This window comes from Coregonus lavaretus, assembly GCF_964263955.1.
Source record: "Coregonus lavaretus genome assembly, chromosome: 13".
Lineage (NCBI taxonomy): Eukaryota > Metazoa > Chordata > Actinopteri > Salmoniformes > Salmonidae > Coregonus > Coregonus lavaretus.
Window position 1 is genome coordinate 46,763,780 of NC_140000.1, and position 144,179 is coordinate 46,907,958.

At 42.3% G+C, this 144,179-nt stretch overlaps 2 protein-coding genes across 3 annotated transcripts; both read left to right on the forward strand.

Annotated features, from left to right (window-relative positions):
• Nucleotides 1–2,190: 2,190 nt before the first annotated feature.
• On the forward strand, nucleotides 2,191–24,447 carry LOC311139781 (putative ferric-chelate reductase 1; the record flags this gene model as incomplete). Its single annotated transcript, XM_084174729.1, has 15 exons — nucleotides 2,191–2,383; nucleotides 2,587–2,720; nucleotides 15,992–16,089; nucleotides 16,274–16,412; nucleotides 17,571–17,765; nucleotides 18,066–18,167; nucleotides 18,387–18,531; nucleotides 19,157–19,264; nucleotides 19,417–19,532; nucleotides 21,477–21,563; nucleotides 21,723–21,814; nucleotides 21,935–21,993; nucleotides 22,145–22,282; nucleotides 22,567–22,592; nucleotides 22,711–24,447. 15 exons carry the CDS (start codon nucleotides 2,191–2,193, stop codon nucleotides 22,798–22,800), a joined length of 1,722 nt encoding a protein of 573 aa, XP_084030855.1. The 3' UTR covers nucleotides 22,801–24,447.
• A 19,437-nt stretch (nucleotides 24,448–43,884) lies between these two features.
• On the forward strand, nucleotides 43,885–113,714 carry LOC311140719 (PRKC apoptosis WT1 regulator protein-like). Of its 2 annotated transcripts, none has more exons than XM_084175903.1 (7): nucleotides 43,885–44,008; nucleotides 44,335–45,059; nucleotides 87,920–88,048; nucleotides 99,589–99,623; nucleotides 103,082–103,202; nucleotides 104,834–104,938; nucleotides 110,097–113,714. In XM_084175903.1, the coding sequence occupies exons 2-7, from the start codon at nucleotides 44,499–44,501 to the stop codon at nucleotides 110,181–110,183; spliced, it is 1,038 nt and encodes a 345-aa protein (XP_084032029.1). In that variant the 5' UTR covers nucleotides 43,885–44,008; nucleotides 44,335–44,498; the 3' UTR covers nucleotides 110,184–113,714. The 2 variants fall into 2 exon arrangements, with proteins under 2 accessions (XP_084032029.1, XP_084032030.1); XM_084175904.1 differs by having other exon boundaries at nucleotides 43,887–44,008; nucleotides 103,085–103,202.
• The last annotated feature ends 30,465 nt before the right edge of the window (nucleotides 113,715–144,179 follow it).

Below are 144,179 nucleotides of genomic sequence, written 5' to 3' on the forward strand. Positions count from 1 at the left end.
ATCACTATGAGCGTGCCACCCTTCTTCAGGTCATGGATGAAGCATGCAATGACATCAATCCAGACCTATGTCAGACTTGAAGGTTTTTTCCCAGGTGTATGAACAAAGAGGACATTTACTGTGATGTCGATGAGAACCTATAGCCAAATGCTCAAGACAGGCTTGATGCAAACTAGTGCCTGCTAAACGTTATGTTTCATTCAATTCCTTTTCTTCGTTTGATTACAGTTGTCAGTTTAGAATTTTGTAATACGAGTTTAGAAAATTCACCACATACTTGTGAAAATAGCACCAAAGGGAATGAAAAAAACTTTTATCCGGAAGGAACATTGGTAGGGTATTGTGGGAAGCAACCATAGAGATGTATAGAGCCCCACAGTGGAGGTGTCCTAATACCCATAAAACCTAGCGGTCAAACAGGGAATATTGATAAAAGTCACCTTGTCCAAGAGAGATTTACACGGTTATCAAAATGTCACGCCAGGGTAAACCTATATGAAACACAGCCCTTAAATATTTTTTTTCTAAAATCCCCTATGGGACAAATGAATGGTGGAAAAACGATTGGAACCTTTTTCCTGTTTGATTTCTAGGTTTTATGGGTATTATGACTCATACTGTGATACTCTATAGAGGCCTCTAGTGCCCAAAAGCCAGTTTTAGCATGGGGCAGCACCATTGAGGACTTTCACCATTTTAAAAGTAGTCAACTGGGTAGACTTCCTATGGCAGGGATCATCAAATAGATTCAGCCACGGGACTTTCTTGAGCGGATCGTCGGAGGGCGGGAACATAATTACAAATAATTTGTAGATGGCAAATTGACCGCAAGAAGCCCAATCTGAAATCATGTTTGACTAAAACATAATCATTTCAAATCTTGTTTACATTTGTATATGATCACGTCTTTCTATTATGCGTGGGAATAGGCCTACTTTGGAACTAATTTCATAAATTAAAATCACTTGGAGATGATTTCCTGGTGTTTTTACAGTCTTTTATGTCCAACAATGACAATTCCCAAAAATATAACTTGGGGGGCTGCCAGTTGGGGAACCCTGTCCTATGGGTTAACGAAGGATCACATCATTCCATCCAGGTCATCAGAAGGGATCAACCAATGAATTATACTTGTGAACAAACATTCCATAACTGCAGATTGCAGTAAAACATAAACCTTGGCTTTATACCTGTTCAAACAACACACTCCAGGTGGCAGTATGCACCCTTTTAGTTTGTTTAAATTTTTAAATTTTTAGTCATTTAGCAGACGCTCTTATCCAGAGCGACTTACAGTTAGTGAATACATATTTTTTTATACTGGCCTCCCGTGGGAATCAAACCCACAACCCTGGCGTTGCAAACGCCATGCTCTATCAACTGAGCTACATCCCTGCCGGCCATTCCCTCCCCTACCCTGGACGACGCTGGGCCAATTGTGCGCCGCCCATGAGTCTCCCGGTCGCGGCCGGCTGCGACAGAGCCTGGAGTTTACCAACTCATTGAAGCAGTAGAAGAAGAAAATGGACTACTTCGAAATGGAAGTGGCCTCTGGCTCTGCTCATGCGCTCACAGATGCCATAATAGGACATATACAATATCTATACATCTCTATGGAAGCAACCTGTCATACCCTGCATTCATAACCCAGTGGGAAGGTGGTATTTACCACATAGGACTCGGAAAAATCCACTTGAACGCCCCTCAACTGGTAATTACTAGAGGGAAACTCGTCCATCATCCCTGAGCTCCGACTTCTACTACATGCTGACCTCTGATGTCAAGGAAATGACCTCGATATCAGCATTTTCGGCAGTTAAACGCAACAACAAAACATTATTTCTAAAAAGCAATCTATTAATATTGTTTTGGAACACTATAATTTGTTTACAAGCATGATAGTTTATGGTTGACTGAGCTTATTGGCCAACTTGGCCATTAGCCAATCAGCATTTTATCAAGGAGTGAACGCATCCAACTAGTTACGATGTCACAACAGGTCATTTCCACCATCCCACTTGGTTATGAACGCAGCATAACCTGTCGAGACTAGTCTACTCTCCACCCACAAGGCACTTCAATATAAATTACACCCTTCATCCAAACTCCACAGTTTGCCGGCATAGGTAGGTTATGGTCTCCAGCAGTAGGCTATTCTTAATTACTTTTCGTTTTAATAATTTAATCTAAATGGATAGATACATATTTATCATCATGTTATTGGCGTGTGTTCTGCGGGTCGTGCGGTGCTACAGCTCCGGAAAGGTGACTGGGGCGTGTGACAATATGACACCGCAACACAAACCAGGCGCGGAGCAAAGCACCGCTCCATTCAGAGTCACCACTGACCGTATCAGCTTCAAGGAGGGCGATGAAATCATAGGTGAGACGTCATGTAGTTTTCTCTATTACTGCAGGGTTCATGCAGAGATATTAAACACTCACCACTAGGACTATAGGTTTTATTAATCCATCTATGGTTTGGCTGTTATGGGTAGATATCTCTGAAAAGTAGATATGGAATGAATAACGGTCTCCAATTTCTATGGTGATGTTTAAATCAACTAAACACAGTGTTGTTTACAGTCAGGCTCCTGGCAAATTCCACTTCATTCATGGGGTTTATGTTACAAGCCAGAGCGGTTGGAGGAAGCAGTCCTCTGGGATCCTTCACTGTAACAAGTGGAGACGCCCAGCTACTCACCTGCAACGGACTACCTGTGAGTCTATTCCCATAGAGACTGTATAATTCCATTTAATTCTGTTTATTCCAACCTATCTATTACCACCTGATATATAGCCTGCCTTTCTGTTATGTAATGAGAGCTACAGTATTATATATAACCAGGGGTGCAACTTTGGTTTTAGAAGTGTGGTGGGTGGGGGGGGGGCATAACCTTTTTTGTTATTTATTTGTATTTTTATCGCTTCGGATAAACACTCCAAACATCCTACATGACTGCTCGGAGGTGTCTGCATGGTCCTAAAGCACACAGTTGCCCTGTTTTGTATCACATTACAATGATCAAACTGGGGGAGGGGGACAAAAATGCAATTTCAGAAAGTGGGGGGGACATGTCCTTTAAAAGGTTCACAGATAATCATATCATTAATTATCATAAATGTACATTTGCAATCAGCTTCTCAAAGATCAACACACAAATTACTATATCACTTTTACATAACACCACTACTCAAAGGGTGTGTTCCAAAACGTGACTTCACATGCACACACAATTTGGGACAGGCACTGCAAGCCATCCCGATTGCCGTAGTTCGGCCAAAAATGGTGAATAAATGAGGATAGTTCACTCAAGACGTTTACCATTGTAAAAAATATTTGATGTTCCTGTCTGTGTAAGTGGGCGTTCCCTCTCTCCCGTAAGCATGCTATCCTATGAGAGCTCAGGGTTCCTCCATAATATCTCATGCTCATATAAGAGAGGGAACAGTTGGCTCTAGTCTACTTATTGACCAGAAAAAAAATAGCCAGTGAGATGTCTTGCTCTGGGGCACCCCCTTCGTAGGGCTGGGGCAATAAAGCACATGAAATAGAATGTTTCAAGCCACATTTGAAACCACCTTCGTAGGTCAGATACAAATCTGATTCCTGGCCATGCGACTTGTATCTGAATGGTCAAATCTGATTTATTTGCCCTCAAGACTTATTTGGCATATGTTGTTGCTTGCTAGCTGCTCTGTTGACAGCTTGACAAGAAAGTGGTAGCTAACTAGCTTGTTAATTGTTTACAAACAAATTAGGGAATGTGCTAGAAAGCTAAACAGCTACCTGGCTAGCTAGTTGACTGCTGTGGCTAGCCAAAAAATACTTGCTTTGAAAGTTGGATTATTTTATCCTTTGAGGCTTTAAAAGTGTTCTTACACTATGATTTTGTACATTCAAAGCAACTGGGAAATGCCCATTGCAGTCATTGTCACCTTAGCTTGCTACATAACTTCTGAGTGACGAGCAACACCAACAATCATCCTACACCACTGCGCACACACCCGTCGTTACTATGACAACTAGCATAGCCATGCCAGCAAATGACTGCTGTCTGAATACACACAATCTGATTTGGTCACTTTTAACTTGCTGTTTGAACAGTCAGTATTCCAAAACGGATAAACACATTTTTTTTTTTAAGATTTGAGCATTAAGGCCTGCAGTGTGAACAAGGCTTTAGTAGGCCAGAGTGGCCCTGCCCCAATCATAAAAAATTAGGGAGTGGGATGTCTCGCTTTTTCTACCATCTCTGGTTCGGATCCCTTTCCTAGCATACCTGGAAACTACAGAGAACAGAGAAAAAACTGAAACAACAGACAGATTGCTCATCCAAAACATAGATAAGTACAATAAATGGCACTCGAACGAAACCTGAACACTTGTCTGAGCATTATTTAAAACATACAAACAGTGACTGAATGGAGGGTAAGAATAATGTGTGAAATGTATGAACTGAGATCGCTAGGTTAACTTGTGTGTCGACCCACATTGCTGCTAATGTAGCTGAAAACGGAGCAGGGAGGGGGAGATTAGTTTGTGTGTGTGGGGCCGTTTCTAGCATTTTGCAGGCAAAACATTTTAGTGGCCCCCCAGCAAACCGGGAACATTCCCAGAACCTTAGCTAAGATTCCCATTAAGTTCTAATTGTATCTAACATTAGGATGATAACATTCCAAAAACAGTCAAATAATGTTTTTAATAACAAAATATTTTTTTCTTCTTCAGATTAAATAAATAAAAAATATCCTTGGAATGTTCTAACGTTCATTAAAATGTTGTGCACAACATCTCTAACAATCACCACAGAACATTTCCCAAACCTTCTTATTAGGTTTCCAGTTAATGTAATAACACAATGTACCAGTAATATTTTTAGAACATACTGCCGCAACAAAAACTTTATGGGAACGTTCAAGCTTATGTTGATGGAGGTGTAATTAAAAACACCCATAACAACAAGCAGATAATTATTCCCACAATGCTCTCATAAAGTTATAGTGTGAGATTATGACATGGTGGTTCTAATAACGTTCCCTGAACATACTTCAGCAAATAAATGTTGGAGCAATAAAGTTGTTCTAAAAAAAAAAAAATACATTCCTGGAATATTCAGTTAATGTTGATGGAAATATTACAACTAACACCTATAACAACAAACAAGAAACACCATGTCATTGTACAGTGGGGGAAAAAAGTATTTAGTCAGCCACCAATTATGCAAGTTCTCCCACTTAAAAAGATGAGAGAGGCCTGTAATTTTCATCATAGGTACACGTCAACTATGACAGACAAAATGAGGGGAAAAAAATCCAGAAAATCACATTGTAGGATTTTTTATGAATTTATTTGCAAATTATGGTGGAAAATAAATATTTGGTCAATAACAAAAGTTTCTCAATACTTTGTTATATACCCTTTGTTGGCAATGACACAGGTCAAACGTTTTCTGTAAGTCTTCACAAGGTTTTCACAGACTGTTGCTGGTATTTTGGCCCATTCCTCCATGCAGATCTCCTCTAGAGCAGTGATGTTTTGGGGCTGTCGCTGGGCAAGACAGACTTTCAACTCCCTCCAAAGATTTTCTATGGGGCTGAGATCTGGAGACTGGCTAGGCCACTCCAGGACCTTGAAATGCTTCTTATGAAGCCACTCCTTCGTTGCCCGGGATTTTTTTTCTCAGTTTGTCTGTCATAGTTGACGTGTACCTATGATGAAAATTACAGGCCTCTCTCATCTTTTTAAGTGGGAGAACTTGCACAATTGGTGGCTGACTAAATACTTTTTTCCCCCACTGTAAACATCTTGATTCTATGTTTAGTGGAGATCTTCTGTGTATAAAGTTATGAGGAAGGGCAGAAAAGCACCTAACGATGCATTTAGTTGTTCAACTAGTGGTCTGATGCAGTCAGTAAATAAAGAGCGTTTTCAAGTGCAACTTTAGTAACTAGGGTTTTGGGAAAAAGCTTGAAGATTTAACTTTGCTCCTACGAAGGTTCTAACGACGAACTTAGCCTTAAGAAGCTTTTGGGAAACCAGGGCCCGGGATAGTCAACCTGGCTCAGGGGTAGATGTAACACAGTAAATGTAAATCCGGGACACTCCAATTAGTATGATATGTTACGTTTCGTATGGTATGTATTAATTGGTGGATGTTCATCGCCATTTCGTAAATGTTACGAATTGCAATTTGTACAATATGCTACAAATTTGCAAAACGTATGATATGTTACTAATTCCAATTTGTTGTTACTAATGTTAGCAAGGTGGCTAACGCTAATGTTAGCTAGGCTAGGGGTAAGAGGTTAGGGTTAAGGTTAGGGGAAGGGTTAGCTAGGAGAAGGGTTAGCATGCTAAGTAGTTGCAAAGTAGCTAACTAGTAGTAAGCGTTGCAAAGTTGCTAATTAGCTAAAATGCTAAAGTTGTCCGTGATGAGATTAGAATATGCAACTTTTGGGTTGCTAGACGTTCATTAAGAATGGTATCAAGAAAATACTGTAACTTGAAAAGAATACACAGCTCTGGAAAAAATTAAGAGACCACTGCACATTTTTCTTAAATCAGCATCTCTACATGTATGACAGCCATTCCATTCCAGTGTCTGTTGAATTCCAACATAGGATGGATTTTTTTTTTCATCAATTGGCTGTCATAGTTGACGTGTACCTATGATGAAAATGACATGCCTCTCTCATCTTTTTAAGTGGGAGAACTTGCACAATTGGTAAATGACTAAATACTTTTTTCCCCCACTGTATTTAGATTAAAAGTTGGGTAGACAAAATATTAAATTCCCTTATGTTGATGACCTTTTGCAAATCCAATCAGTTTCTACGTTGATTCAACTTCATCACATAGAATTGTTTTGTTTTAATGACGTGGAAACAAGATTGATGCAAGCAGTTATAACCCAGTGGGAACTTTGCAGTATATAAAGAAGATTGGTAGAGTAAGAAATAATAGAGGATACTTATTTTTATAGATTTAGTTATCCTCTCTTTTGCAAAGACAAAGACCAAAACCTGGAAGCCAGAGTAAAGGTATAAACATATTTATATTTGTGTTAGTCCCATCCCAGTGGTGCAGTGCCTTAATTCCAGGGATAACACTCCAAAGCTCCCAGGTTCAATCTCCATTTGTGACTATCAACAAAATACGGTAAAACTATGTTTGTACAATAAATGTCAAATAAATTGTGATTCCAAACAATTGCCATGTGTGTTTCTACATGAATTGCTGTACAACTAACTTCCTCAACAGTAAGATAACACTAAAACATGAAAGAAACCTCCATGGACTGTTCAAAACTGAATTTTATAGTACTGGGAACATAGGAATTAACATTCAAATTAAAGTTATGGGAAAGCTATGTTACTTTAAAAGTTTATTATCTTGCATAACCAGTTTTGCCAGAGAGGTCTTCTTTGTCTACCCCCATTCAGCATCGTTCACACCAGCCCCACACATCTCTTTAAGGATTCACATCTGGACACATGTCTGTCTATGGCCTTGTGCTAAACCGAGTGATAGTGAAAATGGTGAACGTAGTAGCCTACAATAAGGAATAACTCCAGGTAAAAATACACTTTATCTAGACCTTGGCCTATAGCCTAACCTGACTTTGGTGCATGTCATGTTGGTCTTCACATTATTGTCTCTGGTAAACACGCACTATATCAAACCAAATCAAATCAGATAACGTTTATTTGTCACATGCACAGGATACAGCACGTGTAAACACTACAGTAAAACGCTTACTTTCAGCTACTTGCAACCTCTTCCTTAACAGTGCAGTATCAATATAAAAAATTGAAGTGTCAATATAAAAGTAAATATTAAAAAATAAAAATAAGTGTCAATGCCAGTAGAGAAAGAACACAACAATGTACAGTTGAAGCCGGAAGTTTACATACACTTAGGTTGGAGTCATTAAAACTTGTTTTTCAACCTACTTTGTGCATGACAAAAGTGATTTTTCCAACATTTGTTTACAGACAGATTATTTCACTTATAATTCACTGTATCACAATTCCAGTGGGTCAGAAGTTTACATACACTAAGTTGACTGTGCCTCTAAACAGCTTGGAGAATTCCAGAAAATGATGTCATGGCTTTAGAAGCTTCTCATAGGCTAATTGACATAATTTGTGTCAATTGGAGGTGTACCTGTGGATGTATTTCAAGGCCGACCTTCAAACTCAGTGCCTCTTTGCTTGACATCATGGGAAAATCAAAAAGAAATCAGCAAAGACCTCAGAAAAAAATTGTAGACCTCCACAAGTCTGGTTCATCCTTGGGAGCAATTTCCAAACGTCTGAAGGTACCACGTTCATCTGTATAAACAATAGTACGCAAGTATAAACACCATGGGACCACGCAGCTGTCATACCGCTCAGGAAGGAGTTGCGTTCTGTCTCCTAGAGATGAATGTACTTTGGTGCGAAAAGTGCAAATCAATCCCAGAACAACAGCAAAGGACCTTGTGAAGATGCTGGAGGAAACAGGTACAAAAGTATCTATATCCACAGTAAAACGAGTCCTATATCGACATAACCTGAAAGGCCGCTCAGCAAGGAAGAAGCCACTGCTCCAAAACCACCATAAAAAAGCCAGACTATGGTTTGCAACTGCACATGGGGACAAAGGTCATACTTTTTGGAGAAATGTCCTCTGGTCTGATGAAACAAAAATAGAACTGTTTGGCCATAATGACCATCATTATGTTTGGAGTTAAAAGGGGGACGCTTGCAAGCCGAAGAACACCATTCGGTGGCAGCATCATGCTGTGGGGGTGCTTTGCTGCAGGAGGGACTGGTGCACTTCACAAAATAGATGGCATCATGAGGAAGGAAAATTATGTGGATATATTGAAGCAACATCTCAAGACATCAGTCAGGAAGTTAAAGCTTGGTCGCAAATGGGTCTTCCAAATGGACAATGACCCCAAGCATACTTCCAAAGTTGTGGCAAAATGGCTTAAGGACAACAAAGTCAAGATATTGGAGTGGCCATCACAAAGCCCTGACCTCAATCCTATACAAAGTTTGTGGGTAGAACTGAAAAAGCGTGTGCGAGCAAGGAGGCCTACAATCCTGACTCAGTTACACCAGCTCTGTCAGGAGGAATGGGCCAAAATTCACCCAACTTATTGTGGGATGGTTGTGGAAGGCTACCTGAAACGTTTGACTCAAGTTAAACAATTTAAAGGCAATGCTACCAAATACTAATTGAGTGTATGTAAACTTCTGACCCACTGGGAATGTGATGAAAGAATAAAAGCTGAAATAAATATCTCTACTATTATTCTGACATTTCACATTCTTAAAATAAAGTGGTGATCCTAACTGACCTAAGACAGGGAATTTTTACTAGGATTAAATGTCAGGAATTGTGAAAAACTGAGTTTAAATATATTTGGCTATGGTGTATGTAAACTTCCGACTTCAACTGTACATGTACTGATATAATGATGGCAGTGATACTGGTGATAGATGAGGTAGTTAAATGCATACAATCAGGGATAAAGTGGCTGAGCAGCAGGATATATTTATCTATGGTAGGGTTGTGTGTGTGTTAGGAGAGCCTCAATTATTATTATTATTATTATTATTATTATTATTATTATTATTATAGGAGAGCGAGTCATGTGAGTGTGCATAATCAGTGCAGATCAGTGTTAATTTCGTCAACAAAAATAGTGATTAAAATATTCGTCAAACACTTATTTTTCAGTGGCAATTGACCAGACTATATCTGACTAAATATACCCAGAAAAAAATAAAAATAAACAAAAATTATTTTTCATTTCAGTTGACTAAAACGAGACTAAACAAAATTATCTCTGACTAAAATCTGACTACTAAATGGACTGAATGAGAGTTTTTGGAGAGATTGAGAGCTTTTCAGTGAAAAACACAATTAATATTAGCAGCACAGATGTGCAGCGCAGTTCTATTCAGCAGTGGGAAGGATACAGCACACACAGCCTACATCAGCTGGTGAGCTGCGGGGGAGCAAGCTATGCAGACAGGCTCTGCTCCGGCTCTACCTCAGATTATACACATTGCGCAGAAGACTTTAATGGCTATGATAGGAGAACTGAGGATCGATCAACAACATTGTAGTTAATCCACAATACTAATATAATTGACAGAGTGAAAAGACGGAAGCATGTACAGAATAACAAATATTCCGAAACATGCATCCTGTTTGCAACAAGGCACTAAAGTAATACTGCAAAAAAATGTGGCAAAGCAATTCACTTTTTGTCCTGAATTCAAATTTGGGGCAAATACAGCACATTACTGAGTACCACGCTCCATATTTTCAAGCATAGTGGTGGCTGCATCATGTTATGGGTATTCTTGTAATCGTTAAGGACTGGGGAGTTTTTCACGATAAAAATTAATGTAATGGAGCTAAGCACAGGCAAAATCCTAGAGGAAAACCTGGTTCAGTCTGATTTCCATCAGACACTGGGAGATGAATTCACCTTTCAGCAGGACAATAACCTAAAACAAAAGGCCAAATCTACAGTTGCTTACAAAAAGACAGTGAATGTTCCGAAGTGGTCGAGTTACAGTTTTGACTTAAATCTGCTTGGAAAATCTATGGCAAGACCTGAAAATGGCTGTCTAGCAATGATCAACAACCCATTTGACAAAGCTTGAAGAATTTTGAAAATAATAATGGGCAAATGTTGCACAATCCAGGTGTGGAAAGCTCTTAGAGACTTAACCAGAAAGACTCACAGCTGTAATCGCTGCTAAAGGTGATTCGAACGTATTGACTCAGGGGGTTTAATACTTATCTAATCAAGATATATTAGTGTTTTATTTTTCTAGAATCTTTTACAAGTGTTAGACTTTTTCTTCCACTTTGACATTACAGAGTATTTTGTGTAGATCATTGACAAAAAATTATAATTAAATCAATTTTAATCCCACTTTGTAACACAACAAAATGTGGAAAAAGTCAAGGGGTGTGAATACTTTCTGAAGGCACTGTATAGCCTAAGGTTTGTATCACAACTAAAGTTGCATAATTAACTTGAAATCAAGCATATAGGAGAACCTCTTTCAAATGATCACTTTGTTAACATAGAATAGCCGCATGTGCACACTCCCTCAGAAATCGTTTGGGAAAAATATCCTTTATATTTATTCAGCTATGTTCAATTGTATTCTTCTTACTATAAAATAATTTAAAATAATACCACAGAAATTATTAAATTAACTAGTGTAGCCCACAGCCATATGACATTGCCAGATCATGGCTTAACATAAGGACGACTCAGAATATGCAATTTGGTTCTTCTGAAATAGACTACATTTTCTTCATATCATAATGTTGCTTTAGACCTGCCAAAAATAAATCATGTATTTATTGTGATTGTGTAGGCTATATTAAATAGATTTTTTTGACTTTTTAAAATGTAGATTTTCCAAAGGTCCTCATCAGAGACTGGGAACTACCAGTGTCAAGCATTCCAGTGAGACTTTGAACATTCACTTTCACAAGTAGCAAGACTGATTCTCCACCACTCTGCCTATCCTGAACACCACCTCCCTCTCTGGGCACATAACAGTAACCTGAGAGCTTGGACTTATGTAGTGGACATATTGAAGCTTTGTGCCCTTGCTGCTGACAATAAAAACAGGTCCCTCCCATCTGAATGAACTGCACGATCCCTTACCTCCCTCCTCCCAGACACAAACCCCCCAGAGTTACCTCCACCATCTTTGGTGTTCCTGGTGTCCCTTGTGTCTCTGAAGCTTCTTGGAGTGGATGCTGCAGGTCGTGGTGGGCCCCCTTTTTGTATGTTGAGGTACTGCAGTGCCAGCTTGTACGATGGCATCTTCGGCTCCTTCCTCAGGAATGCTGGAGGGTTGACGTTGGTGCTGCTGGACTGGTCTCCTGGTGCTGGGGTTGAGGTTAGCATCATCGCTGCTTGAAAACCCTGCTGTGGTGTTGTAGTCCCTGCTGCGTCGTCCCTCAGTCGACTTGGTGTTGACAGACCCATTCTTGGGCTCTGGCTGGCAAGCTCAGCTTGGGATAGGTGAGGGCTGTGAGGATAGATTGTCATAGACCCCGGAACTCCTGCTTGAGGTCTTCGTCCCTCCACTCAAGGCTACCATGGTTGGATGTGGTTCTGGGCCCTCCACCAGTTCTCCAGCCACTCCTTCAGTCGGCTGCTCACGCGGACCTTCTCTGGTTGTATCTGATGATTCCATCGGCAGTTCACGCAGGTCTGAAATCCTTTAAGTTACCCAACTTTTTGCGGCGCCGGTAGGTTCTGTCGCTTGTATTTTCCATCTGTTCACACATTTCATGTGATGCACAATATGTAAACAATAGCCGAATGTAACCGAATGTAGTCGACCGAGGGAACGTTTCCTCGCAATCAGCTGGAAGTTCGGCTCGGCCATATTGTGCAAGTGTATGTTGCGTGTGAATTGCATCAGTATTGAAAATAAAAACTGTAAATAAAAACGAAATACAGACCAGCATACTGAAGGTCGGGTTGATAACACTACTCTGTGGATATTTGATATCACATTCCTACCTGCGAAAGGACCAACCACTCGTACAACCGGTAAAGTATCCTTTTATTCACCATTCTGGTTGGTAGAGGTCTTGAGAGGAAACTTTCCTGATCCAAACGCTAATTTCGGCCCGAAGTAGAATTCCATGCAATTCAATGTTGTGCATTTAGCCTGAAGACCCATCTGCCCAGGAGACAGCAACTTACCAAGTTCAGGGCCAGCTCTGTCATGACCTCTTGGTCAGCCAGTCCAAGCGGATCTTTAGGTTCAGGATGAAAACAAACCAGCAGCCTCACGGCTTGCTAGCTGGGACACTGACTGATGATCACCCTAATTGGCAGCACTTGATGTGCTTATCAACCAGGCTCAGCATCTGGACAAGGTTGCTGCTGCCCCCTAGAGGAATGGAGTGTGGAAGTGTAACCTGGATAGTGTATTTGTCCTATGGCCTTTCATCAATTAGATTTGCTCACTTCCTGCGTCCACTCTACTATGTCCTCTCTCCTCCTTTTGAAAAAGTTCCAAGTTAATTGAGGAGAGTCGGCGAGGAGAGTGAACGTGGATGGAAATGCGCTTGCTTGAAATGAGACGGTCCTTCTTCGCCAAAAGGAGGCTATTGAGGAGGGGAGGACCGTCTTCTGTTTGCCTACTAATGAATTGACACACTCCTTGACCACTTATCGGATTCCAGGTCACAGAGGAGAGAGGACCGAGGACGGACTTTTGTCCAAACGAGAAAACCCCTGTCCTAACACGAACCTTCCCCCCATATCATAACAGGTGGGACTTTCTATGCGTAAAGGAAGAATCACATAATTCCATCCAGGTCATCAGGAGGGATCAGCCAATTACTTATAATCGTGAGCAAATATTCTATAACTGCTGGTGGCAGTAAATCACAAACCATGGCTTTATACCTGTTCAAACAACACACTCCAGGTGGCAGTATGCACCCTTTTAGTTTGTTTACCAACTCATAGAAGTAGTAGAAGAAAATGGACTACTTCAAAATGGACAAAGCCATCGATCATGAGAGACTATTAATTCCTAGCGCATTTGAAGCCAAGGAAGTCGGTTGAGATGGTGTCTCGTGGGAGATTTATGTAGACACAACATGCGCAGTTGGAGCTACTCCAGGAAGTGACATTACCGGGGTCGGCCTTGAACTTCGTGGCTTCAATGAGAGGGGACAGTCATTCTCCCCTATCGTGTGCTCACAGACGCCATAACGGGACAGATACAACGTTGCGATCTTTATACAACTCTATGGTTCATATACATATACACTACCAGTCAAAGTTTGGACACACCTACTCATTCAAGGGATTTTCTTTATCTTTATTTGAAATAACACATATGGATTCATGTAGTAACCAAAAAAGTGTTTAACAAATCAAAATGTATTTTATATTTGAGATTCTTCAAATAGCCACCCTTTGCCTTGATGACAGCTTTGCACACTCTTGGCATTCTCTCAACCAGCTTCATGAGGTAGTCACCTGGAATGCATTTCAATTAACAGGTGTGCCTTGTTAAAAGTTAATTTGTGGAATTTCTTTCCTTAATGCGTTTCAGCCAATCAGTTGTGTTGTGATAAGGTAGGGTTGGTATACAGAAGATAGCCCTATTTGGTAAAATACCAAGTCCATATTATGGCAAGAACAGTTCAAATAAGCAAAGAGAAATGAAAGTCAATCATTACTTTAAGACATGAAGGTCAGTCAATACGGAACATTTCAAGAACTTTAAAAGTTTCTTCAAGTGCAGTCGTAAAAACCAGGTAAATCTCAGAAACCTGGTTGTAGCAGGGACCTTAAGGGTTCCCCTATTTCCTGAGGCAAGGAAAACAACAAAACTCTAAAGAATTCCAGTAGGCCTAGCCTAAAACTGATCTTTATGGATCATCCCCATCGTTTAACTTAGACGGACAATTTATGGCATGTATGGCAGCCAGGCAAGTTGAGCCTGCTCTATGGTTGCCCCTTGGAAAGTGAGAGAGCTCTCTGCTTTCTTTGTAGACGTCTTTTGAGATATTGATATTAATATTATTTTATGTTGAATAAATTAATGTGCATTTTTGTATTTCAGAATCTTGACATACTCCATATTTTAAAGAACACTATAAGGAGTATAATGACACATTGTCTGTATCATGTATGGTTCACGGATCATGGGGTCTTACAGGAGGCATGTATACAGTGCATTCGGAAAGTATTCAGACCCCTTGGCATTTTCCACATTTTCTTACATTACAGCCTTATTCTACAATGAATGAAATAGTTTTTTTCCCTCCTCAATCTAAACACAATACCCCATAATGATGAAGCAAAAACTGGTTTTTAGAGATGTTTGCAAATGTATATAAAAAATAAAATAATAATAATAATAATACTGCCACCGTAGGGAATGTGACAGGTTTCCTCCAGACTTGAAATTTGGCATTCAGCCCAAATAGTTCAATCTTGGTTTCATCAGACCAGAGAATCTTGTTTCTCATGGTCTGAGAGTCCTTTAGGTGCCTTTTGGTGAACTCCAAGCGGGCTGTCATGTGCCTTTTACTGAGGAGTGGCTTCATTCAGGCCACTCTACCATAAAGGCCTGATTGGTGGAGTGCTGCAGAGATGGTTGTCCTTCTGGAAGGTTCTCCCATCTCTACAGAAGAGCTCTGTCAGACTGACCATCGGGTTCTTGGTCACCTCCTTGACCAAGGCCCTTCTCTCCCGATTGCTCAGTTTGGCCAGGCGGCCAGCTCTAGGAAGAGTCTTGGTGGTTCCAAACTTCTTCCATTTAAGAATGATGGAGGCCACTGTGTTCTTGGGGACCTTCAATGATGCAGAAATGTTTTCGTACCCTTCCCCAGATCTGTGCCTCAACACAATCCTGTCTCTGAGCTCTACGGACAATTATTTCGACCTCATTGCTTGGTTTTTGCTCTGACATGCACTGTCAACGTTATATAGACAGGTGTGTGCCTTTCCAAATAATGTCCAATCAATTGAATTTACCACAGGTGGACTCCAATCAGGTTGTAGAAACATCTCAAGCATGATCAATAGAAACAGTTTCGAGTCTCATAGCAAAAGTTCTGAATAGTTATGTAAATAAGGTATTTTCTATTTTCGCTTTGTCATTATGGGGTATTGTGTGTAGATTGATGAGGAAAACATTTAATTTAATCAATTTTAGAATAAGGTTATAACGTAACAAAATGTGGAAAAAGTCAAGGGGTCTGAATACTTTCCTAATGCACTGATGGTCTAAAAAGGGCCTAAAATGGCCCATTCATCATGATGGCCCCCCCTCCCAATGACGTTTCTATGTGAGAATTGCCAGAACACTTTAAAAAAACCAAAATATTTCTGGGCCTTCCTGGTGTTGAATCATCCTGTTGCATCTGAATATAACTAAATCTTCATGGATCCTTTTTTTTTCATTTTCTCAGAATTCTGCAGTTTCTCACACATCAGGTTCATCTAAATCCTCCATCCAGGCAATATGGAGGGCCCCCACATCAGGCAACCTCGGCTCCATACAATTCAGGTGATTCACCCATCCAGGATCTCTTAGCTCCTGAACCAGTATGTTCACTTCTTATAACCTAGGGCCCGGTTTCCTGTACACAGATTAAGCCTAGTTCTTGACTAAAATACACTTTCAATGGAAAATCCATCCCTTAATGTTATTACGTTGTTTTAGTATTTGTTCTGCCATGCCATTTTTACAGTGCATCCTTTGTAAAAGATTACTCCACCTTCTGGGTTGGAGTAAGAAGTTCTCCAGTTACATACATCACTGCTGTATCCCCAGCTAACAGCACATCCACACCCATCACCTCTACCACCTCCTTCGCCTTATCCTCAAAAGTGAGTATGATTACATGCACACAATAATACGATTATTGTGAATATTCAGATTAATATAATAGTTTGATTAAAACATTTGTATGCTTTGCAAGAAGAATATATTCCCTAATAATTCTGTTTCCATGGAGACGAAATCAGGCTACTGTTGGGACTTTGATAAATGCAGAAAATTGCCAATCAAAATAAACGTTGTACCACAGAGACCATGTTATTTTGGGGAAGCCTATTTGATTCTCAGTTCTGACATTTTTAACTCACTTCACTCGTGCAAAAGAGGGAGGCTTGCACTGCTGGTTTTAGCACATGCGCAGATTAAATTTACACTCTTAGAAAAGAAGGTGCTATCTAGAACCTAAAAGGGTTATTCGGCTATCCCCATAGGCGAACCCTTTGAAGAACCCCTTTTGGTTCCAGGTAGAACTATTTTGGTTCCAGGTAGAACTCTTTCCACAGAGGGTTCTACATAGAACCCCAAATAGTTCTACCTGGAACTAAAAAGTGTTCTACCTGGAACCTAAAAGGGGACAGCCGCAGAACCCTTTTGGAACTCTTTTTTCTAAGAGTGTACATGTCCTAATAATTGGAAAGATTTCTCAGAAAACAAGGTATTTTAATCGGCGTATGCTTACTTAGATTATGAATTTACACCGATTTAAGATAAGCAGAGTAAGGTGTTTACATGACTAATGCCATTCTCGGCCTACTGCCATAATCAGTTTAATATCGAATTATTAGTCTCCATGTAAACGTACTCAGTATTTCCAATGAAATCCTTAGTACTTATGGTAATAGATAATACTACAAATATGTTTTATTTAAAACATCAACTTGTCTTAACGATGTCAAATAGGGGGTACTTATATTTGTCCTGTTTCATTGCATGTAGAAGTGGGTAACCTGTACAAGTGTGACGGCGACCCTGGAGCAATTAGGGTTAAGTGCCTTGCTCAAAGATTTTTCACCTTGTCGGGTCGGGGATTCGAACTAGCAACTTTTCGGTTACTGGCCCAATGCTCTAACCGCTAGTCTACCTGCCGTTCAATCTCTGACAATATTGTCATATTACATTTTCAATCAAACAATGACATTTATTTTTACACACTATTACATCAGTTGTCCCAAAGTGCTTTACAGTAACATTGAATATGTTTGTAATAGTTGTCCAACTCCAGCGCTGGATGTGGCAGCAGTAAGGTCTGTTTTATCCAACCTCTGAACTGTGACCCTGGGGTCAGCCCAGACTGTTACTTCCTGTCTGCTATGACCTCTCCCGGTGATACAGCCGTCCAGTTGGAGATGACCGGCCCTTCAGATGGCTACATCGCCATCGGCTTCTCAGATGACCAGAGGATGGTAATGCGGCCTTCAACCTTTTCAGAAGTAGTGCATAAACATCCTAATATTGAATATACTTATTCAAATTTCGAGGCACTCGTCCAGATACTTTCACTTCAATGAAAACGGTGAACAAGTTTATTTTTTAAACGATGAAGAAGGATTGTATGAGGGCAGGTGGAAGGCAGTAAGGAGCATTCAACAGTGTGCTATTTTTCTTTTGTAACTTTTAGTTTTTTGTACCCTGCACCTGCAAGTAGCCTGTGGCAGGGTTGATTGTGTTCCTCTCATAATCTGTTTTCCTCTGCTTCACATAAGGGAAATGATGACATCTATATTTGTGGACGGGACAGTGGCGGGCTCATCCAATTGCAACACGCCTTTTCAACAGGAAGGAATATACCGGATATACTTCCTCTGGTACTTGCTTGCTATTATGAAATATGAATGACGTGTTTTCAGGTTTGGGGTCAATCCCAATCCCAATAAAAAGCAAAGAGGATGATAGCAATTGGAATTAGGACCGGAATTACAGTTTACGTTCTGATTTGAAATGGAATGTACCCCCAACCCTGATGCTATAATGAATCACAAAACAATTGGTAATGACACAAATGTCTCTTGTTTGTCCTTTTCTAGGGAAATGTTTCTGATGTTAAATCCTCAGTGAATAATAATATCATTAGCTGTTCCTTCACGACTATGAACCCCATCTCAACTCAACGATCTGTAGAGTCCAGTTCCCTCTACTATCTCATGATCGTTCACGGGCCCACCAGTAATGGTACAGTATGAGCCAAATGCTTACAGTATAGTAGCACCAGTAATGATACAGAGGAAGTGGTTGTATCCGTCTGTCATTTTATTTACATAGTGCTATGACATCTGAGATCAGTTCTACCCTTTAGATAATAATGAGTGACATTACATGGACATGGAAGAAGGGATCTTAAATCAGCACTCCTACTCTGAGATATTGTATGAATACGGGCCCTGTTATCTAATAAGAATGATAAACTGGGTGGTTCGAGCCCTGAATGCTGATTGGCTGACAGATGTGGTATATCAGACCTTATACCATGGGTATGACAAAACATTTATTTCTACTGCTCTAATCACGTTGTTAACCAGTTTATAATAGCATTAAGGCACCTCGGAGGTTTGTGGTATATGGCCAATATACCACGGCTAAGGGCTGTATCCAGGCACTCCGCGTTCCGTCGTGCTAAGAACAGCCCTTTGTGGTATATTGGCCATATACCACACCCCCTCGTGCCTTATTGCTTAATTATAATATTTTGGGCCTAGTACCAATGAAGAAAGCAGTCTGCTTCAGTCTAGCAGTCATATGTTTCATAATATTATTCAATTGGTTTTATTCTATTTCCCTCTTCGGTTGACTTTGACAGGGATAATCGGGTTTCATACTGGCACCTTCATCAGTGACACTAAAGTGGATATTTCAAGTCCTCAAGTTGCTACAAGTGAAAATGAGCCACCCATTATTAAAGCACATGGTAAGGTTGCCGTTTCCCTAGTCAGAGGTTTGCATGCATAACCTCAAACATATTGTTATACGGTAATACACTGATTCTAACTATGTACAAGCTTATTGATTTTTTAAATTGATTTTGGATTATTGATGATTTATTATCCTGTTGTGCTTCAGGTTCCTTGATGTTGATAGCGTGGATGACCACAGGTAGTTTGGGAATGATCATAGCCAGGTATATGAAAGGTGTGGCCAAGGGGAAACATCATTTTGGGAAAGATGTTTGGTTTCTGGTGAGTTTCTATAATACTGTCCCTAATGTGTTAGTGTAACAAAGTTAGATTTTACCGTAAACCTCCCTCCCCAGCTTGAAATGTCTTCACTGCTATCGAATTGGTGCCTTTTCTACATATAGAGTGACTGGGAGAAAGTGTCAAGCAGGCGGTCACTTGTGTTTGCGAGGAGCTATACTGTTAAGCAAGCAGACTGACGTCCGTCACGTTTTATTAGTCGTATATACACCATCCAACAAAATGTTTACTTGCAGGTTCCTTCTCGACAATGGAACAACAATAAGAAAACTTTAAAGATACAGTTGAAGTCGGAAGTTTACATACACTAAGGTTGGAGTCATTAAAACTCGTTTTTCAACCACTCCACAAATTTCTTGTTAACAAACTATCGTTTTGGCAAGTCGGTTAGGGCATCTGCATTGTGCTTGACACAAGTAATTTTTCCAACAATTGTTAACAGACAGATTATTTCACTTAGAATTCACTGTATCACAATTCCAGTGGGTCAGAAGTTTACATGCACTAAGTTGACTGTGCCTTTAAACAGCTTGGAAAATTCCAGAAAATGATGTCATGGCTTTAGAAGCTTCTGATAGGCTAATTGACATCATTTGAGTCAATTGGAGGTGTACCTGTGGATGTATTTCAAGGCCGACCTTCAAACTCAGTGCCTCTTTGCTTGACATCATGTGAAAATCAAAAGAAATCAGCAAGACCAAAAGTCTGGTTCATCCTTGGGAGCAATTTTCGAACAACTGAAGGTACCACGTTCATCTGTACAAACAATGGTAGGCAATTATAAACACCATGGGACCACACAGCCGTCATACCGCTCAGGAAGGAGACGTGTTCTGTCTCCTAGAGATGAACGTACTTTGGTGCAAATCAATCCCAGAACAACAGCAAAGGACCTTGTGAAGATGCTAGAGGAAACAGGTACGAATGTATCTATATCCACAGTAAAACAAGTCCTATATCGACATAAGGAAGAAGCCACTGCTCCAAAACCACCATAAAAAAAGCCAGACTATGGTTTGCCATTGCACATGGGGACAAAGATCATACTTTTTGGAGAAATGTCCTCTGGTCTGATGAAACAAAAATAGAACTGTTTGGCCATAATGACCATCATTATGTTTGGAGGAAAAAGGGGGTTGCTTGCAAGCCGAAGAACACCATCCCAACCGTGAAGCATGGGGGTGGCAGCATCATGCTATGGGGGTGCTTTGCTGCAGGAGGGTCTGGTGCACTTCACAAAATAGATGGCATCATGATATACTCAAGCAACATCTCAAGACATCAGTCAGGAAGTTAAAGCTTGGTCACAAATGGGTCTTCCAAATGGACTATTACCCCAAGCATACTTCCAAAGTTGTGGCAAAATGGCTGAAGGACAACAAAGTCAAGGTAATGGAGTTGCCATTAACTGACCTCAATCCTATAGAATATTTGTGGGCAGAACTGGGCAGGCCTACAAACCTGACTAAGTTACACCAGCTCTGTCAGGAGGAATGGGCCAAAATTCACCCAACTTATTGTGGAAGGCTACCCGAAACATTTGACCCAAGTTAAACAATTTAAAGGCAATGCTACCAAATACTAATTGAGTGTATGAAAACGTCTGACCCACTGGGAATGTGATGAAAGAAATAAAAGCTGAAAGAAATAATTCTCTCCACTATTATTCTGACATTTCACATTCTTAAAATAAAGTGGTGATCCTAACTGACCTAAGACAGGGGATATTTACTAGGATTAAATGTCAGGAATTGTGAAAAACTCAGTTTAAATGTATTTGGCTAAGGTGTATGTAAACTTCCGACTTCAACTGTAAGAATAGGAACATAAACATTAGCACGTCTAGATGACTTTATGAGGTGGAATGTTCTTAGTACTAAACAATAATGCCACATAATCTGTACGCTTGGCTTGTATGTTTCTCAGGCACACGTGTCTCTTATGACACTCACTGTTGCTGCCACCATCATTGCCTTCATTTTGGCCTTCTCAGAAGTTGGAGGCTGGAGTGGGGTATGTATCATGAACCTTTACTGATTGTTATTTAAAACAAACAAACCTATCTGACAAATGCTGTGCCGTCTACAGTTTTATAAAACCTACTCTATTATGGAAGGCTCAGATAATTGAAACAGTTACGAGATACAGTTTATGAGCCCAATGTGTTTATAGGGCGCCCATCCTGTGTTGGGCTGCATCGTTATGATCCTGGCCTTCTTCCAGCCAATCGCTGCCATGTTTCGATGTGGACCTCAACATCACTGGTAAGGGATCCAGAATCATACCTACTGTATGTGAGTTTGCTCATGTGTATGTAAATCCAAAAGTGGCTTGTTTTCTCAAGAAGTTAATGTATTATTTTTGTGTTATTGTTTTTTTCATAGGCGATTCCTCTTCAATTGGTCGCATGCTTTGAATGCAGTGGCAATAAAAGGTTTAGCTGGTAAGGAACTGTGATCATGACATATGACATTGTTTTTGTTGGATTTTATTAGCATAGTACAAAGTACCGTATCTTCTCAGCCAATATCTGTCAAACGTGTTTGTTGTTGCTCTACGACCATGTTAGTGATTGTGTTGACATTTTCTTCCAGTGGCAGCCATATTCACTGGGCTGTCGTATTTTAACACCTCTGGGGATAGTTGGCTTCTGAAGGTGATGGGAGGGTTTGTTGGATGGGAGGCAATGCTGTACATCCTGCTAGAAGTCCACATGCGATGGAAGCGCAATGGTGAGATCAAATACATAATGATATCGATCTTCATTTTGTTAAATTCAGGTTGATGATATATAAGCCCCTATAACATTGAATAACCTCTTATTGTGGATCTGTTAAGGAAATATTTATCTGCCATGTATAACTTTTGTCGGCCTCTTGGCATACGTCAAAAGCTCTGACGCAGGACAAGAGGCCGACACGTAAGCTTGAATAAACAAAGTGATACAAGCAAGAAAAGTGTGCAGGTTTATATTTTCTTTGAAAATACTTCAAAATAACTTTGGTTGTTCTTCTAGATCAAGCAGAGAGTGCTTCTGAATCAGTAAGTTTAACCCCACACATTTAAATGTACTTATTGTATCAGTGAATTAGTAAGTGGCTCATTCTTAACAGCTATTTTGTCTGACACGGCTGTACTTGACTTTTCATTTCTCCCCCAGACAAGAATGGAGTTGTTACTGCTGGTCTTGTTTTTCCTTGGAAATATATCCTTTTTGGTGGCACTACTTGTTGGAATAGGCTCGTCATGAAGATCTGCTGAGCAATGGACTGAGATCTGAATGTTGATACAGTATATCTATAATATAGCTCACTGTATGGTAGATTTTAAATCGTTTTATATATATATTTTTGTCAAATGTTTTAAAGTACCTGTCCATTGATTGAGGATCGAATGCAATCAGCTCATCAACTTATACAGTATCCCTCTATATAACTATGACAGACTTTCCATGAGGACGGGGATATTGGACATTTAACCAGGGTTTATTGACTGACAGTACTTTCTTAACAAAAAGTAAGGAATTCTTAACAGACTTCTTCTTGCACAATACAGGTTCAGTAAATCCACTTATCGTACGGGATGCCTTTTAATGTAACTTTAGAGGCCATTGAATTCATTTTTCATCCCCAAACCGGTATCGGACAACAGAGAAAAGACTTACAACAGAAATAAGAAATCTAACATTACACATCAATGGTGTTGATAAATGTTCTACAGAAGCACTGAATAATCTAGACACAAAAACAAAAGGAGTTTGAGGAACTTATTCAGGAAAGACCCGGTTTCATAATAATGCTTTAAAACCCAGAGCAAATTCAATATAGAAACCCAACCAAAAAGAACCAACAGAAAATAGTTACAAATGATGGAGAAATCCTTATCTCACCAAAGGAGATTTTGAATGAGGAAGTTCCTCCAACCTCACTTGACGATGAGTTTTGTGATATCCTTCTCCCAAAAAATAATGTTAAACTATCTGCGACACAAAAATATACTGTGAAGGCCTAATTACACAGGACGAACTGTGGTTGGCAATTGATTCCTTTCAGATGGGGAAAAACCCTGGCCTCGATGGCATTCCAATAGAGATAAACTACTGAAAGATCTGTCATGTTTTAATTACTCTGATATAAATGGCAAACTATCGAACAAACAAAAAGAGGGATTGATCTTGTAGTGTATTGAGATTATCATGGTGTTAAATGTTTTTTTAAGTGGAACTGAAAGAATGTTGATTTTAGTATCAAGAGGGAATGTTTTAGTGTAACGCCACATACAACAGACAGGAAGTGTGTTGTAGACAGGGGAGACTGGTGATTGGCCAGAAGAGGGAGCATCTTTTTGCATTGTTTATAAATAGGGGCTAGACTACAGAAAGGGCAGAGCAGCCATTCTGAGGCGTCGCTCTCCGGGTGTCATGTCACCTGTCACTTATGCTGAAGTTTGTGATCTGAATAAACTTATGATCAAGGATTCAGTATGAGCGGACTCCTTTGTTTATCAGCAATAATTGCCACCATTCACTCGATACGACAATCTCTCTCCTACTGAAGCAGGAGCCAGGGGGGCAGCACAAAGACCCAGTCTCTTAAAAAGATTGGAGGCTCCCCACCCTTCAAAAATATTAGCAAAATGTATAGAATTGAAATGGTTTTGCTGGTACATGAAGAGTCAACAACATTAGTTGGGTATGAGCAAACAGAATATGAGCTTTTAAAAATTAGATTTAATTTTAATTGAACAGTTATTTTAAAGAATTTTGCCAAAAATATACCTCTTATTTGGCAAAGTTGTGTTTTTATACTCTGTCACACCATTATAATTATATTACATGACATTTACATCATGTTAATAGTGGAACTGATTTATAATAAAATGATTGCTCAAAATGTGTACAGAATTGTAGAAATTATGCATTTCTTATTTACATTGATATTATAATCATACAAGTATATTGGCACCCTTGCACTTTTCTTAAGTAATTCTCTATTTCTTTTCAAATAAGTTGAAATAAAAATACAGTACAAGTCAAAAGTTTGGACACACCAACTCATTCAAGGGTTTTTCTTTATTTGTACTATTTTCTACATTGTAGAATAATAGTGAAGACATCAAAACTATAAAATAACACTCATGTAGTAACCAAAAAAGTGTTAAACAAATCAAAGTATATTTTAGATTTGAGATTCTTCAAAGTAGCCACCCTTTGCCTTGATGACAGCTTTGCACACTCTTGGCATCCCCCTTTCCCTTTCCTCTATAATCTGTGGCATGCTCATGAGAGAGAGGGACCAGAAGAAAGTGAGATGTCTCCTTTCTTTACCAGGGGGCCAGGCATCCGATCTAGCGGCACACTTTCCACTGGACCAGAGGGCACTTTCGGTATTGCAGTTCAACTGAAGTACGGCCCAGAAAGACAATTCCCTTAGACAACCCCATAGAAGTCAACATTTTTAGGACACTTTAGTCATCACCTTTGCGCACAAAACATCCATTGAATTATTCAAATAATTGTCGCTGAGGCCGATTCCCCCCCACCCCCCCATCGCTCACAGCCAAAGATATTACCATTTTATATTCATCCAATGTCTGTCATGTTTTTGGATAACGTGATGACATCGTCACTGCATGCTAGTGCGCAGGTGTAGTAATCCCAGTAAAAACGGCTCTAGAAAGATGGCAAGCCCCATGAAAACGGCGTATGCGAACGTGAGTAGATTACGTTGAAAACAACGGGCGTCCATCTTGGATGCTGTCTCTATGTCATGTTCTCTACCGTCTCTGGGGCACCACCTCCGCCGGCGGGGGAAATAAGTAGACCAGAACGCCACGATCTGAAAAGAATAGGATGTGGTATGGGTAATTTTCCAGTACGTATATTATGAAATGTTGAGATGGAATAACAGAACAATTATGGGCTTTAACCACACCTTTTTGTATAGGAGAAGGGCAAAACAGAATAAGCATGATTGACACTTTGTAATCCAGATGCATGCCTGAATGACTATCAACACACTCTGTAATGTTATCTTTAAGAATGTACTCATATTATTTTTTTAGGAAACTGTTAGTATCACGCCACCAATAAAATTGTGTCAAGAGTCAAAGGGGAGGGGAAACCCCGCCTAGAGAGAAACAACTTAGGTTTGGAAACAATAGTGGTGTAATACTGTACGTCGCTCTGGATAAGAGCGTCTGCTAAATTATGTAAATGTAAAAATGGTGTGAAACTAAAAGAAGTTAGTCATTTACATAAAGAGGAGTGACTATGTATGTTGTGTAAGAATGGAACTGCATAAAAGGAGGACCCCGAGTCAGGATGGGCAGTTGCTCCATGGACCAGCTCGGCTTGTTACTTTGTAATAAAGTCTATTCTGAATTCACAAGCTCCGGTGTCTGAGAGATAGCTTTGAAAAGTATTTCCACGACAGTGGGATGTTTCGCTTTCTCTACCATCTCTGGCACAGAAGAGGGATAGAGAGCAGTTGCTTAGGTACTGTATCTCTACCCGACAGACAATAACAACAACTATCAGTATAATTGATTGATAGTTGTTATTCAGCAGTCTTAAAAGTATGCCTGATCTAGTTTGAAGAACTACTGAAATACTGATTTGACTTGTCTCATGATTATACTGTACGTTTCATGTATTGGGCCTAATTACTCTATTTAAACTGAGCTTGAGTGTTTCATTTTCTTCTGTTTGTTTATTTTTTTCTTAATTTTTTTCTTTATTGTAATTGTTATTTTATATTTTTATTGTCTCTTAATGTGGAAGAAAACTGACGTTCCAATAAAAACACTGTTACAAAATTAGGCTGGTGGCGTCCCCTGGGGGATGCAGTGTGTTATGGCTGCTTTCAGAAAGTAAGTCATTGGCCATACCTACCCTCTACAATTATGATATCGACAAACATAGAGGGCTATGTTAGCCATGTTAGTGTCTCTGTCAAAACTACTACCTGTATTTTGTTTATAACAAACAAGAGTGTACATGTTTTAAGAAATGACAACGTCTACTCATTCCTATTCATGTGTACCAAGTAAAAATTCAAGTTCAAGTTTATTTTCACTCATATAGAATGGAAACACCCAGCTCAGCCGGGGAGAGCCCAACATCCATGCTCCTCTAGGCCTACAGCCACCATCACCTCAGGTCAGTTTGTTTCAACTGCAATAATAAGGATGTGATATAGACCCATGTCAACCATGGATTAGTTTCTCCTGGTCCATAGATGATTTGCAGGTTAGTGTTTTTGTCGTGAATCTTGTTCTGGAGGCAGCTCTGCAGAGTGGTCACTAGCTAGCACAGCCACAAAATCATAACATCTGATTTTAACCCTAACCTTAACCACACTGCTAACCCTAATGGCTAACCTTAAATGAAGACCAAAAAGGTTTTCATCAATTTTTTCAATATAGCCAATTTTGACTTTGCAACTGGCCTATCTAAAGGGAAATTGCTCAGTTCTGCCTCCTGGACAAGACCCATGACAATAAATGTCAACCTACTTCAGGGTGAGGAACCATCTAACATCAAGTTAACTAGGCTGGTGGCGCCCTCAGGGGGATGCAGTGTGTTATGGCCACTTGCAGAAAGCAAGTCATTGGTTATACTTACCCCTCTACAATTCTGATATCTATGAACATAGAGGGCTATGGGTGGTCTGGTTGACACAATTGAATGTTGAAATGTTACAGTAACATCTGTGTTTTTATGTATGCCATCATGTGGTTAATTGTATAGTTGATGAGTATGAAAAATGTATGCACTCACTAACTGTACGTCTGCTAAATGACTAAAATGTAAATGTAATGGGAACTGGGGCGAGTGAGACATGGGCCATGCTTTGTGCTCATATGCATGGTATGGTATAGAGGCCACTGCAACTCATACCATGCTAGACTACGGACTCTATGGAATCTACAGTTGTGTAAAGTACTTAAGTAAAAATACTTTAAAGTACTACTAAAGTAGTTTTTTTGGGTATCTGTACATTACTATTTATATTTTTGACAACTTTTACTTTTACTTCACTACATTCCTAAAGAAAATGATGTACTTTTTACTCCAATACATTTCCCTAATACCCAAATGTACTCGTTATATTTTGAATGCTTAGCAGGACAGGAAAATGGTCCAATTCACACACTTATCAAGAGAACATCCTGGTCATCCCTACTAACTCTGATCTGGCAGACTCACTAAACACACATGATTCATTTGTAAATTATGTCTGAGTGTTGGAGTGTGCTCCTGGCTATCTGTAAATAAATAAAAAAACAAGAATGGTGCCTTCTGGTATGCCTAATATAAGAAATGTGAAATTATTTTTACTTTTACTTTAAATACTTAAGTATATTTAAAACCAAATACTTTTAGACTTTTACTCAAGTAGTATTTTACTTGGTGACATTCACTTTTACTTGAGTCATTTTCTATTAAGGTATCTTTACTTTTACTCAAGTATGACAATTGGGTACTTTTTCCACCTCTGGGAATCTCCCATCAAATGTGACCCCGCATATTGTTTTTAACATTCTTGTCAGTTCTTCCTCTTTTTCTCTCCTTCTCTATCCCAAATCAGAGTTTCTCTGTCACGTGCTACAGCACAGGATACAGTTAATGTAAACAGTATAGCAAAATGGTTGCTTGCTTGCAAGCTCTTCCTCAACAATGCAGTAATACTAAGTCATATAAAATAGATATACACTACAAGGTCAATATCAGTGCCAATGTCAGGGATACTGGTGACATTTGTGTAATCAGGGTTAAAGTGTCCCAGTGATCAGATGGGAAACAGAGGAGCTTACATCCACCTTAGAGGATCAGACCTCAAGCCAGAGTTTCACCAGTTCAATGCTGTGGTCAGTACATATCTCTAATAAAACCTCAGATGGAGTTGCTTATTAATAAAGAGTATTCATCATTTACATTGATAATAAAAAAAATTCAATTTTAGTTCTCCCAATAACTGCTCTTGGCAGAGAGAATGCCCTGCTCCAATGGTGCTCTTCAAATAACCAACTCCAAGCTTAGATAATGCTTTGGGGATAGTCATCATGCAAAATACTTGTATTTTTCCATTTTCTTTTTGCACAAGCATAATGATAGTGGGACGAGCCTGGTTTGTGTCTGGTGTCGATATGGACATTCCTCCATAGCTCCCTCAAACACGTCTTCTTCAGGACCTTGAGCAAAGCTAATGGGACAAATATCAGTTGGGACAGCTTCCCAGGTTTAGAAAAGGACCAGATATAATTATAGAAACAAATTGAATTAGTGTAGTCTATTCATGACTTTCCCAGCATCCCAAAGGGAGATGGGACAATGGTACTGTAGACCAGAAATTGTCATAATGTCATATATGCTTGTATTACAGAGCAGGTGTTTGAGAAACATAGTCAGACACTGTGTATGTGGACTTCTTATTAGTATCCGATGATGTCATTATGATCAAACCAAAACATCTAGAGGACGGTTGTGGTGGCTTCTGTGTGTTTAATGACACACACACACACACAGTGGGGCTGGATTCGCTCTTCTCACTGAAAAGGATGAATGTGTTCTGTTCTGCCTGATCTCCATTGTGAACCTGTGGACCAGACAGAAACCATTTAGATAACAGCCTATCTGTTTTCCTGAGATTTCAGTTGGTAAATATAATTAATCATAAACATTTCATCTTAGAGGCAGACTTAATCTGTTGTATTTGATAGGGTCGAATTTTTCCTCACTGAGGCTCAAAGAAAATCACTGGGGGCTTAGCCCCAAAAGCAGCTCATGATTGGCAGCGAGGCCTGAATCTTTTATTCCTGACAACTGTTCTGCCATAAGATTATGTGCTTTTCTGGGTTCGAAATCATCCAGAGAGGGGAATTAGATCTCCACAGCAGCTCCTGTCATACACTGCCTTCTGATCCCTTCACTTCCGCTCCCTCCTCATTTTTTCCACTGCTGTCTATTCATCTCCCTTTCCTCTGGTCCTGCACTTTGCTGAAGCTGCAGTGTGGTGTGAGCTAACCAACAGAGGCAGAGCAGAGCAGCTGATGAGCACAAAGCTCTCTGCCGCCCCTATCAGACACGCTGGGTGAACAAAGCCCCTCTGCTCCACAGACAGACAATGGTACAATAGCTGACTGGGCTGTTACAACATGTGCCATACTCCCATTATGGAAGCCCAGATCTGGTAGATTGGACTATTCAAACGGGTTGGATGAATGATTAACGAAAACGCTGTGTTAATTGGATCAATTAGAAGAACATTGTGCTTTGGAAGTGTTCAAATTGCATGTGTGCCTGTCTGTCTCTGTGTCCGCTGTCATTCCCCACATACAGTACAGTAGGGCGGTTGGGGACGGGGTTACATAACATTGGGAGTTGCCATTCCCACCCTCATACTCTCTGATATGTTTATGACAAACAGGGAGTAATAAACATATCCTTACTGCAGCAGATAAACCACACATTATTCAGACACTCAGGGTATAGGAGTGGATTAGACCAAAGCAAGTTCAGACAAGACAACACCACTTTTATGCAGCTAACCATATGAACCTATTCTAGTCCTGTTTATACCTGGTTCTAACATGCAGCCTTTGTCCTGATCTTGTCCACATTCTGATTGTGGCCACATTTTTAGTGTAGATGACTAAAATACGCATTGTGATCAGATCTTATGTGTAAACAGATGAAATCAGGGAAAGCTCAGGAGGACGAAGGATACATGCTAACGGCAGACATAAACAGGGCTATTGATTCATGCACACTGCCTACGATGGTATGATACATCTACTGATGCAACATCTGTAGCTGACATCCTATTGGGGCGGCAGGTAGCTTAGTGGTTAGGAGCGTTGTGCCAGTAACTGAAAGGTCGCTGGTTTTAATCCCCGAGCCGACTAGGTGAAAAATCTGTCTGTGCCCTTGAGCAAGGCACTTAACCCTAATTGCTCCTGTAAGTCGCTCTGGATAAGAGTGTCTGCTAAATGACTAAAATGTCAATGTAAACCACAGTAGAAGCCAATCAGCAGAGGGATGTGCTGACTCAGTGGTACAGAACATGGAACAGGTTGGCTAACTGTCCCACTTAGTCACCCACCACATCACACTCACCAGATGGCATCCCGCAGATGGCATGGGCAGCCGTTGGAGAGCACAGGCGGGGTAACGAACATGCACATACTGGACAGAGAGAGAGACCCATGGATGCATGGAGCCAGAGTCCACATCACCAGAGGAGTACAGGCAGGGGTCAAACCCTAAACCTGACTGGGGCCTTTGGTACAGTAGAGAATTATCTGGTTCTGATGTGGCTAGTTGACTTCTTTACATGTAATTTGGGGTGGTCCTTCTCTCTCTCTCTCTCTCTCCCCCTTCCCTCCCTCCCTCCCTCTGTGTGTGAGGAAGAGTGTCACCCAGGGCTCTGTTGTCCGTCTCTGCCTCACTTCCTTCCTGCCTCTGGCCAAGCTTCTTCCAGAGGGCCAGTCAGCCATGCTGTACATTCCACTGAGAGGCCTAGGCCTGCTCTTCTGGTATGTCAAACACACTCACAAGACTTGTAAGGCATATGGTGCAGTCTGTGTTGTGAGTCTGATTGCCCAGTCACTTACAGAAAGGAGATGATGACTCAGACTTAGACCATAATATTAAGCATTATGACCTGAAATGGGTAAATAAGGGAGTGCCGTTTGATGAGTGTCCCTTCGGAATGTGAAGGTTTTCATAGAGTTAGTACAATATACACAGAGTTTACAAAACATTAAGAACACCTTCCTAATACTGAGTTGCACAACCCAATAAGGGATCATAGCTTTCACCTGGTTAGTCTATGTCATGGAAATAACAGGTGTTCTTAATGTTTTGTCCGCTCAATGTAAGTTTATATCCACAAAAAGCTCCAGTTGAAACTGAATAAAGGGAGATGTTAGATTAATTTGGATTTTAAGAATAATGACTAAAGGATTTCACCCCAAATACAGTATAAATGTTAGAATGATCATGTGGTGTCAACCCACTAACAGAGGGGGCGGTACTAAACATTCAAGGGGGAAGGCGGAAACTGTTTAGAAAAGTCACCTAAAGGTGGGAGGAGTCAAGTCCAGGAGGAATAAAATCGTATGTTTGTGTCTTTGGCGCCAGAGCTCTCCATGAATAAACATACAAAAAATCCTTCTTCGTGGTTATGGACCTTGAATCATTGATGATTAAAACCAGAGCCTTACAACCTCTGGTAATGATTCAAGCTTAGGTTGAATTAGAGATAGAAATTCACATGACAGATTGGTCCTTTGAGCGGGAGCTTAATACATCTTTATCGTTCTAAGGACACCGAAACCCGTGCACGGGCGGGTGATAGCATCCGTGAAAGAGTCCTGGCCTTCGACGTTAAGGTTATAAACAGGCCGGTGATTACTCTTTATGAACGATAAAGACGTTAACGAGTTTGAAAAAGCATTTAAATCCAAACTGCAAGGAAAAGGTCAGTAATTTTATTCATGGATGTTGGTGAAATGATTTGAACTTGTATAAGAATAGGAATTCTTGTAAAGGGCAGACAGGTTACCAAAATCTCAAAGGAGGTAATAATTATTACGACTGGGGAGGGTCCGAAAATGACCCTAAGTAAATAGCTATTACAAAAATAAACTAGTCCGAAATGACATGGAGTGAATTGCAATCACAAATGTAAACTAGTTAATATTGTCATTGTACGAATTGCAGTGTAACAGTATAAACAGGGAGATAATTATCATCGTGTGAGATAGATGAGTCGGGAGTAGCGTATACGACTGGGGATTTGCTAGAACTTTGCAAATAAGTTTAGCAAATGATTGTATAAGGTCGTATATGTGTGAGACTTAATCCATCGGGAGACGTGATAATTATTTCAAGGAAGGAGCAAAAAATAAGTCGCGTGAGAAAAAATGGTTATCTAACTCTTTTCATGAAACCGGAGTTTTAAATAAAAGCTCTGGGTTAGGGGTTAAATAATTTTAAATGGTTAATTACAAAAGCAGATCATACATTGGCTCAAGAGACGAGGGGGCATCGAATATCTCGTGGACTGGGAGGGATATGGACCTGAGGAACGGTCCTGGGTCCCTGCTAAGGACATACTGGATCCCGCTCTCAAGGCCACTTTCCACGCTGAACACCCAGATCATCCAGGACCCCGACCCAGAGGAAGACCACCCGGTAGAGGTAGAAGGCCGTCAGGAGCCGGCCCTGGGGAGGGGGATACTGTAAGGGATCGGGGTTTGGCTGGGTCTAGACAGAGTCTGACACTTCCCCGATCTACAGAGAGGGGGAGTCATCAGACTCGATCTGTTTCACCTGAGTTCTGAGCACACCTGTCAGTAATTAGTGTAGGATATAAGGTGTGCTCAGAAGTTCAGTCGGTGCGAGGTATTGTTCCTTTGTGACTTGCTAAGCGTTTTGTTCAGAGAGAGAGAGAGAGAGAGAGAGAGAGAGAGAGAGAGAGAGAGAGAGAGAGAGAGAGAGAGAGAGAGAGAGAGAGAGAGAGAGAGAGAGAGAGAGAGAGAGAGAGAGAGAGAGAGAGAGAGAGAGAGAGAGAGAGAGAGAGAGAGAGAGAGAGAGAGAGAGAGAGAGAGAGAGAGAGAGAGAGAGAGAGAGAGAGAGAGAGAGAGAGAGAGAGAGAGAGAGAGAGAGAGAGAGAGAGAGAGAGAGAGAGAGAGAGAGTTTGTTTTTGATTACCAGTGTACCAGACCTGTGCTTCGTTGTTTGACTCCCCGTATTGCTTAATCCTCTGCTTGTCTATCCCAGTGATTTCCGTACTCTGAACCTGTGCCCGTGCCCTCGACTACGACTACGCCCGCGCCCTTGGTACCTCTGCCTGTCTCTGCCTTGCCCGGTTTTGACCACAGCTCGCCAGACCACGATTTAGCTATTCCCTTGTCTGTACTCTAATAAAGCATCGCAATTCTGCGATTGGATCTTACCACTCTGTCCGAGTATTCATTACACCTAGAATAATAATTCTGGGAATTATTACTAAAGGGGGGATTTTTATTTTTCCACCATGGGAAATAAAACTTCTAAAGAGATCGAAGAAATATGTTTTATGGATCCATTTGGGAGAAGAGGTATGAATTTATTGGGCATCTCGAAGTAAAAAAGTTAGTAGGCAGATGCATATAAAATGAATTTGAAAAAACTGCGAAAGGAGGGGCTAGAGACAGCAAGTGTTTTTTTAAGCGCGAAAGTGCTTTAACGGTAACAAAGGAATATTTAACCATCGTGACTGCAGCGGTAAAGAAAAGTAATAGGACAGTCAATTTTTTGGTTCAACGGGTAAAATGTTTGAAAAAATGATTGGTGTCAATTAAGAATTGGCTAAAAACACCACAAAGCGATTATTTGAGAGGTACCTATGAAATTCTAACGATGCATATGTATGAATTTTCGCACTCAAACGTAGACGTACGTCATGAGTGAGAAAGTAGAGAATATTTGCATTTTTGGTCAATAGAGGGTTGCATTGAACTATTATGTTGTGTTGGGCATTTGAATGGCATAAGGTGAAATATGTGTGTATGAGGGAATTCAACGGCGGGTATGAATGATAACCGGATACTACTTAGTATTTGGTTGGTTAAATGCTGAATAAAAGATTTGAGGCGTGGTTATGGGGTAACTAGGAAGACGCACTTATTCAATAGGGAATGGGTGGAGAGAGAGAGAGAGTTTTTACGTGTATTAAAAGTTGCATAAGATAGCTTTAGTAGTATTCTAGATAGGTCTATGAAAATATGTTACAAGTACGAATGGCATTATTTCCTAAGAAGGTAGATTGTAGGGAAGTTTCCCGTGCCTCCCCCATAATGTAGGAAGGAGCAGGGGAGGGGGAGGAGGTGAGACAGTACATAGTTCAAATGGTAGGAATGTCATTAAGTGTATGCTGATCAACGATATCAAGCATTTGTTTTATTGATTGGGGCCGAATCAGAGAGAACTGTTAAAGAGATTGAATAGCGAACTGAAATGGGTTAGCGGGAAAATACAAATAGTTGGAAGATTTTAAAACGATAATTTATTTTCGTTACAGGGAAGCAAGTGGCATTGGCTGTTGTGCTGGGGGAATAGTGCCAGCCTGTGGTGGGTTCTGGATTTGTTATAAATAACTTTATATTTTAAACTAAAGTGATGGAATAGACTACAATTATAACATCAGAAAAAGGACACAATATAATTCGTAATAGTTATTATAATTATTATTGATAGTTATTGCAGTTATTAGCTCCTGAGTGGCGCAGTGGTCTAAGGCACTGCATCGCAGTGCTAACTGTGCCACTAGAGATCCTGGTTCGAATCCAGGCTCTGTCGCAGCCGGCCGCGACCGGGAGACTCATGGGCGGCGCACAATTGGCCCAGCGTCGTCCAGGGTAGGGGGGGAAATGGCCGGCAGGGATGTAGCTTAGTTGATAGAGCATGGTGTTTGCAACGCCAGGGTTGTGGGTTCGATTCCCATGGGGGGGGGGCCAGTAAAAAAATAAAAAAGTATGTATTCACTAACTGTAGGTCGCTCTGGATAGGAGCGTCTGCTGGGTGACTAGAATGTAAATGTATTATCATTGATTCAGTAATAGTAGACAGGATAGAGTAAGAAAAATAACATACAGGAGCTGAGTATTTAATGGCCACTAGGGGAAATAGCTGGTAGAGGTAGAACTCCAGAATAGAAGGGGAGAGAGATTTTCTTAGGGGGTGGATCAAATAATTGATAATGGATCATTTGAAATGAGATCACATGTAGCAGATTTAGAGTAATCAATTAAATAATCATTGTATACTCGAGGAATTTTGAGGGATTTTATGGATTAGTTATAAGGAATTAGATTGATACAAACATTATTCATGGGTTAGGACTGGGGATATCTGTATCATGTTTTGTGTGTACTACCATCTTTAGATTACGGATGGTAATTGAAGGTTAACAAAATGTATAACCAGGAGAAAGAGATTAGCTTATCTCATTGGAATATTGCTCAGGGCAAGGGGGAGCAGTAGTGAAGTTAGGCAGTATTTAGGTCATAAGAGGGAGCTACCAAATTAAGTTGAGCCTAACTATCTTTGATTGTTATTTTTCAATTGGGTTTTTCAAATTTAAAAAAACACCCAGCATGATGTTTATAAAGGGTTGTTATGTTGAATTTAGGGGATTTTCAACAGTTCATAGGTGGTGTTTACTATGCTGTAGGATGGAACGGTTTGTTGGGGGATATTTGAACCTAAATTAATGGAATAAGCTGAAGTAATCAGAGGAATGTACAATCTAAGGCGAGACAACTATTGCCTAGATCATTGATTTAGCAATAGGATCAGGTAGATAAGGACTAGAGAAAAATTTTTTTTTAGATGAAGAATGATGAGCTTTTTGCTAAGGATAGACTGCTGTAAAGCTTGGGTACTCCATTATGTACTGCATACGGGTAAATTAAGTGATCTTATCTATGGGAAGGCAATGGCAGCCCATGATAAAATCATTTGGAACTCTGAGGAGGAAGAACAGTTTATGTTGTTGCTCTCTTCCCAAACAGCCTTAGCTTTTCATACATATATCAGGGATGTTACCCAAATGGTAGAGAGTAAAGAGGGATATGACATTGGTCGTGATTTAAAGATGATGTTTTTTTTTTTTGGTGGGCTATTAGAGATAACTGGGTTAATCACGAACATAGAGGTTTTTATTCTTTGTTGCTATGCAGAACACTTAGGTGACCTAAATATGGACTTGTCATGTCCAACAATCAGTCTTCAGGTCAAGCCCGGGAGAGCCGGGGTAGAACAGAGGTTGAACTAAACATAAGTGTTTTTACAAGATAAGAGATTGTTTGATTGGATTACTAATTGATTCTGAACTGAATGAAAGTCGAATTTAGCCGCCATAAAGACAAAGGAAGTGGGAGGAGCAATAAAGAAGCAAAAGACAATCTCAAAAATGAAAGGCATGGCAATTGGTTGATAAATTACCTAAGGGAATGTTTAGGAAGGTGGGAAAAATTGACACATAAGCAGAACTATGTGTCAAGAGGGGGAAAGAGGCTAATTTTAGGATTAAATAATATACGAAGGAGAGGACAAAATACTTTTTTTATTTTTTTAAACATTTTTTTAGATACAGTCTAAAAAGAGAATGCAGTCAGAAATTGTTACATTAATCTGAACATGTGTGAAGATAGTTTATTAACCACACCCGTATGTCAGAGGTTTTGTGCCCCACAGGTAAACTAAAGGAGAAGGTGACCCACTATCTAACCAGGTGACTGGTGAGCATCCAGTCACTAGAAGGAAAACTGGAAGCAGGCCTGTTGGGAAGGGCCCTATCAGGTTATGTTGGTCACCGCCTTGGCCATTAGAATAGCAGAGAGAGGAACCTGGGTCCATGTTACCCACTGCAAGAAGGTAAGACCACATACAAGCACCACTTAGCACACGCAGAGTTGAAGAGCAGAACTGCGCCACAGGGTCCGGGGGTTACCTCTGTCAACGAAGATCTCCTACCCAGACCTATCATCACTGTAGTGTGTTCCTAGGGTGTGAGTATGGGGTGGTACCGAGCAGAAGGACTCAAGACAGGAGAGGGTTGGCGGTTTTTGGGAATATGGGTGACCCTGAGCTGCATCATAGTCTCGACAATAGTCATGGTATGTCAAGATCCACCACCACCTCGCACCAATTACGCTATGGCCTTACCATTATTAAGAAATAAAAGGGAAGCGACCCGACATACTGACCGTCAAGGGCGAGTGATCTACAAAATAGGGGTCAGAGAAGGGTGGGGAGTAAGATTCAAAATTAGGATCAGGGATCTTATCAGGGCAGATAAGCAAGCAACGTGGGATTATAAAATCCCATTGTATTTATGTTCAGCTCCCTCGGCGGATTGTTCCTGGGCTCAGGTATTTAGACATACTGGGGGACGGAGATATGAGACGGGGGGGGGCTGGAGGATGGAGGATAAGAAGGTATAACGACATCCCCACAGAGATGGTAGTAACGATAGTAAAGGTCACTAAAGAGGACATGAAAAGAACTTACTGGGCTTGCGCGGACAAATACGGACGGGATACTTGTCTAAGATTACATTTGATGGAGTCAAAAGATATGGAAAGCACAGGTACTGTCATTAATCCACTAACAGCAATAGACCGAGTAAATCAGTCAAGGGATGACGGAGTCAATTCGACTAACCCGTCCACTATGAAAGATTTTCTCCTCCAAGAATGGAACAATGGGGAAGTGGAGGGGGTCCCTGATGAGAATCTCTGGTTAAAGTGGATGAAATACACCGCTAGGGCCTTGGGGGAGACCAATTGTTATGCATGCTCCATTGGGTGACCGACAATGTTGACCGCCCCAATGTTTCCCTGTGTATTAGACCTGGGGTCCAATCAAAAAGAGCCAAATTGCACAGGAATAGGGCTGGCAAAATTGACATACTGGGCCAGCCCACCTAGATTCACTTTAACTCCTGGCGAATACCCGTGTTACATACATAGAAATGGCACCCGTAACTTGGGTGATTTTGATGGCTGTAAGGAGATAATTAATGTGACTGATTTAGATAAGGAAGGGGGGGGGGGGAAATTAGGAGCCTAACCATCCCTCTGACTGATGTGTGGTGGGCATGCACTAACAAAGGGAGCATTCGGCAGACATTACCAGAAGGATGGGTGGGTACTTGTGCACCAGTATTGTTGGTCCAACCTGTAAGAATTGGTCATCAAAGACCAGTGACAGGAAGAATAATTAGGAGAAAAAGAAATATAAGTCAGGAAGGAAATAGCCCAATTTGGATAGATGGTATAGGCATCCCCAGAGGTGTTCCAGACGAATACAAAGCTATGAATCAAACATGGGAGAGTTTTACTACAACATTTTTCTGGTGGGTGACAATAAACAAAAATATGGATTGGATAAATTATATCTATTACAACCAACAACGATTTATTGACCAGACTAGAGATGCAGTAAAGGGGATCTCTGAGCGATTATCCGCCATCCCGCTCATAACTTAGTAGAGGTTGGTTCTATATCAGGCAGAAAGGGCCGGTGTCTATAGAAAGATAAGCCATTGTTGCACATTTATCCCTAACAACACCACACTGGATGGGACAGTCACCAGAGCTCTTACAGAATTAACTGCACTAAGTGAAGGATGAACTGAACTCAGAAGTTAGTACATTGTGGATAGGGTGGTTTGATGAAATATTTGGTAAATGGAAAACCCTAGCAGCCACCATCTTAGGAGCGATCAGTGTTTGTATGGGTATTCTTGTATTATGTGGTTGTTGTCTTGTTCCCTGTGTCCGAGGATTGGTGAGTCAGGCGTTGGTGAAATGCAGTAGCTAAACAATGATGAGAGATGGACTGACTCCGGACTCTGACCAGGGGAATGTGAAAAACGATCCTCCAGGCTTGGTGGATGACGAGGATTTGGACCCTGAAAGACCGCAATTGGATGAAATGTTTATTAGTTCTGATGTGATCTCTGATATTAATCATGCTTGTAAAATACATGTATCCTGAATGTGGGAATATTTAGTCAAAGGGGTGGATTGTTAGATTAATTTGGATTTTAAGAATAATGACTAAAGGATTTCACCCCAAATACAGTATAAATGTTAGAATTATCATGTGGTGTCAACCCACTAACAGAGGGGGCGGTACTAAACATTCAAGGGGGAAGGCGGGAACTGTTTAAGAAAGCCACCTAAAGGTGGGAGGAGCATAGTGTCAAGTCCAGGAGGTATAAAATCGTATGTTTGTGTCTTTGGCGCCAGAGCTCTCCATGAATAAACATACAAAAAATCCTTCTTCGTGGTTATGGACCTTGAATCATTGATGATTAAAACCAGAGCCTTACAACCTCTGGTAATGATTCAAGCTTAGGTTGAATTAGAGATAGAAATTCGCATGACAGGAGATCATTTTCATTTTATACGCCACCTCATGGCTTTTAACTTAATACATAACTGTGGGATGGATAAAAAACAGTGAACCAAAAACGGTGGATATTATGTTATGGTTTCAGATTAAATTTGGGTTACTGGCTATGAAGATTTTACTGTTTGGCTGCTCTCTGTATTTTTCTACAACTCCACTGCAAATGTGCAGTCTGGGCTATGTGTAACATGGAGGAAAAAGTTATCTTGGCATTCATTGAAAATGCCAGACTGCTTTTACAGAAGGTCTTGATCCCCCCAGAGATAAGACTTAACACTGTGAGACATTCAGAAAGGGAGTTCACGCACTTATCTCCCCCAGTGGAAATGCATTGTGGGATTTAGTTGAAAGAGGAGCACAGTTTGTGTCGACATGGAGCGAGCCGCTGTGAGCGACAACCACTGCCCCCTCGTATTTCAGGTTCTCGAAAAGCAGACAGAAAAATGCTAAATATGCAGCAGTGTGACCTCAACCCTTAGATCAGCCACTATTTTTAGACGAAGGCGTCTAACTCCTTTCACCTAGGTACTTTTCTCCTTCATCGCCAATAAATAATGTCGGCACATGTACAATACTGCCCAATATATATAGTTTACTTGTACAAACAGTAGATTATTATATAGAGTATTTATAGGGTAGTTCAAATTGCTAATGGAGGACCTCATTGTTGAGGAATGTGTTTTGCTTCTTAAATTGCTTTTAGTATTGTATGTTCTTATTACGTTGTATGTTTGAATGTTGCACATTTTATCAATTGTGTTCATGCATGGCTCCCTTGGAAAAGAGACATTGGTCTCAATGGGACTCCCTGCTAAAGGTGAAATAAAATGATAAAATAGAGATGTTCAGAAAGGGACTTCACACACTTATCTCCCAAAGTGGAAATGCATTATTGGAATGCTAAGTGGGATTTAGTGGATCACAGATTGTCAAATGGTCAGAAAAAATCTCCTGTCCTCTGACTGTGTGCCATGTCTTTATTGAACACTTATCTGGACATTGACAATGTTGCCTAAATACCAGTGCAATCTTGGGAAACAGGTTATAGCTTCCTGCATATCTACCCTCAGCACACTCCTTCAGCAGTAACCAACCCAGCACAGCTAAGCTATGGAGCCGTTATCACGGCATGAAATTAGGTTTCAAACAGCAAGAGCCTATACGTTTAAATCACAGGGCGGAGAGGGAGTGAGATACTCGTGCTTGTCTGGGGCGAGTAGCGATGGAGTAATGGGCCCTCAAAGGGAGGAGAGAGCTGCACAGAGAAGTGGAATGGTAATCAACACAGACTGAATAGCTAGGAATGTCAACCAGAGTTATTGCGCTGGAGCTCTGCATCCATCGCTACACCGCAACAGATGCAGCAGTATATTTCCTTAAATAGGGATCATTAAACATAAGGACCGAATAACATGTAAATAACTCCAGGGGATATGGCAGCTTCCAAAGCATGTTGCAAGAGAGCTGGAAATAAGCACCCACTGTATTCACATAATTACAGCCTGTTATTATGTGAATACAGTGGGTTCTTAGGTTCTGTTTGGTATGATTGGAACCTCCCGAGTGGCACAGTGGTCTAAGGCACTGCATCACAGTGCTAGCTGTGCCACTAGAGATCCTGGTTCGAATCCAGGCTCTGTTGTAGCTGGCCGTGACCAGGAGCACAAGTCGTCCAGGGTAAGGGAGGGAATGGCCAGCAGAGATGTAGCTCAGTTGGTAGAGCATGGTGTTTGCAATGCCAGGGTTGTGGGTTCGATTCCCACGGGGGGCCAGTATGAAAAATTATGTATGCACTCACTAACTGTAAGTCGCTCTGGATAAGAGTGTCTGCTAAATGACAAAAATATATATACAGTATATATATCTCAAACAGAACCTAATAAACCCGAAGAGAACCTACACTTTAATCACCCAATGCATTCACATAATTAATCAGGGGTGGTGTGAATAGTGAAGATACTACTGGCTGTTCAGCCAAGGTCACTGTCTTGTTTGAACCCAGCTAGGATATCTCTGAGTGAGTCTTCTCCCATTCATCCATATGGCTGTATTACCATCACTGTGAATCAGCCTGGCACCCTCACTCATCCTGTGTCCTTTTGGGTTATTTTCAACCAACTCTTATGGGAAGTGTGGAAACAACTATGCACTTACATCATGACCCTCACACATAGCCACATAGTACAGTGTTGGTGTTAGTAGTGGGTTGGTATGCCTGTTTTGTTATTGAGAGATGAATAATGTTCACCTCTGAAGAGCTCTGGGGCTGAGTGACTCATCCGACGCCTTAGGGAGGTTTTCTGTGGGATCTGCGTGCAAGCATCAACAACAAACTGTCCATAGCAGAGGAGGCTGGTGGGAGGAGCTACAGTGAGGGAAAAAAGCATTTGATCCCCTGCTGATTTTGTATGTTTGCCCACTGACAAAGAAATGATCAGTCTATAATTTTAATGGTAGGTTTATTTGAACAGTGAGAGACAGAATAACAACAAAAAAATCCAGAAAAACGCATGTCAAAAATGTTATAAATTCATTTGCATTTTAATGAGGGAAATAAGTATTTGACCCCCTCTCAATCAGAAAGATTTCTGGCTCCCAGGTGTCTTTTATACAGTTAACGAGCTGTTAAAGGGAGTGCTCCTAATCTCAGTTTGTTACCTGTATAAAAGACACCTGTCCACAGAAGCAATCAATCAATCAGATTCCAAACTCTCCACCATGGCCAAGACCAAAGAGCTCTCCAAGGATGTCAGGGACAAGATTGTAGACCTACACAAGGCTGGAATGGGCTATAAGACCATTGCCAAGCAGCTTGGTGAGAAGGTGACAACTGTTGGGGCGATTATTCGCAAATGGAAGAAACACAAAATAACTGTCAATCTCCCTCGGCCTGGGGCTCCATGCAAGACCTCACCTCGTGGAGTTGCAATGATCATGAGAACGGTGAGGAATCATCCCAAAACTACACGGGAGGATATTGTTAATGATCTCAAGGCATCTGGGACCATAGTCACCAAGAAAACAATTGGTAACACACTATGCCGTGAATGACTGAATTCCTGCAGCGCCTGCAAGGTCCCCCTGCTCAAGAAAGCACATATACAGGGCCGTCTGAAGTTTGCCAATGAACATCTGAATGATTCAGAGGAGAACTGGGTGAAAATGTTGTGGTCAGATGAGACCAAAATGGAGCTCTTTGGCATCAACTCAACTTGCTGTGTTTGGAGGAGGAGGAATGCTGCCGATGATCCCAAGAACACCATCCCCACCATCAAACATGGAGGTGGAAACATTATGCTTTGGGGGTGTTTTTCTGCTAAGGGGACAGGACAACTTCACCGCATCAAAGGGACGATGGACGGGCCATGTACTGTCAAATCTTGGGTGAGAACCTCCTTCCCCCAGCCAGGGCATTGACAATGGGTCATGGATGGGTATTCCAGCATGACAATGACCCAAAACACATGGCCAAGGCAACAAAGGAGTGGCTCAAGAAGAAGCACATTAAGGTCCTGGAGTGGCCTAGCCAGTCTCCAGACCTTAATCCCATAGAAAATCTGTGGAGGGAGCTGAAGGTTCGAGTTGCCAAACGTCAGCCTTGAAACCTTAATGACTATGAGAAGATCTGCAAAGAGGAGTGGAACAAAATCCCTCCTGAGATGTGTGCAAACCTGGTGGCCAACTACAAGAAACATCTGACCTCTGTGATTGCCAACAAGGGTTTTGCCACCAAGTACTAAATCATGTTTTGCAGAGGGGTCAAATACTTATTTCCCTCATTAAAATGCAAATAAATGTATAACATTTTTGACATGCATTTTTCTTGACTTTTTTGTTGTTATTCTGTCTATCACTGTTCAAATAAACCTACCATTAAAATTATAGACTGATCATGCCTTTGTCAGCGGGCAAATGTACAAAATCAGCAGGGGATCAAATACTTTTTTCCCTCACTGTATAGGAGGAGGGGCTTGTTGTAATGGCTGGAATGGAATAAATTGAAAGGTATCAAACATATGGAAACCCTACCTCTTTAAGGAATACCTGGAATAGTATAAAGTAATCCTTCAACCCCCCCCCCCCCCCCCCCCCCCCCCCATATAAAATAAAAATAAAAGTGGTTGTCCTACTGGCTATCATAAGTTGAATACACCAATTTGTAAGTCGCTCTGGATAAGAGCCTCTGCTAAATGATGTAAATGTAATGTAAATGTTCCATAATTCCATTACAGCCATTACAGTGAGCCCCGTCCGGTGTTTAGACACTGCAAGTACAACGCAAACATTTAAAATAATACAATAGGCTACATCCGTTTAATTTCGTATGTATTCGTGAGTCTTCGTATGGGTTCGGAGCCATTAGAGGGGGCTGAGTCCGAGCCGCACTGTTCCCTTGGTTGCGTGTGACTAATCGAGTTTGCCAGTGAAGTAGGCTACATCCCACGGAATGTTCACCTGAGAGAGCGAAAGCACTGCAAAATTACAGGTGAGTCTTATTAGAAACGCATGTCACTGTTACAATAGTTCACTAAGTGATTCATGTTACTTCCAATAAGTTACTTTGTCATATTTTGGGGGAGAAAAGACAACTTCTAAGAATGATCGACTTGTGACCATCTAGCACCAACTTTGCAATGAGTTATATATATAGTTCAAGCCCTGTTTGTTTATGGGTAGGCTAGTTTGTAAAAACAACTGTTGATACACGTCCAATGTGATAAACTTTACACACGGATAGTAATTTCGAAATGAGGTCGTTTCATTGAATTTTGGACCAAATTTACACTAACTGTGATTCTCCATTACCTGTAGACCGAGTCGTTTTGAGAAATGTGGTGCCATTAGAAGCGAAGGACGATTGCACCGTAACCTGATTAAAAACGGAAATTACAAATTCCCTGCTGAAGGAGCGTAGTTTACAAACTTAGAAAAGCCACTGGTGAAAAACCCACACATACAAAACGAAAAAAAGGAACATGGCAACGGGTGGATTTAAACCAAATGCTCAGACAGACTTTCTGGAGGAATGGAAGGCTAAACGGGAGAAAATGAGGGCAAAAATGCTCGGGGACATCGCTGCGGCCACCGGCGCGGGCACTGGTAGTATTGCCCCTGCCACTGCGTCCCTGGGGAGCCACAGCAACAAAAGTGAGATGCGCAATGCCACCTCGAGCACCGAACTTAACAACAACGGCAACCCGGACCGCGGGACATCATACCCTATGGCTCGCTCATCATCCTCCTCAGCCTTGAAGAGACCTGACGATGACCCACACCCGACACCAGCCGTCAGAGGAGCAGATACACCGGGGAGTAACCTGAAGAAGACACCGCAACCGGTGCCCTGCACCCCACAAGAGTCCAGCCCCACTGCATGCAATGACCATGGCAGTGACAAGGAGAGCCCCTCACCCAGTAAAGGCAAAGAGAAGAAGAACAGTGGTCCAAGCGCCAGGAAGGGGAAAGGACAGATAGAGAAGAGAAAGCTCAGGGAGAAGCGCAGATCAACAGGTGTTGTCAGCATGCCATCCACCGAGGTGAGTCCAACCTCTCTGGAACTTTCATTTGTTTACACATCATCGCCTAGTTATTAAGCATGACTCATGGTGTTGGATGAGACTGTTTAATCTCTACTGGCAACCTGTAGGCCTATGCCCCCCCAAAAGTTATGAAACCACTGGGGAAAAGACAGCTTAAAAGATGGACCTATCTGTCCCTTAGGTTGTGTCATTATCATTATGAAAACAAACATTTTATCTACCATATGGGTTGGATATTTGTGGCAAAATAAGAAGTCATCAAAACATTAATTATTCTGACCTTCAAAACGCCCACATAAACATGTCTGTTCCAGTCGAGTGTTTATGAAGACCTTCTGTCTGGCACAGACATGAAAACAGTCTCCATGAGTGCTGAAAATGTGCGGAGAGAGCAGTATCATTGTTATTGCACTTAAATCATGTCACAGCCTGGCCGGGTTTCAGATTAAAGCGGGGACGCTGATGAAAGCATGACAACCACCAGTCCGCCACTCAATAATATGTCTGACCTGTTATTCTAAGAACTTCCACCATCAGGGAAATGATATGTATACAGTGCCTTCAGAAAGTATTCTCACCCCTTGACTTTTTCCACATTTTGTTGTGTTACAGCCTGAATTTAAAATTGATTAAATTGAGATTTTGTGTCACTGGCCTACACACAATACCCCATAATGTCAAAGTGGAATTATGTTTTTAGAAATGTTTATAAATTAATTAAAAATGAAAAGCTGAAATGTCTTGAGTCAACAAGTATTCAACCCCTTTGTTATGGCAAGCCTAAATAAGGCAAAAAATGTGCTTAACACATTAAGTTGCATGGACTCACTCTGTGTGCAATAATAGTGGTTAGCATTTTGAATGACTACCTCATCTCTGTACCCCACACATACAATTATTTGTAAGGTCTCTCAGTTGAGCAGTCAATTTCAAACACCGATTCAACCACGAAGACCAGGGAGGTTTTCCAATGCCTCGCAAAGAAGGGCACTTATTAGTAGATGGGTCAAAATAAAAAAGCAGACATTGAATATCCTTTTGAGCATGGTGAAGTTATTAATTCGAGTTTGGGTAGTGTATCAATACACCCAGTCACTACAAATATACAGGTGTCTTTCTTAACTCAGTTGCCGGAGAGGAAGGTAAGAACTCTGGGATTTCACCATGAGGCCAATGTTGACTTTAAAACAGTTAGAGTTTAATGGCTGTGATAGGAGAAAACTGAGGATGGATCAAACAAAGTTGTAGTTACTCCACAATACTAACCTAAATGACAGAGTGAAAAGAAGGAAGCCTGTACAGAATACAAATATGACAAAACATGCATCCTTTTTGCAATAAGGCACTGAAGTTAAATTGCAAAAAAATGTACTTTCATTCCTGAATACAAAGCATTATGTTTGGGCCAAATCCAACTCAACATATCACTGAGTACCACTCTTCATATTTTCAAGCATGGTGGTGGCTGCGTCATGTTATGGGTATGCTTGTCATCGGCAAGGACTCCAGAGGTTTATAGGATAAAAAGAAACGGAATAGAGCTAAGCACAGGCAAAATCCTAGAGGAAAACCTGGTTCTGTCTGCTTTCCGACAGACACTAGGAGACAAATGCACCTTTCAGCAGGACAATAACCTAAAACACAAGGCCAAATATACACTGGAGTTGCTTACCAAGATGACATTGAACGTTCCTGAGTGACCTAGTTACAGTTTTGACTATAAATCAGCTTGAAAATCTATAGCGAGACTTGAAAATGGCTGTCTAGCAATGATCAACAACCAACTTGACAGAGCTTGAAGAATTTAAAAAAATTATAATGTGCAAATATTGTACTATCCAGGTGTGCAAAGCTCTTAGAGACTTACCCGGAAAGACTCACAGCTGTAATTGATGGCAAAGGTGATTCTAACTTGTTGATTCAGGGGTGTGAATACTTATGTAAATGAGATATTTCTGTATTTCATTGTCAATAAATTAGCAAACATTTAAAACAAGTTTTAATTTGTCATTATCAGTTATTGTGTGTGGATGGGTGAGAATTTTTTTGATTTAATCCGTTTTGAATTCAGGCTATAACACAACAATGTGGAATAGGTCAAGGGGTCTGAATACTTTCTGAAGGCACTGTATAATGGGCATGTTTTCTGACTTTGACACTGGCTCAGTGCCTTGAAGCCACGGAGTGTAGTCTACATATTAGGGGCCTGGCTTTTCTGACAGCTTCCCAGAACCCAGAGCCAGAGCATGCTGCCCTCTGTGGAGTTTCACCTCAAATCAAATAAATCAAATGTATTGGTCACATACACATGGTTAGCAGATGTTATTGCGAGTGTAGCGAAATGCTGTAGCGAAATGCTTGTGCTTCTATTTCCGACAGTGCAGCAACATCTAGCAAGTAATATCTAACAGTTCCACTACAAAAACCTAATACACACAAATCTAAGTAAAGGATTGGAATAATCAGTGGCATAGGCTAAGATGCAATAGATAGTATAGAATACAGTTTATACATATGAGACGGGTAATGCAAGATATGTAAACATTATTAAAGTGACTAGTGTTCCATTTATTAAAGTGGCCAGTGATTTTCAAGTCTGTATGTAGGCAGCAGCCTCTCTGTACTAGTGATGGCTGTTTTAACAGTCTGATGGCCTTGAGATAGAAGCTGTTTTTCAGTGTGGTCCTCTGTAGCTCAGCTGGTAGAGCACGGCGCTTGTAACGCCAAGGTAGTGGGTTCGATCCCCGGGACCACCCATACACAAAAATGTATGCACGCATGACTGTAAGTCGCTTTGGATAAAAGCGTCTGCTAAATGGCATATTATTATTATTATTATAGTCTCTCGGTCCCAGCTTTGATGCACCTGTACTGACCTCGCCTTCTGGATGATAGCGGGGTGAACAGGCAGTGGCTCGGGTGGTAGTTGTCCTTGATTATCTTTTTGGCCTTCCTGTGACATCGGGTGCTGTAGGTGTCCTGGAGGGCAGGTAGTTTGCCCCCGGTGATGCGTTGTGCAGACCACACTACCCTCTGGAGAGCCCTGCGGTTGTGGGCGGTGCAGGTGCTGTACCAGGCAGTGATACAGCCCAACAGGATGCTCTCAATTGTGCATCTGTAAAAGTTTGTGAGGGTTTTAGGTGACTGGCCAAATTTCTTCAGCCTCCTGAGGTTGAAGAGACGCTGTTGCGCCTTCTTCACCACACTGTCTGTGTGGGTGGACCATTTCAGTTTGTCAGTGATATGTACGCAGAGGAACTTTCCACCTTCTCCACTGCTGTCCCGTCGATGTGGATAGGGAGGTTGACCAGTGTCTTAGTTGGCTGGTGACAGCCTGTTATTAGGTGGTCGGCGGTGCCAGTCAAGGAGTTTGAGAAGCTGGTCAGAAGCCAAGCCGTAATGCTAGGTTTCAACCCCACAGATCATGCCAAACTATGTGTGATCATACCCCATGCAACAATATTGTCTGTGTTAATTGCATTGCATCTTTCCCATGGTAAATCTAAACCCTGACACCGCGATCACTGTATGATTTGGACCCTCTTCACACAAGGCCCCTTGTGTTATACATTTTGTTGAATAGGTACGCTGGGGCATAATCAGCCTGCTTGTTCTGTGGGGCGCAATAGCTGTTGAGGGGGTTTCAGAGCAATAGGGAACCCAATGGCACCATTCTCCCTATGTTGGGCTGATAATGGCTTCACGGTTAACCGAAGCAAACACTGTGGCTCTGCTGTGGAGTGTCAATCAGGACCACCTCCTGCATTCCAGGAAGGTGTCTCATTTCAGCCTCCCTGTCCGTCTCACCCTCTTTGATGGAGAATGGTATGTGTCTACTGGCTGTTGGAGACCTCTGACCCGCTTAACAAATGCTTACTGAACAACGGAATACTGCTTAAGTGATGTGTGTGTGAAGATAACCCTGTCTGAGTGTGTCTTGGGCGAGGTGAGTACTATCTCGCTCTCTCTCCTTTTCTCTCTCTTTAGGATGTTTGTGTTGTGTCAGTGGTCCGTTTCCTGTTGGCCTCACCGTGGCATAGGCCTAATTTATGAGCCTCATTGTTTGGGGCCGTCCATGTTTTATGACCAGCAGTGTGTTATAAGGCTCTGCTTGGAGACTGAGTTGCTTTCACTCGGGAGCGTGAACTTTGTTTCATGTGGTGGACTGGATCTCTCTGATAAAGGCTGCTGCTGCTGTTGTGTCTGGAACACCCAGAGCCATTCGTCAGTAGCAACAGTGAACAGATTGTACGATAGGGCAGGCTACACATTGGTGCCAATTAGCACAGGGCAATTCCATGGTAACGGAAAACGCTGAGACTCACATTTTTCACTTTAAAATGTATACCAAACAAAAACCATTGATTTTCAAAGTTTAACACACCATACAACTCTATGCACAAGGACTACTTTGAACAATTTCCACAGAAAATTTAGCAAAAACACATTTACAGGAAGAACTGTGCAGATACAAAGTTTGGTAACAGAATAAAACTGAGGGAGATTTTACCGTAATTCTGTTAATAAACATTGCATCTGCACAGTGTTTCCAGTAAATGTTTATTTATTTATTTTCGGTGTAAATTGTTCGAAGTAGTCATTGTGCATAGAGTTGTATGGTTTGTTAAACTTTGAAATCAATGGTTTTTGCTTGGCATACATTTTAAAGTGAGTCTCAGCGTAATTCTGTTATCGTGGAATTGCCCCACACTGGTGATAGGTAGCTTAGCGATTTAAGAGCGCTGGTCCAGTAACCGAAAAGTCACTGGTTCAAATCCCAGAGCCGACTAGGTAAAAGAAAAACTGTAATTGGGCCCTTGAACAAGGCCCTCAACCCTAATTCTGCTAAATGACTGACTAAAATGTCAAATGTAAAAATGATAGGGCCACAGGGTATAGCCGAGGGGATTTCTCAGAGCTTCTTCCTGGTTGCTGTTGAATCACTTTTGTGTAGTGGGCTAAGAGGAGTGTGTGTGTTACCTGTACATGTTCATGCTGATATCTTTCACTCCACGGACAAAGCAATGTGATTATAACATTTATTTTCCTATGAGAAACTGCATCAACAAAGTGCTAATAAAGGGAAGGCCCATTGTTTGACAGTTGGCTTTGCCTCAAAATGTTTATGGCCCATTGGTAGATAATGCCAGGGCTCCAGCCTGATTGGTAGGCCTATCATGAACATTTTGAGCTCAAATGCCAACTGCAACAGTTTTGTTTTGTGAGGCTACCACAAGGTAGCACAGTTTGTACCCACAGATTCTAAAGATCCATCTGATCATATCTAGCTCTGGATATATGCACAACAGGGTCTCTCCAGGTGAGTGAGTTGAGTTTTATCTGAAAATGGAATTCAATTACACCATCTAAACATCCGTAAACCTTCTTGAGTGAAATACTGTCGTGTTGAAACCCAGGTTTTCTTTACCATCACTTGATATTGTTGTGAAGCAGCAAATCTGAGTATATGGGACGTGCTGAGACAGAGTTTTGCCATATAGCTACATTAACTCCCCCTTGGCCTGTACTGAAGCCCTGGGGAATGTAACGTTTGATATAGATGTGGTAAAGTGGCCTAGCTCATATTTCTATCACCCCTCTTGCTTTCAAAACAATACCTGGTCAAGCCAGTCTGACTCTCACAACCAGAAGCTGTGGCATTGTGGGATTGCACACACCTCACGGTACAACGCCTCTCCACCATGTGACCTACTTGTTGTGTGTATGTACTGACACGTATGTGTAACTGATAGATGCGCACACACACAATCCATGTTGTTTTTAAATGTATGTAAATTGTAAAGTATTTTGTCTGTAATATCTTTTTACATTATGTGTCAGACCCCAGTAAGACTAGCTGTCGGTGTTGGCGTCGGCTAATGGGGATCCTAATAAATCAAATCACACATCCTAGCGCGGGAGGCCTGTCGTGCTGCTACACTCTCTGCCTGTCCTCTGGGAGTTGTAAATGTTTTTGCTCCACTACTTCTGGACCTTATGCTGGGGCTGTGGTACTTTCTGTCATTCATCTGTGTTCTGGTTCCACCTCTGAATATACCTCTCTTCCTGCTGTTGTGCGATCATACATGATTCTGTTCTAAAGGCCTCCCACAGACTGTTTTCATTCTCTCCTTCTAATTGGCATGAAAGCAATGGCCAGGGAAAGTTTTGAGCATCAGTGTAATAGGGTGTTATTCAATTGTAAGGTAATTAGGTAAACCATAGGATGCTCGAAGAGGTACTCTTTAAAAAAATGTAAAGCTTTCTATACATCTGTTTGAAAGGAATGTAAGAATTAAAGCGCTATTGGGTGGAGCCTGTTTTACTCGCTCCTAAAACCTTTCCCAAACAAGGTCACATCATCACTGGAAATACCATAGGGATTGGATCATGGACTTGGGTAAGCAAGGAATTATTTGGGTAGGGTTTTGGGTTGTTGGTGGAACAAAAGGAATTTGTGAAGTTATGTTAAACTCTCTAATCCAAAGAGCGTTTTTTTAATACCCAGGCTCTTTTGCCAGTTATTTGAGTTTACAAGAACATTTGACAGGTTGACTAATTAGCAGGAGTTGTAGATTGTTTACGAGGAAATGTTCGCCTGGTTCCATGACATGGTTACCAGGTAGGCCCCTAATACAGATGGCACCCGACGGTCTCTCAGCACCTCATAAAACACCCCACTCCCCCTAATGGGCTGTGGCACAGGGTTTTGTGCATGTTTTCGGAACGTTGCGTAAACGACAGCTCTCATTAATGCGCCCTCTGACTAGGTGAGGCCCAGTGAATAGCCAGCCGTTCATTACCCTGTCAGGGGGAATCATATCACTTAATCAGACCAAGGGAATGTGATAGGTAAACTGGAGCCTTCACTATGAGAATACAGTAGTTCTTGCTGCTCCTCCAATGGCTCTCTGACTGACCTGGCCCCTGCTTACTCCACACATCCTCTTGGCTTGTCACAGGTTAATGAGCTCACTTTCTGGCAAGGAATCCAGTTTTAACAACACATGATCACAGGAGTATGTATACATTTCAGCAGGCCTGACAAGAAAGTAGCCTGCCTAATTTGGAGTCATGTTCCAAATGTGTAGGTTTGTAGAGTGTTCTGTTCTAACCCTGGCCATAGATTTCTCTACTGTAATTGGGTCAGTGCTCTTTAGTTATGGGGTTATTTAGGAGCTCCACGTGGTAGATTATTATTTGGCAAGAAAGAATGCTCCCCTGCGCTGCCTCTCTCAGAGAATGCAAACCTGATTGCCCAGGGGCAATGGGCATTGGTGTCTGGAGCACGTGTCTGGTGAATGAGTAAGAACTCGCCCCCTCCCTTGAGTACAACAGAACCACACAGTCATGGTCCCAATGGACAGTAGTACGCCGGACCCTATAAATCTACCTTTTACAGAGACGCCTGTTTGCACATTCTGTTTGCGTGAGAAATGACACGCTCCTCTGTCACTGCTTGGATGACGCAGTCGCTGTCTGAGTGGCCAATCATTAACTCACAATCAAAACCAGGAAGTGCAGCGAGATATGGGAGACTTGTTTGTTACTTAATATGGTGTTGTTGAGGTTAATGTCCTACTGTGTTGTGAAATGTGACTATGAATGATTGATCAACTGTTCTAAGAGTAAATCCTACCGTGACTGATCTTCCCTCTTGGTGTGTTGTTGACTCATACTTTAAACTATTTGTTGGACACAAACAATTTGGTACTAATTCCCCACGAGGCACTTCATGATTTACCGTAAGACCTAGAGTAAAATGCCTATGTTTTGGAATTGTGTCACGGAACATGGAACCTTTCTCCTTTGAACTAAATGGGGATTTAGTCTCCCCTCATTGAGGTTAACGCATTCATAATCCAGTACCAGATATGCAGACAGTGAGTTCCTTTTCATCTGTCTTACCTTTAGGCTTAATTTGTCCTTTTTCCATATCTTTTCCTGCCAATACCAGCCATCACGCTAACAGTATTAACACGAACTTTAGCATGTTATTGTAACTGAAATGTCCTGCCCTTGATATATCTACTAATAGTTTATGGTTTCACACGGATGCATGGGATAGTGGTTTTCATGCCTCCCCTTTGGAAACTGCCACTTATCCCCCACTGTGTTCTTGTGGAAGCTTGGGCTGCCACATTCAGCTGCTGCATGCAGAGAGCTCATAGAGAGATTCAGTGGATTGGGGTTTGTCTGCTGATCAGCTTGCTGATCTACAGTAGCTGTGGTGTGTGTGTGTGTGTTCCTGCATAAATGTAACTTGTTTGTTGGACATTCCTGTGTGCTTGGCAGCAGTGGGGGATTTGTGAGTCAGCTGTAATCAGGCCACTGCATGATTAGACATTCAGGAGAACTGTCTGTTTGGATTCATTACAGTAGAATAGAATAGTATGCAGCTTTCTTTCTTTCTCTCTCTCTCTAAGCACGGAAATAGTTGTTTTGGGGTGTTTTTCTTGGTAAAACCTTTCACTTCATTTTTACGGATGAGCTCTTATATATGCTATGTTATTGGCTCTAAAATAGAGTTGCAGAATGTTATTTTGGTACTGCACACACAACTAGAGATCCAGCACCACAACAGGCCAATGGGGTTCTCTCTCCTCCCATTATGTCACCATGGTTCCCTGTCAGACTTTGTCCCCCAGATAAACGTCAGCAGAAGTAGGTCACAGTATCAGACACAGCTGCATAACAATCGAGCTAACCAAGGTGATGAATAATAAACATACAAATCATACGTCATAAAAGTCTTTGCTCTTTTCATTCTGCTTCAGCGTGTGGATAAGGGGGAGAGAGAGTCTTCTGGGTGTCATAGCAACAGTTAGCTGAGTGTAGGACTACGGTTGGTGATCTACAGGTGGAGGCTGTCAGGAGTGTTTGGCATTCGACTGTGTGCTGCTGGGAGGACGGGGTGGGCTTAAGCCTAGCTCTCTGTCTTTAAAAACACATACATGCATACCTGAGGAGACTTAAGTTGATTTGTTGGGAGCCGGAGAAATGGGAGGAATTTCATAATGCTTTGAAGAAATTGAATATTCTGACTTGACGTGTATGTTTGCGTGGCTCATCTTTTTTGATTCATGGAAATTACAGCCAGGCAGGCTCACATCAAAAGAGAAACCAAATGGAAAAGTGGTTCAGGAAAACAGCTTGAGAATGTAGCCGATAAACACTCTAAATCGAATTAAAATGTGGGTTCAAAGTGCCTGTGGATATAAAGCCTTGATCTTTAAGTTGTTGAACCAAACAAAGACGAAGGAATGTGCTTTAGAGGATAAAAGTAACTACATGCCATCCTACCCCTGGCTTTAAAGCTGGAACCTCAGTCTGTGTGTTTGTGTGTCAGTGTGTATGTCCTTCCCCTACTGATCCTGTTGTGGGTAGACGGAGGGCCCACTTACTTAAACACAGCTATGTGATGCGTTACTGGCACGCACCCCACAATGTCCACAACAGACCAGCGATTGGCTGCAACTGGCAGCATACCTACCTTCCGCCCATCCCATGTGACCCACGTATGTGTTCACAGGTGGCCGAGATAGGCTTTCAACCAACACCCCAACCTCTCACATCTTTCCCCGCTTCCAGCAGGCCTCTGGGGGCACTGGGATGCTGTCCAAATCCCAGTTGTTTTTATCTTTGTGCTGGAAGCTGGAAGCCCCAAAGAGTCTGTTGTGTGAATCATGCCAGCCATGTGCTAGGGACCGGAGGAAGGCTTGGTTTCCTCCCTGAGGCTGCTAGGAGGCACGAGGCACACAAGGCCCAAAGACAACAGAGACACGGAGCAGATCACCCGGATTAGTAGTCGGTCCACTTGCTCCTGGCCTGGCCCGCTTACACCCCTCAGTGCTTACATCCCTCATTGCTTACACCCCTCAGTGCCATCCCGTCTTAGAGAACGTTCTGTAACGCCCATGGCGGCGATTGACCCAGCCAAAGGTTCCATTCTTCTGCTATCAGAAGAGATTGCTTTGTATTGTACCCAGTGGCCGTAGGTGACAGGTTGGCATGAAAAGTAAACACGGTGCTCTAGAATCACATGGGCAGATACATCAACAAACCCTGTGTCAGTGTCCCCAACCCGGAGCTGAGGAATCTTGACAATGTGGACACGCCCTGTCAATGGGCACACTTTCCTCATCACACGTTCAATCAAAACAGAGCATCCACATAGCTACAGTATCTAGGGTCCTTCTGTTTCCTCAAGGCTGGTTTATTACACCACATTGCATGTGTCTTGGCATTTTACAAGCGAGTCAAGTGCATGGGAGGTGAGCCTCCATATATCACTGATAATCATAGCCATTATGAAGAGTGTTGGCATGTATGGGATCTTTCCTCGACGTGAAAGCTCAGCGAAAAGCCGTTGTCCAAGACCACAGTGACCTGCCCACCATCGCTGTTCAAACTAAATAGAGTAGCACTTCTTTGGCCTCTTCAAACGTATTTGAAATGTATTTTCACAATAGGGGATTTCCATCAAATGACCCATGAGCTCCAACATGTTAAGTTCCTAGTAGCATATCAAATTGGGTGCCAAATGAAAGCGGTCTATATTTTGGGGAAATGAAGGCACAGATCATTTTTTAAAACCATTTTCCATCTTAGAAATGAGGCATAAGTAAAGGCTTTGATTTCTGAATAACAGATGGAAAAGGGCTCTTAGAAACCAGAAAAAGACTTAAAAGGTATCAGAAATACATAAAAAAAACAATAATGTTGACGTAAAAGACCCCTGCCAAATAATATCAACACTTTTTTATATTGAGTTTTGGAGAAATTGTTAACCTTCTGTAAATGTAAGAAATATTACCTTGTAATTCCATTACCAAAAACCCAGGTATCTTTAAGATATTTTCTAATTTCTCTCCCTCATGACAAAGGGAGGATAATGAAAGTTCACAGAAGTAACAAGTAATGGTAGACCTACCAATTAGTTAGTGATTTAACTTTTAAACATTTTGTTTTCATTATTAAGTGATTAAAACGTGCAATTCCATTAGCAAATTGGTAATGCTAATGAGCGAAAGCGAACATAAACAAATTGCAAAGACGGGCAAATCCAGCTCATAAAGTTATACAAGCATAGCTAGTAGCTACCGAATGTCATTTTCGGTGAGTGTGGACATTTACAAGCGAACGTGAACGAGAGAAATTGAGCAAATGAACAACGTTGTGTTGCTTGTTTTTCTAAAGGAAGAGCAGCATGTGTACACGGAGCAGAGGGGAGAAGAACGGAGCAGAGAAAAAAAAACCTAGTAGGAAGGGAAAAAATAACTCATCCAGAGCTCTTTGACTTCTGGCAGAAAGCCATTCTAAGATATCAGATGGCAAATATTTTGTAGTGAATTGCATACAAGTGTAACTTCATCACCTCATGTGCACTGCACAACAGCGATGTGTCGATAGACCACTGCGCCACTCGGGAGTTACCTAAGGTACTGCATCGCAGTGCTAGCTATGCCACTAGAGATCGGGAGACCCATGGGGGCGGCGCACAATTGGCCTAGCGTCGTCCAGGCTAAGGCAGGGAATGGCCGGCAGGGATGTAGCTCAGTTGGTAGAGCATGGCGTTTGCAACGCCAGGGTTGTGGGTTCGATTCCTACGGGGGGCCAGTATAAAAAATAAAAATAATAATGTATGCACTCACTTAACTGTAAGTCGCTCTGGATAAGAGCGTCTGCTAAATGACAAAAAAAAAAGAAGCTATTTACAAACAAACACGTGACTGGCTCAACTGTTCTGGGGAACTACGGTAAGCTTCATAATGTAAAATAATGTGATGGGTGAAATGAAGAACGCAATCTGCTTTATCTCCTAACGTATTGCGGTTGACTGCAAGTATTAACTTAAACAGTAGCTACAAATATTCAAATTGATTGAAAAACATCAAATAAATAGTATTGACAGTATAGAAAAACCATCCCGTGGCTTTTTCCAAATACCCCGGTATACGGTATACCACTCAAGTCTAGTACAGATCAGGGACCCATTATGTAATTCCTTTACCGGGTGTAAATCTACTTCACTTACTGTAGTTCAATAACCAAAATATTTTTCCCAAAACTCAAGGTGCCATGTTGCTGTTGTTTCTGCAGACATCTTTGAATCTTAATTCAAAGCAGAAATGTAAGAGGTTTTGGAAAACGTGTTTGCATAAAAACCTGAGGGAGATTTTACCCTAATTCCATTACAAAAATTTGCATCTGCACAGTTCTTCCACTAAATGTGTTTTTGTACAATTTTCAGTGGAAATTGTTAAAAGTAGCCCTTGTGCATAGTTTTATGGTTTGTTAAACTTTGAAATTAATGGTTTCTGGCATACATTTTTAAGTAAAAAAACTGAGTCAAAGCGTATTTCCGATATTGTGCAATTGCCCAGTAGCAAGCAATTCCACGGTGACAAAGGGTTATATTAAACAGCGACACTCAGAACGGCAATGTCATTCCAAACAGACAGAGCATATCAATGTCATTCCAAACAGACAGAGCATATCAATGTAATATCCTCCCTGTTTGTCTCTAGGAGTCTGTTCACACCTCCAATGTGGATCATCTACTCGCTTACATTGTAAAACTGTCCAGTGGTCAGATCAGTGCAATTAAATATGTCTGTTACTGCTCTATCCCCAGCGGCACTTATCTCTTGTTAGACGTTCTCCTTCTGGATACTGATAAGTATCAGTTTGGAACAGTTTTTTACCTCCTCTCTTTTAAAAGTACACTGTTGCATAATTAATGCAGGCTTAATTGGTTTTGCCAGTTTCCATCACCCCCTCATCACCTCTTATCTAAAACCCTGCACAAAAGTTTAAGTTGAAGAGCAAGAGTCTCTGAGAGATGGAGAATGCCTCTCTTTAATCTCCTGGGTGATGACTGCATTTTCAGAGAGAAGAAACCAAATGGTAATTTCCAGCAGGCTTGTTGCCTCCGCTCCTCTGTGGGTATGAACCTTTTGTCTGTGGAGCCCAGAGGCCTCTTAAAAGATGCACGGCCAATGAAACGCTCCACTCTGGTGTGACCGATGGGATTCTCATCCCCAAGACGCCCTCATTGATTTTGGACGCCTCGTCCGGGATTCCACCCGTCCCCTTTTCTACTCCCTTTTTCCATTTCTTATTCTTCCTCTCTTACGCTCGGCTTGCTGCCTTGATTTGATCCCTCGCATGGTATTTAGCCTGTGGATACACATGATTTATTTATGTTAGGCTGGTTCCACATTTTTGCATTCTTTCCTTTCTGGGGACTGGAGAGGATTGGAGAGGATTCTCCTCTCTGGCTTGTTTTGTGAAACTGCTCATTTGCATGGCAGTCCTCAAGTCTAGTCTGCCCAGACCGTGTTTGTTTGTGTCCAGTGTCCAGAGAGTCGGAGATGCACTGCTCCTCCTTTTGTGTGGCCCGGGCTCATGAGTAAACATGAGGTTTGGTTCTCTCTCTCTCTCTCTCTCTCTCTTTCTTTCTCTTTCTCTCTCTCTTGCTCTGTCACACTCCCCCCTCTTTCCTTTTCCCATGTGGGCCAGAGGTGAAAGCTAGATAACTGGATCCTTCCCCAGCAGGATGACGGGGCTGGTGTCGGCTGCTCCGTCTGTTCACAGCACTGGATTTATCTTCCTCAGCCTCAAAGGTCACACAATCAAGTGCAAATAGTCCACGGACCAGCATTAACTAGAGAGGGACAGGGAAATGAAATAAGAGGGAGAGAGAAAAAGGGAGAGGCGATAGAGAGGATGGTGTGCCTCCAGTCAACTCTCCTTTGACGTGAATGATACAAATTCAAACAGCATGCTTCTGGGTATATGGAATTTCACTTTCAAAGGAATGCACAGGAAGAAAGTCACCCAAATTCATACAGTGCAATGCTCTAAGGCATTAGCCACTTTTAATGGTTTAATATCAGACAGATGTTTCATGACAACCCCCCCCCGTTGATATTTATATTGATTACTTGTGAGTCTTTAGTCATTTATCGACCTAACTTAGTTATATGCTTGTCGTTTAATGTAACGACAGGGAATTGTGTCAAAGCAGTATAACATAGAAGTGAATCATGGCTTCCTGTTTCTGATTCTCTTAAAATGTGTTAAGAACTTGACATAGGGTTATAGTGGCCCGGAGGATATTCTCTCACAGAATAACTCACTTAGCCTTCATTCTGTGAACGTTCTCCCAGTTTTCTGTTTTGCACAATCTAACCAGTATTCCTAGTGAGTATAATTCAGATACCACCAGGAGAACTATGATCTTCACAAGGGGAGCTTCCGAAAGCGCTGATCCCAACATTTTACGGGGACATTTCCAGCAATTGAGTTTGACTGCAGCAGCAGCTTTTTGATGTGGTTAGCACTACACGTGAAATTGAATTTCCTGTTTCCTGAGCTTTGCCGTTAGCCCCCCACGCTAACACAGCAGCCTTGGGAGGAAAAGCTATTTGCTCTGTGAACAACAGTCGTTTAAAATCACTCTCCATACAGTTCAGCTCTTGTACTGATGCCGTGTCTCGTGTTCTGTGTCATGTCTGCACATCTATAGTTCTCAGGTGAAAAGGGGAATAAGGAAATGCTGTTTTTGCCTGACTCAAACATGGACTTAACCTTTCCCACAATTCCCAGTGATCCCATTGGCTGCTGCTTGGACCCCAGACAGTGCTCTCTATGACTCATGGTCTACTCTAGTCTGCCAATGCCCTAACACAATGGCCACTGTACACAAAGCCCCCTTTCTCAGAGGAATGCAAAACATGCCTTAACCGTTTCCGATACAGAATATTAGGAGATTGTGTTACTCGTTAGGAATGCCATGCAAGGTGCGCTTTATTTTCCCTGAATGTTACTTCCTAAACCACATATTGTCCCGAGCACAATGGTAAAACCACAGTAGGAGTGGTTTCTTATCAGTAAAACATATGGACGTTGAGGTGTCTTCTATCAGAGTGACTTTGCACTTTTCTCCAAATCCTCAAAATGAGGTTGTCACCACCATCAATCCACAGTAGGTGTTCTCTAACATAAAACCTAATTATTAGTATTATCGTTGGGCAAGTTTTAGTTTCCTGGAACCGGCAGTGTTGACAGAAGGTGAGTGATGGTTTCTGATGTTTCTCTTCACTGCTGAAGGTCAGGGGAAGGAATGTAAAGTATATGTCACATTAGACACTTTAGACAGATTGTGGTGGACATAGCAGCCCCAAAGCCCTGCAGCAGTCACATGCAGACTCAGGTTTTTCCTCATGTTTTAATCCCCACAGTCCCTCGCTCTCCTTTCTTCTTTGCTTCTCTCTCTCTCTCTCAACTTTTCCCGTTGCCTCTCTCTCTTTCTCTCTCTCTCGCTCTCAGATTCTCTCTCAACTTTTTTCTTTGTCCCTCTCTCTCTCTCTCTCGCTCTCTTTCTCTCTCGCTCTTGCTCTTAGATTCTCTCTCAACTTTTTCCTTTGCCTCTCTCTCGTTCTTGCTCTGATTCTCACTCTTTTCTTTCTCTCCCACTTGCTGTCTCTTTATCTACTCTAGAGAAGTTGAGACAGTAGTTTTGCTGCAGATGAATAACTGTTGAGTAATATATTTACATTTTAGTCATTTAGCAGACGCTCTTATCCAGAGCGACTTACAGGAGCAATTAGGGTTAAGTGCCTTGCTCAAGGGCACATCGACAGATTTTTCACCTAGTCGGCTCAGGGATTAGAACCAGAGACCTTTCGGTTACTGGCACAACGCTCTTGAGTAATAAGGAGCACTTTTAAAATGCCTGGAGGTAATGATGCTTCTTTGTTGTCACATGCCTGTAGTGTGGAGGCAGTTGGTTTCCCGTCACTCCCTCTTCTCTCTCTTTCTCTTTCTCCCTTTCTCTTTCTCCCACTCCCTTTCTCCCTCGTCATCTTCCTCTCTGAGGAGGGTTAACATCTCTCAGATAATTACTGAGAAAGTAGAGACCTCAGTGTTCTGAACCTTTATCTCTCACTTTGCTTCCTCTCTCCTTTTGAAGAATTATTGGAGTGAGATCCACTATGCTGTCACATGCAGAGAGAGGCAGATGGAGGGAGTGGTTCTGCTGCCAGCCTACTGAAACAAAAGCTGAGAAAGTTCCAGTAAAACATCAGTGCTTAAGGTTAAAATTATTAATGGTAGTGGATCAATTGGTCATGGAGGGTTGTTATGTAATGATATGTATTATATAACCCTATCAAAGTGTAGATATCAGATATGGGATAGCCAGTACAATAATATAACTATAGGGAGGCCAGTTAGATCAATCATCCAAATACGTTGCGCTATTACGCCGATCATTAACATCAGGGTGAATTCACACCGTCATCATCATCGGTGTAGATATAAAAGGATAAGATGGTAGCCTAAATCGGTGCACCATCATCACTAACACAACAGCACCCGCTTTAAACCTGTTGGGTTCTACTGTCCTTATCGGGTAATTAAATCTCTATTGTGGAGACACACAGTCGCCAGAGCCAGTTGGCTTCCCTGATATAATGTGAAACATTGCCTCCTCTCTCTCTCCAGTCGTTTTCCCTCCCGCTCACCCCCGAGTGGCGCTTTGAAGCAAGCAGACGGATCGCTTTGGTTCTAAAATATTCAAGGAACTGCTATCAGCTACCTGTGATAAATGATGTGGTGCCGTAACTTGATATCTCCCCATAATCTCGCTCTGAAGGAGTCCCCTTTCGTGTTTTGCCTATTTTTAGATGTAGTCAAAATCGTGCATGCCTTAGATGTATGCCTCCAAGTGGTGTTTGCGATTTAGCTCAACTTTAGATTTTTCCTCATTGTCCTGTTTATGCAGGCATGCATACACTTTCTGCCTTATGATTGTTTTGTCAACTCCTCATTGGTTGAACTTGGCTGCTTGCACGTCTGCAAGGCACTGAAATCCTCACTATCCCTTTCACTCTCTTTCTCTCGCTCACGCTATCTCACTTCCCCTGCCTCTCTCCTTCTCCACACATTTCCCCTGATGAATTCTTGGAGACTGTTACCCAATGCATGCTTAACCTGTTGGTCTACTTCCAGGGAAATCCATCATCTGCACCCTGAACACTTTCTTTCGCTCTCTCTCTCCACCCCTCCTCCCCCCTCACATGCTGAACTCCTCTGCTGCTCCTCCCTCTGTGCCAGATAAGAAGTGATGGGGTGCGAGGTCATAGACATGGTAATTGCGGTGGCTATCTTGGTCTGGCTTCAGATCCAGAGAGCAAGGGAGAGAAGAGGTTAATTTGTCCAGACAGTAACATTCCCAGAGCCTCGTGGGGGTAGCAGGAGGCCATTTTTTCTCATGAATAGCAAACATAATAATATAATAATAATATGCCATTTAGCAGACGCTTTTATCCAAAGCGACTTACAGTCATGTGTGCATACATTTTTACGTATGGGTGGTCCCGGGGATCGAACCCACTACCCTGGCGTTACAAGCGCCATGCTCTACCAATTGAGCTACAGAGGACCACTAACATCATGCTGGGCTGCACTCTGGGACGTTTACACTGACTGTTTGTCTCTGTCTTTCCACGTTGGACCCTCCGGCTCCCTTGAAAGCCACACCAGGTCTATTGCACATTTCTGGGGTGATCCTCTCTGCAGGCGAGACTTAAGCAAAGGGAGGAGATGTATACTATGAATGCTATGGTAGAGAGACTAATACCCAACACAACAGAGATGGTGCTTTACCCTCTGGGTGTTGTTTAGATAAAAGAGATCAGGCTTCTTCTCTCACAGGGAGGAAGTTGCCATGCAGCAGTCCTGTGCTGATGGGAACCAATGGAATGTGAAACCTTTAGATGCCTCCTATCACGCAGCCTCCTGTCCCGGAACCATGTCCTCATCACACACCTGGTGTGTCAACTGTCAACCACCCACACGGCCCACTAATTATGGAAACTGTTTGTGTGTGTGTGTGTGTGTTCCTGGCATGATGTGATGCCTCTCGTCACTATCTCTGGGGCGACCTCGATCTTTGTCATTTGTACTCTCTTTGTGTTCCCTCATCCTGCGCCTCCAGGTTAAGGGGAGCGATAGGAAGATTTCAGTAATGGTTCTCAGGTAACACAGTGGCCATTTTTTAATCTACTGTCTCATGTCTGGGAGTGAGGGAAGGGCCCGGTGGGTTTATGAGCAAATTACCAGCAGTGATCCACTCTAACAGAGAGTGTGTCAGGCCTGTGATTGTTTCTCTAATCCCGCCCGCTGTCTCTGTCTGTGCTGACTGTTTTGCCAGTGGAGTGGAGCGGCAGTGCAGGAATGCACTAATCACGCAATTCTGATGCCCTGCCTAGCCCTGCCCTGCCTTGCCCAGTCTGCCAGACTCTGCTTTCCTTTGTCTGCACTTCAAAACAAAAGTCCCCAGACCAGACCTGGGCCATTTGGCTACATTTGCCCCCTCTGGCCCAAACAATGCTGATGCAGAGGAAGTTTCACTGTTTTAGGGAAATTGCGTTGGGGTTTTTGTGTGTCTTGTTCTGCCAAGAAGAGCACCCCTTCCCCCTCCCCTTTTCTTGTTTTGCTAAGAGGGGAATGTTGTGACATAGTCATTAATCCAGGCTGAATCAGTGGTTTCTCTGGAAAATGTGGGGGGAAATGTTCACAGGGTGGGGGTGTTAATATAGGGTAAATGCAGACAGGCAACCCCGTTGTTTTGGGGGTCCAGCGTCCCACCGGATAATTTTTATATAGAAGGACTGAGAATCTCAGTTCTAGTGACTTTTTAAGAGGACATTCTATTCCAAAATGACTGAAAATTAAAATTATGCTGACACCATCTCAAATATATTTTCCACCTCCAGAAATAAGCCCAATAACATATTGGTAAAATTATTGCATGGTCCATATTATCAGGTATGCTATTAGCAATAAGCATTATCACCTGTAGCCCAACTGATGCAGCATACTGGCTATAAATAAATAGACTGAAGAATGGGGTTGCCTATCTGCATTCACCCTATTGATCTTTTAAAAAGTTAGTATCATGTTGATGAATTTAATGTTCCCAAAAAACGTGCATAAACACAGTGAATATAATGTAGGCTAACCTGTTCGGGTAACTTGGGGGTAAAACGCCATCCTGGGGTAATATTCCTGTACCTCTCATAGAAACCACTTCATGTCATGTCACCCCCCCCCCCCTTCGACACTTTCCCTGGTTGCAACTACTCTTGCTTAACAAAAAATGTATTGTCTCATAATTTAAGTCACTTAAAAAAAAGATTTTGAGGTAGGGTGGCGTTTTACCCCAATTTACCCTACAATTGACCTGTTTTCCATTCATCCCCACTCTCCCCTATGTACTCATGGTGGATTGCAGAGTTGTAAGGTGCTTAACCATGCCGCTACTAAAAACTCTGGGTTTTAAATGGTGCCATTTGCTAAATATTTAGGAGTTGAGAAATAAATAAAGTATGAATGGAAAGCTGGGATCCCCCTCTTTTTAACAAAGGCTATTAAAACTGCTGTTTTCCCCGTGATTGCATTATGAATTGTTGTGCATTGACACTGCTTGTCAGAATGCATGTTTCCCTCCCTATACATGGCACTCGCAACTTGAATGGGCCTTGAGAGGAATTTCTCTCGCGTAGAACACACAACAACAAGCTGACTAGGTAAATAGATAAACTATTATACCTTAGGGTTGTCCGATTTTTCTATTCATTACTCATTTTGTTTGCAGAGGAAAAGTAAATGTGGTCTGTTCTAGCATCTTCAAAGTGCGCCTCGGCAGAACTTTTTTTTCATGTCCCATATTTTGTTGCCGTGAAATAACTGCCGCAGAAATACTGGACTGAATGGTATCCCCCCGCTCTGTACCACAGCGAACAATGGGCCTCATTCACAATGAATGGTGTCTCATCAGGATGGGTGTTTCTCTCCACTTTTTACAGCAGCCATGGCAGCACCACACCTGTCTTGTGGTGTTTGACCATCATTTACAGGCTTGTCTTTCAAATGCACACAGACAAAGGAAGGAACACCAACTTCGTGGCATTTTGGCATTCTCTCTTGATATGGCAATGGAGTAGCTTGAAGCTGGCTTATTTGTGCCAAAGTGAAAGTTCAGCTTTCAAAGGGCCTCAAATAAACAACTGTTTCACTCATGAAGCTTCACTTAAACTGTTTTATGTGACCGTAAACTAAGTTATGCTCCCCAATAATATTTCATTCAAGGGAGCCCCATATTCCATATAGTAGTGGGTTGTTTTCAGCCTCAGATGTAGCACTGTTTACATTTTTACATTTTAGTCATTTAGCAGACGCTCTTATCCAGATCGACTTACAGTAGTGAGTGGATACATTTTCATACTTTTTCATACTGGTCACCCGTGGGAATTGAATCCACAACCCTGGCGTTGCAAGCGCCATGCTCTACCAACTGAGCCACACTTGCATCAGAACTCTCTTTTATACCAGACAAGACATGCCCAACAACATCCTCATTTCAGTGCCTAAGAGGTGTTTTACTGCATCTTTAGGCCAAGCATATTTCAAGCTGATAGTTTAAATGTTTAACATTTTCTCCCCATCTACTCTTGAGCAAAACAACTGTTTTGATGTTTTTGCCTCAGAATTCAGGCATTTTCGTTTGAATACCAAGTTTCTTGTGTTTTCTCTACTCTCCCTTGGAATATTGTGATTGTGTTAGAAATGTTTTCTATTTCAGAATCAATGATAATCAAGATGGCGCCGATAGACATGGCCGCCCTGTTTCTGGCTCCTAAGCAACTTTGCACAAGCAATTCGCTACACCCGCAATCACATCTGCTAAATATGTGTATTCGACCAATAAAATTGGATTTGACATTCAGAATTCCACGAACATAACTTGGTTCAGAACCCAGTCTTTGTGCCTGCCTCACTGGTGATTAACTCTTCCTCCAAAGTCCTTAAGACCCTTGGATTCATATTTGCTCCTCATGCAAATAGATTTAACAGAAATGTTATACGTGTCGACTTACAGGCTTTATGCAAATACACCTCATTCATTCACTTCCTCCTTTGTTATTGAAGCCAGGTAAGTCAGTCAGTCCAAATAAAATAAGTAGCATTACTCATGCATGGCATCATTGTCATGTTTGACAGGAAACTGTGATGCTCAGTGTATTTTTTAAGATGGCAAGTTTTCAAACTATTCAGTTACTGTGTGTGAGAGTATGTGTTTACTATTTTAGAGTGTTTCATGATAAGACTGGTCCAGACTCCACACAATATTCTCTATATGGTCTTGCAGGGGTTTGATTACCGTCCCCAGCACAGTTTAAATCATAAAGAGAAATGTCCCCTGGTGTTCTTCTTATTGTTTTACATGACAGAATGAGAATCTGATAAACACTTGCTGAAAACCAGCCTGTGTTTTGTTTTCTACACTGTCTGTCTGGTTGTTAGTTTACTTTGGGAAGAAAACAAACCAAGTCTTTCGACAAGTATTTCCGGTTTATGGAGTTAGTTGCTTTACTCCATTTTAGAACATTTTCGGTAGAGGCTAAATATGGCTAAGTTAGATCTATGTTGATGTTCTGTGTCTTCCATCGAAGCTGACTAACACAGGCACATCTCTGAAACCGATGAAAAGGAGTCTGGAGACAACGGGGCCTGCAGAATTACATTGGGGAAAATAATGGGCTTAAAAATGTACATTCAAACTAATGCACTACATTCTCCTTGAAGCCCTGGAGAAATATGAGGGAGGTTGTGTTTTCTCCTTTTCAAATAACATTTCTGTGTATCTGTAAAATTTGCTTAATGAAAAATACTCCTCATCTCTTCCCGACCTGTAGTGGGTATTTGACCAAATCAGCAATGTTAACACAATCATTGAAAGTATTTTACCTTACACTGAAGAAACCTTTGTTTACCACCTTTCATTTATTGCAATGTGTTAGTAATGAACAGATTTTATGGATCTTCAATGGAGTCATAAACTCAGGAACTCTGCAACAACAGGTGCAGTTCACATGAGCTGGCAATTTCTACTGCCTTGGCATGACACCCTCTCACTTCATCAGAAATCCAGATATCTCTGAAGGGTCTCCAGAAGAACAATGCCCTGGAAGCCATCAACCCATCCTGGATAAGAATCTTGCCAAACTTTAAATAGTCTTACGTAACACTGTTGTAAAAATCAGCCGTTGTTCTAGTTTCTCCCCACATTCTCTCTCCCACTCAGTCTCTGTCTCTCTCCCGCTCTCTTTCTCAAACTCCCCCCCTCTCTCTTTCTCGCTCGCTCTCTTTCCCTCTCTCTCTCCATCATCGTCTCCTCAGTTCTCTCTCTCTCCCCCTCTCTCTCTCTCTCGGTCTTCATCGCCTCAGTTAACCCTCTCATTATGTTTCTAAAGCCCTCTTCTCCCCCCTCTAGGCATTGAAACATTGTCAGTGTGTTCTGTCTGTATGATAAGTAGATGTCACAAGTGGGGGTATGCCAGTCAAAACAGGGTGTCTAGGGATTTCCCAGATGTCAAAGCACCTTGACTTGCTCTGAGCCACTCACACACTGATCAAAGCACAATGTGTCAAACATTGTGCCCAGTCACCCTCCTGGGCTCCTTCCACCTGACTCCTCCTCAGGTACTTTACATTGCTATGTAGTATCATAGTCCCTCCATGTTGCGCTTATGTACGTTAGCTAATGCTAATTCACTAATCTCCTTTGTGTTGAGTAGTTTAGTGCATTGCCTTCGGAAGCTGCAGGTGTGAAGGATCCTATTCTCAGCTCTGTGTGAGCAGTGGAGAGGGCGTTGGCTTAACATGTTCTGACTTGGTTGTGTATTGGAAGGGTAGGACTGGGAGAGACTGTTCTGGGGGACATGAGAGAGAGAGGGAGGACGATTGTAGTGTGTGGAAGATAAGTGTTATTGAAGCCATGTGCTGTTAACCTGGTGCTTATGGGAATCTTCTACAAAGGGCAAATACAGTGGGGGAAAAAAGTATTTAGTCAAATCAAATCAAATCAAATTTTATTGGTCACATGCGCCGAATACAACAGGTGCAGACATTACAGTGAACTTGCACCAATTGTGCAAGTTCTCCCACTTAAAAAGATGAGAGAGGCCTGTAATTTTCATCATAGGTACACGTCAACTATGACAGACAAAATGAGAAAAAAAATTCAGAAAATCACATTGTAGGATTTTTAATGAATTTATTTGCAAATTATGGTGGAAAATAAATATTTGGTCAATAACAAAAGTTTCTCAATACTTTGTTATATACCCTTTGTTGGCAATGACACAGGTTAAACGTTTTCTGTAAGTCTTCACAAGGTTTTCACACACTGTTGCTGGTATTTTGGCCCATTCCTCCATGCAGATCTCCTCTAGAGCAGTGAAGTTTTGGGGCTGTCGCTGGGCAACACAGACTTTCAACTCCCTCCAAAGATTTTCTATGGGGTTGAGATCTGGAGACTGGCTAGGCCACTCCAGGACCTTGAAATGCTTCTTACGAAGCCACTCCTTCGTTGCCCGGGCGGTGTGTTTGGGATCATTGTCATGCTGAAAGACCCAGCCACGTTTCATCTTCAATGCCCTTGCTGATGGAAGGAGGTTTTCACTCAAAATCTCACGATACATGGCCCCATTCATTATTTCCTTTACACGGATCAGTCGTCCTGGTCCCTTTGCAGAAAAACAGCCCCAAAGCATGATGTTTCCACCCCCATGCTTCACAGTAGGTATGGTGTTCTTTGGATGCAACTCAGCATTCTTTGTCCTCCAAACACGACGAGTTGAGTTTTTACCAAAAAGTTCTATTTTGGTTTCATCTGACCATATGACATTCTCCCAATCCTCTTCTGGATCATCCAAATGCACTCTAGCAAACTTCCGACGGGCCTGGACATGTACTGGCTTAAGCAGGGGGACAGGTCTGGCACTGCAGGATTTGAGTCCCTGGCGGCGTAGTGTGTTACTGATGGTAGGCTTTGTTACTTTGGTCCCAGCTCTCTGCAGGTCATTCACTAGGTCCCCCCGTGTGGTTCTGGGATTTTTGCTCACCGTTCTTGTGATCATTTTGACCCCACGGGGTGAGATCTTGCGTGGAGCCCCAGATCGAGGGAGATTATCAGTGGTCTTGTATGTCTTCCATTTCCTAATAATTGCTCCCACAGTTGATTTCTTCAAACCAAGCTGCTTACCTATTGCAGATTCAGTCTTCCCAGCCTGGTGCAGGTCAACAATTTTGTTTCTGGTGTCCTTTAACAGCTCTTTGGTCTTGGCCATAGTGGAGTTTGGAGTGTGACTGTTTGAGGTTGTGGACAGGTGTCTTTTATACTGATAACAAGTTCAAACAGGTGCCATTAATACAGGTAACAAGTGGAGGACAGAGGAGCCTCTTAAAGAAGCAGTTACAGGTCTGTGAGAGCCAGAAATCTTGCTTGTTTGTAGGTGACCAAATACTTATTTTCCACCATAATTTGCAAATAAATTCATAAAAAATCCTACAATGTGATTTTCTGGATTTTTTTTTCTCAATTTGTCTGTCATAGTTGACGTGTACCTAATGATGAAAATTACAGGCCTCTCTCATCTTTTTAAGGGGGAGAACTTGCACAATTGGTGGCTGACTAAATACTTTTTTCCCCCCACTGTAGTTTAAATGGATCAAATAACTTCTGATATCAGAGAGGTGATGGAATTTAATTATGCTCTCTCTTCTACGCTTCACAGAGGATTTGAGGTTCTTAGACTTCGGTTTCAATTTCAAATTGCTTATCGGCCCTGAACCAACAGCCACATTTCTAGCTCAACATCAAAGCACACATTTTAATTCCAGGTTAATTTAAGCTAAGCAGTGGCGGTCGAAGTGCTAGATGATAAAATAGCCTTTCTTTGATATTGTGATTATCAGCTGATGACTAAAACAAGTTGATTTTAACCTGTAGTCTGTAATTCACGCTGATGATTCTCACTCTCATTACATCACACAGTGTGGCCACGGCTTCGTTCTCACTCAAAGCCTTAGAGGTGGCAGTGCGTCCCTCAGCCAGACTTGGTTTAACACGGTGGGTTGCCAGAGCTGCTTTGGTAGCGGGGGTGGTGGTGGTAGGCCAGCCAGCTCGTCCCGGAAAAGAGGGTAAACTGGCATTAGAGCGCTGGTTCATACTTTATAGCTCGGGAGTGCTGTGAAGTGCTTTATCAGCCTCTGGCATTGATTGGGGATTTGGGGATTTGGCACGGCGGCCATGTTTTTTTAATGTCCAGTGTAGCAAATCCCCCTGTCTGTCTCCCTGTGCAGTGGACGTCATCGTGTCCTTGAACAGATGCCAATGAATCTCTACCCTGTTGCGTGACTCTCCTCTCTTCCCATAGTGCTTGTGGGTTTGCTGTGCATGTTGGGACATGTGCTAAGCTTCATTGGACAACTGGGGTATTTCAGTATTATTTCAATCAAAATGTACCTATGGTCTGTGGATTCTATTTAACCACTGTTTTTATGGGCTGAACTGAAGATGAGGTAGCTCTAGAGAGGCACAGTAGGACTGAGGAAAGTAGATGGCTGTTTATATCTCCCCAGTGAACTATACCCTTTAGGGGTCTGGCAGGAATGGTCTGGATAGTCGCCCTCCAGGGAAAATAGTTCCTCTATGAAAGATAAGGACCATTAGACACAATAATGCGGAGGATAATCCAAATTTAATCAGTATGGAGCACAAACTGGTATGGAAGACTGTGTTAAACCTACTGCTAGATAGCCTACACGCTGTGATTATTACAGCATTCTGTTATCCCCAATTGAGGTTATGTAAGAGAATCACACAGCCAAACCACAGGCAGAGGCTTCTCCCTCCAGCTGCCATCCACCTACATGTGATTCCACCCGCAGTAGGCTACGTGGAAGAGAGAGCCTCTAGTGTTGCTATAGCACATTGTTCAGTCCAAAGTACCCAACCTAGCAACAAATAGTGTGTTGACTATAGAAAGAGTTCACAGACAGAAGCCTCATCGGCTGTGATCAAGCCTCAGGAGAATGACATTACCCCAGCTTGTCCTGATTCAGGGAGCATGAAATACTCAGAGAGAGGGCAATATAAATAAATAAATAAAAATAGTTTTTCCTTCATATCTGAAGTTCTTGTGCTTGAATGTCACTCTTGGCAAAAAAAGACAGTGAATGTTTGTCCACGGCCTAGAGGCGCAGACTGAGTGAGAGAAGAGGAAGTCCAGAATGCCTCAGAAAGCTCACTCACACTCTTATTTTCTTTCTTTTACCTTTGCAACACGAGGATAAGAATAAACCTGGCCCTGAAATAAGTGGGATGTCTGTGGGTGTTTTGTGTGGGGTCTATCTCTCTCATAGCACTCTGGGCAATTTCCTTGCTTATAGAACACTGTTCTGTTCAGGTCAGGTTTTGGCTGTCATTCTCATCAATCCCATACTTCATAGTCCTCCAAAATGAGAAGTCAACACCATTTTATTACATGGTTGGTTTGGATCTCCTGTCTTGTGGTTCTAACCAATAACAGGCCTAGAACACCAATACGTCTTCAGCTCCTGTCACCCAGTTGTCACTACAGCGTCAACAATAGCCCAGCGTTCTCGCACGGCGGTCGACGCCGACGATATTTGTTCGCTTTGGCCGGCGGCCCCACAAATGAAATCACTCAACCAGACTATTTTCATGTTTGGCAGCTGTTAGAAATCTGGTTTATTTGCTTAAGAGCTACTCATCCCTCCCTATGGCTGGGAGTGCAGAGAGCTCAAAGCAAAACCCTTGGAAACCTGATGAGCTTCCCACTGGCCGCCACTGCTCCGAGGATCCGCACTCAGTTCACTTACATTCCTCTGATATTGGAACTCGCTGTGGGGACTCACTTCAGAGAGTCATTACATTTTCCCCAGAACACAAGTCATCTACAGACACACACAGACTGGGCCCCAGTTTGGGATTCATTAAAGTCCAGATTTTATCTTCTGTGTGTTATACAATGGGCTTGCAAAGTTAACGCCGTTATTACACTATATAAGTCACAAAGGAGTCTTTGTTATATGAGATTAAGCATTATACATCTCTGATATACCCCAAAGCCATACTACTTTATGATCATCCCATTAACAACTGTTATACCTTAGTTTTAATGCAGAGAGAGTATTTTAGCCTTGTACATTGGCCCTGAGAGACTAGGCTCTGGGCCTTCCGCCCTCATTGGTTCAGGCTGGGGTTGGTCCAATCAGAATGGGAATGTGGTGGCTGTCCTCAGCACTTGTCCACACGTCACTGTTCAACCACTGCGCTGCCTAGTGACCATGGTGCTTGCCTACGGAGCTGTGAGGGGAACGGCACCTCCTTACCTTCAGGCTCTGATCAGACCCTACACCCAAACGAGGGCACTACGTTCGTCCACCTCTGGCCTGCTAGCTCCCCTACCTCTACGAAAGCACAGTTCCCGCTCAGCCCAGTCAAAGCTATTTGCTGCTCTGGCACCCCAATGGTGGAACAAGCTCTCCCACGACGCCAGGACCACCTTCCGGAGACACTTGAACCCCCCCCCCCCCCCCCCCCCCCATAAAAATAAAAACAAAAGGTGGTTGTTCCACTGGCTGTCATAAGTTGAATGCACCAATTTGTAAGTCGCTCTGGATAAGAGCGTCTGCTAAATGATGTAAATGTAGTGATTATGACCTGGCTTGGACACTGTGATTCTTGGACTTTGAGATATGTGTGGGTTATTTGATCCACAAGAAACATATGTACAAGTGTACACAGTGCATGCTCTCGGTTTTGCATTGTTAAATGGTACCAAATTGGTGCGGAATGTGTTGACGTTGTTAGGTTGTGCTGCCGCAAGGCCTGTGAGGATTCCAGGAGCCTGTGTTGCTGCGTTACACTGTGTGATTTCTCCAGCCTTTTAATGGGAGCTCCGCTCAGCTTGTTAGTTCCTCATGAATTAATGCCCAGGAATTCAGGGAGCTTCTCTGTCTTGCTGAATAATAAACTCTTCAGCTGAGCTCTCTTTTTGTAGTAAATGTCTGGGTTTTTTTTTAGCGTCCTATTCACAGTTTCCATTTCATTCCCTCCAAGGGTTCTTGAGAAGGGGACCGAAAGGAGGAAAGAGGTTTGGGCTTCGAAGGGACTTGGCTGGTGGAATAAGAGGTGTGAGGGAAGTCTTCAGTGTTCTCCTGTTTTTATTTTTCTTCCAGAGGGCTGTCAATCATAGATACAATAGTCCCCTGGAGTTCCCACAGCCGTGCGGTAGGTAGTTAGGTTAACATAGGTGTTCAGTCAGCTCTATGTGTGTGTTTTGGAGGGGCTGTTCTTATGAGCTTAATGCTGGGCTTAACCTCAATTGGGAATTCTTCATGTGGGGCTACCCATGCAGGGACCAGTGTCATGATATGTTTTTATTTGGGCCATTGGGCTTTTATGCACATTCCTTTTCAAATGCTTTACTTGGGAGAAGTGTATTAACATACAGTGAGGGGAAAAAAGTATTTGATCCCCTGCTGATTTTGTACGTTTGCCCACTGACAAAGACATAAATAGGTTTATTTGAACAGTGAGAGACAGAATAACAACAAAAAAATCCAAAAAAAACGCATGTCAAAAATGTTATAAATTGATTTGCATTTTAATGAGGGAAATAAGTATTTGACCCCTCTGCAAAACATGACTTAGTACTTGGTGGCAAAACCCTTGTTGGCAATCAGAGGTCAGATGTTTCTTGTAGTTGGCCACCAGGTTTGCACACATCTCAGGAGGGATTTTGTTCCACTCCTCTTTGCAGATCTTCTCCAAGTCATTAAGGTTTCGAGGCTGACGTTTGGCAACTCGAACCTTCAGCTCCCTCCACAGATTTTGTATGGGATTAAGGTCTGGAGACTGGCTAGGCCACTCCAGGACCTTAATGTGCTTCTTCTTGAGCCACTCCTTTGTTGCCTTGGCTGTGTGTTTTGGGTCATTGTCATGCTGGAATACCCATCCACGACCCATTTTCAATGCCCTGGCTGAGGGAAGGAGGTTCTCACCCAAGATTTGACGGTACATGGCCCCGTCCATCGTCCCTTTGATGCGGTGAAGTTGTCCTGTCCCCTTAGCAGAAAAACACCCCCAAAGCATAATGTTTCCACCTCCATGTTTGACGGTGGTGATGGTGTTCTTGGGGTCATAGGCAGCATTCCTCCTCCTCCAAACACGGCGAGTTGAGTTGATGCCAAAGAGCTCCATTTTGGTCTCATTTGACCACAACACTTTCACCCAGTTCTCCTCTGAATCATTCAGATGTTCATTGGCAAACTTCAGACGGGCCTGTATATGTGCTTTCTTGAGCAGGGGGACCTTGTGGGCGCTGCAGGATTTCAGTCCTTCACGGCGTAGTGTGTTACCAATTGTTTTCTTGATGACTATGGTCCCAGCAGCCTTGACATCATTGACAAGATCCTCCCGTGTAGTTCTGGGCTGATTCCTGATTCCGTTCTCATGATCATTGCAACTCCACGAGGTGAGATCTTGCATGGAGCCCCAGGCCGAGGGAGATTGACAGTTATTTTGTGTTTCTTCCATTTGCGAATAATCGCACCAACTGTTGTTACCTTATCACCAAGCTGCTTGGCGATGGTCTTGTAGCCCATTCCAGCCTTGTGTAGGTCTACAATCTTGTCCCTGACATCCTTGGAGAGCTCTTTGGTCTTGGCCATGGTGGAGAGTTTGGAATCTGATTGATTGCTTCTGTGGACAGGTGTCTTTTATACAGGTAACAAGCTGAGATTAGGAGCACTCCCTTTAAGAGTGTGCTCCTAATCTCAGCTCGTTACCTGTAAAAAAGACACCTGGGAGCTAGAAATCTTTCTGATTGAGAGGGGGTCAAATACTTATTTCCCTCATTTAAAATGCAAATCAATTTATAACATTTTTGACATGCGTTTTTCTGGATTTTTGTTGTTGTTATTCTGTCTCTCACTGTTCAAATAAACCTACCATTACAATTATAGACTGATCATGTCTTTGTCAGTGGACAAACATACAAAATCAGCAGGGGATCAAATACTTTTTTTTCCCTCACTGTAGTTCTCTAAATAGAAATGACTAATAAACACTATAATGTAAATTGTGTCAACTGCAAAAGTGTTAGTCAAAGCCAAGAGGAGGATGTCCATCAATTTGATGCCAAACCTCAACTTTGCTCCAAGCTCCTCAGTTTATAAATTGCCATAGAAACATGCGTCGTTAAATCCCTCCAAACGTCCCCCCAAGGAACGTCCATATTTTGTGAGTGATCGCCTTTATGTAAACTGTGTACCGTGCATCTGCACGAATTAGGATTTCTGTAAATAAACGGTGGTTGATGGAACATGAATTGGTGCAGATGCATTGATATTTTGCCAGAGTAGAAACCATTCATGGATCCGAGGGTGGCTGGCAGATGGTACAAATTATATCGAATTTTTCCCTCCATGCACTGAGCAGCTTATAGCACTGTCTCTCCTCATGTGACTGACATAGATGATCCGGTGTACAAATCGGAGACGACGCGGTATTCTGTGTTTGGCATTTCATTTTAGAACGTAGCCTAATTAAAATTTCTCTGCATCTTTTGATTCCTTCAAATGAATGTGGGATGATACAAAAGCTAAGAAGAACATGAGCATGAATGGCAAAGCTAATAAGAAAAGAGGAGGACAGTTTGTTTCACAAGGCTCGGTAATCCCCTTACTAAATGTGATTCTTTGAGTCAGTCTTAGTGTGCTCTTTGTTCTCTCGAGAACAAGGAGCTCCATCTGAAATAATTGAATTGTGACCTACTCTGGATCCTCTGGTTGCCAGAGGTATTTGTTTTGTTGCTATAAGACATTATTGCCTTAATTAGCTTGTCGTTGTAGTGCCGAAGTTGCTTTTAAACAGGCCAGTCCCCTTAAGGAGATGGAGGGAAATTATCCTGAGGAGGAAGTCAAGTCTTCAGTGCCATACTTTTCTAACGGCCCAAACTAAAAAAAAAAAGAGTCCAGCCTTGGAGTTGTTGGAACTAGGCTACACAGTAATACCCCACCATTCTAGCATTCCAGAGAGCGAAACCACATTGGAGGCAGTATGTGTGTGGTATTTGATTGAATGATGAATAGCCCTTCAAACTGAACCTCCAATGTGAAGTGAAGGATGACACGGGTAATAGAAAGGGACAACATGTTCTCCCACTACTCAAGGTCCTCAGTTCCCCCTCAATAACAGTGTGGTTTGTGCTATCACACTGCTTTGAAATTGCCCTGGGTGTCAGACCAGACCAGACTATTTCTGCATTCAGCAACGCCACATCATTACAAGACCAAAACAAGTTAGCTAAAGCAGAAAATGAAATGGACAAAGAGTATGAGAGAGATAGAAACTATGCAGTTAAGATCAGAGTGTTCTGATTGATACATATGCTTCTGCACTCTGTCCAGCTCCATGCTCCGTACATGTGCTTGTGGTAAGTGTGTGTCAGTGTGTTTCTAGGTGACCCGTTGGAGGTATGTGTTGGTTGTGCATCAGTGGTAGACCTATGAAGGTATATAGTAGAGGAAGGGGAGGATGGTTCAGTACTGCCATCAGGTGCCATCAGGCTACTACTGCTCTGCTCTCTCCTATTGGCCCATCAGTCACCATAGAGACACAACACACACTGTTCTGAGTCACCACTACTTATCTTTTCATCTCCTCTTTCACTCGATGAGCAGGCACCCTGATGCATTACAGAAGAGCTGCACAGCCATCTTATTTGTATCTCCCTCTTGGATGACAGATTGTCTTGACTTGTATTTGTTTAACCTAAATCTAAAGAACCTTGATTCCAATCAAAGGTTGTGACAGTTATTGAGACCTCTCTTGGAAATTGACTCCACAACCTTGCAGTCACAGAGGACTTGATCCAATCTCATGCATTGTGTTTGTCCTGCACTGGTTTTACACATCCTTTGTCATGTTCTAGACAGAATATATTATTCTACCCCGTGAAAGGACAAAGGAATCTGGGATTGTAGCACGGCCCTTTAGGTTGTTTGGATTCATCCTGGGCATGAGAAGTGATGATATCTTCCAGTCTGACAACGTGATAGACTGCTGCTACTGCTCTAGCTGGCTGCTGTGGACCCGGCTTTACTGCAGTCCAGCGGCTTTACTGCAGCCCAGCGTCTCTTTGGCTCTTTTCATAGCTCTATGAAACCTGAATAGTCCCAGAGTTGAGAGACTGTATGAGAGCGAAGAAGCTGCCGCCAAGAAACCGGGCCATTGCGGCCAAAAACCGTGAGGGCTCACACAAAAGGAGCGAGGGACTGAATGGCGCTTGGCTCTGACTGTCGTTGGCTATTTTTTTTTTAGATAAACCCAATCAAAGGGACGAAGAACTGATGGCTTTCTCTTCTTTAAGCGTCCCGAGGGGTCTTATTGGCTCACACTGTCCCAGCCAAGACATCTCTTCATCTCTCTATTGCCTCCTTTTGTTGGAGAGAACCACTACTGACACAATAACCCAGTGTTAAGTGCTGCAGTTGCTGATTCCCCTGCCGCTCGGATGAGCCCTCTCCTCTCGGCGCCAGGTTGCTAGGTAGACTTAGATCCAAGCATTCAAAAGGCTGACACAGAATATTATGGGGTGTCAGTTACTGTGTAATGCCCCATTTTGTACTGGTATTCTAAAAGCAGGTCAGGCAGAGGTTGATGGGTTGTTCATGTGTACAGATACTAGACATTCCAAAGATGAGGGTGTGTGGAGAATGTGGTTTTGTCTGCCTCCTACAGGGCATATGAGGCTAGAGGTCAGGTTGTAATGGGCTGACCGAAACAGTAGGACTGACTCAGGAGATAAGTAGCCCATTAAACCCTGGGTTAGCCTCATATATCTGTCCCATCTGTCCCTCCCACCACCACGGTGACTCCCGAACAGCGCCGCCCACCTCCCCTGACGCCCATACCGCCCCCTAAGCGTGAGTCAGCAGCCAACGGAACGGCCATGCATGGTTGTCCATTGAGGGAGGGAGGGAGGGTGTGTGTAAGGGGTGGGTCGAGGGGTTAGAACCGCACCGTGTGAAAATCGGGGGGAAGTAAGTATTCTTGCCAGTGCTGAGGCCGAAAACAAGATTAGGGGGTTACGCCTCGATCAGACAGACAGCGTCATTGCGTCAATGCTGCGTAATAAATTCTGCAGTCAAACTTTTTTCATTATGTTATCCAAAACATTTTCTGGATATGTGTGCAACAACAGTTCAACATTCACCTTTTGCTACTATTTCTGTTAAGTCTACGGATACAATTCGATTAATACGTTGGATTTATTCACCACACAGAATACATTACGCACAGCAACTGCCTCTGCAACGCAATTCTGCAAGACAAACACAGCATTCCATTGGAAATGAATGTACTTCTGGTGTACCCAAACACAATGATGCTGTCGGTCTGATCGAGGCGTCAGACAACACAGGACCAGCTTCCCCGCTGCCTCCGTATACCACCACCACACACACACCCTGTTGTTACTGCTGGTTTACAGGGATAGGATTCATTATGATTGTCCTGGTTTCACTCTGGTTTGAGGTACAGTACAGGACCCGTAGCTTGTGGCTAGAAGAGCCAGATGTTAAATGTATCCCATCTACACTTGCCTGCAGACAGTTTCAAGGCATTCACGCCAACTCGGGAGACAAGATGGTATTGTTGTCATTGTCATGTTGTCATGCCAACAGGTAGAGTATCAACAGTGTCATACTAGAAGAGTTGGACGTAACTGTTGGTATCATTTGAAAACCACACTGCCATCGAATAGGGGTGGCAGGTAGCCTAGCGGTTAAGAGCGTTGGGCCAGTAACTGAAAGGTCTCTGGTTCGAATCCTCAAGCTGGCAAGGTGGAAAAATCTTCCGTTCTGCCCTTGAGCAAGGCAGTTGACCAACAACTGCTCACCGGGCGCCGATGACATGGATGTCGACTAAGGCAGCCCCCTGCACCTCTCTGATTCAGAGGTGTTGGGTTAAATGCGGAAGACACATTTCCGTTGAATGCATTCAGTTGGCGTGAAGGCCTTGAAAATGTCTGCAGGCAACTGTAGATGGGATACATTTAACATCTGGCAAATGACTAGGTATCCTATTTCCCTTTCCCTATACCTGTGGACAGGCACGTCTGAACCTTGAGTCATGTAGAGGTTTCCTGTCATCATGATAGTATACCTGCACAAACCAGCTGCTCTAGGGTAGCAAGAGCAGTGGACCGGACCAAGTGTGTTTGCAGTTGAGTGTGTTTGCAGTTGAATGTGCGTGTGGCGCTCCTCCCTGGTCAAACACTAGAGAAAACAAACAGTAGACTTGCTAATGGGGCCTTAACTACAAGCTGCATACCCTTCTATCAGACATGCAGGGAGCTAGAGTCAACACACAGAGATAAAGACCCCCTGGCCAACAGGTTAGTTTGGACTGCACAGTATACAGTCCTGCTGGGATGCTTCTATATCAGGATTTGAAAGGTTTAGAAGACTAGCGAGATGTACTAAACACTGCTCTCATTGGACGTGGATGAGCCCAAATGTGCTGAATGGACTCCAACAGAGAACTATTGTGCTGAAATCTATTGTCTTGAATATTCATGTTTTATTTAATGAATGGATGCCATGTCCTGGTATGAAAGATGAACATTATGGTCCGAAATCCTAACAGCTGGAACGGGCATGTACCTTCATGTCAAGCTGTCTTTTTACTCAGTGTAAAATCACTTTGTTCTGGAAGGGATGACAACAGGGGGAGAGTGGATCTGTTGGCCATCACCGTTACAAGGTGAGTCTGTAATCTTTTCAAATGCTTGGCCGTCTAAAGACAAGACAGCACTGGCTCTCTGTCTTTTCTCCAAGACGGTCTAATGTGGACAGGAGCCTATTTCCTCTGTTGCATAAATTCAACCAAACATCCAACTGCTAATTATTCATTAGGAATTAAGAGGCAAAACCATGTAATTTAAGCAATTCTCCATATGACTGGAAAATTGCTAAGGCGTAACATATGATCAGCGAATGTCATGCGTTCATAATATTTCAACTGTTTTCCAGAGCTTGTTGTGTGGCGTCATCTTCTTACCAATGTTGTTTTCTCCGTTTGAGTCATTAAATATTGGTTACCTGAACCCATCATCTTTTCTGTCTCTGTCTGTCTGTCTGCATGCACATTTAAGGCTGGGAATAAAACATGAGGCAGAGGAGAACTCTCCTAGTAGCGGGATGCCCATGAAAATCAATGATAATTTTGCACAAGGAATGCGTAATGCAATGCATGTAATTAATGCAATTAAGGATGTTGTCACATGTTGGTATCCATTACAAAGCCTTTGATATTTTCATGGCAGTTGAGCAACTCACTAAACTATCAGTCATTTTTCTTATGACCGATCTGTCGGCTTGCGTATGAAACCGTGGAGAGGTCACGACCACACATCCTCTGAGGTCCCGCTGAGGTCAGAGGCACTGCTTTAGGCAGGATGAGCCCTGTCAGGAGACTGACTGGTGGTCCTTTTGTAGCTCAGTTGGTAGAGCATAGCGCTTGTAACGCCAGGGTCGTTTTGGATGAAAGCGTCTGCCAAATGGCATATATACACAGTGAGGGGAAAAAAGTATTTGATCCCCAGCTGATTTTGTACGTTTGCCCACTGACAAAGACATGATCAGTCTATAATTTTAATGGTAGGTTTATTTGAACAGTGAGAGACAGAATAACAACAAAAAAATCCAGATAAACGCATGTCAAAAATGGTATGAATTGATTTGCATTTTAATGAGGGAAATACGTATTTGACCCCTCTGCAAAACATGACTTAGTACTTGGTGGCAAAACCCTTGTTGGTAATCACAGAGGTCAGACGTTTCTTGTAGTTGGTCACCAGGTTTGCACACATCTCAGGAGGGATTTTGTTCCACTCCTCTTTGCAGGTCATTAAGTCATTAAGACCTAAGTCATTAAGGTTTCGAGTCTGACGTTTGGCAACTCGAACCTTCAGCTCCCTCCACAGATGTTCTATGGGATTAAGGTTTGGAGACTGGCTAGGCCACTCCAGGACCTTAATGTGCTTCTTCTTGAGCCACTCCTTTGTTGCCTTGGCCGTGTGTTTTGGGTCATTGTCATGCTGGAATACCCATCCACGACCCATTTTCAATGCCCTGGCTGACGGAAGGAGGTTCTCACCCAAGATTTGATGGTACATGGCCCCGTCCATCGTCCCTTTGATGCAGTGAAGTTGTCCTGTCCCCTTAGTAGAAAAACACCCCAAAGCATAATGTTTCCACCTCCATGTCTGACGGTGGGGATGGTGTTCTTGGGGTCATAGGCAGCATTCCTCCTCCTCCAAACACGGCGAGTTGAGTTGATGCCAAATAGCTCGATTTTGGTCACATCTGACCACAACACTTTCACCCAGTTATCCTCTGAATCATTCAGATGTTCATTGGCAAACTTCAGACGGGCCTGTATATGTGCTTTATTGAGCAGGGGGACCTTGCGGGCGCTGCATGATTTCAGTCATTCACGGCGTAGTGTGTTACCAATTGTTTTCTTGGTGACTATGGTCCCAGCTGCCTTGAGATCATTGACAAGATCCTCCCGTGTAGTTCTGGGCTGATTCCTCACCGTTCTCATGATCATTGCAACTCCACGAGGTGAGATCTTGCATGGAGCCCCAGGCAGACGGAGATTGACAGTTATTTTGTGTTTCTTCCATTTGCGAATAATCGCACCAACTGTTGTCACCTTCTCACCAAGCTGCTTGGCGATGGTCTTGTAGCCCATTCCAGCCTTGTGTAGGTCTACAATATTGTCCCTGACATCCTTGGAGAGCTCTTTGGTCTTGGCCATGGTGGAGAGTTTGGAATCTGATTGATTGATTGCTTCTGTGGACAGGTGTCTTTTATACAGGTAACAAGCTGAGATTAGGAGCACTCCCTTTAAGAGTGTGCTCCTAATCTCAGCTCGTTACCTGTATAAAAGACACCTGGGAGCCAGAAATCTTTCTGATTGAGAGGGGGTCAAATACTTATTTCCCTCATTAAAATGCAAATCAATTTAAAACATTTTTGACCTGCGTTTTTCTGGATTTTTGTTGTTGTTATTCTGTCTCTCACTGTTCAAATAAACCTACCATTACAATTATAGACTGATCATTTATTTGTCAGTGGGCAAACGTACAAAATCAGCAGGGGATCAAATACTTTTTCCCCTCACTGTATACACAGTATATTAGAGGTTTAATAAGGTTTGCCTCAGGCCTATCCTGGGGGCTACATGGACTGATGGACAACCAAACAGTATAGTATATTGTTATCCATTAACTACACATGGTAGATATTGATCAATGTCACTGATTCTCTTTCTCACAGTTGATACACAATCCTAATGCTCGCCAAAAACAAGACGACCCCATTCTGTGATACAACATTTAGAAATGGGGTTAGAACAGAGAGCTGGGTGGTATTGCAGTGTAAACTACCATTTTAGGAGTTTAGGCGCTGAGACTGTTTGAATACCTTCTCTGCCCTCTCTCCCCCAAAGCCTCATAACATGCCCAGCAGTTCAATTCCTGGCTCTTCGTCCAAAGTACAGAGGTTATTGAGCATAGAATGAGGCTTGCAAAGCAAGAGCACAGTGAGAAACGCATTGCGGTGTTGTTGCATGGTCCATTCCCACAGATGGATTAAAGCTGGGGCCAGAGGCCAGACAGTAGACCTCTGCTTGGCCTCCTGGCTGCCCAGGTCTGACTACAACAGAGAGGGATGCTGATACTAGCACACTGTCTCATGTTTGATGACCATGGAGGAAATATAGTGCGTTTCCTAGCAGTTGTAGCCTATGTTTTGTAATGGCAGGCTTTTACTGTCACCCCACGTGGAGATTAGGTCCCTGGGATGTCTGGTGGAGTTTTAAACGTGCTTGTTAAAACGTTATTGCTGAAAGGTTTGTGATAAAAAAGGGGACATTTTGATTTCTGCTTTAGACCCAGTTTAATGTTCGTTTCCCGTTCCACGGTTGTCACAGAGCATTTCAGGCTTGTGCTTAATAAACATTGATTAAAAAAATACATAAAGAAGTTGAGCTCATAGCCAAGACAAGCTACACTTTATGAGAATGTCTTGTACACAGTTTGACTTGAAGGCCCAAACCAACCCCTGCAAGGAAAAACAAGTTTATTTGGAATTTCAGAAGTTAAATGAAAAAACGACATATTTTGGGAACAAAACCAGTCTGGGATTAACAGGGCCGATAAATCCCGCTCTCTGGGTTTGGGGAGAGAGAGTTGGCACTGACTTAGAGGCTCAGGGATGGTTTATGGTTGGCCCCATAGCTGACCAGCACCTCCATCTGTCTGACTGAGAGCCCACTGAGCAGTGTGCAGCCTCTTCAACTCTCTCTCTCTCTCTGTGTGTGTGTGTGTGTGCTTGTGCGCCATGCAAGCTTGCCTGAATCCAGGCGCTGAACACCACTCGCTTGGACTCTTGCTGCCGCCAAGAGGAATTGTGGGTAATGCACTTGGATCTTCATATTGTTCCCTTTACTCAGCATTCATCTAATCTGCCTCCAGTATATTATTATTTCACTTAGGACCATAACAAGCTGTTACGATTACCAGACAGTCATATTTTGCCTCATAGCTGGCCTCTACTTTAACTCACATTGGCAACAACGTCCTCAAGTGTTACATTTATCCCCCCCCCGACTCTCATCATGGATGTTTTTCTCCCTTTGATCTCTGACAGACCTGAGTTCCTTCAGTCCCTCCAGAGAGCTCTGTGTTGTGTTTGTGAGCCAGGTCGTAGCTGAGCCGAGGCTGAACGAACAACGCTAATGATTAACTGACAGTGGGCAGTGTGTGAATCACCTCAGTGCCGTCGCTCCTCTTCTCTCCTCTCCTCACTGCTCCTCTCCGCTCCATATCTAATACATCATCAAAATGAACTCAGTCAGTGCCAGGGCATGCGGCAGGTAATTAATGCCCACAAGTCATTAAGCCCGGTTGCCCAATACCACCGTAGCAGCAGCCTCCAGTGGGAAGAAGAGACCAGCGGACGGAGGTGCCCTTTGCTTGTTTATTAATAAATTTGAGGTGTAAATGGACAGAGCGCTGGCACGTTAACAAGTCGGCGCAGGCGGTCAGCTTAGATTTTTCAGCCAGGTCCTCTGAGGAGAGGGAGAGAGGATATTATGAATGTTCTAAGTGTTTAGGAAGGGGATGTTAGGTATATGACCACATTTGCTCTGCCTGTATGAGCTGTCTGCAGCTATAGTTCTGTCAAGGAGCAGCTGTTGGAAATTGTGCCTGAGTATTTTTTTCATTTCATAACAAGGTGAGGATCAAATCAAATCAAATCAAATTGTATTTGTCACATGCGCCAAATACAACAGGTGTAGACCTTACAGTGAAACGCTTACTTACAAGCCCTTAACCAACAATGCAGTTTTAAGAAAGAATACCAAAAAAAAATCACAGAAAAATACAATATAAAATAATACGAAATAAAAGTAACAAATAATTAAAGAGCAGCAGTAAAATAACAATAGCGAGGCTATATACAGGGGGTACCGGTACTGAGTCAATGTGCGGGGGCACCGGTTAGTCGAGGTAATTGAGGTAATATGTACATGTAGGTAGAGTTATTAAAGTGACTATGCATAGATAATAAACAGAGTAGCAGCAGCGTAAAAGAGGGGGATGGGGTGGGGTGGTATAGAGGTCCTGGATGGCAGGAAGCTTGGCCCTAGTGATGTCCTGGGCCGTACGCACTACCCTCAGTAGTGCCTTGCGGTCGGAGGCCGAGCAGTTGCCATACCAGGCAGTGATGCAACTAGTCAGGATGCGCTCGATGGAGCAGCTGTAGAACCTTTTGAGGATCTGAGGACCCATGCCAAATCTCCTTAGGGGGAATAGGTTTTGTCGTGCCCTCTTCACGACTGTCTTGGTGTGCTTGGACCATGTTAGTTTGTTGGTGATGTGGACACCAAGGAACTTGAAGCTCTCAACCTGCTCCACTACAGCCCCGTCGATGAGAATGGGGGCGTGCTCGGTCCTCTTCTTTTTCCTGTACACTGTTCAGATTCTTCACCTCCAGTACATAAGCAGTGTTATTTGAGACACGGAAATGTCCATTCAGGGAGGTATAGACACCAAATTCCTCCTGCATTTTTACATTTACATTTTAGTCATTTAGCAGACGCTCTTATCCAGAGCGACTTACAGTTAGTGAATACATATTTTTTTATACTGGCCCCCCGTGGGAATCGAACCCACAACCCTGGCGTTGCAAACGCCATGCTCTATCAACTGAGCTACATCCCTGCCGGCCATTCCCTCCCCTACCCTGGACGACGCTGGGCCAATTGTGCGCCGCCCACGAGTCTCCCGGTCGCGGCCGGCTGCGACAGAGCCTGGATTCGAACCAGGATCTCTAGTGGCACAGTTAGCACTGCGATGCAGTGCCTTAGACCACTGCGCCACTCAGGAGACATCCATCCTGCCATGGATACAGCATTAGAATGATAGATTGCGGATCACTTTCCCCCAAAATGACCACATTTCCACCCAGCACACATATTCCTAATAGACTGCCAGATTTAGCTTCTTAAATGGATGTTTCTTCCCATGATGAACACCGGTGTTATGGCGTTTGGAGACCGCAATACCATGTTAAGTAAACGCTCTTCAGAGGCCTAGCGCTTTACGCCTGCCGAGGTCCCACACATTATAAACAGGAAGAGGAAGGAATGTTGGGACTCGGCTGCTTCTTTTCAGAACTCACTCCTCCACTTCCCTTCTCCTCTCTGGTGTGTGTCATCACCACTTTATCTGTGCCCCTTGATGGGAGGAAATGTACTCAGCGTTTCCCAGGGCAACCACTACTGCCCACTTCCTGCTTTCAATAGGTGATACTTGTCCCTGGTTGAGCTGTGTGTTTTAATGGATATGTGTGTGTGTGTTTATGCTAAGTGTGTTTATCTGTATTTTAAATACAGCTGTCTGTTGGATATGCTCTGTGGTTGCACCATGATACTGTATACCTATTCTTAATAGTTAGTCATATACAGTATACTATTATTTGTATATCTCTGCCTCCAGTATGAAGGAAGTTAGAGGTAGTTTCGTGAGCCAATGCAAGCTAGCATTAGCGCAATGACTGGAAGTCTATGATATCTACTAGCATGCTAGGGACAGTATCCTATCATCTTTAACTGTTGGACTTGGGAATGCTGGACCAAGGTTATATATCCATGGTTCTGTTGACATAAACCTATTTCACCCTGTGGACTCAGACGTGGCCACCATGACTGATCGAGTACAGAGACAAAATATGGCTTAACCCAGTCTCAACTCACCGTCTGGGTCGGAAAAACACAGATTATTTCTGCTGACATCCGAAACAAAAACATCCCTTAAAAGGATGAGCCCAGATCTCCCATTGTTTTATCTGGAATAAGACAAATGCATGGCAATAATTTTAAGTAATAGTGGGTAAAACAGCCAGCACCGTGATCCAAAATAAACATTCAAAACCCAATTCCAGATGTAAAGTCCCTCTGTTCAGGCAACTGTGCATAGCAAAGTTTTTAGTCATTGAACACAGTGTTGATATAGACTGACTTCTGTTAGACTGTGTAATATCCCTCATTATTCCATATCTGGCTGTTCTATGTTTCTGACTCCTGCTTCTCCATAGTCTACAGTTGTGTATTGCTGTAGGCAGTTGGGAGGGAGCAGGGGAACGTTTTGGCGAATCAAACAGCACAGAGAATCCCTGTGCCCTTTGCAGTGGTCAGACGGCTAAAGGCAGGCAGTGTGTGTTTACTGGGCTAGTCTGCACGGACACAGGCAGCATGCTCCTAAAAGGTGTGTGTGTGTGTGTGTGTGTGTGTGTGTGTGTGTGTGTGTGTGTGTGTGTGTGTGTGTGCGTGCGCGTGTGCGTGCGTGCGCTAACCTCGGCCTGAGTTAGAGCAGAGGAGAAAGGAGTTGGCATTTCCCCAGTCATGCTGATAAACGTTTTGGCAGGAAGGTCTTTGGAAATGACAACATTCCTTTGTAGCCTTTTAAGTCTATTTTTACCATTCAAGGGCCTGTTCGTTCGGTAAGCACCTTTTTTGTTCGTTGCACAGCTTGAAAACAGGAAAGACTGGTTTGTATTCGGTACGAGTGGGAGGTTGGCTCCTGTTTCTGTCAATATATAGATGATACAACCGTCAAGTTCAAAGTCAAACTGTATTTTCTCAATGTATCTTCATTTATTTTGTTGCACTCCTTAACTTAATCACATATTTCATGAATTAGTCACCTAAATAGGAAGTCAAGATGATATATTATAAACAATTTAAGATTAAGCTGAGAGCAGAGATGCCTCAGTAAAGTTGGCAGACTTCCCAGAAAGATGTGCACAATTTTTCGCTGTGCCGTGACTGACCACTGACCACATTCCACTGGTCAAAATGCCCTCTCTGACTACACGTCCACAGCAGCAGTGTAAGGACCCCTTGCCGGCCGTCTTCCTGTTGCCTGCGTGTCCCAGTGAATGTGGCCTAGGTTGCGTCAGAGCTGTCCAGGGGCTGTGAAAGAAATCATGTCTTAAGAGGATTAAGGGGACCGGGGCCACATCTCGCCGGAGGTTACCACGGTTACAGTGAGAATGACCCCGGCTGTCACTGCGCGTCAACGTCAGTGGTGGTGTCTCACTCCCCGTGTCCCTCTCGCCGTCGCTCTCGCTCTTTATTTCTCTCTCTCTCTCTGTATCTCTCTCTCTCCCTCTCTCTCTTACAATAGATGTACATCCTGTTGATATGTTACTTAGTGTATTGGATAGACCATTCAAGACGTTGACCTCTATTCACACCTGAATTATTTAATAAAGGTGTGTTCAACTCTCTCTCTCTCTCTCTCTCTCTCTCTCTCTGTGTATTGCAGAGCCTGGATGAGCTGGATGACGACGGAGGGGAGAAGGAGAAGGAGGAGGAGCAACAGCTGACACAGCTCAACACGGAACAGAACGAAGCCATAACCTCCGACCCAGGGGCCGCCACCCACTTACTACAGGTGAGAACCAGGTCAAATGTCACCACTGACCTTTACCCCTTAGTGTAATACCTAGGGCCTGGAGTTTAGCCTGACCATGTAACAGGAGCAGGAAAAACTCTGGGCTAAAGTCATATCAATCAATAAGGCATTTTGCTCCCCAAGTTATTGTACACTCTTAGAAAAAAAAGGGTTATATCGCTTGCTTCATATATGAAACCCCTAAAAGTTCTATATAGAACCCTTTTTATATGGTTCTTTGATCAGAACCCTAGAGGTTCTTCTTCACTGAACTAAAATGGTTCCATATACTGTAGAACACTGCATGGTGCCATTTATGAATTATGGCTACTACTATTAAATAATAATATTTTGAGCTAAGAATATACTTTAATAAACAATTAAATAATGGACAAAAGAATACCAGCATAGTTTTTAGAATTTGCCATTAAATGCCAAGTTTGGAAATATGCACTGGTGGCCAAGGAGGCATCTTTTTGTTTGAATGATGTCCCACGTCAACTCTGGCTGACTTCTTTACAATACAATACTTTGTCCAACAAAAAGGTGTCTTCTGGTCTGTTCTCAACCCCCCCAAACAGCAGACCTCACACATACAGTTGAGATGAGCACACGTTCAAGCTGCAGTGCAGCGCCCCTGGATGGAGAGCATGTTCTGGGATTAAGAGCCTTGCTCAAGGGCTTAACGGTAGGGGAATGTTTTGAGGATGTGAACCCAGCAGCCCTCCAGCTGTCAGATCAATTCTGCAACAAAAACAATCCAGCGCCCGGCCCGGGATTAGAACCAGCCACCTTTCGGCCACAGGCCCAACTCTTTAGCTACTGGGCTAGCTGCTTCACTGGTTCCAGAGAGGAAGACAAAATGAGCAAAAACATGAGTTAATCTTCAGAAATAAGCATGAGTTAACCTGCCAAAATGCTATGCAGACATATAATTAGTATGATGTAGAAGACAAATTACATGTAGTTGTCCGCAGCAGCCGAAAGAGAGAGCCTCTGATAGTTCTGGGTTACTGCCAGACTGAGCAAAACATAGATAGTGTGTTAAAAGTAATGTAATGATTAACTAGGCTATTGAATCACCAATACTTATTATACATAATTTATTATAAATAATTTATACGTACCTCCTCTCATTCAGCAACAGTCTTCTAATGGTTTTAATGAAACATAGTCCCTTCAATTGACTCCACACTGAAATAAAAGAAAAAATTAGCTAATTGCCAATGTCAGACTGGGTCTGTAGCTCTATTTGGCATATCCCATAATTCTAGTCAATTTGAAAGAGATAGCTAGCTTGTGAAGTGGTGAATTAAAGTAGCCTAGCTTTTTCTGTTTAGCTAAGACTTTGGCGTCATATATTTTAATTAAAGAATCAACTTTGCTCACCTTAATACATTAACAAATAATGTGCTTATTGGTAGGCTAGTTGCAAGTTGGTTCAACCACCGTCCTCGGGCTTTGTCATGCTGGAATGGATTGGCAGTTAGTTTTTGAATCGGAATGGCAGTTACATTTTGAGTTAACCAAAAGTTTCTAGAACTCCTTTTTTATGAGTGCATGCTTTTATTAAACACATTATTTCCACTTGCTTCTAGCTAGAATTTAGTTTGCAACAGCACAAGTTTGTGCCTGGCTGTTTGCCACTCAGACCATGGCAACAATGTTGCAAAATATGAATTAAATCTTTCCCTTGCCATAGAGCGCTAACGTGTTGGACGTCAGCTCGCCATTTTTCTGAACAGGCAAAGTCATGCAGCAGCAGCATCATTAATATGGATATACATGTCAATGGGAAAACAGCTAAAACAAATTAAGAGGGAATGTTAGCTGTCATTTCAGAGTTTGATGTGACTGGGTTAGCTTAATTTCTAAAATCCCCATTACACTCTGGGGAGCGATAGAACCCTCAAGGTTCTTTGTCTTCACTGGGTATATATATATATATATATATATATATATATATATATATATATATATATATATATATATATATATATATATATATATATATATATATATATATATATATATATATATATATATATATATATATATATATATATATATATATATATATATATATATATATATATATATATATATATATATATATAGAACCTTTTTTAGTAAAGGGTTCTTTAATATCATCCGAAGAACCAAAAGGTTCTATATAGAACCCCAAATAACCCTTTTTTTCTAAGTGTATAGTACAAAACAGGATAGACCTCTAGATTCCCATGGTGATCTACAGCTGAGTCCAGCCCAACTTACACACTCCCCTCCCCAGTCCAGCCCAACTTACACACTCCCCTCCCCAGTCCAGCCCAACTTACACACTCCCCTCCCCTGAGCAGAATGTGATGATGAGATGGATAGATAGATAGATACCACAGTGCCACCAAACAGAGGCACTGTTGGTCAGAGAGAAATCACTCCATAGGCTGCTTGAGAAGGGGGGCGCCGCAACCAATGCATTGCTCTATATCAGGGTTTCCCAAACTGCCCTAGCACTACACAACTGATTCAAATAATCAACTCATCATCAAGCTTGGATTATTTGAATCAGTGTTATGAGTGTTAGGGCAAAAAGCAAAACCCCTTGGGGACCCGAGGACCGAGTTTTGGAAACGCTGCTCTATATAAACCAGGTCGTATGGCAAAATGATGCACTACAATACGCTGCAAATGCATTCTCATTCTGTGTAACCATTCTCTGAGCGTGATGACATTAGCAGTACTAAAAACACATAGCTTGGACAGAGAGATGGTCACAACACAGCACAACAAAGCTCAGCTCAGGTCCATAGGGCTAAGTGCTAACATTAATCAAAGGTTCATTTGGAGCCTGTGTTGCAGCAAGTCTCTCTAAAAACACACTTCAGAGCCGTATCTGGAACTAATCTGCATGTATGACAGGCTATTGATATGGAGCATGCAATTTGGGAACAGAGGAGTCCCTGCCTATTCAGGCCCCTGCATTAATAAATATCATAGGAAGGCCAAACCGATTTTATATATACACATGTAGCTACAGTATATGGTGTTGCAAATAATTATGTTTTGATTGTGGTATTGTATGTGCAATTGATTTTAAAGCAATACATTGTAGAGCATAACATATGTGAATAAGACAGAGTCCATACTATCAGGCTTATTGTTATTGTTATGATTGTCTCTATAAGCAGTGATGTTGAAAATATCATGTTCTGTTACTTTTTTCCTTGAGGAGATCATTACTGTGCAGTCAACAAGTGTGCAATTGAAGTCCTGTCAAACTCTCTGTGCAGAGACATGAAAGGACTTCAATGAGAATATGTCCGTAACGAAGGCAACAGCGGAAGCACTCATCTGTGTAACTATGAGCCAGAATATAATACGATTTCGATTTCCTCCTTGTGTTTACAGATAGGGTTTCTGTCAGATGATATAGTCCTATAAAGCTGTCCAAATGTAGTTAGTAATTTAATGTATCAAGTCAGTAGGCTCACAAACACTTAATTCACTAGTAATAAGAGTCAGCACCCACCCACTCATTGAACCTATGTGTAGCAAGAAAAGAGGGTTATACTCCATTGACGTACCATATAGTGAATCCAGAAGATGAAGATGTCATAACACATACTTGAACCACACTCCTTCCCACTGAGACATAACCAGATTACACTTCAGCCATTTGAAATGAGACATGGAGGTGCCCACTCCACCCACCTTACCACTGCAACATATTTCCCTTAAGTCAGAGCAGATGTGGGCACTGCCATGACTAACCACTGGGTATCTCCCACACTGCATCTCACCCACTGCTCTACCACTCCCTGTCTTTGGTCTAAGGATGTCTGACGGTCATATTTGGTTGTGTGTTGTGCCTTTGTGACCGTAGTGACGAGCTAACAGAGGAAATCAGACAGGAGGGAAGGAGACATACAGAGAGAGAGAGTAAGTGGGGATAGAGAGAGAGGGATGGAGAGAACAGTAGAGAATTTGGAAAGTGTATTTACAGGGAGCTGTCAAGCAGACATCTGTAAAGACGGAGCATTCCAAAAATGTGCCATTTCATTCTGACCCCATTTATCACACAGACAAGCGGTTGCCATGTTGGGCTGTGTAATATACAGCTACCTCGAGAGCAAACTGTCAGGCTTTTTAGCTTTTGCACTGGTATCAAGATGTCTGGACTGAGACGGGACTGGCAACTTCAAATACTAAGAAAACGTTGACGTTTCTGCAGAACAAAATGATCCCCTATCGTTTTGAGTCCAGACAGTGTTGCATCAATAATAAATTAACTTGATTAGTGAGCTTTCCGACTTTCATTTGATAATGAATGAAAGTAATCCTTCTACTCCCCCTCCCCCCCATAAAAAATAAATAAATTATATATATATATATATATATATATATATATATATATATATATATATATATATATATATATATTGGGTGGTTGTCCCACTAGCTATCATAAGTTGAATGCACCAATTTGTAAGTCGCTCTGGATAAGAGTGTGTGCTAAATGACTTAAATGTAAAAATAAATAAAAAATAGTTGATTCGTATTTCTCTCTTTTCATCCTTTCTTGGGTCTGTCTATCTGAACTAAGTAAAACACACTATCCTCCCCTTCTTCCTCCTCTGTGGAGCGCTGCGTCTTCCTGCTCGATCACAACCCTTCCATGAAGATGAGACTAGGTAAAAGCAGAGTAGCACTGACCAGTAGGGCTGTGACAATACCTCTATTGCAATATTTTTTCCATGGCAAAAATGGAAACATGAAGCAGACAACTCTTTGGTCCTTTAAAAACCTGCTGTTTGTAAAATATTGTGTGCTATAGTTTGGAAAATAAATACGTGTGACTCTGGCCGACAACATAATGATGTTTGTTTCCAACATCAGGGCTGTTTTCCTAAAGACGTTAAATCCACTTCGTGTTTTGTTTCCTTGCCACGATACTAACGAGTATCGCAATACTGTGTATCCTCCCGGCCCTACTGACCAGCCCATCTCAGTGGGAGGGAGAACAGAGTCCTGTAATGGCAGCAGCACTATCTCCTCCACTGTCATCCTTTCTGTCTGTTCCTACTCTTCTATTTAATATCCCCATCTCCTGCTGTCAACCCATCCACCCACACACACTATCACCTTTTGATACACATAGAATCACACACACACCTGTACACACGCACATACACAAATACTCACACACACACACACATTGGTGTCTTTCTCTTCTTGCCTATGGTGGTGTTCCTCTGTGAGGTAGTGTAGTTTCAGTGTAATCAAGTGTAGTTTCAGTGATGCCCGTGTCACAGAGAGGCCCTCTCTCTCGCTCTCTGAGGCCCCAATGTGGTCCTGGTTATCAGGCCTTACCCCTCTGTGTGGTATGTGAGCCGTACAAGGAAAACACTTTCCCTAAACCTGGAGCCTTGTCAGAGAAACAAAACCATAGGGAACATTCCACCGGATCATCTGCTTCTAATGTGGCGCTGGGTCCAAAGGGGGGAATGGTTTGGGTTCTGAGTTCTGAAACTGTGTGCGCTGTATACACTGAGTGTACTAAACATTAGGAACACCTTCCTAATATTGAGTTGCACCCCCCCGCCCCCCCTTTTGCCCTCAGAACAGCCTCAATTCGTCAGGGCATAGACTCTACAAGGTGTCAAGCGTTCCACAGGGATGCTGGCCCATGTTGACTCCAATGCTTCCCACAGTTGTGTCAAGTTGGCTGGATGTCCTTTGGATGGTGGATCATTCTTGATGCACATGGGTAACTGTTGAGCGTGAAAAACCCAGCAGCGTCGCAGTTCTTGACACAATCCGGTGTGCCTGGCAGCTACTACCATACTCCCGTTCAAAGGCACTTAAATCTTTTGTCTTGCCCATTCACACTCTGAATGGCACACATACACAATCCATGTCTCCATTGTCTTAATGCTTAAAAATCTTTCTTTAACCTGTCTCCTCCCCTTCATCTACCCTGATTTTAAGTAGATTTAACAAGTGACATCAATAAGGGATCATAGCTTTCACCTGGATTAACCTGGTCAGTCTGTCATGGAAAGAGCAGGTGTTCGTCATGTTTTTTTATACTCAGTTTAACTATATACACATGTAGCTACAGTATATCACTTTGCAAACAAATATGTTTTGATTGTAGTACTGTATGTGCAAATGATTTTACAGCAAACCATTCTAGAGCATAACATATGTGAATAAAACACACACACACCCCATTGTGGTATCCAACACCTTAACAACCCTCATTTTCATTTTTCATTTGCACCTGTCAGTCCAGCAAAGCTTGAGAATCTTCTGGAAGGCAGGCACTTTCTCCTCCCTGCCCATTTTTCAAATGCATAAATTAAAGCTTCCCTGCTTACATGTAATGTTCTCTAAGCTTTTCAGACGTTTGCTTGTATAGCCTGAGACAATATTGTCAGAGGGTATCACCTTTGTTGACCAAAGATTACAAGCGTGTAAATCAGGTTAACCAGATGAATATGTATCCTTTACAAGACTGCTGCCGGCTAAAATAGGTCATTGGCTGTAGTCCTCTCATTTTGCCAGTTGAATTGTTAGGCCTCACCTTTTGAAATGTCAATCATTGACTCATAATATGACCGAGTGCCTCCAGAGTAACAGATAGGGATCTTTATCGGCTTTGCAAGGAGACTGAGATGGAGAATTCAGGGCATCGGCAGCATGCTGGAATGCAAAAGTAGGCCTATTGTTGAATTTTTATTAGGCTTGCCTTCTGGGATTTCTGACATTTTTAATGGTCTGTCAAGCGCACAAAGGCTGTCAGATTGCAAACCCATAAATTCCTATTTTTTTTAAATGTGCATGTGATTTATGAGCGGGAGAACATTGTCATGAATTATATATTTGGCCATGGATAGATGGGCAGACCGACAGACTGACTGACACGAAAAGCTGCCAACTTGACCATGAAAGGTATTGCCTATAACAAAGCCTGTAGTCATTAATGCAGTAATATGTTTAAAAGTCCCGCCAACGCCTCAGTATAAAACATTGCCTTTCATCTTAATGGCTTTGGCACACAATAAATCATTCTATTTTTGTCCGACATCAAACCTGTCAATTACAAAGCTTCACTGAATTCCTTTTAATGCATTTATTCTCATCATTTACATGTATGTAGTTCTGTCCTTGAGCTGGACTTGTCGATTGTCACAGAAATGCTTTAGTATTTAGCCTGAGGGAACGCACACAGGAATCTGCCATTTCATATTTTTTGATTGACTTTAACAGGTAAATATTTAAAGGTCCTTATATTTACCTAAGAAATTATGGGTTAATATACATACGTGTCTAACTTAAACTATACGTCGGCTTCTAATGTGAACTTTTATTAGGCATGCCTTCCTTCTGGGATTTCTGACATTTTAATGGCCTGTCAAGTGCACAAAGACTGTCAGATCGCAAACATCCATAAATTCCTTTTTTTTTAAAGGTGCATGTGATTTATCAGAGGGAGAACATTGCCACGACGCTATTCCTCTTTTCCTGGAGTGGCACAAAGCTATAGGCTACAATATCTTGTTGGACATTTATGTTGAGCATGTTTTGCTACAGTAGTGGGCAGTAATATTTGACGTGTGTGTATATACAGTATGTATGATATCATAAATACCTCACATGCGACTCGTCATAAGACTAATTCATTAATGTTTATCTGACTCCATAAAGATAATTTAGCAACATGCAAGAACACTATAATTGAGTTACAGTAATAGGCAATCAAAAAATGTCTGAGAAAGTGTATTTAATTACTTTGGAAAGTGAATGGATTCACATACAAGGCATAAAGCTGAAGTTACAAGGCAATACTGACATTAACAAAGCATTATTCTAAGAATGATCAGAGAGTGAAAAATAGGAGCTGGAAATGTAACATCAATACAGCTCATTCATTCATAGTGTTGTTTCCGATGCTCTCTGCTCTTCTGAGGCCTGTCTGTTCTCTGTAATAGTGGCTCTTAGGACTGCAGCAGAGGCTGTTAAGCATGATAAATAGAGCCGCACAGCCCCATAATGCAGCGCTGTGAAGTATCCTCACTTAAACATTGTCCTGCATTAACCTTGTCTCAGCAACTCCCAGCCCGGGATGCAAGACAGCACACTGGGAAGCAACCGCCGCACGGTGGTCTGTTTTTAATGTGATGAATGCAAACCGGGAGAATATCTGAAAACAATATATTTTTTCAATGTCACACGCAGCAGCAGCAGGGTCGTGTTTCTCATTCACACAACTCTCTACAGAACAGCCAGGCAGACCTCTGAGTCTGACCCTTGGTATTTATGGGAGTCGTGCAGAGCAGCACACAGCTCAGTGAAAGGGCTGTCACTCACATTTTAAGCCTCTATGGTTATTTAACCCTTGTGTTTTTTTATACATGCAAGATTGAGACACTTTCAGGTATGTGAGCATGAAGACATTTCCGTTCTCTGCAAGTTAATGGACAATAATATTTTTTTATGCTGTTTTATCTATTTGATCAATACATTGTGCACCACAACATACGAGCGCTGCTTTAATCTACTATTCTCTTGATCGTGTGTTTATAAATCCCAGGGTTTATATGAAAACATTTTGTTATGTTCACTAACCTTTGGATCTGATTTGATCTTATCACTATGGAAATATACAGACAACTGCCAAAATAAAGGAAATACTTGAGTTGGGCTCGGTAGTGGCCTAGTGATTAAGGGGTTGGGCCAGTAACCAAAAGGTTGCTGGTTCAAATCCCCAAGCTGACTAGGTGAAATCAGTTGATGTGCCCTTGAGCAAGGCACTTAACCCTAATTGCTCCTGTAAGTCGCTCTGGATAAGAGCGTCTGCTAAATAAAAAAGAGGGATACAAAATATATTGAAAGCAGGTGCTTCCATACAGGTGTGGTTCCTGCATTAATTCATCCCGTCATGCTTACGATCATGTCTAAACATGCCCAGTTACTCATTATTTTGTCTACCATGTCTAGAAGAAGAGATCTCAGTGACTTTGAAAGAGGGGTCTCAAAGGAGCATAGGGGGTTTAAATGGTGTGTATGTGTGTCTCAGTCACCAGATCTCAACCCAATTGAACACTTATGGGAGATTCTGGAGCAGTGCCTGAGACAGCGTTTTCCACCACCATCAACAACACCAAATTATGGATTTTCTCGTGGAAGAATGGTGTCGCATCCCTCCAATAGAGTTCCAGACACTTGTAGAATCTATGCCAAGGCGCATTGAAGCTGTTCTGGCAGCTCGTAGTGGCCCAACGCTCTATTAAGACACTTTAAGTTGGCATTTCCTTTATTTTGCCAGTTACCTGTATGTGGCTGGTGTACACACTATGCATTATTTAGTGTTTCTCATGCTAACACAAGTAGAAAAACAGTTGACAGTAAACCCTTGTCAGTGACTCAACATAAAACTGTCAGCAGTGTTTCCACCATAGAGGAGGATATAAGCGTAATTGTCCCGAAGCCCAAGGACATTAATATATATATATATATATATATATATATATATATATATATATATATATATATATATATATATATATATATATATATATATATATATATATATATATATATATATATATATATATATATATATATATATATATATAGAAAGCCAGAGCATCTTGTAACAACTGTACCAATTCATAAACCAAAGTACTATAATACACATACAAAGTACTACAATACACATACAGATTTGCATTTAGACAACCATTTGAAGTGCTCTATGGAAGTTCTGTACCATAGGAAATTATTCAGATTTCTCTATAGCGAGAAAACTGCCTTCCTTAAATCTTTGAAGTCCCAAAGCCTCTAAGTAAGTGTGTTTCCTTTGAAGGTCTTCCAGAATTTATTAAGGGGCCTCTCTGGTTCTGCTGTCAGGGAGACAGAGCTAGGGACTAAGGTCCACCACCGGCACCAACTAAACCCCACTCTCTGATCAAGTGGAGGAGAGGCAGAGACCCTCAATCACACCAGTGGAGTTGCACTGTTCAGGGCCGTATGGGAGGAATTGATATCCATCTGTAATGTGTGTATATACAGTGTGGAAAAAAAGTATTTAGTCAGCCACCAATTGTGCAAGTCCTCCCACTTAAAAAGATGAGAGAGGCCTGTAATTTTCATCATAGGTACATGTCAACTATGACAGACAAAATGAGGGAAAAAAATCCAGAAAATCACATTGTAGGATTTTTAATGAATTTATTTGCAAATTATGGTGGAAAATAAGTATTTGGTCAATAACAAAAGTTTCTCAATACTTTGTTATATACCCTTTGTTGGCAATGACACAGGTCAAACGTTTTCTGTAAGTCTTCACAAGGTTTTCACACACTGTTGCTGGTATTTTGGCCCATTCCTCCATGCAGATCTCCTCTAGAGCAGTGATGTTTTGGGGCTGTCGCTGGGCAACACAGACATTCAACTCCCTCCAAAGATTTTCTATGGGGTTGAGATCTGGAGACTGGCTAGGCCACTCCAGGACCTTGAAATGCTTCTTACGAAGCCACTCCTTCGTTGCCCGGGTGGTGTGTTTGGGATCCTTGTCATGCTGAAAGACCCAGCCACGTTTCATCTTCAATGCCCTTGCTGATGGAAGGAGGTTTTCACTCAAAATCTCACGATACATGGCCCCATTCATTCTTTCCTTTACACGGATCAGTCGTCCTGGTCCCTTTGCAGAAAAACTGGAGTTTGGAGTGTGACTGTTTGAGGTTGTGGACAGGTGTATTTTATACTGATAACAAGTTCAAACAGGTGCCATTAATACAGGTAACAAGTGGAGGACAGAGGAGCCTCTTAAAGAAGAAGTTACAGGTCTGTGAGAGCCAGAAATCTTGCTTGTTTGTAGGTGACCAAATACTTATTTTCCACCATAATTTGCAAATAAATTCATTAAAAATCCTACAATGTGATTTTCTGGATTTTTTTTTCTCAATTTGTCTGTCATAGTTGACGTGTACCTATGATGAAAATTACAGGCCTCTCTCATCTTTTTAAGTGGGAGAACTTGCACAATTGGTGGCTGACTAAATACTTTTTTCCCCCACTGTATCTCTGGTCCTGACCTCGTTTTGAAATTGAGATATTTTTGTATCATAGGGGATCAGTGGGGGCATCACCGATGCGTGGACCTTTAACTCTAAGATTAAACTAGAATGGGAAAAATGATTAACGTGTGCACCTCGAGTTACACAACAGATTGCATGGTATAACTGGGGGCTGTATGGTGATGGGTAAGCTATTAGATTCAGGGGAGCTATCTATATAAGTTCAGCAGCAAGAGGTTCAAGAAGGTTTATACACAACCTGCAGGCTTTCTGTAATCGCTATTACTGATGAATTTCTGCTGATTTTGTTGTTGTCTCTGTGCTGTTGGAAATGAACCTCCCCCTGACCTAGCCCACCAGTATGTCATGTACTGGACTGTACTGTACAGAATAACCCTGGCCTTCTGTTGTCTGAGGATCCCCTTCCTCTAACATGGCTCTCCTTTGTTTTCCTAGGATACTCTAAGATCTGGGAGTGGCCGCCACCAGAGGTGAGAAACCTTCCATATTACTTCTGTTGAGAATGAGGGCGTATATTGTTGTGTCTGGTTTGGTGGGAGTGAATGTGGCGATAAGTGAAGAAACAGAGAACCAGGAAGAGAAGGCAGCAGTTTAGTAGAATTACTATAGCAGATGACCTTGCGTGTAATTAAATAGATTTTAAAGGTTCACAACTGAAAATGTCCTCTGTGTTTATGGTGCCTGTCAGAACTAGAAGTTCCAGTTTGATTTCAATGCATCAAAAATGACAGCACAGCTTAACTCGCCAGGTGTCCTCTAGTACAGGGTTTCCCAAACTCGTTCCTGGGGCCCCCCCTGGGTGCACGTTTAGTTTTTTGCCCTAGCACTACACGGCTGATTCAAATAACCAACTCATCATCAAGCTTTGATTATTTGAATCAGCTGTGCACCCAGGGGGGACCCCAGGACCGAGTTTGGGAAACCCTGCTCTAGTAGATGACTGAACTCCAACAATAGGCGCGTACATTTTGTAAATGTTGTTCAGACTATCGTTCGACAAGTTCGCAGGCAATGCAACACTGACGTGACATGAGGGCATATCAAGCTGACCCGGTGTCTCGATAAGGAGTTGAAGTTCAATCAAGGTCGGCAAGAGTTGTTGCTGATTACAGCTTATGTCCCCTTCATACCACACACTTACTATGATTGACATATTGGAGCATACATAAGTAAATTCATCCACACCAAGCCAGTATATTTCTTGCTTATGGTGTGGCTATTGACACCTCAATTTATCTCCTTGCTACACTGCTAAATGTCCAAAGCCATAGCCATTGACACCTCAGTTTTGCTGGACACCACACTGCTAAATTCCCAACCACCATTTCGACATTCTTTTCCACCATTTGCATAAGGACAATCAGCATCAAATTGCGAAGTTCTGTGTGATCCCGGCCAAGTTCACCAGCTGACACTCCCAATCTGGTCCAATAATGATGTCCTCCTGTGATTGGCTGGCCTCCACTGTCGGGTGGTCCAGTGTTGTGGAGCAGAGCGGCTGCCAGGTGGGCGCCACAAGATGGCTGAAAGATTGGGCAACCCCGTCTCTGTGAACGCCAACAAAACTGTACAACAGGCTGCTAATGCATTCACACCATCCTCTCTCACTACACTATCATTATGGTTGATATGGGATATTATAGCTGGTTGTCAGTCTTTGGAGATGGCTTATGACTTTAAGATGGATGGGCCGTCTCTGTTCCCCTGGGGCTCCACTTTATAGTTCCTCTGCTAGCAGACCACACCAGGCATCTCAGTGCTTGTTGTGTGTGGCCGTTGGGTTACTACTCTGTTATTGGCTCTGACTCTCCTCTCCAACCACCACCTGCTGAGACCTCCAGGAGTGGATCATTGCCTCTGCCTGTCTCCCATGCGCTCTCTGCGGGGTGCTAATGGACCAGAGTGGGGAGATTAGCACCGAGGACATGGACGTTTAGACTGGGTGCCTGGCAGATGCTGCAAGCCCTGGAGACAGAGGGAGGGAGGGCGAGCGAGCGAGCTATAGCTCCATGGTGAGCGGGGAAGGTCAATGCCATGATGGGGCCCGCACTTTGGAACATACTCTGTGTGTGTGTGTGTGTGTGTGTGTGTGTGTGTGTGTGTGTGTGTGTTTGCACCTACAAGGGAGGAGTGGCCTCGATGAGCCTCTGCAAAAGAAAATGAAATTCACTTTATCTAGGCGTAGGCAAGTGCCATGGAGAGCATTTCAAGGACTTTCTCTCCATCAAAAGCAATGGGCACAACACTTTTTAGTTCTGAAAAGAGTGAGTGAAAATAATCTCTGTGGGCTCAGCCTCTGAGTTACTGAGGAAGTAAATGTCAAATAGCCCCCAAAAACTGCATTACTGCCTGTGAGTGTTTGTATTATGAGTGGTGGAGCCTCCTGGCTAAAGAAAATAGTTTTTTATTTTATTTTTTATTTCACCTTTATTTAACCAGGTAAGCCAGTTGAGAACAAGTTCTCATTTACAACTGCGACCTGGCCAAGATAAAGCAAAGAAGTGCGATAAAAACAACAACACAGAGTTACCGAAAGGTTAGGTCGACTGGTGAAAAGCTGTCGACCTGAGCCGACTAGGTGAAAAGTCTGCCGATGTGCCCTTGAGCAAGGCACTTAACCCTAATTGCTCCTGTAAGTCGTTCTGGATAAGAGCGTCTGCTAAATGACTAAAATGTAAATGTAAAATGTACATATGGGGTAAAAAATACAACAGAAAATATATATACAGTGTGTGCAAATGTAGCAAGTTATGGAGGTAAGGCAATAAATAGGCTATAGTGCAAAATAATTACAATTAGTATTGAGTCATGGCTGATCAAAGCTGGGATGAATACGGCATTACTCAGATGGAAGGGGAGATGGGTCTGATTTCTGCCTCTAGGGAGCTTGTGATTGTATAGTCTCAAACTCTTTAGACCTTTTATTTTATTTTACTGCTCAGCATAAGTAGATATTCAACCTTGTTTAAGAAGTATTGAAGCTTGCTTTCCTGTAATGCAGACATACTGTACTCCTCCAAGAGAGTGGTATCTCTCTTAGTTTAACTGGTCTATTGAATGCCTAGTAGGTAGCAGCCTAAACACACTACAGGTGGTATTACATTTACATTTGAGTCAAAAAGGATGGTCCTTTTTGAGAAATATGCAGAAAACCCTGTCAAGCAATGAGGGGAAGCCCACAGGCTGCCCAATAATTTGATTCCCGGAGAGAGTTTTTGGACCCGGCACAATCCGCACAGGTACAAATATGAGGTAATTATTGAAATAAAGCCGCTAGGAAATAAGTTCCAATATTCCCCTCGCTGCCCTTGAGTCTTCTCTCAGAGAAGAGCAAGAACGAGAAAGGGGGAGCGAGAGAAAGAGAGAGCTGTTTATGTTCCTCAATAGCTGGACCCTGTAGCACCTCTTTTCACTAGCCGATGAATAGGGACGCTTTGTTTGCTAATGACATGAAGTGGATTTATGCAGGGCGCTCTTCACACATCTGGTCATATTTAAATTGCCTCATACTCAGAATCCATTCTTCGCCTTTGGAGATAAAACCCATCAGAGTTCTATGTTCTAATAGAATAAAAGGTAAAAAAGCTTTAGAAAGGTATAAATACTTGTTCTCTCCACACTTAACTCTGAGCATTTAGAGCTGTAGTGTGCATTCAACAGTGTCTGAGTCATACACTACCACAGCTTTTCAGTTTTTATGTGAGACTTTTGAATGTCAGGGAACATCTCACAAATGTGAGGTTTATACGTTGTTAATGGGATTTACTTCACAAACTACGTGTGTGTGTGTGTGTGTGTGTGTGTGTGTGTGTGCGCGCGCATTGTGCGTGTGTGCTGTACCCAGTTATTATTATTATTATTATTATTGACATGAGTCTGTGTTGAAAGCATTGGTGTTGGTCAGAAGTATTGATGTGTGTTGTGGCAGCAGCTCTGGAGGTCCTGGTTCTGAGGAGGAGGCGGGGGGAAACAGTCGACACCGCCGCAACCGTCACGGCAACGCCACCGTACCCGGAGGACTGGAGAGGAGGGTGGAGGAACTGGAAAAGGTACTTGAAATTAGGCTTGCTCTACCATTTCCCCCAGAAGTGTGGACTCGGTCACTCCCCATCATGCATTTAACACATTGGATTAGTGCAAGTAAGCATGGCTGGTGGAAGGTTCCGCATTAGGCCTATCGTTCACTAGTTGACAACTCTATTGCAATGTAGCCTTATCCATCTATCCAATGTTTATAATGTGACTGTGATGATGTCTTTTTTGATTATTTCAGAGTGACTGTTATGTTTCTTGGCACATTTGACATTTTATTGTTGGTATTTGTTATCATTTCTATCTACTGCTATTTCTCTCTCTCATTTCCTGAAAGCCCTCTGTCTGTCCTTCTGTCCGTCTGTCACAGGGGCAGAGAGACTTTGATTGGTCTCCACTCCCCAGGCCCTGCTGCTATAATTGTTTTTAAAACATCTATCAGAATCCTGAAAAATCTTGAGGATTTCTTTTAAAAGATGAATTCCTCTCTTGAGTCGATTGAGCGGTTGCACAGTCTGGCCTAGCTGTTCGTCTTAAATCAGTTGTAGCCCTCCTATATTCCTGACTGCAATATCTCCTCTGTGTGTTCAGTCAAATAATGTCCTTTACTGGAGGGAGGGAGGGAGGGAGAGTTCTCTCTTCCCCATTACATTTTTACATTTTAGTCATTTAGCAGACGCTCTTATCCAGAGCAACTTACAGGAGCAATTAGGGTTAAGTGCCTTGCTCAAGGGCACATCGACAGATTTTTCACCTAGTCTGCTTGGGGATTAGAACCAGCAACCTTTCGGTTACTGGTACAACGCTCTTAACCACTAAGCTACCTGCCGCCCATGACCCTGTTCTTATGAAACACTCTGTACTCCCTCTCCATCACTTTTTAGATTCTCAAATGTCACCCCGGTCCAGTCCATTTATAAAAGAAAAACTACTGCTTTCACTTGCCACGACGCCTGTAAATTAAGAGTTCGCACATCACTGGCAAGTTCGAGAGAGCAGTCTGTGCACTTTAGTTTTGTATTGATTTTCAGCAAGTTGTCGCTGGTCTCTGGCTTGTTGTTTAAATGCAGTATATTTCATAGCTTTATACAACATTGACAAATGTGCTGCGTCCTTAATTGCTTTGAGTATCACATTGTAGTGTCATTCATCTTGATAATGAAAGTACTGTTTTACTTTGACGCTTCAGTTACCCAAGTAACTCGGGTAACCCTCCATAAGATAAATGTTACCTTCCGTAGCCTGAAGATTTATGGTTGCCACTGTATGGACATGAAGCTGCATTATGTTTGATGTTTTCTCGTTGCTATAGGGGTTTCCATGGAAAACAGTTCACACTTATCTGTAGTATAAACGAAGTTAAGCTGGAGAGGCAGATTCCTGGCGAGCATTTATTTCGGAGCGTAAATATCAACGTGAAACGTGACCATATGTCCACATGGCTTAGGCTTCTATATTTGCGCTCTCTCTCTCTCTCTCTCTCTCTCTCTCTCTCTCTCTCTCTCTCTCTCTCTCTCTCTGTCTCTCTGTCTCTCTGTCTCTCTGTCTCTCTGTCTCTCTCTGTGTCTGTGTCTGTCTGTCTGGACCATACCAAAGTGCTGCAGTATGTGTTCTACTGTTAACAGAGCTCTTTGTCCCTTCTTCTCAGGAGCTGGCCAGACAGCGGCAAGAGAACGGGCAGCTGCTGAAAGCTCACCAGGACAAAGATGACCTGATTGGAAAGCTGAAGGAGGAGATTGACTTGCTGAATAGAGTGAGTGTTGGAGAGGGTCGCCCAGGGTTGAGAGGGTAGAGGTGGGCTAGGGTGTTGGAGAGGTTCACCCAGGGTTGAGACGGTAGAGGTTGGCTAGGGTGTTGGAGAGGGTCACCCAGGGTTGAGAGGGTAGAAGTAGGCTAGGGTGTTGGAGAGGGTCGCCCAGGGTTGAGAGGGTTGAGTTAGGCTAGGGTGTTGGAGAGGGTCGCCCAGGGTTGAGAGGGTAGAGGTGGGCTAGGGTGTTGGAGAGGGTCACCCAGGGTTGAGAGGGTAGAGGTGGGCTAGGGTGTTGGAGAGGGTCACCCAGGGTTGAGAGGGTAGAAGTAGGCTAGGGTGTTGGAGAGGGTCACCCAGGGTTGAGAGGGTAGAGTTGGGCTAGGGTGTTGGAGAGGGTCACCCAGGGTTGAGAGGGTAGAGTTAGGCTAGGGAGCCACTAAGGCACAGAGAGTTAAGTCATTTACAGGTATTTTGAAGAGGTTACTATACACATGTTAGAGCAACAAGGCTAGATCTACTTTCATAATTGTTAGATATTAATAGTATGCTCCTTAAATTATAACGTGTCCCTCTAGTCTAGAACACAGGTATAGTAATGTATACCTTCAGTTGAAGTCGGAAGTTTACAAACACCTTAGCCAAATACATTTAAACTCAGTTGTTCACAATTCCTGACATTTAATCCTAGTAGAAATTCTCTGTCTTAGGTCAGTTAGGATCACCACATTATTTTAAGAATGTGTAATGTCAGAATAATAGTAGAGAAAATGTTTTATTTCTTTCATCACATTCCCAGTGGGTCAGAAGTTTACATACACTCAATTAGTATTTGGTAGCATTGCCTTTAAATTGTTTAACTTGGGGCAAACGTTTTGGGTAGCCTTCCACAAGCTTCCCACAATAAGTTGGGTGAATTTTGGCCCATTCCTCCTGACAGAGCTGATGTAACTGAGTCAGGTTTGTAGGCCTCCTTGCTCACACACGCCTTTTCAGTTCTGCCCACACATTTTGTATAGGATTGAGGTCAGGGCTTTGTGATGGCCACTCCAATACCTTGACTTTGTTGTCCTTAAGCCATTTTGCCACAACTTTGGAAGTATGCTTGGGGTCATTGTCCATTTGGAAGACCCATTTGCGACCAAGCTTTAACTTCCTGACTGATGTCTTGAGATGTTGCTTCAATATATCCACATAATTTTCCTTCCTCATGATGCCATCTATTTTGTGAAGTGCACCAGTCCCTCCTGCAGCAAAGCACCCCCACAGCATGATGCTGCCACCGCCGTGCTTCACGGTTGGAATGGTGTTCTTTGGCTTGCAAGCGTCCCCCTTTTTCCTCCAAACATAATGATGGTCATTATGGCCAAACAGTTCTATTTTTGTTTCATCAGACCAGAGGACATTTCTCCAAAAAGTACGACCTTTGTCCCCATGTGCAGTTGCAAACCATAGTCTGGCTTTTTTATGGCGGTTTTGGAGCAGTGGCTTCTTCCTTGCTGAGCGGCCTTTCAGGTTATGTCGATATAGGACTCGTTTTACTGTGGATATAGATACTTTTGTACCTGTTTCCTCCAGCATCTTCACAAGGTCCTTTGCTGTTGTTCTGGGATTGATTTGCACTTTTTGCACCAAAGTACATTCATCTCTAGGAGACAGAACGCGTCTCCTTCCTCAGCGGTATGACGGCTGCGTGGTCCCATGGTGTTTATACTTGCGTACTATTGTTTGTACATTACACAGATGAACGTGGTACCTTCAGGCGTTTGGAAATTGCTCCCAAGGATGAACCAGACTTGTGGAGGTCTATAAAAATGTTTCTGAGTTATTTTCTGATTTCTTTTGATTTTCCCATGATGTCAAGCAAAGAGGCACTGAGTTTGAAGGTAGGCCTTGAAATACATCCACAGGTACACCTCCAATTGACTCAAATGATGTCAATTAGCCTATCAGAAGCTACTAAAGCCATGACATCATTTTCTGGAATTTTCCAAGCTGTTTAAAGGCACAGTCAACTTAGTGTATGTAAACTTCTGACCCACTGGAATTTTGATACAGTGAACTATAAGTTAAATTATCTGTCTGTAAACAATTGTTGGAAAAATTACTTGTGTCATGCACAAAGTAGATGTCCTAACCGACTTGCCAAAACTATAGTTTGTTAAGAAGAAATTTGTGGTTGAAAAACGAGTTTTAATGACTCCAACCTAAGTGTATGTAAACTTCCGACTTCAACTGTACATGTTTTTTCCAGTAATCCTTTGATGGACAATACTGTTTGATGGACAACTGTCTTGCCATGTCTAACTGCCACAGTTAAAGATGCACTATGCAGAAATCGCTCTGCCATTTCCTGGTTGCAAAAATTCTAATAGTTCTCTTAATTTTAGTTTATGTGATAAAACTGGCATGTATAGTGTAGAGAATCATTGTACCATCCAAACCGCACACATAGAACAGATCTACCGCTTCTTAGACTTGCTTTCAATAAGAATGACTGATCTATAACACACTTTTCTATGTGAATTTGGTCAGGTTGCCCAAAAAGTTATATATTGCAACTTACATTTTATTATAGTTTCTCTTTAATTGTCAGTTGAAAGCTCATGTCATTTTTAGTAACTGTGCACTGCAGAGGAAACATGGAGCTGTTCAGTCTCACACAGCTGTGTTGAGTGAAGCCGAGGACTAAATAGAACCGATTGCCAAATTACCACGTTGCTATCTACGGGCAATCAGCTTGATATTGTAAAGCTGCTTCTCGGATAAGCAGAAGATTACAATTATCCAGCACTTGCTAGGAGTAACACTCACACAGGCACCCCCCAAAACTCGTTTTCTCTCTCTTTATCTCCCGTACCCCAACCTCTGAACTGGATCTGATTGGTGTTTTATCAACATTTTAAACTCATTGTCAACCACACGGGTCGTAACCCCGTCCGGTTTTGGTCTGCAGAGCCTGAAGCAAACGATATGCAGACCCGTTGGAGGTGGAGAGCTCTTCAGTTTCACTCCCCTGCACCCCGTGGCAGTTTGGAGAAACAACTTTTGAGATTCGCTGTGTGCCCGCCTGACTTAAAACAGCTGCCCTTTTGAAAACATGACATTTTCCCTTCCCTGACAGAGAGTATCGGATCTAGTCTTAAGAAAACACTAGGCCCCTCCTATAAGAGTCCTTATGCCAATCAACATCCTACACATGGTGGTTAAGATAACCCTTGTGGTGTGGAGTACGAATCTGATTTCCATCATCCCCTGAGATGTAATGTGACTCATAACCACTTGGGTTATCAGCCTGTAATTAATTAATCATTAGTCAATTAATGTTATGTATGCATTTCATCTCTAGGAGGCTAAATCCACAGACTCTGAATGTAAAGAGACAACTGTGTCTCATATGCCTCGTTCTTTAGAGACCAATTGGCACCAGGGAGTCAGCTCTGTGACAGCCTACATGCAAATACCCCACACCCTGTCTCCACACCTACTGTAGACTCACACCGTATACAGAGATGCAATTACTGGGGTCCTCTGAAACACAGATTCCTCAGCATTTCTCCTGTTGTTATTTTGTATTTTTCTAAAGTAGATGGCATTCACTCACATTGAAGGTTTCATAGATCATTGTCTAGCTCCTAGCATTGAAGATTAGGAAGAAACCTCAACAGCGGGTCTCATTTCTGTTTTTCTGTTGGTCTAACCAGAGGTTGGAGTTTCTGTTTCCTGAGTCTACATTCTTGGTCCAGTGTTCCCAGCGCTCTGAGACCATCAACAAACTCTCCCCATCGCATGACCCCTGCTCCTGTTATCTGGGTCACATATTTTGGCAACGTTTTTGGCATTGGGAAACCCAGCAGGGGGCCTCCCAAAGCCTTTCATCTCTGAAATATTCCAAAAGAGAGTTTGCAGCCCTCCTCGATGAGGCGTTCGAAGGCAAACAGGCCCTGAGTCTAACCTGCCAACAAATACAGTTGCCGGTCAGTGTTGATTTTGCACATTTCAGGAACTTGCAAGTGTCCACTAGGCCTGGCTGTCTTTGTCTTCACATTTCTTCATTAAGATAGGCTGTAGGCTATGAGCCATCTGGCCAAATGGAGGAGTCCATATAACTGTTGGATCAGAGAGCCCTGATAGCATCACATAAACAGGACCTCATAAGAGGCAGTCTCCCTGTGGGAACACTCTCCGGGGCGATAGTGATCAGAAATGCCCTTGGAGAGGTTACTGCAAGGCCTGATGGGAAGGCAGGGGATAAGGGACAGATCCAGTGTGGCGTCTCTTTCTCGCGGCGCTTGAAGATTGAACTGTGACTCACTAGCAAAGTTTGTTTTGTCGTGAAGGCTTGGATAAGGCTGAGGTGCTGGCAGATGACATGACCCCGGAGAACATCTGACTCTGGGTATTGGCTACATAGAACACAGGGTCAAGCAGGTGCATGCAAGTTGAAGTACATGTAGATATAATCTATGTTGGGAGATTCAATTAACATTTACATTTACATTTACGTCATTTAGCAGACGCTCTTATCCAGAGCGACTTACAAATTGGTGCATTCACCTTATAGCCAATTAAATGTGAATACAGTTATTAGTCGGTTGTAACTTAAAAAGGTTGAAGTGGTATGCCGGAGGCCAGAAAAACAATGTCATGGCTATCGAGTGGATCTAGCAGCCGTCTGATCTGAAATGAGCCGGCTTTTCTCACCTTGTGTCAGAGCTGACAGTGAGCTTTTCTGTAGCCACACCATGTCTGTGGCTCTGTGACCTCCCGTGTTTGACTCTCAGACAACCTCGCTTTTTAAGTTTCCGACAAGTGCGGATTGGCTAATCGTGACGGTCGCCTGTCGCTGCGGCCAGTGATGGAGGAAGCCGAAAATGAGAAGTGTCACTTTTAGATCAGCGCTTTGATGAGAGGGCGTCGTGGCAACGGGGCTCCTCATTTGTGGCTAATTGGAGCTGTTCAAGTTTAATTCGTTATTATCAAGGCAATTCTGCTGAAGGGAGACCCGGGAGGTGAAACTCTTCGTTCCACCTCCCACACTCTCACTCTCATCTTTCTCTAAACTGACAAGCTATCTCCTCCGAGGTAAAAAGCATAGTGATGGTATGTGACTTCCTTTAGATCTGGCTGAAGTGGAGCTGTCTCCTTTGTTGTTGTTTTGCAGGACCTTGACGACATTGAGGAGGAGAACGAGCAGCTGAAGCAGGAGAACAAGACTCTCCTGAAGGTGGTGGGCCAGCTGACGAGGTAGAACCCAACGGGCCACGGAACCCCACTTCCAAAAAGAACAAACCTCCCCCTCTTCAACCGAGTGCCCCACCCAAGGCCTTACACCACCTGCTCTCACCCACCCTTCTCTTTCCACCCTCGGGCCAAAAGTCCAGCAGCAGCATGTCCTTTATCTGTGTCGGTGGTGTGTCTATTGTTGCCGCTGGGTGGAAGAGGACATTTAAAAGTCGTTTCTAGAGCCTTTGTGTCTTAAACGCACCTTGAGCGTCCTCCCTAATAATGCTTTTATTCAGTTCTGAGGGGAAACTGATGGCACCGAGAGATCTAGTCCTATTTAGATCCCATGTGGTGTCTAAATGAGGTTCTGTGATGGTATATTTAATGTAAATCTCTTGTACATAGGCCATTGAAAAAATATTTGTTTTGGGGGGGATGAATCTTAAAAAAGGAAATTGAATGTACGTGGTGCATCACCGAGCACATGAGGGATGTTTTGTTTATTTTAGGAACTAATAAATGTCTTGGACATTTTGACTCTAATGATCTGTCGACCAAGGTCTACCGCATTTGCCCAGGTTATGTGCAACCGGCTCTCTGTGCTTCTGTTAATCTGCATCATTACAATGTAAATGCATTGTCAGCCCAGAGGCCATATCCTTCTCAGCACTAAAACCTGGTCTCCAACTGCACGTGAAAGAACTGGCTCTGCGATGGAGCCTGTGTCATTTAGACCAAATTCAAGACAAAATCCCTGCTACCATCAGCCAAAGGGGGCATAATGCCTTGCACATTACGTAAGTCTTTTTTGGAAATCCATTAGTTCCATTTCCCCAAGGGGATAAAAAAAAAGCCTGGTGCTTTTTCTGTTCATGTTGATGCCGCTTTTACTCTCTTGTTCCGATTTCTACTTGGTACATTTTAGTCACACCTAGGGTATGGCAAAGTGAGGGGTTGGGGGATAACATTGAAGCTTATTTACTGCATTTCTACACAATTTAAAAACTCTCAAATGCTATTTGGAGAACCGCAAAAACAAGCAAAATTGACTCCAGCCATAACACACTAAACTGTTATTGCCTTTTAATTGCGATTGGAATGATTTTAGTAGTCTATTTTAAATAGTTGGTGTTGAGCTAGGGTATGTCGACTGCCATACTCTGCCATACCCAATTGACACCCTGATTTTAATCCAGGTGGTATATTTGAAACCTGAAGTCATTCAAATATATATATCCCCATTATAAATCATAAGAAGCAAGCAACTCGTTTTCATTAATTCTGTGCTTTATAGCCATTTCAATGTTGAAAATTAAATATTATACTATTGTTGATGGTGAGAAGTCTTGGGGTTACACCCCAGTAGAAATACATGTGGAATCTTTTTAAATGCATTTTGCATCTGTAATTCAAGCGTTTACAACTTGTTTTGGTTGCAATATTGATAGATGTAGCTGCTCTTGGTATATAGTGAGCAAGATTTATAGAGTAAGCTACTGCAGTGCATTTTGTTGTATGATAACCAAATCAACTGAAGGAACATACTTTTTGAAATGCATCTCTTTTTGATTTCTCAAGACAGTGATGTGGCTGTGAGAAGGTCTATTACTTTACACAGATGTATTTAGATCATTGCATTACATACATGGGCCCATTTTGTGCTGAAACAAATGGCTCTTGCGTCATGTATTCTGTAAAGCCCACTGGGTGGTAAATATTTTAGGATTTAGACTTTACTGGGGTACATCTCGATATAGAACCCCCTCTTACCGGTAGACACACACACAAAGACACACAAAGACACACATATACACACAACCCTTACAGAAAAAACACATGATTTGACATGTTTATTTCACATGTTGTGTTTTTGGAACTGTGAAATCATGTGAAACCATGTGTTTTTTGGAGCACTTCACATGTGATGATATTTCACGTGGAGTTTCACATGTGATCACATAACCTTTCACATTTTGATTCAAATATTTTGGGGGCTATATTTCTTTTCACTTGAGATTTCACAGGTGATGCCCTGCAAACAAGAGTCGTTAGAATACAAACAGTGCTTTTAACATAGTGTTTTCAACTTACATATTTGACACACTTTGACATGCATGATTACATTGTGTATGTTTATTTATACAGTAATTATTATTCAACATGTCTTCACCTGGGATTTAAACTCACAACCTCTTCGTTCATGGCATTCCGACATATTCCTACACTTTGGACTTCAAAGTAAATCTCAGTTTTGTTAAAAGTACAGATTTTTCGTAGTGATTCAGGAGTAACATTAAAACACGGTAATATGCCCCACCAACATTAGACCACTATACAGATAACCCTCAAATTGCTGAAATAAGTAAATGAAATCAATGATGAGAGAATAAATAAATAAAAATAAATAATTAGTCATTTAGCAGACGCTCTTATCCAGAGCGACTTACAGGAGCAATTAGGGTTAAGTGCCTTGCTCAAGGGCACATCGACAGATTTTTCACCTAGTCGGTTCGGGGATTAGAACCAGCGACCTTTCGGTTACTGGCACAATGCTCTTAACCACTAAGCTACCTGCTAAGCTACTAGTTAGATTAACTGATAACTAAAATAGCAGTGTAGATGGCACTCTTTTGCTATGTGCAGAGATGTAGTATAGTTAATACATGTGTAGGGGAATGCTACAGAGTTTGTGGTGCAGTAGAAAGATCAGCTTAACCCAAATCCAGAGGTTGTGAGTTCAAATCCCAAGTGGGGTCATATTGAAAAGTCAGTACTTAACTACTAAGTGATCATGTCAAATGTAATCATATTGACATTGTTTAAAGATTTGTACACTATTTTAGCTGAACAGCGTACCACTTACTTTAAAACCACCATACCATGTAATTACTTTACTTATCACGTGACATCCTGATGAATGGTAAAACAAAGGTCTTGAAAACATCTTACAAACATCCTAACATGGTCCTCAATGACTTTCTTGGGATGTTGTCGTGGTCCCCTGGAGGTTTTTGTCTAGTTCCAGTTTTGTTCAAGGGATGTCCCACTGGACGTTTTTAGGACATTCTTGGGATGTTGTGTCATGGTCCCCTGGAGGTTTTTGTCTAGTTCCCGGTTTGTTTCAAGGATGTCTCCCAGGACGTTGTTAGGACGTTCTTGGGATGTTGTCATGGTCCCCTGAAGGTTTTTATCTAGCTCAAATGTTGTCACGTGTAGTTTCATGGTATCACATGTTGTCAAAATTGTTTTCACAAGTAGTTTAATGCTATCACGTTGAAATGTTGCATCCCGATGTTGTTACATTTTACTCAAATGTTGTCAAGTGTAGTTTCATGGTATCACGTTAACATTTTGCTTCCCATGTTGTCACATTTATTTCACATATCATGCTATCACATGTTGCTTTTACATGTTGTCGCATGTTATCACATGAACTTCACATGTGATCATGTGAAATTCATGTGGTTTTTCTGTAAGGGACACACACCTCTTTCCTCTCTCTACATTATGCATGTACAGAAGATGAAGTCATTTAATAAAAGTTTGATTATCTCTCTGTCGACTCGTTAGTGTTCATTAAGGCTAATTTGATGTGATGATAAGATGCCACTGAGCCGGTAATGTAACGTGACAGCGATGGTTCAGCTGTCACAATAGACACACTGTGTGCTCCCCGACCATGGTTATTCATCAAGGCCAATCACCTCGCAGTCTGACTGGAGAGGGACCACCCATCCCTGGCGACGGCGTGTCTCCAAGACGCAGCGACGCTGGACTAATATCACAATGCCATCCAAGTCATTAGTCCCTCACCTTGAGAGAAGAGGGACAGGATGGCTTCCTATCAGGACTAAAGTAAAGGTAATTGTCTCATCTTCCTAGAATTGCCCCAGGGTGGTCCAGCACCATTCCTATTAGCATTTTTATAGAAAGTTGTAAGGTGTGTGATTTAGTAAGATATTATAGGAGGCCTGAAACTATTCAGTTCATTCCTTCCTTTAGTTTGTGAAATAATCTCATTTTAAACCCCCTGCTTTATATGTATTTTTCCCTGTTTCCCAACTTGACAGTCTTGACTGCTTCTCCTCTCTGCTTAGTAAAACTAGCATTAACTGAGTTGCAACCCACCTACCTGTAACTGCCATTTAAAACCCCCACATCTGTTCCTTAACCAGCCCTCTGAAAGGCCCTCATCACCACCACATACTCATCCTTTGGCCTCAGGGGGACATGTTTGGAAAATGGAAGTTTGTAGGTTTTGTTCATGCTAAATCGATGTAATTATTATTCTTACTAGTACACGTCACAGTTGGTCTCTCATCAAAGCTGTAACGGCACTAATGAAATTATGGGACTGCAGCGTTATCGGATATCATTTTACCTTTGTATTTTAATTAGATAACTTTGTTTTTTTGGTAGATCTGAAATGTAACGAGGTGGCATTTTTGTATTCAATGCGCTTAAGCAGACCTTAAAGATCTTCACTGAGATGAGGCCTGGAAGCTAGTTGATATGGATGGAATCGGCAGATCTGTGTACACCGAAATGCATTTGATCCTGTGGAACTGATAGTCATTGGAGAAAAAATAAAACCAACCCTTATCTTGTTTCTTGAAGGAGGCCATATTTCATTATCAGAGGTTTCTTGCGCTTGGTCCTCAGAGCCAATCTCCTCCATCTCTGGGATCCCTAGAGAGATAGTGGGAGAGAATATATGTGGGTTATTTCGTCTCCCCTGACTTTGGCTGGCTGGCTGGCTTGGAACCATCTGCTCAGAAAAATGCCCCCCATATGGAGTTTAGTTTAGAATAAGATAACATTTCTCTAAACCCATTTGTAACCAGTAGATCCTGTTCTGCTGATATGGAGACCTTTACCGAGATCTCCCACACGTTGCACTCATGTATCAAAATTAAGATACATTCTGCAGCGAGTCTTTTGCAACACAGATTAATAGCATTGCCATTTGTGGAAGCCTGATGTACCTCTGTGGCTTGCTACTGGACTAGTGAGGGATTTTCCGACTCACGCTCTCCCACCAATGCTCTGAAACGCAAACAACACCATGACAGAGAGAGGGGGAGGTGGAAAAACATAAGACACATGCATTTCCCTCAACACACCAGGGCCACGGCCACGCGCTGCGATGCCCTTTCGGAAATGCCCTGTAAAAGTAAATAAGGAGGAAAGGCACCATTTCACACCAGTAAGCAACATAAACCGTTGACAGACCAAAGGCATTTCATTCACTACAGAACTCCTACGACTGTATGATTCATACATACCCAAGACTGTTACCATAGCAATGACTGATATATGGTTTGGCGTAAATCACACATTCTTGTTGTTTGTGTACTTTGGTTAGGCTTATAGTACGTTGTGTTATTGCTGTAGTATTACATTTCTGATACAGTATGTATTTTACTTGATTTGTAATACTCTGCAAGTATTTCATTATGATAGAATATACTGCATTTGACTATGGGATAATATTTATCAAATGACATTAAACAGTATATACCTCACACGTAACCCATGATAAGACTGCATTTAGCCTGTTTACAGTGGGGAAAAAAAGTATTTAGTCAGCCACCAATTGTGCAAGTTCTCCCACTTAAAAAGATGAGAGAGGCCTGTAATTTGCATCATAGGTACACGTCAACTATGACAGACAAATTGAGGAAAAAATATCCAGAAAATCACATTGTAGGATTTTTTATGAATTTATTTGCAAATTATGGTGGAAAATAAGTATTTGGTCACCTACAAACAAGCAAGATTTCTGGCTCTCACAGACCTGTAACTTCTTCTTTAAGAGGATCCTCTGTCCTCCACTCGTTACCTGTATTAATGGCACCTGTTTAAACTTGTTATCAGTATAAAAGACACCTGTCCACAACCTCAAACAGTCACACTCCAAACTCCACTATGGCCAAGACGAAAGAGCTTTCAAAGGACACCAGAAACAAAATTGTAGACCTGCACCAGGCTGGGAAGACTGAATCTGCAGTAGGTAAGCAGCTTGGTTTGAAGAAATCAACTGTGGGAGCAATTATTAGGAAATGGAAGACATACAAGACCACTGATAATCTCCCTCGATCTGGTGCTCCACGCAAGATCTCACCCCGTGGGATCAAAATGATCACAAGAACGGTGAGCAAAAATCCCACAACCACACGGGGGGACCTAGTGAATGACCTGCAGAGAGCTGGGACCAAAGTAACAAAGCCTACCATCAGTAACACACTACGTCGCCAGGGACTCAAATCCTGCAGTGCCCCCTGCTTAAGCCAGTACATGTCCAGGCCCGTCTGAAGTTTGCTAGAGTGCATTTGGATGATCCAGAAGAGGATTGGGAGAATGTCATATGGTCAGATGAAACCAAAATATAACTTTTTGGTAAAAACTCAACTCGTCGTGTTTGGAGGACAAAGAATGCTGAGTTGCATCCAAAGAACACCATACCTACTGTGAAGCATGGGGGTGGAAACATCATGCTTTGGGGCTGTTTCTCTGCAAAGGGACCAGGACGACTGATCCGTGTAAAGGAAAGAATGAATGGGGCCATGTATCGTGAGATTTTGAGTGAAAACCTCCGTCCATCAGCAAGGGCATTGAAGATGAAACGTGGCTGGGTCTTTCAGCATGACAATGATCCCAAACACACCGCCAGATCTCAACCCCATAGAAAATCTTTGGAGGGAGTTGAAAGTCCGTGTTGACCAGCGACAGCCCCAAAACATCCCTGCTCTAGAGGAGATCTGCATGGAGGAATGGGCCAAAATACCAGCAACAGTGTGTGAAAACCTTGTGAAGACTTACAGAAAACGTTTGACCTGTGCCATTGCCAACAAAGGGTATATAACAAAGTATTGAGAAACTTTTGTTATTGACCAAATACTTATTTTCCACCATAATTTGCAAATAAATTCATAAAAAATCCTACAATGTGATTTTCTGGATTTTTTCTTCTAATTTTGTCTGTTATAGTTGACGTGTACCTATGATGAAAATTACAGGCCTCTCTCATCTTTTTAAGTGAGAGAACTTGCACAATTGGTGTTTGACTAAATACTTTTTTCCCCCACTGTATCTGACTCCATAAAGATAAATAGAATATGCAAGAGACTATAGTTGAGTTGCAGTAATAGGCAATCGAGAAAGGAATAAGAATAGAATTCTAAATACAAGTCTATTTTTATTACTTTGTAAGATGAACGCTACATTATACAAGGCATAAACTTACATTACAAAGCATTATTAACAAGCATTACGATGCATTATTCTAAGCATGATCATAGAGGGGGAGAGTGCGAGAGAAGTCATAGCCTGAAAGGCCATATACCAAGAGTCCCTGGGGTGAAGAAAGAAAGAACAGAAAGATGGAGGGTATCTCACCAGCGCAGGTCAGGAACAAAAAAGAGAAACAATGAATCTAAGACCCCTTTATAACATTGAGTTGTTTGGATTCAAAATCTGAGTTGTTGACCAATAGTATTACTGTAAAGTTAACCACCAATCAGATATCAGACCTATAGGATATGAAGACAACAGAACCTCTGCTTCTCAGAAGTGTGAGGAGGGGTTGGCAAGACAACACAGAGAATGCTGAATTCCTGAGAAGACTATAAAACCCCTTTGCATAGAGTGATGATAAGATTCCCTTCAGGCGCTGCCCTACATAGGTAGCATAAGGAATCATTAAGACTTTATAAAGTTGTTCCTCTTTCTTGTTGACTTAATATTTACAGTGAGGGAAAAAAGTATTTGATCCCCTGCAGATTTTGTACGTTTGCCCACTGACAAAGAAATGATCAGTCTATAATTTTAATGGTAGGTTTATTTGAACAGTGAGAGACAGAATAACAACAACAAAATCCAGAAAAACGCATGTAAAAAAAATTATAAATTGATTTGCATTTTTTTATGAGGGAAATAAGTATTTGACCCCTCTGCAAAACATGACTTAGTACTTGGTGGCAAAACGCTTGTTGGCAATCACAGAGGTCAGACGTTTCTTGTAGTTGGCCACCAGGTTTGCACACATCTCAGGAGGGATTTTGTTCCACTCCTCTTTGCAGATCTTCTCCAAGTCATTAAGGTTTCGAGGCTGACATTTGGCAACTCGAACCTTCAGCTCCCTCCACAGATTTTCTATGGGCTTAAGGTCTGGAGACTGGCTAGGCCACTCCAGGACCTTAATGTGCTTCTTCTTGAGCCACTCTTTTGTTGCCTTGGCCGTGTGTTTTGGGTCATTGTCATGCTGGAATACCCATCCACGACCCATTTTCAATGCCCTGGCTGAGGGAAAGAGGTTCTCACCCAGGATTTGACGGTACATGGCCCCGTCCATCGTCCCTTTGATGCGGTGAAGTTGTCCTGTCCCCTTAGCAGAAAAACACCCCCAAAGCATAATGTTTCCACCTCCATGTTTGACGGTGGGGATGGTGTTCTTGGGGTCATAGGCAGCATTCCTCCTCCTCCAAACACGGCGAGTTGAGTTGATGCCAAAGAGCTCGATTTTGGTCTCATCTGACCACAACACTTTCACCCAGTTCTCCACTGAATCATTCAGATGTTCATTGACAAACTTCAGACGGCCCTGTATATGTGCTTTCTTGAGCAGGGGGACCTTGCGGGCTCTGCAGGATTTCAGTCCTTCACGGCCTAATGTGTTACCAATTGTTTTCTTGGTGACTATGGTCCCAGCTGCCTTGAGATCATTGACAAGATCCTCCCATGTAGTTCTGGGCTGATTCCTCACCGTTCTCATGATCATTGCAACTCTACGAGGTGAGATCTTGCATGGAGCCCCAGGCCGAGGGAGATTGACAGTTATTTTGTGTTTCTTCCATTTGCGAATAATCGCACCAACTGTTGTCATCTTCTCACCAAGCTACTTGGCGATGGTCTTGTAGCCCATTCCAGTCTTGTGTAGGTCTACAATCTTGTCCCTGACATCCTTGTAGAGCTCTTTGGTCTTGGCCATGGTGGAGAGTTTGGAATCTGATTGATTGATTGCTTCTGTGGACAGGTGTCTTTTATACAGGTAACAAGCTGAGATTAGGAGCACTCCCTTTAAGAGTGTGCTCCTAATCTCAGCTCATTACCTGTATAAAAGACACCTGGGAGCCAGAAATCTTTCTGATTGAGAGGGGGTCAAATACTTATTTCCCTCATTAAAATGTAAATCAATTTATAACATTTTTGACATGCGTTTTTTCTGAATTCTTTTGTTGTTATTCTGTCTCTCACTGTTCAAATAAACCTACCATTAAAATTATAGACTGATCATTTCTTTGTCAGTGAGCAAACGTACAAAATCAGCAGGGGATCAAATACTTTTTTCCCCTCACTGTATGTTCTACTTTTTTGGAGGGGCCTGACATCTAAGTAAAAAATAAAAACAGAAGCACACCATGTCATCTGGGCTTTGCTGAGTGCACCACTGCATTCTGAAATGACAATCAGCTTCTCTTCCTCTTAGTTGAGTGCCTCTCTTCAAAGCCACATAGACATTGGTCACTGATAGCCAGTGGGACAAGAGACATTGTTGGAACCTAATTTCTATATGTGGTCCTTTTGTCAAACTTGAGGTCAAGTTCAATTCAAGGCAGGGCAGTTGGATAGCCAGGCACTGTAGTAATGGTAGTTATAATATGTATTTTTTCCCTGTTTTAATGTACTGGTGCCTCATTGACCTGCTCACTGTCATGTTGGGGGCATCAATGTCACCTTGAAGCTGCATCCTCAAATTAACTACATCAGCCTCAACATGGATTGTGTAAATCAAGATTTATTCAATAGTATCCAGATAATTTGTCTTACAACTGTCAAAGTAACATTATCTTTCGGAATTCTCTGATTTTGTGTACAGTTGTCTATACTCTGGTCAATAAATCCTTATACAACATATGGAACTGTCAAGTCCCATGATTAGAACCAGAGCACGACAGACTTCAGTAGCTCTTTTCTCAGCTGGGAATAAAGTTGGCTGTTCCAAAGATCCAGTTTTGGTCGCCATGGCAACGTGCTATGATGCGGATCCCGATCAATCTTTCTAAACTGTGGTCTGCGTACACCCATGAAGAGCCACATACACACCCTGCCTGTTAATTCCACCAACATCGTTTGCATTGTTGGGTGAGAACACTTATGGCAGAATACCTCATAGATAGACTGTGAATTCACACATTTTGTTGCCCCTTTTTGCTGGACAAAACTACCTTGAGCGCCACATATTTGATGTATGTGGAAGAAACTAGTTGAAATAACGTACATATCCAATGTCTTCAACTTTCAAAGGAATTTCAATTCAAAGAATGACTCACACAACCTACACTGTGTAGATAGCAATCATGTTCAGGATCAGAGGTTTTTCTACCCTGCTTCAGTTGCTCTGCTCTACCAGTGGATGGCAGTGTTCTCACCACATCCATGCAACCTATTCAATCCACTACACTAGGGGTGTCAAACTCATTCCAGGAAGTGCTGAGTGTCTGCGGGTTTTTTGGTTTTTCCTTTCAATTAAGACCTAGACAACCAGATGAGGGGAGTTCCTTACTAATTACTGACTTTAATTCATCAATCAAGTGCAAGGGGGGAGCGAAAACCCGCAGGCACTCGGCCCTCCGTGGAATGAGTTTGACACGTGCACTACACTGATTCATATCTCTGTCATACTTTGCATGTGCTACACACAGAGTGTCCTATTAGTGCTATACAATTTTTCTCTTTGGGTACAACAGTCCTGCCTGCCATATCTCAGTTGTAATGAAAAATAAATAATGAATTCAACAGCTGCAAATCAAGTCAAACACTGTCGTTTGTATTACATAGAAATACCCTTTGCACCGTACAGTCACAGATGAACAGCATGTTCTAAAAACCTGTGCTGTTATTATGCTAATGTCATATGCCCCTGTGGGAGTCCTGTGATATACGATAGCCTCCCTCTCACAGCACCACCACTAGCTATGGACAAAACACAAAGGCAGAAGATTATTGATATCAATACCATGGAGGCAGAGAAAAGAAAGGATCTATTGAGTCTGCCAATATTCTGGACTGTAAAACCTAAAAATATGTGGGACCGTTGGACTTTAATTTGTTTCATGATTGTGATGAATCCCAATGTAATTCTGGACGCATTAATAACAGTAGAATTCAAGTTATGAATATGAAAAGCCCTCAAATAGGTTCCTTGTAGCTATTTCCAGTGAAAGTACATGGATCTCAAGGTTGTGATGGTTACACATAAAGTGACACGACATACAAAATATGAAACATCTCTGGGGAGCATCAATGGTCCCTGAAGGTCACTTTACACCGTTTCCATGACAGCCCGGCTGGCTCCCCTTCTGGGAAAGCTTGTTGTGGTTTTGTTGTTATGTAATGTGATTTAGGGGTCTACAAACACACGCATACACACACACACAACCAACCCACACACACACACACGCTGCCTCTCTCTCTGTAGGAGAGAGGCAGAGGTGCATGTTCTGCTCAGAGCGGAGTCTCATTCTCAGCACTCCCGGGGACGCAAACACGCATAACACGACTCATCCGCTGGGCTGGCGCAGAGACAGTGGAACACCTCTAGGGAATAATGTTTGTGCGGTAAGCAAAGTGCCTGAAGTTTTTCTCCCTCACACTGTGATAGGACTGTGTCAGACAAGTCAGGTATACACATTTCCAATTCAGTTTCTGTGGTAGACTAACATCCAGCTATCATTGGAATCCATCCATCCACCCACCCATCCACCCATCCATCCATCCATCCATCCATCCATCCATCCATCCATTTCAATTGACATGATCAACTCTTTATTTTCCAAGCATGAACTCACAGGTAATTGCCAGCAGTGTGGGAGTCCTGCATGGCTCATACAGTGCATTCGAAAGTATTCAGACCCCTTGACTTTTTCCACATTTTGTTACGTTACAGCCTTACACTTCATCAATCTACACACAATACCCCATAATGACAAAGCAAAACAGGTTTTTAGAAATGTTTGCAAATTTGTTAAAAATAAAAACTGAAATATCACATATACATAAGTATTCAGACCCTTTACTCAGTACTTTGTTGAAGCACCTTTGGCAGCGATTACAGCCTCGAGTCTTCTTGGGTATGACGCTATAAGATTGGCACCCCTATATTTGGGCTCCGAGTGGCACCGCGGTCTAAGGCACTGCATCTCAGTGCTAGAGGCGTCACTACAGACCCTGGTTCGATTCTAGGCTGTATCACAACCCGGCCGTGATTGGGAGTCCCATAGGGCGGCGCACAATTGGCCCAACATCGTCGGGGATTGGCCGGGGTAGGCTGTCATTGTAAATAAGAATTTGTTCTTAACTGACTTGCCTAGGTTAAATAAAATAAAACAATTGGGGAGTTTCTCCCATTCCTCTCTGCAGAACCTCTCAAGCTCTGTCAGGTTGGATGGGGAGCGTTGCTGCACAGCTATTTTCAGGTCTCTCCAGAGATGTTTGATTGGGTTCAAGTGCGGGCTCTGGCTGGGCCACTCAAGGACATTCAGAGACTTGTCCCAAAGCCACTTCTGCATTGTCTTGGCTGTGTGCTTAGGGTTGTCCTGTTGGAAGATTAACCTCCAGTTAGCCCCAGTCTACAGTCCTGAGAGCTCTGGAGCAGGTTTTCATCAAGGATCTCTCTGTACTTGGCTCCTTTCATCTTTACCTCGATCCTGACTAGTCTCCCAGTCCATGGCCTGAAAAGAATCCCCACAGCATGATGCTGCCACCACCATGCTTCACCATAGGGATGGTGCCAGGTTTCCTCCAGACATGACGCATGGCATTAAGGCCAAATAGTTCAATCTTGGTTTCATCAGACCAGAGAATCTTGTTTCTCATGGTCTGAGTCTTTAGGTGCCTTTTGGCAAACTCCAAGCAGGCTGTCATGTGCCTTTTACTGAGGAGTTGCTTCCGTCTGGCCACTCTACCATAAAGGCCTGATTGGTGGAGTTCTGCAGAGATGGTTGTCTTTCTGGAAGGTTCTCCCATCTCCATAGAGGACCTCTAGAGCTCTGTCAGAGTGCCCATCGGGTTCTTGGTCACCTCCCTGACCAAGGCCCTTCTCCCCGATTGCTCAGTTTGGCCGGGCAGCCAGCTCTAGGAAGAGTCTTGGTGGTTCCAAACTTCTTCCATTTAAGAATGATGGAGGCCACTGTGTTCTTTGGGAACTTCAATGCTGAAGACATTTTTTGGTACCCTTCCCCAGATCTGTGCCTCAGCACAATCCTGTCTCGGAGCTCTACGGACAATTCCTTCGACCTCATGGCTTGGTTATTGATCTGACATGCACTGTCAACTGTGGGACCTTATATAGACAGGTTTGTGCCTTTCCAAATCATGTCCAATCAATTGAATTTACCACAGGTGGACTCCAATCTAGTTGTAGAAACATCTCAAGGATGATCAATGGAAACAGGATGCACAGCTTTCGAGTCTCATAGCAAAGGGTCTGAATACTTATGTAAATAAGGTATTTCTGTGTTTATTTTTCAATAAATGTGCAAACATTTCTAAAAGCCTGTTTTCACTTTGTCATTATGGGGTATTGTGTATAGATTGCTGAGGATTTTTATTTATTTAATCAATTTTAGAGTACGGCTATAACGTAACAAAATGTTTTTCCCTAGCTATGTACAGGCCTTATCGTAACCAAATGGGAGGTGGAAATTTACCAGTTGTGAAGTCGTAAATATCAGTTGGATGCATTCACGTGCTTTGAACTTGTTGAGAAAAGCAGATTGGCTAGTGGCAACAAGCTGCATAAACCATAAACAAAAAGTACAGCTATCAAGCTTGTAAACAAATTATATTATGTTCCAAAACTGTATGAATAGATTGCTTTAAAAATAATAATGTTTGTTGTTGCATTTAAATGCCAAAAATGCTGTTATAGAGGTCAGCATGTAGAAAAAGTGGGAGCTCAGGATGACAGAAGAGTTTCCCACTACACTGCAAAAAGTGAAATCTAAGCAAGCCTAAATATCTTATATTACGTGATAATTCTAGCTAAATTATCTAACGTCATTGGCAGATTATTTTGTTTATTTTAACCTGAAAAGGCCTAACCTAAAGTAATTGATCTTATTTCAATATATTTTTGAACATATTTTACCTTAATGAGATGATTAAGGTAAAATATCTTGAAAAATATCTTGAAAAAAGATAAATGTGTAGTAATTACCAGTTTGAGGGCCATTGAAGTGGATTTTCCCCAGTCGTAAGTGGTAAATTCCCACTTCCCACTTGGTTACGAACACAGCATCAGGCACAGTCAAGAAAACACAGTCATGTGAGCTCAGGCGATAGTTTTCATTTGTCTGCTGGACAATGTAGGTACAGAGGTGACATGGGTGCTGTCTCAGTATGGTCTTATAAATAAAAACGTAACAATGACTTAGTCTCCGAAGGAAGGCCAGCCCACTCTCATATAGAGGGTACAGTGATGAGTGAGGGCTTTGGAGTTCGTAACAAACCTCATCGCCCAACAGTACACAGCGTCCAGCATGCATAACGACGCCACAGGGGCATACATGTACTAGATTTCACCATAACCAATTATAGGCACGAAGGTAGCGGAAACAAGCCTCTTTCTCGCTTCAAAAGAAAAACGGAATATGTTTCGAAAACAAAAACCCAACTTGGGGTTTAGTATCACAGGAGGATCTAACGAGCCAATGATCCAACTGGGGCTGCCCCTCTGACACAGGTTAAATGACGCTCTGGAGGAAGGTGGACACAGACCCTGCAAGGGGCAGCAGCATCTTCTGAGAAGCCACATAGGAGGAACACAGAGGCAAGAATGAGAAAATACAAAGAAAACATCCATATTTGATGTGGAATTAATTATACAAATGCCTCCCTGGAAATATAATCGGACACCACCACACTAGTCCTTAATGAATAAAAGTGATTTCACACCATCAGGGTATGTTGGGCTGATGCTTGGCTCCAGTGCTTTGCTGCCTGCGTGGCTTCCTGGTTGCACACTATGCTGCCCAGGCCTGGGGATGTTCCAGTGGAACAGCACAACTGTGACATTCAGAGACACACCCGAGCTGAGAGGGTCGCCGCGGTTCCCTGAGCGCAAGAAGCAGGTGACACATGACTGGAAAGGTCACTCTCTGCGTGGTCCTGCCTACGGGTCCCCCGCCACGGCACGTCACCAACCCTGATGGAACACCAGCGGTGCCAGAGCCAGGGTCATGTTGGCTTGTTACTGGGGAGAGATGAAGGAGGACACTACTCTAGTTGTGTAATCAATATATTTTGCTTAACAGATGAGAGCTCTGTTTGTATAGTATATCATGGAATCCTTATTGACTGTGAATATACTTTTTCATTCCAAAGAACAAACCGTATAGCTCCAGAATTCAGAGGATATTTTGCGTTGAAGTTATTATAATTCCACACTCAGTTTGTAATGAATAGCCTACTTAGAAAAACAGAAATTCGATTTATGAGGAATTGATCTATTTCACAAGGCGAAACGTTCCTCACTAAATGAAATAGGGACATTCGGATGGCGCAACATTGCAGATATATATTTTAAATTATAAACCGGGTAGTCTGGGTCCTTGATGCTGATTGTCTGAAAGCTGTGGTATATCACACAAAAAAAACTGGGTAGTTCGAGCCCTGAATGCATTTAGTTTTACTGTTCTAATTATGTTGTTAACCAGTTTATAACAGCAATTAGGCACCTCAGGGGTTTGTGGTATATGGCCAATATACCACAGCTAAGGGCTGTATCCAGGCACTCTGTGTTGCATTGTGCCTAATAAAAGCCCTTAGCCGTGGTATATTGGCCATATACCACACCCCCTCTGGCCTAATTGCTTAAATACACCACAGGTATGATGCAAAATTACTTGTTGTTTACTGTTCTAATTGCGTTGGTAGCCAGTTTATAATAGCAATAAGGCACCTTGGGAGTTTGTGGTATATGGCCAATATACCACGGCTAAGGGCTGTATCCAGGCACTCCATGTTGCGTTGTGTGTAAGAACAGCCCTTAGCCGTGGTATATTGGCCATATTCCACACCTTTTTGGGCCTTATTACTTAAATATATTCTATTGGCCAGATCAGATAGGCGATGATGACTTCTTGAAATGTAGTCATTCTGTTCTATAAACAACATTTCTATCTGCTTGTTTGAACGTTGAGCACACACGCCAGGTGATATTTGATTGCACTAAATAGGTTTGTGCTTACTAGCAGGCTACTTCCCTACACTTAAGATAAACAAGCTGGGAAACTATTAATTAAAATCAAACCTTTCAAAAATGTCACCAAAATGATCAAAATCACAAGTGATGAGACAGCACCGAAATGTAGATGGAAAACTTTGCGTGACCTTCATCCCACGGAAGGAAGGTGTGTCACTGGCCAATCACATTAGCAAAACAAAAGACGCCATGGCAACATCTCTCAATTTATCATAATAGGGACAGTTGTGGTCATGACAACTAGCCGTGAAACAAAACATATTCCCTGGAAGCAAATCATTCATTAGAATAGCCTAATAGGCCGACTCACATTTCAGAAAACACTGGCATTGTCAGACTACCACAAACATATTGTTTACAACTGAATAAGATAGCCATTTCACTGTTATATGCAAGGGTCACCGTGACAGGTAGCCTCTTTTAGAATCCGAGAGTGAAATACTTACACACCCGTCTCTAACATGTAGGCTCAGCATTCCCAAACAATCCCATTACAAGTCAGAATGTTGAACAAACTTCATTTCAACTTACTTTACCTGTTGTCCACCGATTCTGTCCCTATGTCAGAGGTAATCGGATACAAAGTATCCACAGGGAAGTGTTATCAACCAGACCTTCAGTATGCTGGTCTGCATATCGGTTTATTTCCAATACTGATGCAATTCGCACTTGACAAACACTTGCCTAACCGAACCACAGACAGAACAGCAAACACTTTCAGCTGATTGTGAGGAAATGTGCTTCGGTCGACTACGTTCGGCTACATTTGGCTATTGTTTACATATTATGCATTACGTGCAATGCGTTAAAAGATTGAATATACAAGCGACAGAACCTACCACTGCCACGACCGACACCATGTACAACCGGTAAAGTAACTGTAAATACACTATACAAAAGTATGTGGACATCCCTTCAAATTAGTGGATTCGGTTATTTCAGCCACACCTGTTGCTAACAGGTGTATAAAATCGTGCACACAGCCATGCAATCTCCATAGACAAAAATTGGCAGTAGAATGGCCTTACTGAAGAGCTCAGTGACTTTCAATGTGGCACAGCCATAGGATGCCACATTTCCAACAAGTGCTGTTACTGCCCCGGTCAACTGTAAGTGCTGTTATTGTGAAGTGGAAACGTCTAGGAGCAACAATGGCTCAGCCGCAAAGTAGTAGGCCACACAAGCTCACAGAATGGGACCACAGAGTGCTGAAGTGCATAGCACATAAAAATGTCTGTGCTCGGTTGCAACACTCCCTACCGAGTTCCTAACGGGCTCTTCCTGCTTCATGAAATGGGTTCCCATGGCCGCGCAGCCGCACACAAGCCTAAGATCACCATCCACAATGCCAAGCATCGGCTGGAGTGGTGTAAAGCTCGCCGCCATTGGACTGTGGGGCAGTAGAAATGCGTTCTCTGGAGTGATGAATCACGCTTCACCATCGGGCAGTCCGAAGGATGAATCTGGGTTTGGCGGATGACAGGAGAACGCTACCTGCCCGAATGCATAGCGCCAACTGTAAAGTTTGGTGGAGGAGGAATAATGGTCTGGGGCTGTTTTTCATGGTTTGGGCTAGGCCCCTTAGTTCCAGTGAAGAGAAATCTTTAACGCTACAGCATACAATGACATTCTAGACGATTCTGTGCTTCCAACTTTGTGGCAACAGTTTGGGGAAGGCTCTTTCCTGTTTCAACATGACAATGCCCCCGTGCACAAAGCGAGGTCCATACAGAAATGGTTTGTCGAGATCAGTGTGGAAGAACTTGACTGGCCTGCACAGAGCCCTGACCTCAACCCTATCGAACACCTTTGGGATGAATTGGAACGCGGACTGCGAGCCAGGCCTAATTACCCAACATCAGTGCCTGACCTCACTAATGCTCTTGTGGCTGAATGGAAGCAAGTCCCCGCAGCAATGTTCCGACATCTAGTGGAAAGCCTTCCCAGAAGAGTGGAGGCTGTTATAGCAGCAAAGGGGGGACCAACTCCATATTAATGCCCATGATTTTGGAATGATATGTTCGACGAGCAGGTGTCCACATACTTTTGGTCATGTAGTGTATCATTTTATTCAACATTCTGGCTTGTAGAGACTATTGCGTCTTTTTTAGGGTGACTTCGGTCAGACTGAAAGTTCACGGAGTAACCATGGTAACAGTATGATGTTTAGGCAAAATTGACAGGCTGTTGACATGTTCTGCACACTCAGTTCAAATTTGACTCCAAAATCACTACCAATATGAGAGACTGGTGTCATTCCAACAGCCATCACCAAATCATCTTGAATTTTGTTATATTGTATTACTGTATTTAAATGTAGTTTGGAAAGATCCCACACCATCTCAAATAGCACATTTGGCTGCCTAGATCAGGGGTAGGCAACCCTGTTCCTGGAGTGCCGCAGGTACTGCAGGATGTTGTTCCAACCTCACCTGACCAACTGAGGTCATTGGCCTGGATGATGATGATGATGATGGCCTTTTAGATTGACATTTCTGGCACATTGATACTAGTGAGGGAGAGTAACAGGTTGTTTTAACACTTTTCCAGAGCCATTAGTGAGTGAACCGAGGAGATGGCATTGTGGTGTGTGTGTGTGTACCATCAGGTAGATGAAAGCGGGTTAGAGTTCAATGGGCCTTTGTTGTGGTGGGAATTCTTCTCTATACAGTATTCCTACTACAGGCAATGTGTTAGGGTTATCTGCCTTGCAATTTCATCTTTCTGCTTTGATCATTGGTTGTTTGTAAGCAAGAAACATAATATATAGGCAAGCTTTACCTTGACTGGATGATGGGCATCAGCTCTTACAAAGATGTGTATGAGTGTATTTGAAGTGCTTTGATACATCAAAGCCCCCCCCCCCCATACAAAAATAACATTGAAAACACCACTTAGGTGAGTAATCTCACGCAATCAGGATCAAACGTACACTTTCAGTGGCTTGTTTACATAATCTTCAGGGTATACAGCAGGGGTGTCAAACTCATTTTAGCTCAGGGGCCACATGGAGGAAAATCTATTCCCAAGTGGGCCGGACCGGTAAAATCATGGTATATATAACTTAAAAACAACAACTTCAGATTGTTTTCTTTGTTTTAATACTATCAACATAAAACATAAAGCTGGAGCCTGAGGACAGTGTGTCCAAAATAGTACAAGCACAACATCACTATTAATCATAAAACACCTCAAGTTTATTTGAAAATTCTAAAGAAAAAGAACACAAACACACAATGCCTCAGTGATTCACAGAACTGTTTCACAGATCACAGAACTATATCAGGGTGTCATTTCTCAGGCAGAAATGTTGATACAAATAATGAAATCCTGTTCCCCAAACAAGTGCAAGAACCACAGAGTCAAGAATAGGTTAAATATACAAATAAAATAAAATCAATTAAAAACAATAGCACATCAACATAAAAACATATAAACATAAAGCTGGAGCCTGAGGACAGTGTGTCCAAAAGCACAACATCACTATTAATCATAAAACACCTCAAGTTATTTGAAATTCTGAGGACAAACAACACACAAACACACAATGCCTCAGTGATTCACAGAAGTATATCACAGAACTATATCAGGGTGTCTCATGCAGCACTTTAAGTGGGGTTGCATAGTTTATTTGACTCCTGATACCTGGCATATTTTAGCTTTCACCAGCGCATCAATATCAGGCGTCACATCCTGAGTGGCAGCCAACTTCAGGATGTGATTCAAGTGCTTGTGCGTGAGCCTTGAGCGCAGCTTTGTTTTATTTATGCTCATTACAGAGAACTTGCTCACAAAGATATGTGGTTCCAAACATGCACAACAGTTTTGCAGCGAGGGCTGTCAAGTTGGGGTAACCTGGCAAGAGATTCTGATAAAATGTGTCCAAGCCAGCTGCGGCAAATTTGCCCTTCAAATCCGAGTCACACTGCAAGTATATTATTTCAAGTTGGATGCTGACGGGCAGATCAGAGGGATTCACGGTTAATGGCGAACAAAAAAACGTTGAAGTCTTTCTCCAGTTCACCAAAAATCTGAAAGCGTTGCTCAAACTCCCTTAACAGTCCCGTTATTTTATCTTTGAACCGCTTCATGTCTGCCACATGTTGGGTCGCGCACACATTTTTCAGATAGGGGAAGTGAGCTGCATCACCACCGGCGAGTTGCGTCTCCCACAATGACAGCTTCAACTTGAAAGAACGTATGCTGTCATAATACTGCGTGGCAACTTTGTTGCACCCTTGCAGCTGTTTGTTCAAGTTATTCAGGTGCTCTGTAACATCCACCATAAATGCAAGGTCCTGCATCCATTCTGCGGAATGAAATTCTAACACTGGTTTGCCCTTTTCTTCCATGAACTGTTCAATTTCTTCTCGTAAATCAAAGAAACGCCTCAGCACCTCGGCTTAACCATCTTACCTCAGTGTGGTATGGCAGGCCATAGATGTGGTCTTTCTCTCTGAGAAGGCTGTCAAACTGACGTTGATTCAGGCTTCTGGATCGGATGAAATTAACAGTTTGGATAATATAATAATATAATAATAATATAATATAATAATAATATAATAAAAATAATAACCACCTTCATGACGTTATCCATCTTTAATGACTTGCAACACAAAGCCTCCTGGTGCAAAATACAGTGAAAAGTCCAAAAATCACGTCCTCCATTTGCAGATTGCACTTTCTCTCTGAACTTTGTCACAACGCCTGCTTTTTTCCCGATCATTGAGGGCGCACCATCTGTAGCCAGGCTGACAGCGCGGGACCAGTCCACTCCGACCCTGTCCAGCGCGCTGACGAGTGCAGTGAAAATATCAGCTGCTGTCGTTGTATCTGTCATCGGCACCAACTCCACGAACTCCTCGGTGACGGTCAATGTGTCATGAACTCTGCGGATGAAAATGGCCAGTTGTGCAACATCTGTAATGTCCGTGCTTTCATCAATTGCAACCGAAAATGCAATAAATTACTTTACTTTTTGCTTCAACTGGCTGTCCAAATCCACTGAAAGATCGGAAATCCTGTCTGCAACTGTGTTTCTTGTCAGGCTGATATTTGCAAAAGCCTGGTGCTTTTCAGGGCACACAATCTCCGCTGCCTTCATCATGCATGTTTTTACAAATTCACCCTCACTAAATGGATTTGAAGCCACTGCGATTTCATTAGCAATGAGGTAGCTAGCTTTCACTGCAGCGTCACTGATGTCTCGGCTGTGAGTAAACACAGACTGCTGTTTCTTCAGACCCGCCAACAGTTCATTCACCTTCTCTCTTCTCCGCTGTCCTTGAAAGTTGTCATATTTGTCGGCATGAAGACTCACATAGTGGCGACTAAGGTTATATTCTTTCAGCACTGCAACATGCTGTGAACACACCAAACATACAGCTTTCCCATTCAATTCCGTGAATAAATAGAAGGATGACAATTTTTCTTGGAACACTCTGCACTCTGCGTCCACTTTTCTCTTTTTTGACAGAGACATATTGGGGCAATGAGGGTGCCAAAGCACATAATGTTAAAAGTAGAAGCCGTAATAAATATCGCGGGCAAAACAAAGTAGCTCATCCGGACTGGCTGCACTTGCTTGACCTATTTGCTCTGCCCCGGTATAAACAGTTTGCTTGCTTAACACAATTGCTATTGCGCCATCCAGTGGACACAATTGGAACAGCAGTTTCTTTTATTGAAAAATTGCAGCTCATTTTTATACTTTACAAAATCATCTCGCGGGCCGAATTAAACCTGTTTGCGGGCCTGATCCGGCCCGCGGGCCGGACGTTTGACACCCCTGATCTAGACAGAGGAAGATTCCCATTGATTGGGGCATAGCACAGTACAGTAATGGGATGAGCCTAACTTATCTGACAGAATTACTGCACAATGCAGATTACTATGTCACTGACGGCACTGGAATCAATCCATTGCTCAAGGTTGAAATTGTAACTCCTCCTTATGGCAGCCATCGCTAACTGGTGATTTAATCCCCTACTTCCCTCCAGTGAGTCTATTTATAGCTATGGGCATTATCCCCATTGTATGTTGGGAGTGAGGTTATTTTTAAGCGGGTAGACACGTGATCACACTAGCTAGCTCGAGATGTAATTATGGCTCTCGTAACGAGAATACATGGCATGTGGAGTCACACACCTCCAACATACTAGACCAACACAGCCCAGAGCCTGAGACAAAGAACTACCATCCTGTAGCTTTCAATATATTCAGTAATACTCAATAATGCATGGCTATCTACAAACATTTTAGTCGTTTCCTACACCCTGAGGCTCTGTCAACCAACAGGCTAGTAGTTCATGTAATGGCGCAGGCACTCCCTCCAGCGAAGTCTGATGGGAACCGTGATGCTTGGGGAGCCCCTGGGTAATACACCGCCTTCACTGTAAGACAAACACACATTATCTTTACCTTACATGCCCCAATGAGCAGATATTATCCCAATCAACCACTGTCATGTTAACTCTCTGTAGTGTAGCCTACACCCACTGCTGTATATGGTATCTTACTCACTCACCTAAACACAGGTTTCGCACAGACAATAAAGGTCATTACTTATCAATAATCACACTTCTATGACAATGTGTAGAAATCGTGACTGTGCTGTAAAAAAAGAATGCACTAACAAACAAATTGTTCACAATGTAGAAGTTTGTGCCAAACTAACGCCCTCACACACTCCTGTAGGGATGGAAGATGATCTGAGGCCGATACAATTCAAATGGGTGTTTAAGTAGAAATGACAGAGATGACTGACACCCAACTGTATAATTTCCCGATGCGACTCTATCCATAATTTACCTCATTACATGGCACAAAGGGGTCATTACTCAAAAGCGCTCAATTAAATACTTTTTTTATAAGAAAGGAGGCTTTGTCACACATGGCATGCTTGAGAGACAACTCTGTAATTTCAATTTAAAATCATCGGTGGAGGTTATCGCGGGCGGCGGGCATGGTCAACTGCTTCTGTTAAACAGTCACAACTCCCACACCTGAGAGAAAAATTATCTAAACCTGGGTGGTCTTTTTCTGGAGAACAATGGGAGAGATGTGTTCACTGTCAGTCACTGCACTTTAGGGGTGGACCTCTCATTATCTCACTCGTCTGAAGCTATAATCACCAAGCAGATTGTCTGTTTTGCAAAGTTCAGCAACAGGAGCAGCAGCTTGCGATGAAAATGAAAGTTCAGGTGTTTCATGAATAACGTTAATCTGTGTATTTACTGAAAGCGTGCTGACGCACACATGCCCTTTCTTTGTTTATCTGTTGAATCAGAAGTTTGAGGAGGTTCTCAATCTCACACAGATGCAGCAGAACACTGTGATGGGAATTGCGGGGGTATTGCCTCACGATGGGGGAAATGAAACCACATTCATTTCCAGCTGAATAAATTACCATATAGTCTTTCCTCTTTCTCACCTTTTCTCTCACCGTATTGCTGACTGACATTAGCAGCTGTATTATTGCTGACTGACATTAGCAGCTGTATTATTGCTGACTGACATTAGCAGCTGTATTATTGCTGACTGACATTAGCAGCTGTATTATTGCTGACTGACATTAGCAGCTGTATTATTGCTGACTGACATTAGCAGCTGTATTATTGCTGACTGACATTAGCAGCTGTATTTCTGCTTTCGCCATTTGCATTGCAACTATTCAGGCTTTTAGTGCTTCCGGAAATCCCCATTTTATATTGGCAAAACAGATTTGCTCAATTTTCAGACCTTTTACTAATGGAAAGGATTTCAAAGCGTAGTTTTACACAAATTACTCAAATACAAAGAGGAACGTCGTCTCATAAAACGTGAGTGTGAGTGGAAGTCCAAGCCCACTTGATAATGACATTTTAAAGTGGGCTTCATATCCACTAATACAGCTATGACATGCAGGATAATAGCAACCCACTGTGTGTCAACATAAAAACATGCTTAGGCAGCATGCAGACACCTCCACATCGCTCAGAGAGAGAGAGAGAATGAGAGTTAACAGACATCTCCTTGGAGGCCCTGAGACATTGTTCAAGAACTCTCTCCACCGGCTTCCTGAGACACAATGTCCCAGCCTCATTTCAATTACGCTACGCCAATTAATTCAGATCGATAAGTGGCTATTACGAAATTAGCCAGTGATAAGCCATTTATTTATCTGACAAGACTGTGGCTGGAGAGCAGTGCCAAAGGAGGAGATTGTGGCAGGAGAGAGGACACAAATGCAGGGGGAAAACGCAAGGCATGAACCACTGCTTTGACTATCTGGTACAAATGGAACTGAATGAGTATTGTACTCAATATATTTTAAATGTTAGATGTAGGTTACTAAAGATTGGCTGGGTGTACTCTAAACCTAACTTGTAGCTTCGAGCAAGTACAACGACAAGGGTAGATGTGATCTTGGGTATATTTTACCTTTAGCTCAAGGTGCCCTTTCTTGATCCCCTGTTCTTTAGCTGCATGATTCAGAGAGGCAGGGTTTAAACCTGCTATCCCCTTTCTTAGTTATGATTCTAATCAGATTGATCACATAGTCGCTCTTCTTCTCAGAGTTCAACGTACGACCAGACAAGGTCTAGGGGTGGCACATTGCTTCGATATTCAGGTCTTAAACAGGGATGTTGATAAGATGTACAACATGCATCATCATTTTACACAGAGATCTGTGAAATATATATTGCTGTATGCTCAAAGGCTTTCAGCCATTATTTTTGAAAATGTCATAGCACCCAAACAGTCCTTTCATGAATGAGTTCACATCACACAAATACTCACAAGGGGTAGAATAGCATTTAACGGCACAGTTTTCATGAACCTCCTCAACCACAACAAACATTGAGTCATGATCCCATTTCCCCTTCTAACTCTCACACAGCAGGCCAATCAGAGTGTGAGGGCCGACTGATTGCAGCTTTGCATCTAGTCAGCTGGAGCCGCTCAACCACCATTGTCTAATCACCAGAACGCTCTCCTGCAGGGTTGTGACTAGATGGAGTACAGCTACGACCAGAAGTGACTTTTGTTAGGAAAGCATTCTATCTAACGCTAACCTTTTTCCTAACCTTAACCTGATTCTCAAACCTGTTATGTTAATTCTCCTAACCTGCTGCGTAAATTCTCCTAACCTGCTATGAAAAAGTAACTTCCAGTCATAGCTGTATACAACCTGGTCAAAACCCTCCTGCAGGGGTCTGTTCCTTCCTGCTGCAGAGCCACCGGGGGATGTGGGTACTGCATCCGCAACAGTCAAGCTCCCCACTGAAACCTATAGCTGAAAACCCAGAGACGAATGTGACGTGTCGGCACACTGGGCCAAGTCACATGATCAGACGGACACATTTGCTATCCTCACCTCCCAGCTGTGCACCGCTGCACAATGGCATTGTGGGAGAACAGTCCCTGGGCTGAGAGAGCCTACCTGATCCCCTAAGCTGAGTGAACGTCAAGTCCTTAGATCCCATTGCCTCATATCCTGCTACTGCCAAGTCCATCTTCTCCTGGCAAGTACATGATTGTCTGTGCGAGTGGCAAGTGGATATATCCCTTTCAAGTCCTTATTTTATGACAGAGCAGATGGTTAATTATATACAGGCTATGAAGTGAACAGCTCACAGGCCAAGGAGTGTTCAAAGAGGCGTGTTCACTGTAAAGTTGCACCCTAGTCAACTGGACACTGTGTACCTACTATAAGGAGTTAGTGAAAATGTAGCATGGTGTCTTTCATGGACACTGAATCATGACTACCTACAGTTTGGCCCGAATATGATACGATCTATAACTCCATCAGTAGTCGTGATGTTTTTCTCAACAAGTTGCCGTTCTATATTTAACTCATTATTCTGCAGGGAAAATGACTGTAAAATCAAGCCTTTTGTTTTCTGTGTTCCCAAGACATGTTAATTAGAGCAAGAATATTGTCTTTTTCACACATCAGTTACTCCAGTTGGGAAAGAAGGACCGTGTTAAGTGCAACTATGATATTATTTATTCCGCTCTCAATTATGCCATTTTAATTAGGGAACATTAGGAGTGTTTTTTAGAATGCTCTGATGCACACCAACAGAATTTGTTATTATTTAATGTAAGCTCCCGAGTGGCGCAGCAGTCTAAGGCACCGCATCTCAGTGCTTGAGGCGTCACTACAGACCCCCTGGTTCGATTCCAGGCTGTATCACAACCGGACGTGATTGGGAGTCCTGTAGAGCTGCACACAATTGGCCCAGCCTCGTCCGGGTTTGGCCGGTGTAGGCCGTCATTGTAAATAAGAATTTGTTCTTAACTTACTTGCCTAGTTAAAAATAAATAAGCTAACTCCTTGTAAATAGAAAGGACCAGCAAAACTACAGTTACTGGTTATCTGTTTCACTTTGGCGTGTAGATTGGTTTAGTAAATTGTATGTTTGTTTATCTCAGGAAAGCATTCAAAACAGAAAGGAGAGAGTGATAGCTAGATTATAACAGAGGTGATGCTAGTTCTGAACACTATCATTTAATATAGAAAGTTTGAATGAGGACGTAAAAATATGTACCGCTGTATTCTGTATACCAGAATGTATTCTGTATACCAAAAACGTCCGGCCCTCGGGCCGGATCAGGCCCGCAAACAGGTTTAATCCGGCCCGCGAGATGATTTTGTAAAGTATAAAAATGAGCTGCAATTTTTCAATAAAAGAAACTGCTGTTCCAATTGTGTCCACTGGATGGCGCAATAGCAATTGTGTTAAGCAAGCAAACTGTTTATACCGGGGCAGAGCAAATAGGTCAAGCAAGTGCAGCCAGTCCGGATGAGCTACTTTGTTTTGCCCGCGATATTTATTACGGCTTCTACTTTTAACATTATGTGCTTTGGCACCCTCATTGCCCCAATATGTCTCTGTCAAAAAAGAGAAAAGTGGACGCAGAGTGCAGAGTGTTCCAAGAAAAATTGTCATCCTTCTATTTATTCACGGAATTGAATGGGAAAGCTGTATGTTTGGTGTGTTCACAGCATGTTGCAGTGCTGAAAGAATATAACCTTCGTCGCCACTATGTGAGTCTTCATGCCGACAAATATGACAACTTTCAAGGACAGCGGAGAAGAGAGAAGGTGAATGAACTGTTGGCGGGTCTGAAGAAACAGCAGTCTGTGTTTACTCACAGCCGAGACATCAGTGACGCTGCAGTGAAAGCTAGCTACCTCATTGCTAATGAAATCGCAGTGGCTTCAAAACCATTTAGTGAGGGTGAATTTGTAAAAACATGCATGATGAAGGCAGCGGAGATTGTGTGCCCTGAAAAGCACCAGGCTTTTGCAAATATCAGCCTGACAAGAAACACAGTTGCAGACAGGATTTCCGATCTTTCAGTGGATTTGGACAGCCAGTTGAAGCAAAAAGTAAAGTAATTTATAGCGTTTTCGGTTGCAATTGATGAAAGCACGGACATTACAGATGTTGCACAACTGGCCATTTTCATCCGCAGAGTTGATGACACATTGACCGTCACCGAGGAGTTCGTGGAGTTGGTGCCGATGACAGATACAACGACAGCAGCTGATATTTTCACTGCACTCGTCAGCGCGCTGGACAGGGTCGGAGTGGACTGGTCCCGCGCTGTCAGCCTGGCTACAGATGGTGCGCCCTCAATGATCGGGAAAAAAGCAGGCGTTGTGACAAAGTTCAGAGAGAAAGTGCAATCTGCAAATGGAGGACGTGATTTTTGGACTTTTCACTGTATTTTGCACCAGGAGGCTTTGTGTTGCAAGTCATTAAAGATGGATAACGTCATGAAGGTGGTTATTATTTTTATTATATTATTATTATATTATATTATTATTATATTATCCAAACTGTTAATTTCATCCGATCCAGAAGCCTGAATCAACGTCAGTTTGACAGCCTTCTCAGAGAGAAAGACCACATCTATGGCCTGCCATACCACACTGAGGTAAGATGGTTAAGCCGAGGTGCTGAGGCGTTTCTTTGATTTACGAGAAGAAATTGAACAGTTCATGGAAGAAAAGGGCAAACCAGTGTTAGAATTTCATTCCGCAGAATGGATGCAGGACCTTGCATTTATGGTGGATGTTACAGAGCACCTGAATAACTTGAACAAACAGCTGCAAGGGTGCAACAAAGTTGCCACGCAGTATTATGACAGCATACGTTCTTTCAAGTTGAAGCTGTCATTGTGGGAGACGCAACTCGCCGGTGGTGATGCAGCTCACTTCCCCTATCTGAAAAATGTGTGCGCGACCCAACATGTGGCAGACATGAAGCGGTTCAAAGATAAAATAACGGGACTGTTAAGGGAGTTTGAGCAACGCTTTCAGATTTTTGGTGAACTGGAGAAAGACTTCAACGTTTTTTGTTCGCCATTAACCGTGAATCCCTCTGATCTGCCCGTCAGCATCCAACTTGAAATAATATACTTGCAGTGTGACTCGGATTTGAAGGACAAATTTGCCGCAGCTGGCTTGGACACATTTTATCAGAATCTCTTGCCAGGTTACCCCAACTTGACAGCCCTCGCTGCAAAACTGTTGTGCATGTTTGGAACCACATATCTTTGTGAGCAAGTTCTCTGTAATGAGCATAAATAAAACAAAGCTGCGCTCAAGGCTCACGCACAAGCACTTGAATCACATCCTGAAGTTGGCTGCCACTCAGGATGTGACGCCTGATATTGATGCGCTGGTGAAAGCTAAAATATGCCAGGTATCAGGAGTCAAATAAACTATGCAACCCCACTTAAAGTGCTGCATGAGACACCCTGATATAGTTCTGTGATCTGTGATATACTTCTGTGAATCACTGAGGCATTGTGTGTTTGTGTGTTGTTTGTCCTCAGAATTTCAAATAACTTGAGGTGTTTTATGATTAATAGTGATGTTGTGCTTTTGGACACACTGTCCTCAGGCTCCAGCTTTATGTTTATATGTTTTTATGTTGATGTGCTATTGTTTTTAATTGATTTTATTTTATTTGTATATTTAACCTATTCTTGACTCTGTGGTTCTTGCACTTGTTTGGGGAACAGGATTTCATTATTTGTATCAACATTTCTGCCTGAGAAATGACACCCTGATATAGTTCTGTGATCTGTGAAACAGTTCTGTGAATCACTGAGGCATTGTGTGTTTGTGTTCTTTTTCTTTAGAATTTTCAAATAAACTTGAGGTGTTTTATGATTAATAGTGATGTTGTGCTTGTACTATTTTGGACACACTGTCCTCAGGCTCCAGCTTTATGTTTTATGTTGATAGTATTAAAACAAAGAAAACAATCTGAAGTTGTTGTTTTTAAGTTATATATACCATGATTTTACCGGTCCGGCCCACTTGGGAATAGATTTTCCTCCATGTGGCCCCTGAGCTAAAATGAGTTTGACACCCCTGGTCTAGATGTTAGTTGCCACAGGAATGGTTTGATTATGTGGGTTAATGCGGGTTGCCTAGAGGTTAAGAGCGTTGGGCCAGTAACCGAAAGGTCGCTGGTTCGAACTCCGAGCCGACTAGGTGAAAAATTGGTCGGTGCCCTTGAGCAAGGCACTTAACCCAAATAAGTTTGAATGGGTTGTTTCACTTTAGCCTATAGGACTAGGGCCAATAGATGCTCATCCTGCGCAGGCGCCACTCTCAGGTCTCAGACAATACTGCTTTCATGACCCAAGACAATGTCATTATGCAGATACATGTATATGACATGCACCTCCCCATGGCAGCCATTTTGCTGTGCTTATTGTACCCCATGTCCACCTCCCTGTGCATTAATTCAAATGGGGCATTGAGCCCCTGCTGGAGTGTTGCTAAGACTCCTGAGAGTCCCACTAAGGCAGTCGACTGTTAATCACATTAATAGAAATGCGGTGTGTACTCTGCTCCCACCTGCCCCAGCTAAGTCCTCATTACTATTGCATGAGGGCAATTCCACAGTAACAGTGACGCTGGACTCACTTTTTCACTGTAAAATGTATGCCAAGCAAAAACCATTGATTGCAAAATTTAACAAACCATACACCTATATGCAGAAGTCTACTTTTAACAATTGCCACTGAACATTTTACTAAAACACATTTACTTGAAGAGCAGTTCAAATGCAAAGTTTGGTAACAGAATGACAGTAAAATCTCCCGCAGTTTTTTATGCAACCACTTTTTCCAAAAACACAACAACATCAATGTCTACTTCAAATTAAGAATAACAGAAGTCTGCAGAAAGAATGGGGTGTCAATATTAATATGACACCTTGAGTTTGAAAAAAAAATATTTTGGTTATTGAACTACAATAAGTGAAGTGGATCAACACCCGGTAACAGAATGACATCATGGGTCTTTGATCTATACTACACATATATGCATTATTATGAATGTCATTGTCTTCACGGTGATGTATCTTAAATAGGTACAAAAAGGTAGAAAAATGTATATCCTCCTTTGCATGTTTGGGTATTATTCTACACACTGGCTATTATTCTAATGAACTCTGCCCCCAAACAAGACCAAATTTGGTTGGTCCAAACTATGTTTCAGCACATTACAGTACAGTAGAGTAAAGAAAATTAGAGTATAGTTCAGTACAGCACAGTACAGTAGAGCACAGTAAAGAAAAGTAGAGTATAGTTCAGTACAATACATTATACTGTACTCTACTCATGTGTGCTCTACTCTACTGAACTCTACTCTACTTTTCTTTACTTCATGTGTGCTCTACTGTACTGTACTTTACTCTACTGTGCTCTACTCTACTGTGCTCTACTGTGCTCTACTGTGTTGTACTGTGCTGTACTGTGCTCTACTGCAACAGATTTTTCAGTCACTCCGTTACTGATTTGGTAACAGAGTGACTCCTTTTAATCACTTAATAATTGGTAGGTCTACCTTTTACTTGTTACTTCTGTGAACTGTCATATTCCTCCCTCCTCACGAGGAAGAGAAATTAGACTATCTTAAAGATATGTGGATTTTTGGTAACAGAATGGCAAGACACTAGGCAATATTTGTTAAACTTACAGAAGGCAAATCATTTCGGCAAAAATAAATATAAATGTTGATATTAGTTGGCAGTGGTCTTTACTTCAACATTGTGTTTTTAAGACTTTTTCTAGTAGATGCTTTTTAAGACCCCTTTTCTCATCTTTGCGACCAGAAATTAAATCCTTTTCTCATTCAAAATGTTTATAATAAGAAATGTATCTATGCCTTAATTTCCCCAAAATATAGACTCTTAGCTTTCATTTGACACCAAACTTGACATGCTCCAATAAACTTCACATGTTGGTGCTCATGGGTCCTACATGGAAATGACCATGAGCATTAGGCAGCATGCTAAAGAGTCCAGAACGTTCAGGGTAGGGCTGAGCCTGAGGAGGTGGGAAGCGGCTAATAAAAGGATCTTAATTAAAAAATAAAATAAAAATGCTGATAAAAATGCTAAATTGTAGTTTATTCGAGGTTTAAAAAGTATTCTAAAGTTTGTAATTTCCACTTTAAAATGTCAGACTTGATTTGCCCTAATGAAAAATATATTAACCCCTAAAAAAAGTGTCCAATAATTATTAACCACATAACAATTCACATTTCCTTTTGCTGCAGGATTATTTTCCTGCTGTAGCAAACTGGCTCTAATTAAGATCCTACATCTGTACCTTCTTTGTTGTTTTATGAGCCGTCAAACATCTCAAGACCACACAATGTGATTTAGACATCTCATTACCCCATCCACTTCCAATAAAGAGCCTCCGGGGGAAAAGTTTTGGAAGCAGGGAATGTGCAATTAAGACACTCTCTGAGTGGGCCAGATCAAATCCATGGATCTGAATATTTTAGTGTACTGCTGGGAATAACCTTAGGCCTGGCTGTTAGCTCTCTCTGTGTTTATGTAAGCTTGTAACTATTTTGGGCAGCTCAGCCTCTGTTTTGTAAAGGCTTACATTTTTTGCGCCCCTTGACATTGCAAATGGCTGTATTCAATTGTTACCTTGATGGCATTTCTCCTGTTATACAACAATATGCCATCATACATTACCTGTGGTCCTATGAAGGAGAAGGAATTCTGAATATTGATTTGCTACATTTGCTCCATCACCTGTTGCCCAAGGATTTCCTATGTTTTCAATGTAGATCTAAACCCCTCTTATTTAGTATGAACTGAAACACCACATCCTGTCAATTCTGTCAGCAAGGCACACTACAGGCACTTTGGACTTGGATTTGGGCAAGAGTGGGAGGCATCTTCATATGGCTCCTGAAGAACGTTTCTGCTCTCAGGCAGACAATCTAGCCCCTCTTATCCCGCTCCTAAAGAGGGCTGAGCCGAAAGACAGGTCGATTGTATGTGATGCACGTCTGTGGAGTCACCCGAGCATATGGTGACTGCAGGCTCATCTACAGGCGCATGAGCAGAGATAAGGTGGCTGGAGGTCTGGATCCACTGATAAGAAGAAGTGGCTCCCCGCCATCAGAGACCGGTGCGCTTGGTATACCCTTAAGAGGATTGGACCCTATAAAACTACTGTAGTCCCCCACCACCTGCTGTTGATGCCTCCATCCATTTGGTGTAAATCTGATTCACCTTAACGGTAGACGAAGCTAAACAATGCTGCAATGAAAAGCACCGCAAATATGGAGGTGAGCGCGATGCAAGACTTTGTGTTTGTAACTTAGTGCATGCAACGACATCTCGCTGAGTCTACCTTTAAAATATGGCAAATTATTAGCGGTAAATATGGCCAGTATTGCTCCAAATGATATACAGTATCTGGCATTAGAGAAGAAGAATGTGATCTGATTGTGATAATGCCATTTAATGACCTGAGTAACCTTGGCTCTTCATCACAGGGAGCTTCTCCTTTGAGTATTTGCTTCTTGTTTACTTAACAGACTAGATAATAATCACAACTCCCCATTTAGTCAATCATTCACACTGTGCATGCAGAGGATTGCCTCATGTTTCGTCTAACAGATCTCCTGAACTCAATTTCCATATAAAAAAATAAACTATTACTATTAGTAATCTGCCAATAAAATCCCAGCATAGCGACACAGCCTTCCTAGATGAGGGATGGAACGAGATAGAGAGAGTGAGATGGAGAGAAGAGAGACACAGGGAGTGCGAGAGAGACACAGTAAAATAGAGAGTGAGACACAGAGAGAGACGGAGGGAGAGAGAGAAGGTTAGCAAGTCAAACAGCCTGAGGAGCGGTGGGCCCTCATTGACCCAGTGCGTACCTGGGGTCACCTTGATTGGAAGGAAGACAGAGTAGAGGTTTACTGGGAGTGTATGATGCACAGCCCTGGAAGTGGAATCCAATCTGGTTGACTTCAAAGCACACTTTGCCTAATTTACTGGAAATTGTAAATTTATGGCCTCTTATGATTAGAATTCAGTTGGAATGCCAGTTTGGAACCTTGCTGTTGAATGATTCCCCAACACTGCTGTTGATGACTATCAGAGTTGACTTAGAGCAACTTTTGTCTTTCCATTAGAGGAGCTCACAGCCATGGTGGAATGGTCCTCTTTACCCCGAGATGTTGTAATTAGGTTTTCTGACATCCAATTAGGGTTGGGCTGTATCCAGATTTTCATACCGTCATACCGTTTCTGTACCATACCGGGGTATACGGTATTACCGGAAGGGTATACAAGGGGCACTATTTTAAAAAAACACTCTGACTCTTTGCCACTTAGCTAGCAAGTTAGCAAACCAAATGCACATCTTAGATTTTGTATAGTAATAGTTATACTTATAGCAGTGGCATAGCACACACCCCAG

Bases quoted from the DNA above. Each gene is read 5' to 3' on its own strand.
- LOC311140719 (XM_084175903.1), top strand. From the start codon at position 44,499: ATGGCAACGGGTGGATTTAAACCAAATGCTCAGACAGACTTTCTGGAG. The intron at 45,060-87,919 runs GTGAGTCCAACC...TGTGTATTGCAG, and splicing joins TCAGCATGCCATCCACCGAG to AGCCTGGATGAGCTGGATGA. The intron at 88,049-99,588 runs GTGAGAACCAGG...TTGTTTTCCTAG, and splicing joins CCGCCACCCACTTACTACAG to GATACTCTAAGATCTGGGAG.